The sequence below is a fragment of the Populus nigra genome, chromosome 1, assembly GCF_951802175.1.
Source record: "Populus nigra chromosome 1, ddPopNigr1.1, whole genome shotgun sequence".
Taxonomy (NCBI): domain Eukaryota; kingdom Viridiplantae; phylum Streptophyta; class Magnoliopsida; order Malpighiales; family Salicaceae; genus Populus; species Populus nigra.
Window position 1 is genome coordinate 22,196,165 of NC_084852.1, and position 144,179 is coordinate 22,340,343.

The window sequence follows — 144,179 nt, forward strand, 5'->3', positions numbered from 1 at the left end:
CTGCTTTGCAAAATTTGATTGTGTGAATAACCTTTGCAGGTGATCCCAAACCTCATTTACTGTCTTATACTTTGCCAACTATGTACCCATGAAATTCTCAACATAATTGTTAATCCAAGTAATAATATTAGCATTGTTTGCTTCCCATGCATCTATCAAAGCATAATCCCTCTTCTCAGTATTCTTAGGTATCACATAAGTTCCACTAAGATATCGTCACATCTTTTTACCTTTAAAAAAATTTCTCATCATATAACTTCAATACGAATAGTTTTTTCAATCCAATCTCACACTCACAGATTGAAGCGAGTCATCTCTTTCAATAGTCATAATCAACAATCAATAAGAACCAAAATGCAAAAGTAGCGAAAAACAAAATACAAAATTGCAGAAAGTAAACAAATATCGCAGAGATTAAATAAATATTTTCTCAAAGTTATACGATTACTTCAAAACAAAAAAATTACAGAAACAGAACACAAATACCAAGTAGCAGAAACTAAAGAGAAAACGAAATATTAGATTTGTAGAAACAGAATGAATATCACTCCAAGAAACAGAAGCAGAACGAATATCGCTTTGCCCTGAACCCTAGTGGGGGCGCGCTGCCCCCTGGAAACCCCTAGCCAACTCATTGCGAAGTTGGATCCGTGAAACCTGTGTTTGAGATGAAGTTTCATTCTATGAAATCATCTCTAATACTATGTCAAAGGAATCCAAATTAACGCAAAACGAATATGAACATAAAAAAGAAGGAGGCTAGGGTTTTTATTAATCAATATATTCTGAAGTGTTACTTTAACCTAAATATAAAGATATTTATATAGGCCAAATTGAAAATATTTTTCTACCTTTAATAAATAAAATAAGATAAATACATATATATTTCTTAATACTAATAAGTAATATTGTTGTTGTTGTTGTTGAGGTTGAAAATATTTTTTTTGGAACAAAAGTATTAGTGTGTTCATGGTTTGCTTCTAATAATACGGTCTGTCCTCGTGGAGATACTCTGGGATTTATTGTTGCTGTATTCATTACTTTATAGCTGACTCGATTGTTCTTGTATTGTCCATCCAATTCATATTCTGGGTCATTTAGAGCTACTGTATAATTTGGAAAACAGGTACAGTAGGCTGCTCCTGTTCCTGGGTTTCACTCATTGATTCCTAATAATGATCTAGCATCTCCATTGGAACATCCGGTCCTAGTCTAAATAGTGGTTTAATTCCTCTTTGTACGGCTCCCATGTGTAGAAATTTATGTTCATTTTGTATGTGTTTTTTAATGGCTTGTGCTGATAGCGCGCAACTGTATTGCTTCAAGAGATTGATTTAAAGCTATAGCTCTTTCAGTAGTTTTCACTGTGTAATCTGTAAATAATTCGATAAATTGTTCTTGTTTTTAACTTTAGGTGTTGACCACTTATGAACATCTTGTTCTATTTTTGTTATGCTTGGGTATTAATTAAATCGAGGTCTTCTAAATTATTATCGTTTATTATTGAATTACTAGAGAATTTTTCCAGCATTAGCAAAACAAGGTTTCGATTTAATTATTTCCTGCAAGAACTCTCGTATGAACCAACTTTGATGTTTGCCTACTCCTTCAAAATTGCATGGATTCTTAGTTGGGATTATTTCATTACACAACCTGGATCTCATTACCAATACCAACAATTATGCCAACGATTTTTAGCACGAAAAACTCAATTATTACCTCAGGCGGTTCAAGACTGGCTCTCCAGAAATCCTTAATTACACAGACCAGTCAATATTTTTACCTCAAGCGGTTCAAGACTGGCTCTCCAGAAATCCTTAATTATACAGACCAGTCAATATTTTTAGCACGAAAAACTCAATTATTATCTCAACTAGCGTCGTGCCCGTCACCATGAGAAATGGCCCAAGTTGTCATTATATTAGCTTTCTCTACGGGACCAGTCAATTCAGATTCTGAAGAATCTGCTAGTGCTCCATAAAATGAAGATGACTGTTGTGGAGGAGCAGGGTATTATTCTGTTTTGACAAAAGTTGTAAACCCCTTAATAAATTCTACAATGTTAGTAGGGAAAGTATTATATTAATTAGTAAAGTGAATATTTAAATTAAGAGGATGTTGATAGATTTTATAATTGGTACTTAAAAAAAATTACGGAGTTTTTTTTCTTCTTAAGTTTGATCTTGCTGAACTTAGAAAAAACTAAAAATTAATATTATTATCATTATCATTATCATAATAAATTATTATTTTTATTATTAATAGTATTATTAATAATGTTATAGTATTATTACTATAATTACTACTATCATCATCATCATCATCAATAACAACATCATTATTATTATTATTATTATTATTATTATTATTATTATTAATACTAATAATAGTACTGTTATCTTTCCTCCTCCCACTCCTCTCAACATCATCACCGTCACTATTATTATTATTAAAATAACAAAAATTATAAACTTGATTTGAAGAATAAAATTAAAAACTATAAAAACTTTAACACAAAAGAAAAAGGAAAAAAAGAAATGAAAAGAAGAAGGACCAAATTGAAATTATTATTATTCTCATTCAAAAAAATCATAAACATGATTTGAAAGAAAAAAAATTGAAAACCACATAAATTTTGACAAAAAAACCAAGAAATTTTTTTTAATAAAAGGACTGGATTGAAAAAATTATATATGAAAATTAGAATTGAAATATTATATTAAAAACAAACAAAATTTTAACCAAAAAATATGATGAAAATTAAAAATCAAAACTAAAAAAGTTGAATCGAAGAAACTAACAAAAACAAAGATATGAGTTCATTTTTTGAGGTAGAAGAGAGAAATGATTCAGCCACCTTTAAATAACATGTATCACTCATCAAAGAATAAAACATGATGAAGAAACGAAAGAGATGGCAATAGCATATTTTTCATTATTAGAAAGCATTACAAACGTCACTCAAAGCATGCAGTGCCTTCCAGGTGCTAGCAATTTTTTTATTTAAAAATTATTAATTAAATAATAAATTACATTATTATTCTCTACTAAATCAAAAATTACAAAAAAACCTAAAAAGATGCCAATAATAACTTAATTTCTTTTGATCATAAAGTCATATATGTAATATTGTTACTGTATATTAAAAAATAAAAAGACAAATTCACCCTTCCTTACCTTCTAGTAGTCTTTTGATTTATAAATATATTGAATAAAAAAACTATTCAAACATATCTATAACGAATAATGCATCTTTCTTTTTTTTTGGAAATGCCAATACGTCATTTCATTCTAATGAATAGTAAATTGTTTCTAGTGGCCAAGGGAAATCTCTTTTAGTTGTGGCAGGGTGTTAGATGTGTCATGTGTGATTGTTATAGTCGTGCCTGTGCTTGTGAAATTACTTTGATAATCTATGCATGTGGTTGCGGTTGCGAAAGTATATGATATTCTGTGATTTTAAAGTGCTTTTTCTATATTATATGAGAATCAAAAACTTTCGAATAACTTTCAAAACATCTTTTTATACCAAGTTTCTTCTTCCTGAAGAAAAAGACTAAATGCTGTTTTCCCTTGGGTTATGAAGAAAAGCCATAAAAGGTGGGGGGAATTATAATAAATCAAAAGCCATAAGATAAGAAGATCGTACTAATGTTTTAACACAGCTGCAAAATTCTACCAGATACCGGTGACTTGGTTCTCGTTTTCCATGTGTTCCTCTGGTCACTAATGTTCCAGTCTGAGCAATTTTATCTTCTAATCTTGGCTTAGATATATGGGAGAGATTGTGAGCAATCCTTGCTCAATATTAATCAGTGGTAGACTTTAGTTTAGAACTCTCGAATTGCATCAGGAGATCATCCTAATAATGTAAACAACAAAACAATAATCAAGAACTCTAGTACTTGATTACCCAACGGCGAGTGCTGATATACTATTTTGCTTAAAATACACTCAAGTAGTCACTATAGTACACAAACATACATTAATTTTAGCCACGAGAAATCTAATGCGGCATCACCTCAAATACATAAAACATAAGAGAAAAACCCATGGCAGCAACCGAAGCCGAATAGCCGGCGGCTGATCCCGTAGCCATTGCTGGCATGGGAGCCAAAACATCATCATAAGCAAGGACTGCGAGTTTTGAGCAAACCACTGCAACAAACACAAGAGAAGCAAGCAGAGATAACTTCATTGAGGCCATAACTTTTTAAACTTCCAGCTGTGCAATATACCACTAGAAATATATATGGAGTTGCCTGGTAGAGCAGTGTGAGTTATTAACAGAGCTTGTAATTAATAGGGAGACTTGTTTGCCGACCCCATTTCAGCTCCCAGTGCATGGATCGCACTTGTGTAACAAGATTAGTCCAGTGTGCAGCAGATTGTCATTCGTGTGGATAGTTGATGATGCCACGCTATGTTATGTAAACTCTTTTGTTTATGAAACGAGTGACAGATATTCCTTGTTTTCCGACAAGATGTCAGAGAGGCAAAAGCACAGCCTTCTGTAAGCGAGCCCTCGCCCGACCAGAGGCCCATCCTTGCACAACACGTGCATAAGAATATGCTACATGATATAAATATCACTGTCCACGTACAGCTCCTATCTTTCCAGCAAACGTATGTATATTAAGCAGGTATATATAATTAGAAAATTGATGCCATGTTCCTGTTATTGCCCCCTACATTTAACTCCATCTTGATCTCATTTCTAAGTACAATTTGAGATTTTGAAGGTATTATTTCTTCTTTCCCTGTAAAATTGCATCATAGAATTGAGAGTTAAGTAAAGGTTAAGAGTGCAAAAAACCTCTGGAATCCATATACATTAACGATACCTGGCTGAGTATCTAAAAATGGAGGGCATAGTAATTTGTTCCACACATGCCGACAATTCCAGAAATAGTAACACTTGTTCTTTAAAAAAAAAATAATTTGAATTGGCCCACTTCACTTGTCAAAACGCAGTGATTGTATACATGTAAGTATATTTAGTTTAGATTGATTGTTTGATATTGTGTTTGTAGTTATTTTTTAAAGTATTTTTTTATTTAGAAATATATTAAAATAATATTTTTATTTATTTTTTAAAATTTAATTTTGATATTATCATATTAAAATGATTTAAAATTACTAAAAAAAATTAATTTAAAATAAAAAAATTATTTTTTAAAAAAACACTCTTTAAAAAAAAAAACAAAGAGTATCTTAGTGATCAATCGAAGCAAATGAAAGCAATAGCCATTGGTCCACAGCCCACTCACCCAATACTCAAAATGGACATAAAAATAGAGAGAAATTCAGCAGAAAAATTTATGAACCAGCTTCACGTACTAATCCAAAATGATATACGCCACAAATTAATAATAAGCCTCCAACAAGAGGTTATTTATTGCCTTTATAACATATGATCAAATAAGAATCAAGCCAATCAGAAAGAGAATAGACCAACCCCAATTCTTTGCATGGAAAAAGGAATTCTAACTAAATAAATCAGCTAGAAGTACATCTTGGTACATTTTTTTTATTCTCCTCCATCTTGATCAAAATTAACTCCTTCCTTTCCCCCCCTCTCGATCTTCCTTTGTGGTTTGAGTGCTGAGCAGTTTATTGCAAGTACAATGCAACGAGTGAAGCAAGGGAGGCACCGACCAATGAACCAACTACTGGCAAGCTAACTGAGGCACCACTTGTTGGTGATGGGGCAGGAGCAGCAACCTCATCAGCCATGACTGCACTCACGGAGGCAGCAGCGAATAAGATAGCACAGGCAATCTTCTTCATTTCCATTTCTTTTTTCTTTAGGCAGTGAACGGCAAAATAAACTCGAATAAACGGCAAAAAAAACTTTGCCGAACCTGCCTTAATTTGGTATGGAGTTTGCAGCCTGAGAAATATTGATGGCATTGTGGAGGGTATATGTAGGGGTTTGGTTGAGCTGTTCTCGGAAGATAACATCTGTTTTTTAGCACTTATTTAGGTCAAACTTATAAATTAGAGGCTAATTTTTTGTTTCTTAGTGGCAAAGCTCATTGTTTTGAGCGAGTCTCGTGCTTTGTTGGTTAAGACAGGAGAGGACTTCTCTTTCCTTCCTTCTTTTTTTGAGAATCCAATTTTGTTTCGTTTACAACCAATAATGATATGGCCACGCGAAAACTTAGCATTTTTAATTAATGGAAAGCTTTTTCTTTTTTTTTTTCTTTTTATTGAGAGAGGTGCGATGAATTTTGAATTACACGGGAAGTTAATTACTAGTTAAATTCAATTTTTAAAGCATGACCAAGTTAATATGGGTTAATCGTCACAAAAAAAGAAGACGAATATCACAGCTTATTTTCAATGGCCAGCAACCCATTTTCGTCCCCAGTGCTCCTTAGTGGCCTTGAGCATCAAGGGAACAAACAGGAGTTAGCTACAATATTGTTGGATTTGATTCAGCTCTTGGCAATCCTCTTGGTGAATGCTGTGTCCCCCCATCTGGACTCTCTTTGACGTTAGGCAAGGTCGGTGCTCCATTCATCTCGGCGGTGCTCTTTGATTGACCTTTTCTTTTCGTCACAAAACGAGCCGAAGGTTCGAAAAATAGGGGAAAAAACATATAATACCGAAATCGGTATAATTTAATGATTACGATTTAGTGGGGTATTTTTTTATATTTTATTTAAATACTGTGAATTAACAAGCATCGAATCTAATCCAGATCCGATGAACAGCCCAGATTATTGGATCAATTCCGTTTTTTATTTTTTAATGAAGGATGAACAACAAGTCAAATTGCGCAAACTTAATTAATTTTTTAGAGTTAGGTTCCGGATTGTGAAATTCCCATAAATATATATGGATGGCAACATTCCAGGCCAGCTAGCTAGCTCGTTCAAAGAGAACCCCGCAACGCGAAGAAATAAGTAGAGAAATGCCCCTGGTCTCATGTTGAGACTAAAAAGGTTTTCTAGTATTATGATTTTAGATTTGAATTTTGTAGTTGTTAATATAATAATTTTTAAAAATTTATATAATTATTAATTTTAAAATTTATAAAATTAATCGAGATATTATATTAATAATAATAATAAAAAAAGAAATGCCCCGAACAGGTAAAATGAAAGAAAAAAATAGGTCAGAACAGTAATTGGCGAACATCTTAGCTTTCCAAATTCCAACCACCTGGCATTTGCTGGTAGAAGCAAAGAAACTCAGGAGGACACGGAGTTATCAAAATAAGATACATACTTGAATTCTTTGCTGGAGGCAATTACGAATTACATATACTATACGACAGAAACTCACATTAAGATAAGAGTTACTGTAGTATATGGCGGTAAAAACAATTATTATATATATAATAACGAATTTACATTTATAATGATTTTTGTCTTTTTATTATTATTATACGTTATACATTATAATTATAAATAAAAACTAAAAGGTAAAGAAACTCACACTAAGACAAGTATTACATTTTGTAATACCCTTTCACTATTAGTTCACTGCTAACTCGCATACATTTCATTATCCATTTATCCTAGTACTCATTGTAAAATTAGCAATTTTTGAAGTTTAAAAAGAAAAATCAATCTTGATCTAAAACTTTATTTTTTTAGTTCATGATTTGAGAGATAAGAGAGAAAGTTAATGGATTCCAGTAGTAAAGAGAAAAAATTAATGTTAATACTGATTCTAGCTACTAAAATAGTCTATTTTTATGTCAAATTATTTTATATGATGAGGGAAGTTTCTATTGAGAATTTTTTTTTAATTTCCGGTTGATTTTGGTTTTAGGGATTCTTGAGGCCATAATTTGGTTTAACAAGGTTTTTATGGTTTTTTTGAGTAAAAATTAAGTTAAAAATAAGTGTTTAGGTAAAAAAAATTACCCTTGATTTTTTGGCTACTATAGTGGCCGGAATTTGAGCAAAATCAGACACGTTACCTTACTCTATTTTTTAAAAAAATTGGGGTCATTTTCCCTGTCTACATGGAAAGAAAAGGCCCAAGCATGGGGCCCTTACTAAATGGGTCAAACATGCTAGCATGTAAACCCCGTGTTTTATTCCAAGTGTTTTTTATATGCTATATAGTCAATCAGTTGGTTACATGTGACACTGACTTTATTCATATAAATATATTTAATTTATTAATAAAGGCTTGTTTATTTTTAATATTCATCAAATATTTTATTAATAAATATAATATTTGATTAATGAATCTAGAGTAAAGATAAAGTTCTAGGGACAAAAATGTTTTGCAAAGAAAATTATAAAGTTGTTATAATTATAAGATTCTTATTGCATCAAAGAATTGTTTCTAAATGTTCCCGGTCAATATTCTATTAAGAGTGAATATTAATTAGAGTTGTTAAAACTGATACATGTTATGTTCTTTCCTTTATTAAAGGAAGTAGTTGTTCTTATAATTAAGCTGGGGTATGAGGAATAAATAGAACTAATATGTAAGTGCTTGTTGGATGACGTGTACACTAAACTGACATGCATTAGAATTTCATATAGAGAGATCACTTATGTTCATGGAAAAACTCACATGAATGTTGTGTGAATGATCTTTATATTTGAGATCACTAAGTTATCTTATATAGAGAGTATTATATTTTAATTTTGCTACACATCTTAATCAAGGGTAACAAATGGGTAAATATTAGGTATAACATGAACTATATAAAGATATTTAAGTAATTAAAAAAGTATTTATCACCCTAGGTGAATTGAAGAAAATATCCCACATGTTTTTAAATAGTATTAATTGTAAATCCTTGGGTAATGCGAAATGAGATTTGAAAAGAGTTTTAAATCTTATTCAATGAATCAATAAGTATGGTGTTTTAAACAAACATGATTTGATAGAGTAGACACACTCCATACTATAATATCTAAATCAGAACATTGTTGATGAATGAATAATAATTTTTCTGATAAATTAGTCACTGAAAGGTTAAGTCAAACCACTTGTGACTTTCTTAATATTTGAGGGATCATGATAGATTGCTAGACATTGTACTTGATTTTCAAATATAAATAAAATAATTGGTGAATTGATAATTAATTAATTTGTTTAATTTATTTAATCCTATTTCATTTAGAATTATAATTTATATTTGGGCTAACTTATTAGGGAACATAATGAGTCACATACATAAGAACCATTAGTTAGAAATTAAAATGAGATGATTAATCATGTGCGATTGATTGTAAATAAGTTTTAGAAATTGAGGACTAAAGCGTAATTTATATAAAGAATTACAATTTTAGACCTAGAAAAATCAAGTAGGGACTTTATTGAATAAATTTCTAAAATTAGCCTAAAATAATATATATGATATTATTTAAAGGGCAAATTGATACTTTGCAATTTATATAGTTTTTAGGTTTTCTTATATAGAAAGTTATGCCTCTGATTTTCTAAGGTGAGTAGAGTACAATACAAAAATACATAAAACACAAAAGAAAAGAGCTAGCACTGAAAGGTATAGAATTCTTCTCTCTTAAAAGGATTTAGGAGATTTCTCACTAATGGTTTGTATGGATTACTATTAGAGACTGGACATTTAGATGACTTGCATTTTGTGATAACTTAACCTTGAAACAATTATTCAAAGTCGGAAAAAATCTTATCGTGAGGTAATTTTTTTATAAACCCTAAATAATCCTAGATCTGTCCAACAGGATCCTTGAGACTCTTAAAAAATTTTAAATTTATAGTTTTCGCTATATGTATGTGTTTCGGAAACCTAATACCAATACTATACATGCTATTACATGAAAAGCATCAAACCCAAAACAAGCCACTCTTGAGATAAATAAATGAATTCCAAAGATCTTGGGCAGATTTAAAAAAGATTTTCTTGTACATTCATCACAAAATATTTCTAGATCCCAATACATCTAATGCCAGATAAAAATTATTTTCTTGTACATTCATCACAAAATATTTCTAGATTCCAATACTTCATCACAAAATATTTCTAGATCCCAATACGTCCAATGCCAGATAGTTGCCAGGAAACACAAGAAAAAAAAAACACAGTATGCGCCCCAGCCACACCTTCAATCAATTTCACGTGTGTTTATTTCTATTATCGTCTGATTAAATAAATTTTTTATTTTGATAAACAAAGTTATTAAACATAACTGAGATAAAAGTCTGTGTTGCAAGGTCATATATCTTTATCTATATATGTCTCTTGATTTTTCAATTTTTATTTTTATTTATCATTAATGATTATTTTTTTATTTATTAACACACATAGTTCTTGATTTATTTAATTACAAGCATACATCAGCTTTTTGATTGAACTTAGAATTTTTTATGTATAGAAACATGTCGGAAAAGCTGTATATATTATTTTTTTTATTGAAAAAAAATATCTGATCATCGGCGTAATGCGGGCCAGATGGCTAATATAACATATAAATTGTGTAGGTTTTTTTAGATTTATATAAATGAATATTTGAAGGAAATGATATTTGGCTCATTGCCTTGAGTATCATCAGGAAATTAGGAATACTTAGATTTTATCGTTCAATCAAGTATTAAATTGAAATTATATTAATTTCTTTGCCTTTTCAATTTTTTTTTTTTTTTACTCTCCCACTAGACAGATGGTCTATATTAAACCTAATATTCAGGAATTAAAAAAATAATAAAAACAAAAAACTTGAAATGTATTCAAAAAATAAAAAAAGACCTAAGACAATGAAAATGGTCTCCTATGCTAATATTAGTAAATGCCAATATAGCTTTATATTGATTTGTACTTTGTCCCAAAATTGTCGGTCGGTGTATTCTATTTAGAGTGAGAGGATGAATTCTTAAGAAAACACGTTTATTTTGGAGAGATTATATAAATTATCGAGTGCCAACAAGTGAAGCACGAGTGGTTTTGTTGCTCTTGTTGCCTTCTACGAAAAAGGAAAAAATCATTAAAGAGGGCCAAATTGACCAGGAAATTACTGTTAACCTATGGCAATTCGTTGCTGGCAACATTGAAGGGATAATTTGGAGAAAGATGAATGGAGCCATTCATTAATGTGTAAATCAAAATGTAACGATGAATATTTATTATATGATGTATATTTTTTTCAACTCAAATGACAATATGATTTAAGCAAATAACGTGCAGGTAATGTTTCGAATGCTGGACAAAGATGAAACATAATAATTTTTTTGTGAAGTTGTTTGATGTATCTTTGGACAATATCAAAATTAATTTTTGTCGTGTCCAAAGTTGTTATAATTGTGAAATTTTTGTCCAACAAAAAAGAGTAGGACAAGCTTATCAAATTCTTTACACTAGGGTTATCCTAAGTTGATTTGGGTCAACGTAAAGATAAAATTGATTATTAAAATAATTTTTAAAACCCAACTCGAAGGTTGATCTTAAGCAAAACTTAGGTCACGGGTCGAGTTGACCAATGACTTGGGTCAAATTAAGGATAAAAATGGCTATTATTATAGTTTTAAAACCTAACTTGAGAATTGACTTAGAGCTAAACTCAAGTCATGGGTCTGGTTGGCCATTGATTTAGGTCATCGTAAGGATATAAATGGTTATTATCATAATTTTAAATTCTAACTTGAGGGTTGACCCCGTGCAAGGCCCATGTCGTTGATTGGGTTGATCGTTGACTTGGGTCAATGTAAAGATAAAAATAATTATTATTATAATTTTAAAACCAGAATTGAGGGTTAACCTAAGAGAAAGCCCGAGTCATAAATCTAGTTGACCGTTGACTTAGGTTAATGTAAGTGATTATTATCATATTTTTAAAGTCCAACTTAGAGGTCGACCTGAAGCAATGCATGAGTTATGGGCTTGAAGGGTCATCCCGGGTTGACCCAAAGCAACGTATATATAAAAATTATTATCATTATAGTTTAAGAAACTGACATCGAGGGTCAACCCAAGGTAAGACCCAGGTCACGGGTCGAGGTGTTTTTTAAACTTAAAGTTTTTGTTGTTACCTATTTTTAGGTCTTCACACAAAAAAAATAAATGAAAAAAATACAAAAAAGTTATATATATATATATATATATATATATATATATATATATATATATATATATTCAGAAGAAAACCAAAAAATATAACAATGAGAAGAGGATGCTAGAGCGCCTAGAAAATAACTAAAAATTGGTTGAGAAGGTTTGAAAATACAAAGATTGAAATTTGACAGTATATTGTTGACTGATGATAGTCTCGTTGACAAAGAAAATTTAATTTGAGAAAGAAATGTCCAAAATCAGATGTTTATAGATTCAATTAAATTTTATTGAAGGTTTAATTAAATTTATAGAGAGTTTGATTGCAAGAAAAATTAATTTTTAAGTCAATTTGGGCTTTAATTGGATGAAATTAATGTTTAAGAGTCAAATTATAATTTTTAAGAGTTAATTTGGTCAAATTAGGGGTTTAATTGTATAAATATTAAAGTTTGATAGTCAATTAGGGACATAATTGAAGAAATCCAAAACTTAAGTTTGTTTGGGCAGGTTTTTTTTTCTGTTAGAATGTTGTCTGTTGGGATTTTAGTACTCATTCTATTGTGGCAAATATAGAGCATTTTATAACACACACCAATATATTTTGAATCGTAACATTAATTAAAATTTTATTAATTTAAAGGTTGCAGTTATGAAACATAATATTATTTAAATATTATGTTTTCAAAGCGCGACAAAATCAAATTATATTATTTCACCAAATATTTCATAAGCAATGTGATTCTACTATTTTAATTTTGTGTGTTAATTGTCCAGTTTATCTCGGGTTAGGAGAGTCAACCCGAGTTGGTCATAATTAAAAAAAAATAATCAAAACAATCTTATTTTAATCAAATAATTCAAAAAAATCAATGAATTTTTTACCAGTATTTTATCTCAGGCTGTTCGAGTTGCAAGTCGACCGAAGTTTTTGATTGAAACAGGTTGGATCAATTCTTTTTTTATTTTTTATTAAACTTAGATTGGTCTAGGCCTCATAAATGTCATGTCTTATCTAAAACCTACCGAACACAAAATAAAATAAATTATTTAGTTCAGTCTAATGCATACAAAACACTAAACAGTATAATTAATTGTTTAATCTAATTCAATCAATATTTTCCAGTACCCCAAACAACACCTCAAGGACTGATATTCTTTCATGTTTCCTATATATCATATTCATTTCACTGTTTTTTAAAAATAAATGAATAGCTAGGATTCTAGTGTGTGTGTGTGTGTATACATATGAGATAAATCACCACAATTAGATCATTTTATGTTAACACTAACCTTCGCAAACAGTTTGACTTTTGTGACGGAAAATCTTGAAAAAGGAAAGGGAGAAAAAAACAAATCCTACATAATATCTTTCAAAGCACCTCGTTGGAGAATCTTCAACCCTTTGAGTTTCATTGTCATCAGTAGCAAAGGATGTTCTCAGTTTTTTTCTTCACATTATCATATTAAAACTATTAAAAAAATATTAATTTAATATTCTTTTTCAAGTCAACAATATTTTTAAAAACATGTAAACACAGAAACAGGAATTATATCAGACATCCTTTCTATTTGGATAACCTTTGCATTTTTCCATAATTAGATATACTATGATAGCACCACTTGCATGACGTGATCAAAGTGTTTTATAGACGACACTCATAGATCTTAAATATCAATTTTAGAATTATCCAATAGGTGATTTAGTGGTAAAAACTTATAGTTAAAGAATTTGTTTTTTTATGGTCTTAAATTTAAGTTTTATGATTACTAATATGATAATCACTATAAGTTTACATAATCATTAATTTCAGAATTCAATTAAAATATGTGCAAACTGATCTGAACATACACATATGTATATTAATTTTAGCATTTATTTCCACGATCGGCTATCAACAATGTCATATTCTACGACAAAACTCTTTATGTCATAGAACCGTGAATAGACTTATATTTTGAATATTATTTTCATTGAGCACTAAAAGCTAACAAATAGGATTGAACTCCAAGTTCTGCATCTTGTGAACGAATATATGTGCAATAACATTATTATTTAAAAAGGAAAAGTTATTTGTGCATACATATTTTTTTAGTTTAAAAAGAAAAATGGGATATTTAGCTAGTTTAATTAAATGAAGATGGCATGTAATGCCATTTTGAATACAAAGAATCTCACTTTCTATTTAGTTGTTTTAAACATTTATACACAAAATACATTAATATTTATCAATGTTTTAATTTTATAGAACATATTGAGCAAACACTAACAATAATTATATCAAACAGACCCATGTTTAGTTTAAAAAGTATGTATCTCATAGGTTTTTTTAGATGATGCAAGTTCAAATCTTGGTGAGTGAGTTTTGTAGATATAAAACGGTGGAGGAATTATTACCTACTATACCGAGAAAACTTATGTAGATTCCTTGTTGATATAAATAATAATTTTTTTTTAATTTAATTTTTTTTATTTTTTGTAAATTTTATTTTTAGATTTATCTTAACGATCGACCGAGTTGCTTTTTAATCATCCAAATCAACTAAATCATATCAACACAACTTCCACTCGATTCAATTTCAAACCTGGACTAGATAATTAGTTGAGTTGAGATTTTTTTTTATTAATTTTTTTTCTCAATCTCATCTTTATATTTTTTTTTATCGATAAGGTTGATTGGGTTATACTGAAACAACTTCTATACAATTTAATTTTAAATTTGAGTTAGATAAAAATATGTATAAGAAAGATTTAATATTAATTCACCAAATCGAATTTAATAATATATTAAATAATATACTACAGACTGATTTTTTTTTTGTTATATTCATAAAAAAATAATTGAATCTTACCCGCATTATAAAAACGTTACTAATTCTAAGCTTAGACTTATATTTTATTCTATTTTCATTTTCCAAGTTGATGGGGGGGCCTCCTTGAATATGGTGACATCATTGTGAGAGTGAAAGATCGAGGCCGTCGGCAATGTAAACTGAAATTACAAGGAAAAAAAAAACGGAGAGTTCGGTCACGGGCGTTACTATCTCGTTCCTTCTTGCGGGCCACCTTTACTGTTTGATTTCAAAGGCTGCTTAGCGGAACCTTCTGCGATGCTTAAAAAAATCACGGGTAATAGATCTATTTACCTATTTAAACGCAATTAAAAAAAAAAGGTACAGATGAACATAATTATAGTGACCACGACAACACAAAAACCATAGTATAATAATATAATAAAATAAATGAAAGATGTATATTAAAACCTTAAAAGATAAAATATCATAAAGAATTATCCAAAAATCAATAGGAATTACACCTCCACCGATGTTATGACAAAAATTATCTCGTAGAGGCTGGGATGACAATTTGTCCAAGTTGATGGTATCTATGATTGTACTTGCTCAACTGTTTTGGAAGAAGGCCATTCAACACACGGAAGAGGAGGAGTCCAAAAGGCATGCGCGAGAAAAATCTCGGCCGAAGTTTAGTTTTGTGTTGCGTTCAACGACTTCTCTCTCGGGGCTTGCCTAAAACATGGTACGCTAGCCCTGCCTCCTTCAGTAAGATAGCTAACCATCCACCATTATAAATAGGTGCACCATTTCCTGTACATGAGCATTACCATCCACAACTTAATTCGTGCAAAAACAGAGGAAAAGAAATGGCTGCAAAATCTTGTCAGGAAGGGCATCCCACTGAGGCTTTTGGATGGGCAGCAAGAGACCAGTCCGGGGTCCTCTCTCCTTTCAAATTCTCTCGGAGGTTCCATCTCTTATCTCTGAACTGCTTTTTTGGGCTCTTTTTTTATCCCCACCGATTGATCACTCTATACCTATGAATATCTCCCGTTTTATGAATTGTATTAAGAAAGAATTTCTCTTGCAGGGCAACAGGAGAGAAGGACGTCGCATTCAAGGTGCTGTTCTGTGGAATATGTCACTCGGACCTTCATATGATCAAGAATGAGTGGGGTATCTCTTCCTACCCTGTTGTCCCCGGGTATGTACTCCGATATCATATAAATATATAACGACAAGTTTGAATTGAAGAGCGAAGATCAATTATGGTGATAAACACCCTGATGAGTGACGAATTAATTAAAAATTATTCGTTCACGTTTTGATACTGATAAACGATCAAAATATATGGCTGTATATACCTGAATCCTTGTATCATGGGAAATGATCTTATCACGAGTTTTTTTTTTCAGTGTAAAATTTATTTGATAAATGGACATTTAGGATAACATATTAAGTTCACCAAAAGTTAGTTTCCTAACATGGACATGCATTTGAAGTTTATGATGAGAAGATTGACAATGCAGGCATGAGATTGTGGGAGAAGTGACAGGGGTAGGCAGCAAGGTTGAAAAGTTCAAAGTTGGAGATAAAGTTGGGGTAGGGTACATGGTTGGATCATGCCAATCTTGCGATAGTTGTCATGACGATCTCGAAAATTACTGCCCAGAAACAATAGTCACCAGTGGTGGCAAGTACCATGATGGAGCCACCACATACGGAGGCTTCTCAGACATTATGGTCGCAGATGAGCACTATGTAATTCGAATTCCAGAGAATTTGCCTCTTGATGCCGGTGCTCCTCTCCTTTGTGCTGGGATTACAGTGTATAGCCCCTTGAAATATTATGGCCTTGACAAACCAGGTATGCATGTGGGTGTAGTCGGGCTTGGTGGGCTGGGTCATGTAGCTGTAAAGTTTGCAAAAGCTATGGGGATCAAGGTGACAGTGATCAGTACCTCTCCAAAAAAGAAGCAGGAGGCTCTTGAGCATCTTGGCGCTCATTCATTTTTGGTCAGTCGTGACCCCGATCAGATGCAGGTATACATGATGCAGAGCACAATCCTTGCATTATTAACTGATTAAAGAAACTCAATCTTCTTTCCTATATGCTTGTCTTCTAATCTTATTGCTGTTCGCTATTAGGCTGCAATGGGCACAATGGATGGTATAATTGACACGGTCTCGACGATGCACCCTCTCTTCCCTTTGATTGGTCTGTTGAAGACTCAGGGAAAGCTGGTTTTGGTTGGTGCGCCGGAGAAGCCACTTGAGCTACCAGTGTTTCCTCTTATCATTGGTACATACATATCTCAACCAATCTAAGTTAAGCCTCATTTAGCATGGTAGTAAAATAAACAATGCAACTTACTCTATTGTTATGGATAAACAGGAAGGAAGATAGTGGGTGGTAGTAGCATCGGAGGAATAAAGGAAACACAAGAGATGATTGATTTTGCAGCCAAGAACAACATAACAGCAGACGTTGAGGTGATTCCAATGGATTATGTGAACACTGCCTTGGAGCGGCTATCGAAATCAGATGTTAGGTACAGATTTGTGATTGACATTGGCAATACATTGAAGATTTGATGTTTATCTTCCATATACCTCAGTGGAGAAATGGCCTGTGTTTTGAGGATTCGTAGGTCCGAATCATTTTTCAGCTTTCAGCAATAAGTTTTTGTCTGGTAACTAAAACATATATCGGCTTGTAATGCTATGGTGGGCAAGGGAATTGGAAGGCCCAACCCTTGTGGTTCCTTTTCTTCCAAATCCATTACTTTGGATCTACAAATATTGCTCGCCTTATTTTTAATATACTAATTGTTATTTTTTATGTCACAATTCGCGTTGTTTTTTTTTTATTTGAATGAATGAAATAAATTATTTAATAATAATGAATAATTTTATGGTTTAAAGCAATTGTCAGATTCATATATTGCAATGTCATAAATATGATTGATTTCGCAATCCCTTTAATTTCTTATGTAGTCATTTTAATTATTGTTTTTAATATTTTCTTTTTTATAATATTATCCAAAATAATTCTAACATAATTACATAAAAAACCCTATAAATTCATTAAAAAAATATTTATTCGATGGCTAACTATACTTTAAATATCAGTAACCATCCAAAATTATTTATTCGATGGCTAAGTTGCAAATATAACTAAAATTCAAACACTTTTTAATTAGTCTAAAACAATATGAAGAAATTAAGGCATTCTTGGCTCCACTCTATATGAAGAAATCAGGGTTTTTTTTTTTTTTTTTTTAATGAAGTCTGATACTCGAGGGTAGTGGAAACTAAACTAGGATTCGAGTATCCAACTCACAATGGATTAAATTTGAAACCCTAACCATGTGATTAACACACACTAATTCTCATTGACTTAATTTCATAACATATATTGTAATTATCAATGATGAAATGCATATCATCCATGAAGGATGCTTTGTTTGATATTTGTATTGTTTAAGTGTTTTTAATCCATAATTCTATTACTAGTAATAGATTATATTTTTTAACCAATATTTTTATAATTTTAAATTTGATGTCGAAATTCATATTAGACACTTTTTTGTAAATTTTATTTTCGAAGTTTGTATATTGAAAAGAACCTATATATTAATTTCTATTTTAAACAAATAATTATACTTGAATGTCTTTTGTTAGGAATAAATCAATATTTGAATAAAATGAGTCGAGGAAACAATTTAATATTCATAATATTATTTTAAAAATTATTTAGCATTAAATCACTCGACATCTTGATCATCCTTGTTACACGATAATTGCAAATAAAAGCACGAATTCTTTATTCTTTATATTTTAATCAATCTCTACACATATTTTTATGTTCAATAATATATAAATCAATGTAGTGTAAGAGTTACACTACCGCAAAATAGCAATAGACCGACAAAATATTTCATAGGTGTTTAAAGCTTGATTTTGTCGGAAGTACAATTATTAATAGAATAATGGATGAAAAAATATCGTTAAAAAATATATTGTTTGTGAATTTTATTTCATCGGTTATTTTCTTAAGAATATAATTATCGATAGAATTATAGCGCCAAATAAAACAAAATATCAGTAATAATTCTGTCGGTAAACTCATTGATGATTATGGTATATTAAATACGGGACTAATTCGTTGGAGAATTATATTTATATGAATGTTACCTATGTCATAAACCGATGGTAAATCCATCGGTGATTATATACATATTACTGACATAATTAATCCGTTGAAGAATTACATTTATATGTGTGTTACCGACATAATAAACTGATGGTAATTTCGTTTGTATTATATGTAATTAACTTTTTAATAAATTAAAATAAACATTACAATTTAAAAAATAAAATAAAAAAGCAGATTTAAACAAAACTAAATTAAATTAAAAAATATTTGTATTATTAATTTAAAAAATATTATTAAATACAATTTATCTATATAGGTAATAAAAGCTGAAGAAAGAGATGGGGACAGATCTTCACCGGAATCAGGAGTGCGACGAGGTGGAGCATAAGTACTAGTAAGAGTTGCTAACAACTGCTCGATGACATTTAATTTATCCCTCAGTTTGACCATCTAAAAGAGAAGAAGATTCTCTATATCTTTTAGAACACTACATCCAGATAAAATATATTTTTAAGGCTAAAACATTGGATGTTTAGCCTTAACCTTAAGAAACATAAAATCTCTATAATTTGATAGAACATGTCATGCATAAATGAGATAAAGACCTCTCATGGAAACTATGAATTACATATTGCTCATAATTAATGAGTTTACCAATTACTTGAGAGAAATACATTATATTTATTTCAAGAAATGACTTGAGGCTATGAACTTCATATATTAACCAAATTTGAAACTTAGTTGATCCACCTAAAAGGATAAAAGTCAATGGATCTAAGTGAGTTTTTGAGAGAAAGACTAACATAAAAAGCAATGTATAAATTTATAATGCAAGCTTTAAGGAGCAGGAATATCTAATTTAGATGATATAATCAACAAATTTGATTTTATAAAAAATATGGATAAACCTTGTGTTTACAAAATGTTAGTGGGAGTAATGTTGTTTTTCTAATATTATATGTAGATGATATATTATTGTTAAGAAACGACATATCTTACTTTAATCAGTAAAGTTTTGGTTGTTCAAGAATTTCTCCATAAATTAATTGGGAGAAGCAACCTATGTATTGGATATAGAGATCTATACAGATAGATATAAAAGTTTGCTTCGATTGTCTTAATCCATGCATATAAACTAGATGTTAAAATAGCTTAGCATGGAAGAATCTAAGATCGGATTCCTATTTATTTTATATGGAACATCTCTCTCCAAATACATGTATTCTAAGACCTAAATTGAGAGAAATATAATGAAAATGGTATCATATACTTGACTATAGGATCCATCAATGAAGAAGATAAACTAAAAGTTCAAAATTATTTGAATTAAGATGTTTTAAATGAATTGGTTGGAAAAATAGTAAATACCAGTCAATATATATTTTACTTTAAATGGTAGTGCTATGAATTGGAAGAGTTCCAAACAAGAGAGCACAACTGATTCTACAACTGAATAAAGGTGCACCTCCATGTTTGATGAAATAAAGAGATTGTTTAAATCAAAAAGTTCATCAATGAACTAGATTGGTTCTTAGCAATGTTGATCCAATTGTCATGTATTGTGATAGCAATGGAGTCATTGCATAAGTAAGAAATTAATGTCTCATCAATGATCCAAACAAGTATTTAAACAATTCTATTTGATTTTATAAATCAATGAAATGAAAGATGTAGAGATATAGAAATTATTCACCAAAGATAATTTATAAGATCTTTTTACTAAGTTACTATCCATGCAGAAGTATTAATGCTATATGGAGCAATATGGTATTAAATACATGATTGATTGACTTTATTGCAAATGGAAGATTGTTAGTTTAATATGTCATGTAGCCAATCAGTTGGTTACACATGGCATTATTATATTCATGTAAATATATATTTATTATTAATAAAGGCTTAATTTATCTTTAATATTCATATAATATTATATTAATAAATCTAATATTTGATTAATGAAATAATTTATCTTTAATATTCATATAATATTATATTAATAAATCTAATATTTGATTAATGAATTTAGAGTAAAGATAAAATCCATGAGATAAAAATGCTTTAGAAAGGAAATTTTAAAATTGTTATAATTATGAGATTTCTATTGCATCAAAGTATTATTCCTAAAATGTTCATGGTCGATGCTTTTTTAAATATTGAACATTTATTAGAGTTGTAGATACTCATATGTATTGTGTTCTTTTCTTTATGAAATGAATCAACTGTTCTCATAAGTTGAGGTATAAGGGATACTTAAAACTAATATGAAGGTGTTTGTTATAAGACATGTATACCGGACTGGCCCGCATGAGAATTTCATATGAAGATATCATTTGTGTTCGTGGAAAGGCTCACATGACGGTTGTGCAAGTAATCCTTAGACTTGAGATCACTAAGTTATCTTATATAGATAGTGTTATGTTTCAACAATGTTACATATTATCTTAAGTCATACTTATTAAACATGATTTTGTTTGGTGAGCTAATTTCATAAACTTAACTTGAGTTGGGTTTTAGTTTGAATTGTTTTTAATATTTACTTGATTAAATCTGGATGATTTGATAGGATGATGATGACCTGATTAATTCAACCAAATCGGGTAAGGTAAAAATCAATAATATATATATATATATATATATATATATATATATATATATATATATGTGTGTGTGTGTGTGCGCGCGCGCGCGCGCGCGCGCTAATTGAAATTAATTTAATGACCTAATAACTCTAACTCTTTTTCATATCAAATCCCGACCAAATCTAACAAATTGCAAAGTAAGAAAAAGCCTCGTGATGAAATAAATAAGTGCATCACTCGTATTTCTACGTTACTATAAAGGAAACTATTTGCACAGTATGAAAATCAAATCACACTGCTTTTCTAAGTGAAAGGATGTCATGTAGACCTAATCATAGGCGGGTTATCCTTTTGGTTTGCTCAGGCATGACAAATAATGGGTGGGCTTAGGTATGAATATTTGGCTCATAGGCCCGGACCATTACAACCTTTAATCAAGCCTAGCGAATGAAATAATTAACATGATGCATCCCCTCTAGCCTTTGATTGGTCCATGAAAGAATCAGGGAAAATTGGTTTTAGTTGGTGCACTTGAGAAATCTACCAGTATTTCCTTTACTCATAGATACATACGTATATATGTATATCTCTTATGTATCGATGTATTTTTGATATGTAAGGGAGAGTAATAATATAATGTATATAGACTTGGCAGAATGTCAACCATAGATGGTATAGGTTTGGCTTACTTCTAGGTCCAATATCATTTGGTTCAATTCATTAAATCTAAGTACATATGGACCTAACAAGATGTCATACTTAATCTTCTTGAGCTCAGCTGTGTACTAAGTTTAAGTTCATATGAGGTTGACAAAATGTCAAACTCAACATCACTGGGCTTAGCAACGTGTTAAACCCAGGAAACATCTGGGTCTCGTATTAGGTTGAGCTATACATTAAGCTCAAATGCATGTGGGTTTGATGAAATGTCAGACCCAGAATCCTTGGATTCAGCTACGCACTGAATTCAAGTACATGTGGGTCTGACGAAGTGTTACACCCAACATCCTTAGATTCAGTTACGCCCTAAGCTCAAGTGCATGTGGGTCTAATAAAATATCAAACTCAACTACCTTAAGTTCAATTACGTGTAGAACCCAAGTGGATATGAGTCTGGTAAGGTACCAGACCTATCACCTTTGGGTCTGGAATCATTCCAAATTAAATACATATAGAACTAATAATTTTTTTAGACCCTAGATGGGCCATGAAGATTTGTTTGTTTATTTTTATATCTTTTAACATAAAGTGTTAAAAGTCAAGAATGATCATCTCCCTACATCCTCGGGTGCATTAAAATCTCCTAAAGGCCTACTATATTTTCATATACTAATATTGTGTAAGACATATATATCCTTCATTTATATCGTCTAAGAGATATTTATCCCTTGTCAATGTTGTTAAGAGGGGATGACGTTTCAATCCTTCTATTCAAGCAACATGACAAAGTTCATAGGCTATATATACCTTATGAACCACACAGGTAAATGGTTCATATTTTTCCTGTTCTCTAAAGTATTTATACTCTTTAGAGCATTTATCTTACATAACTAAAAACAAATATACTTGTTAAAATTTAAGGCTCTTTTTTTTTATTTTTTACAATCCTTTAATAAAAGTTATTGACTTTATCATTTGAGGGTTTTTAAATCCCATAAAAAAAATTATTTTACAAGTATTAGGTTTATCATCAATCATCAACTTTGTGAACTTTGAGGAAATGAATATTAAAGTGAACGTGTGAGTACTCTATCTAAATATTCAAAAAGACTTCAATCCTTCCTTACCATCTTGAGTTTTTGGACATCACCAATCTCAATACATGTATTCTAATTAAATTTACTGTGGCGTTCTTCTCACCTGCAATTTGGTAAAATACATAGCAACAACAGCTAACTGCAATGACTGCGATATTATGGCTTAACAGGAAGAAAACTAGTGGGTGGCAGTTGCATTGGACGAATGAAGGACACGAGATGACTGATTTTGCAGCTAAGAGCAGCATTTCAGCAGGTATTAATTAAGGTGATTTCGATGGATGGATTACTTCGTGAGCAGTAAGAGGGCATGCCTTAAGTTATATGCCTTAAGTTACTTCGTGAGCAGTAAGAGGGCATGCCTTAAGTTATATGCCTTAAGTTACTTCGTGAGCAGTAAGAGGGCATGCAGTAATATTGGCAACACGTTGAGATTTTGAATTCTGATTTGTGTATATTAATCACTGAAGGAATAAATGGCGTGTAATGTGAGGATCTTCACTTTTTGGTTACTCGCTTGCTCCACAAAGTGCCGATTGTTTTATGTACGTTAGTATTTATGAATCCATCAATGTTCTTCGTTTTGTAAGAGTTTTTAAGATTTTAAGCCAAACCTCGTACAAATTGCCATCATTTAAGGATAGTCTTAATGAGGTCGATCGATCTCCATTAAATTCCGAATGTATCTATGAGTTAGTTCTCAATCAAATTCTTTACTCGCTTTTAGTCAACAACACTAACCAAATCAGTCCAAAACGAATTAATTTGATTACATGTAATCTTTTCTATGTGGCATTCACGAAATAGAGGATGATTGGCAACAAGAATATTTTTTTATGGGAAAAACTAAGCTTCAAAAGAAAAAACTTGGAATATTCTTACACCAGTTGATAGTATTGGGCACTCTTTATTTCAGAAGTTAGAACGAAAATTTCTATTGTCAACTTGCAGGAAAAAAAGAAGGGCTTCAATGGCTGTCAACCGAGTAATACGTAGGGGACGAAGACTTCATGAATCAAGTTACGTTGGAAATTTGGATATTCTATTTTTTTTTAAAAAAAATCAAATTTATAAAACTATTTTAATCTAAAAATTTATTTCATTAAATATATAATTTATATTATTTTCTAATACTTTCTCTTGAGTAAAAAATTTTTAAATTTGAAACTTGTATTTATAAGCTCACATTATTTTATGATGAATGAAAATAATAAAATTCAAACTCATAATTATTTAATTTATAAAGCTATGATAATATATAAAAAATTATCTCAATTTAAAAACTTAAATTAAAATATGAAGTTTTAAAATATAAATTATATTATTTTTAAATACTTTGCAACTTAGAGTATGTTTATTTAAGAGATGGGATAAGTGACATACCTCTTGAAAAGTATGAAATTCATGCTTTCTATGATGTGTGTCACGTACCACACCTTACAGATAAATACATTTTAAATTATTTTTATAGTAGTTTAGTTAATGAAATTTACCATCTTTGAGGAAACAATATCCAAGATAAAAGCGAAAAGAAATATTACATTTCAGATCGGGATTATTTGTCCCCAATCATTCAATTTCAAACCCTATCTCAAGTTTAACAAGCTCAATCTTAGTAGTTCAGTAGTCTCTTTTGCAGTAACAATCCACAACCGAAAAGCAATTTCCTAAACCTTATGATCTAAAAATCACGTTGTCCTCCTCATTTGCCATTAGCTTAGCATCATCACATATAAAAACTAACGCAGAGAGAAGGGATGCATGCGTGGCCCATTTTGCCAAGTCAAAGCCCAGCAATCCAATCCCACACCGGCATTCCGTTTTAACTACGTTAAATGTTCCGTATGGGGACTGTCTTGGTGTTAGGTTAACGGTTTCGAAGACAGGGTAAGAAAATTTGGACAAGTGCCCGCTAAATCAAACTTTTCGAACCACCAGCCGTTTTCTTGCTGGACCCAAACTGGTTCCCGTTTTCTCTCCCTCAACGTGTCTCTCCAGCTGTCCACGTTCTCTATGGCCCCACACGTTTTCTTTCTGAAAACCCACACGTACCCTACTCTATAAAAACCCTCCTTGTCACTTCTCTTCTCATCACCATCGAGATCAACAATTGAGTACTCAAGATTTGGTATATACCCTCAGTACATTTCTTGAAAGATTTTATTTTTGTGTCTCGAGATCCAATTCCCTGCTCAATGGAATTTGCCACAATGAAGTTTCTCGCTGCTGTTCTTGTAATGGCGATGTTTGCTAGCGTTGATGTTTCTGCTCAGGATTTTGGAGAGATGGCACCAGCGCCAGCACCAGCATTTGGCGCGGGCGCTGCTTCTTATTCCTTTGGGACTTCCGGGGCTCTTATCTGCTCCTCTCTCTTCTTGTCCATGCTCGCTCTTTTGAGGCATTAGATTTTTGCGATCTGAGGGTTATTATATAAAGATTACTGCGATGGGGTTTATACATATACTCTTTTGAGAGTGATTTTTAGAGGGATTCAGGAGTTCTATTATTTATTGGTTTGTCTATACTGTTGAATAAAGGTTTATTTATTACATATGGGTTCTCTTGTAGACTGGTAGATTTATTTTTACTGAGATGAGGGATATGTAATACACTGATTTACAACTACTTATGTATTTGATTATTTATTCTATATTTTATATATAGATTATTTCATTTTAGCAACTTAAACGGGCTTTGCTTGCTTTTCTTCTTCTTCTTCTTCTTCTTCTTCTTCTTCTTTGCTATCATATGATAAGTTCTTTTTCGGGTGGATATACAATGGTCAATTGCAAAATAAAAGGTATGTAACTGTCAGATCACTGTTCACTCACTTGTTCATAGCGATATCCATGGACCATTGAGCTCTGATCCTGGTTAAGAGGATGAGAATTTTGAAAGAGACATTCGATGCTCAAAAGCTTGGCAATTTCTGCTTTGCATAGTAAAATAAATCGATTGAAGTGTATTGTTGGGAAAGAAAAAAGGTACCAATTCCTGAGCCCTCCCCTTCTGTTATGTAAAAGAACGATTAATCTACGAAAAAAACTATTGTAATCACAAATATCCATATTCTATAACAAACAGTTATTCGATGTCATAAGAAAAAAATAGAAATTCAACAAGTTTCCTGAGCCCTCCCCTGCTATTCTCTTCCCAGGGGATATGGGTGGCTGATATGCAAATATGCACTTAATCACTCAAAATTATCTTTAATTTTAGATCAAACTAAATGAGTTTTTAAATTTTTTAATTTAACTATCATAAACGTGCTGGTGGCTCCAGCCAAAACATACACCGTACAGAAACCATGAATAGCAAAGGTGAGCGAACTGCAGAGCAAAGGTCTCCAGGTCGTATGAATTTTGGATTTCTAAGCAAAGAGATGGGGTTGGTCTAAGGAAGAGGGTGGGTGCTGCTGCACATCATCATATCATACATTGGAAGTTTAAGACGTCATTGAAGCAGGAGGCGCATTCAGATGGTGCTTTATAAAAGTTAAAGCTATGTTGTGTTCACTGGCTGGATGCAGGAATGGTGCGCACTGATGGGAAACCTTTTTTTTTTTTTCCTTTGAAGACAGAGATTTACGGAGAGTGAGCAGAAAATTCAGAATTGTTTTTTGTCCATGGAGAAAAAGAGAGGATGTTTTAGAAACGTCTCATTTTTTTAATTTTCACGTAAATTATTTTTATAATTTACATTTTTTATTCAATAATTTATATGTTTAATAAAAGTTTTCATCCTTAACTATGTATTTTAGTTAAAAATTTTATTTGGTTCAAGATGTAATGTAATTTATAAAAATATAGAGATAAATTAAAATTTAGATCAAACTATATCTCCTAGTTAAAATCGACAGAAACATGAAAATCTAAATAAAATATTAAAAGATTTATATTTTTATCATATATAATAATCAAATAAAAAAAATTAAAGCTTAGAGACTCATTTTAGTTTTTTTTTTTTTAAAAAAAAAAAGAGTTGTATAATTTAACCTACAAATATGTTTGCATGGAACTTTGAAGAGAGAACATCCTATCATCAAATCTAAGTCATGGTTGTTCTCCTTCTCCTAATGGTGTAAAAACAAGAAGAAGAAAAATTGATATACTATAAATTATAGATATTAAACTGTTTTATTTTTTTTTTAATTGATATATCACTTTTGTTACTTTTAAATTAGACCATCTAACAAAGAACTTATGTAAGATTAACCTTATTCACTACAACATCTTCATTATTTTTTTTTATTATTAAGTATTCAGGTTAGTTTGTGTGTGTCTCGATTAATTATACGGGCCCTAAAGTTAACAATCATATAAATTTCCAGTAATCATCATATTAGCATCCACTAAAAACTTGTTACTTAATATTGAATGGTAACAAAGAATACGATAGTTTCTTTAGACATAATATTTTTTTGTTGTTGGATATATAATCAATCTGTTGTTACATCTATTTTATTTTTTTTGTTATAAATAAAAAGTTTATGTGAATTTTTGTACATATCAACTTGCACAAATCGAACAAAATTTTTATATTCCGAATAAAACTTGCAAAAGAAAACTTATTAGCATCGATTGAATTTTCAGAAAGGAAATTAAATTTGACATAAACTTGCAAATTCATCTCGGAAAACTTGTGGAGAGGAAATTGAATTTGACAACTAAAAGTCAGAATTATTTTTCTTTCTCTTAACCGATTAGCTGTCGATTTTCGTTTCATTTGGAGGAATTTTTCATTTTTTTTTAAATTTTGAATAATAAAACACATATATAAAGGGTGGGCACGAAAGACTTATTACAATTTACAAGTATTCACACCCCGGCAATTACAATTAGCGAGACATTTATCAAGCTATTATTGGAGAATTTGGTGGAAACAAATGGAAATAGACAAAAATATGAGTACTTTTCCCCGGTGTGTGCTACCCAGACTGAAATTTGTTTATTTAGACACTTTCTAGGTAAAAAAAAAAAACACACTTGTACCGAACTCCGTTCATCAAATGAAACTATTTGACACAAAAATTAATTATTTTGGTGACCTAAACTGGAACCAACAATATTTTTCTCTCTACCACTGGAATTTGACAACCTTTCTCTTTTTCTCTCTCTCTCTCCTCTCTCAAATCATGGACTAAAAAGTAATAAAAATGAACTTTTGTACCAAAATTAAATTGAAAAAATATTGAGGGACGGAATATGTATAATTTTTAAAATATGAGGACTATATTAATTTTTTTATATGAACTTTGAAATTGTCGTTGTGGTCCATGCCTTTCAATTTTGTCTTTATTCAAAAGATTTGATTCAATTGCCCTTGAATTTGGTCTAAAAATGATGCAATCAAACAAAAAAGAGGATGAAATTAAAAATGAAACAAAATTTTAAAATAAAATGTGAGAGGGTGAGTAGTGTTGTGTGCACATGAGAAAAAGCCACACCTTTTAGATTTTTACTTGTTATTTGACGAGCGGAGAACCGCAAGTCATATATTTTTTTTTCCAACAAAAAAACAAATTGTATACACATGTATTTTTAACGTGTTTTTGTAGTTAAAAATGCTCTAAGTGAAAATAAAAAAATTTATGCATACCTGTAGTCAAATAAATAGAGGACTATGTGTGTTAATAAATGAAAAAAAATCATGAACAATAATTAAAATAAAAACTGAAAAAATTGAGAGACAAGTGTAGATCTATGCATTTAATTTTGCAAAATGGAACATTTACCCGGTTGTATTTGCTAAATTTTTGTATTAAAATAATTTTTTTATTCAATTAAATGATAATAGAAATAGACAAGCACATTAAATTGATTGAATAAAATAAAAGGGAAAACAATTATGCAAGGCTATACATATTAGAAATATTATATAAAAATAAATATTTTTTATTTTAAAAAATAAAATTCATTTATATGAAAGATAAAAAAAAATATAGATGTGTCATAAAAATATCCTCAGAAATTAAATACATACAAAATAACTAAAAAATAATTATCATTTCAAAGAGTCTTTATAAACAAAATAAAAGTAATAACTTGAAGAAAAAAAAACATATAAAAACCATTAATTTAAAAAAAATAGAAAAAAATAATTTAGAAAAAAAAAGGAAAGTGCCATGTGCTACTAGGCCTACAAGCTAGGCCAGCCCACGTGGCCCATCTCGTTAGGGCTCGTGGGTTTGCGCCCTTATTTTCTTTATCTGAAGCGGATGACATGTCGTCTGCTTTAATTTCTTTTGAAAAAAATCAAGTGACATGTCGTTTAATTTTGCCTAAATTCTGACTACTACAATAGCTGGAAATTCAGGGCTGAAGGTTTTTTAATCCAAAAACCTATTTTTCAACCCATTGCTGACCAAAAACATCTAGAAAATATCTTAGAAACCATGATAAACCTATCCATGACTTCAAAAAAACATCCTGAAACCCGACATCAACCTGAAATAAAAACTCTTCTCGAACTCAAATCTATTTTTTTAGGCACTTTCAAGGTAAAAACAAAATCACCTAACATGAACCACCCCTCATCAAATTGAATCATTTGATACAAAGATTGACCGTTTTGGTGGCTGAAATTGGAGCCAATCAAATTTCTCTCTCTTTACCACTAGAATCTGGTGACGTCTCTATCTCTCTATTCTCTCTCAAACCATGGATTAAAAAGCAATAGAAATGAAATTTTTATACTAAAAATAATTTGAAAAATCTTGAGGCTTCGAATATATATAGTTTTTAAAGTATGAGGACTAAATTAAACTCTTTTTATGAACTTTGAAACTATCATTCATTTGTGGCGCCTTTTTAACTTTGATCCCCTGTCTTTCAATTTTATCCTTTGTCAACAAATTTGATTCAATAGCCCTTGGATTTGACCCAAAAGGATGCAATCGCATAAGAAAAGGTTTGAGGATCAAATTGAAAAGAAATTGAACAAGAAATCCACAGTAAAAGGGTTAGCAATGAATTTTGCACAAGCATTTTAGATTTTTAGTTATAATGAATATTCTTCTGTAGGGGGCACATGTGGTTGTTGAACCTTCCTTCCATGTGATCCTTTGTCAACAAATTTGATTCATTAGCCCTTGGATTTGACCCAAAAGGATACAATCGCATAAGAAAAAGTTTAAGGACCAAATTGAAAAGAAATTAAACAAGAAATCCATGGTAAAAGGGTTAGTAATGAATTTTGCACACGCGTTTTAGATTTTTAGTTATAATGAATATTCTTCTGTAGGTGCCGCATGTGGTTGTTGAACCTTCCTTCCATGTGATCCTTTGTCAACAAATTTGATTCAATAGCCCTTGGATTTGACCCAAAAGGATGCAATCGCTTGAACAAGAAATCCACTGTAAAAGGGTTAGCAATGAATTTTGCACACGCGTTTTAGATTTTTAGTTCTAATGAATATTCTTCTGTAGGTGGCACATGTGGTTGTTGAACCTTCCTTCCATGTGATCCTTTGTCAACAAATTTGATTCAATAGCCCTTGGAATTGACCCAAAAGGATGCAATCGCATAATAAAAAGTTTAAGGACCAAATTGAAAAGAAATTGAACAAGAAATCCATGATAAAAGGGTTAGCAATGAATTTTGCACACGCGTTTTAGATTTTTAGTTATAATGAATATTCTTCTGTAGGTGCCGCATGTGGTTGTTGAACCTTCTTTCCATGTGATCCTTTGTCAACAAATTTGATTCAATAGCCTTTGGATTTGACCTAAAAGGATGCAATCGCTTGAACAAGAAATCCACGGTAAAAGGGTTAGCAATGAATTTTGCACACGCGTTTTAGATTTTTAGTTCTAATGAATATTCTTCTATAGGTGGCACATGTGGTTGTTGAACCTTCCTTCCATGTGATCCTTTGTCAACAAATTTGATTCAATAGCCCTTGGATTTGACCCAAAAAAATGCAATCGCATAAGAAAAAGTTTGAGGATCAAATTGAAAAGAAATTAAACAAGAAATCCACAGTAAAAGGGTTAGCAATGAATTTTTCACACGCGTTTTAGATTTTTAGTTCTAATGAATATTCTTCTGTAGGTGGCGCATGTGGTTGTTGAACCTTCCTTCCATGTGTTTTCACGAATATAGCTGTAAAATTTGCTGAAGCAATCGGGATTTTATCGTTTTTAGACACAGCTCACCTAATTCGAAGGGTTCGAAATCGTGAAAAGTCAGAAATTGCACTGTCTAATGCGTTGTCGCAATCTGAACTAAGAATTATCTTGTAATTGGTGTTTGATTTTAATTTGATCATATCACATGTGACAGAAAATAGTTTTGGACGGAAACCAAAAAGGAAAGAGCACGCATTGTATTCAAAGACCCCTTTGAACTTTCACTACACGTTGAGGTCCTTAGTGTGGAAGCAGCTTAACAAACCCAGATCATGTGAATAGCTAGCAAAAAGTCGCCTTTACATGCTGGAATCAAAAGGTTCTCACCTGTGAACATGGCACAGCTGTTCCAGGTTTTGTTTTGGGGTCCCACAAGCCTCCACAAAACCTTTATAAATATCCCTCTACCCTAAGCCCTCTAAGAGCACACAAACAGCACTAATAAGCACACAAGCTCTATAATATACTCGAAAACACCAATCTCTTCTTTCGCCATATATTTTGCTTTCTGTCTTCATGGCTCAATTAGCGAGCACATTCAAGGCTATGGCCATCTTCTTTGTTGTGGCAATGTATTCTGCTACTGTTACTGCTCAAGATTTTGAGATCGCACCAGCACCTGCGCCAACAATGGACAAGGGAGCAGCCTGTTCTTTGGGGATGTCTGGGGCGGTGTTTTGCTCAACCCTGTTGTTGTCTCTGCTTGCTCTCTTGAAGCATTAAGTAACTTTAGTTTTGATGCTGTTCGCTTGACATTCTTTACGATAAATTGTTTGAGGGACTTGTGTATAATTATTTGGCCTTTTATTCTTGATTTCATTATTTGTAATGCATAAAGAGAAAGATGGTTTGATGATGTACATGATTTTATTCTATGTTGATAAATAGAGTAAATAAAATGTGGTTCATAATATATTATTTTTAGTGAATTACTTTATTTTTTGCCATTATTTTATTACGTTCATGTGTTCAGGTGCTTTTTTTCCCCAAATTTGTATTTGCTATACCTTTAACCGTCAGAATGATACTGTACATACATCATAATTCACATAAACTAGGAGATGGCACAAATCTTCGTGAACGCAGCCCTGAGAAGAACTCAATTTGCTCATCTCTTGAGTTGGAAGTAGTTTTAAGAAATCATGGACTGTTCCATATTTTTGCCTCTAGAGAAGATTCAGTTTTTGGCAATTGTCCGACCATTCGAAGAAATTCTAAATTATGACAAAAATTATTCGATAGGGAAAACATTAGTACTTGCGGTATTTGATGCTAGAAGCTGGAGTTCATTATTTTTTTTAGCATGTAATAGTAATTACAGACTTCATCTTACCAAACTATGGATCAAAGGTTGATTTTTATGAATTCACCGTCACCATTGAACACAATAAAAAAATTTATGGTATGCCTGCGCTTTGGGGATTTTACTGTCCATCATCGTTTAATTTTAGCAATTTTTTCTCATATATAGATATAAAGAATAAGAAGAAGGGAACAACATCCCTCTAAATGTTGGAACAAAAATAGAAGGAACGAAGGAAACACAAAACCATGGTTCACAACAAAAGCTATATGTCCTAACGGAACAGTCCAACCGCTTCAAACCTTGAGAAAAATGGAGAGGAATTTAGTGATGAAAATGGACTATCCCGAAGTGCAGTGGAAGCCTATTGACCCTTTCTTCCGAGGAAACAAGAGCATTTACTGGGGAAGTGGCTAGCTTGGCGAGACATATTGTCCTGTCTTGGATGGTAGTAGGAGATTTTAATGATATTTTATTGGTCTTGGAGAAGGTTGGGGGTAACAGTAGATATGAGGAGATGTATTAGATTTGGGAGATGGGTGCAAGATTGTAGATTGATAAATTTAGGGAGTTAATGGACATAAATTCACTTTGAGAGGAGCTGAAACACTGGGTTATAGCAGGGTTTATGAGAGGTTAGATAGAGGTTTTGGGAATCATCAATGGAGGATAAAATTTCAGGAAGCTAGAATCAGAGTATTACCTAGAGTTCGATCTGATCACCACCCTATTTTGGTGGAATTGTTAGACCAGAGTAACAGACAGCATAATGTCAGATTGTTTTGTTTTAAGGCAGCTTGGGTAAGTCATGAAAATTTTGCGGCTTTTATCAGGAGTAACTGGGAGTGTAGGAGGTATTTAACTGATAATTTGGATTCTCTGACTCTCCAATTGAAAGATTGGAACAGATTTGTTTTTGGCAATATTTTCCAACGGAAGCGGAGGGTACTGACTAGGCTTAATGGGATCCAGAATCTTTACCAAAGTCTAGGAATAGATTTTTGGGTAGATTGGAGAATAAGTTGTTAGCAGAGCACTATCAGATTACCAGGAAGGAGGAAATTCATTGGTTTCAGAAGTCGAGATGCAAATGGATTATTTATGGGGACAAAAATTCTTCCTACTTCCACACAAAGACAGTCATCAGAAGGCAGAGGAATAAGATCAGAATGCTGAAAAATGACAGTAATGTTTGGGTGGAGGATGAGGACTTTTTGAGGGATATGGCCAGGTTGTTTTATCAGAATTTGTTTAAAAGAGAGGATTCCCTGGTTTAGGGAGTTAAGCTTCATGACAGTTTTCCAGAGATCGATCAAGCTCACTTAAGTCAGTTAGCAGAGCCGGTATCTGATGAGGAGGTTAGGGCTGTAATCTTCGACATGAAGCCTTATACTACACCCGGGCCAAATGGTTTCCAGCCTTTTTTTACAAATCTTAGTGGACAATAGGAGGCCAGTCAGTGTGTGAGTTTATCAAAAACATTTTTCATGGGCAGTCTAAAGTGGCAGAGGTGAATCAAACTCATTTGATTCTTATTCCGAAAATGAATGCTCCAGAATATCTCTACTAGTTTAGACCAATTGGTATATGCATTGTTAGCTTCAAGATGGTGACTAAGATTATTGTGAAGAAACTCAAATTGATCTTGTCGAATCTGATTAGTAAGGCCTATAGTAGTTTTGTTCTAGGTAGGAATATTACAAAAAATATCATAGTGGCCTAAAAGGTAGTGCAATCTATGAGATAAATGCAAAGGAGAAAGAGAATTATAGCTATCAAGGTGGATATGGAAAAAGGCTTATGATAGATTATAGTGGGATTTCATTAGAGATACTCTTACTGAGGTAAGATTGCCAGTTGATATGATTAATTTGATTATGAAATGCATTTAATCTACAACTATTAATGTGATATGGAATGGTAAACCTACTGCGGCTTTTAATCCATCTCGAGGCATAAGACAGAGGGACCCATTATCCCCTTATATATTTGTTTTATGTCTTGAAAGATTGTCGCAACTTATCAACAAGGAGGTTGAGCAGGGAACTTGGTGACCTTTCAGAGTCAAAAGAAATGGTCCTTGTGCTTCTCATCTATGTTTTGCAGATGATATGCTTTTATTTGCTAAAGCCAGTACTGATCAAATGGATAGGATTTTAGGTTGTCTGGAATCCTTTTGTGAAGTTTCAGGTCAGAGAGCTAATATGGCTAAGACCAAAATCTTCTTTTCGAAGAATGTTTCCCATGCTTTAACCAATAACATTAGCAGAATCAGTGGTTTTAAGACTACGAAAGATTTGGGGAAGTATCTTGGTGTACCCCTGCTTCATTAAAGAGACACGAAGCAGACCTACAATTATATTATTGAAAACTTGCTAGGTGGAAATCAAATAACTTACCTCTTGTAGGGAAGATTACCTTATGTAAGGCAGTGCTCTCCAAAGTTCCTCTTTATCCTATGCAATCGGCATTGCTCCCAAAGAGCATTTGTTATGACATTGAGAGGTTGTGTAGGAGATTCATCTAAGGTCAAAAGGATAGGAGAGATAAGGTGCATTTGGTGAATTGGAAGACTATGTACCAGCCTAAGGAAGTAGAGGGGGTATGGGTTTAAGGAAATGGATAGCATAAATAGGGCTTTCATTATGAAAGTGGCCTGAGGAGTATTCTAGAATGGTGATAGTTTATGGGTGCGGGTCTTAAGGTCTAAGTATGTTAAAGAGCAAGAGTTCAATCCAGGTTTTCAAGATAAGAAAAAAGATTCAGCTTTGTGGAAGGGTATTTGTAAAGTGTGGCCTTATGTCACACAAGGTTTAAATTGGGCTTTGGGTTATGGAAGAAAGGTGCTGTTTTGGAGAGACTCCTGGTTGGAAGGGTATGGCCCCCTGAATCTGCACATTGTTCAAGATATTCCTGAGGATTTGTTGAATTGTTCGATAGCTGATATGGTGGATGATGGAGGCCAATGGATGTGGGAAACGTTTGCTAATTTACTTCCATTCCAGGTGGTTATGGTCTTGGTAGGTTACAATCCCTACATCATAAATGGGGGGAGATAAAGCTTACTGAAGGCATTCTGCAAGTGGCCAATTCTCAGTTAAATCGGCTTATCAGTCTAGGAAGAGAGTAGAGATTTTCAACAAGAATATGACCCTTTGTGGAACATCATCTGGGATTGAAAGGGATTAGAAAGAGTGAAAGTCTTCCTTTAGACAATCGCTCATGGTGCTATTATGAGAAATGAGGTTAGATGGAGAAGGAGAATTACAGCTAACCCTTTTTATAGTCATTGCTTGACAGATGTGGAAACAATCATCCATGCTCTTCGAGATTACCCAAGAGCACGTGGGGTTTGGGATAGAATTGTTAGGGTTGGAGAAAGGGAGGTTTCTACTCCCACAACTGGTAGACCTGGCTAGTAAACAATTTAAGAAGTAATCATATGAATTCTAGAAGGAAGGATTGGGCGATTGAATTCGGGGTTGCATTATAGCAGATATGGAAGGAGAGAAACCAATAAATTTTTGGTTCTGTTGCTAATTCTTCCCATAACACTATTCATGTAATCAGGAGGCTAGTTGATGATATCAAACAATACATGTTTGGTGAATCTGGAAACATAAATAATATCAAGCATGTGGATTTTATAGGGTGGAGATTAATGTGGATGGTTGCAGCAAGGGAACCCAAGAGTGGCTGGTGGTGCTGGTGGAGTCATAAGGGATGATATGGGAATGTGGATTGTTGGTTTTGCTATTAATATTGGGATTTATATGCCAGTATGTGCAGAACTATGAGCAGTTACCAATGGTTTGAAATTAGCTTGGTCCAAAGTATTCCAACAAATTATTTTGGAATTAGATTCTACCTTGCTTGTTGATTTAATCATTAAAGATAAGATTAACATTGACAAGAATTATAATTTAATCATGCAGGCTAGAGATTTATCATCAAAAGACTGGGAGGTGCAGGCGTTTCAGTAGCGGATTAGCTAGTCAATTATGATTTATACAGAAGTTTATTTGATAGATCATCTAGTCTTCTTAATGACCTTCCTGTAGGTCTTTATTATAGTTTGTATTATAACATAATTAAATCAACTTTGTCTCGCTTAATTTAATTGGGCTTTCAACCTAGAATTTAACCCAAAAAACAATATGAGCATTTACACCAAATAAACTACCAGACACAAGAAATCTGGCTTAAAACAGAAGAAAAAAAATCCGGCTCACATGGAAATCTAGCATCTAGAATTCTGTCATTACGAACTTGGACCTATTTTCACATTAGATTCCATACATAGATTAAGCAATTTGTGTGAAAAAATCGTTTCTGAAGCAAACATAACAAAGAGGACCTTGAATAAGAAAATAGCATATGAGATGTGGAGGTCGAGAACCAAACAAATGCCACCAACAATTTCAAGCTTTGTGATGGAAGCAGTAAAATAAATTCCACTTTGTAATCGTCATAAGATGTACATGGCTTAGGTACAAATGAATTACATTGTATCAAATCTCATGTATACCTCAAAGTTCAAAACTTTTATACAGAGGCAACACCAGTATGATGCACCACAACATCCTGACATTGTCCTCAAAACTTCAAATTATTACAAACCATTAGGGCGAAACCCTGTAGTTTTCGCCGTCCTTTCTGGTGTGAGGGAAGCAAACTATAATCGCAAACATCCATTATTCAAATCATTTTCCTTCACAAGTACATAATTTATCAATGCTGTTCAAAACCTTTCAATGCCTTGACATGTTCTTCGTTTTATTATTTCAAAATAACTTAAGATGCAGCTTATAATGACACAACGGCACATCTTTCAGCTTCCCACAAATTAGTCTCCTCCAGAATGCCATCCTACATTTGACACGAAATTTCATGAGGGTTTTCGGAAGCATAAAAACTCTTTAAGTTGAGAGAAAGTAGATACAGGAGGGATATCGCAATAAGGCCTAAATAATACCCACCCATAAATGTTTAGATTCAAGAGCGACTCAAAGCACCCACTTATTATTCAACCACAAGGAAAATCTAAGTAATTCTTTGAGAACTTTTAAGTTTATCTTAAGATGACAAATAATTTCCCTCCAAACTGAATTTTATGCACGCCACCTGCAACCCCAGAGGGTCATTTAAATCCCTAGAAAAGAACCTACCAGAACAGAACTCCAAAGGTGGGAGCAACTATTGAAAGTATAGAAGGAAACATCACAGGAATAATGAGACCCAAAATTTCCGTCATGTTCACATGTTGTTTAAATGATATTTCTGAAGAATGAACCCTTGAACAGAGTTGAAGTATTTCATGAAATCCCATCAGCTCAGGTTTCACAAGGAAAGAAATGATGATTGGTATAGCTGCTGATGGTTAGTAAACAAAATTATCACAATACAGATTATGTAGTTAGAGCCAGGAAGATTGGGAGAATTCCATGCATTTTCACTAGAAATTTGTATGTTAAAGTCAAACTTAAACTTAAAAAACACAGGAGAACATTTTTAAAAGCAAAACCTCAGAAAGTCCATTATACAGGATAAACTGATGGGTGTGGAATATAATACTCACAAGGCAATTTACCTCACAAACAACATGATTCGGCACTGGAGATTGAAGACCTTCCACAATAAAGTTGAGTGCATGTCTTGACATTGATAGATATCCTGCATATTTTGAGATGGTTAAAGGCACAACAGTTACTTTGACCATTAAGAGACAGATGTTGCACAAGCATGCATGTCTGTCCACATAACACTAGCATGTGCACATGACAGAATGCTCAGGCATGTACAGTTCAGAAATCAGGGATCTGAAAAACCAAATCACTGCTCACAACTTTAAACTTACCTTTAAAAGCATTCAAACACCACCAGCTCACCTTATTTGTAAGCTACCGAGGAAATCAGACAGCCTGAGTATAAAACAAATTATTAATGGAAGGGATCAAACACAACAGTAAAATAAATGAAAGACAAGAGTGTCATTAGCTACTTATGTGAAACATTAAGAGAGTAGGATCAAAGCGAACCAGATATTTTTAGCTATCACAGTCTGTCCATCATCAGCTCCAAGATGACGTAAAGCAACTTCCTCCAAGCGGCCATCTCGATATGCATGCTGCAAATTGAGAATAGCAATGATCGAGAACTTTATGAGACACTGAAGTTGTTAGCATAAAATGTGCAGAAAAGCAACACATGATTGAGAAGTTATCCATTCATGATACCATATCATATGTTGCTTCTTAGGGTCACATACTGAGCCATCATTAGTGGCCCATCAATGCAACAATACAATTTCATGTTCCTACCTTCCTTTCTTTCTTTCTTTCTTTTTTTTGTTTTTTTTGGCTCAAGGCTGTTCATTCAAATTCTATCAAATCCAAAGTAACGTTTTACCAGTAGTCCCACTTAATAAACCATCAAAGGTTTGCTACCTTCTACTCTGGGAAAACGTAAACAAGAATAGCTTGACTTCATCAATCAGAAATTGCTTTCTCGAGTATAACAGCTAGTCAGAGAAATTTTAAGAGCAACAGAATAACTTTCTGAAAACAGAATCATTATGAAATTAACAGCACAACAAAAGACTCTTTTTTCTTATTACTAAAATGCAACAAAAGCAAGTGCTTGAAATCTTGTCTATTTACAATAGCATTTCTTAGCTGGTTAACTTCCAAGCAAAACTGCCAAAAACATACCACAAAATAGAACCAAAACGAAAGCAGAAAAAACAACACTTCAATCAGGACAAATACATTTTTATAAATACAAAAGAAAAACAATTAAGAAATTGCGAGTTCCATCTTTCCCAATGTGATTGTAAAAAAGAGCTGCTAGAAAGCCAAAAAGACTAACCCAAAAGATAAAGCAGAAGAAATGTTTCCAGCATGCTAAATTGGTTTGAAATATACATATGTAAGCTCATGCTCAAAATAGATAATTGTCCTGATCACTGAAAAGAGTAGCCTGATCTAAGATCCAGCTACACTGCTAAAAAAACCATTTTCATCACTTGATCCTCAGCACAAAAGATTTGTGCATGGACAGGGCATCCATGGAGAGGGTCTGTGATATATTAATTCTCGTAGATACCAGGTGGAGGCCTATATGCAAAAGAAATGTAGTGAAGGAATGATTATCAGAAACATCATTAAAGGTGCATAAATGATGGGTAGAAGAACAACATGGAGGTTGTTGCAAAACATCAAGAACAGGGTGGTTGCATGTGCAATGGAAAGATGATGACAGAGATCAGAGGCAGATGAGATAATAGCAGGTAGTGGATACGTATCAAGATGGGTTGCTACTTCTGTTTGCTAAGTTGACAAGGCATCCTGTTGCAGTGGTGCTTCTATAAACAGCATTTCACTGCTTTTATGGATACCAAGTGAATTTCATTGTTCCTTGATTCGTAAACATTTTCAATTCAATTGGTCATTCTTGAATGAAGATTCACTTGGCATCAATTTTGTACTGTGCGCTCATGCTTTCTCAAGATTAGCCAGATTGTGCAGTGTTCCTTCATACCTTGTCAACTGTTTCTCCCATGATGTGCTAGCAACAACAAAAATTCCTATAAAACTATAAACACCTATATAACAGTACATGCTGCTAGTCACCAAAGATGACCAGCATATAGCAAAATGTTGCACATTGATTAAATACATACAGACAACACATAATGGATTCTGTAAATTCCAGCATAAGTCAATTGATTCAGATATTCACATGCACCACTAGAATAAGCATATTCGTTACTATGTCTCCTTCCTTTGTAGATTGCATGGACATAGACATAGACATAGACATAAAGTGAACATAACATGCACCGAAACACATAGACAATATTTGTTTATAGGACCATGCTATGCTGCAGTTCAGAATATATTTTTTTTAAGCATAAAGAAAAATGTACAAGAGTTACTAATGTATTTTATATTTGTAAGATTTTGTTTAACTAAAATTTTAATGTATCTAAAGTAAATTTTTTTTCAATTATTGAGCCGACAACATCTTCGATCAACTCGGGCTAACCAAAGCTATCCCCTAGAACCCATGACTTTAATCAAATAGAAATATGAACATGAAAATCATTAAAATAATTTTTTTGATTATGATTAAAAGGTTATTATTCAGATACAATTCATAGAATAAATTACTCCACTCAAATCTAATATAATTTGAAAATGCAGATATTTTGAATTCAGTTTCTAAATTCTAAACCAAATTTGAAATAATAACTCAAATATATTCTTAATGAATTTAAAAATTCAATATATTTATTTAATTATGATATTTTAAATACAATAATTTAGAAAAAAAAACCAAAAATTAAATTGAAAGAAAAACCAAATAGGCCAGGCCATGGGCACGAGCCTGGCTTGAATTAAAAAGCCTTGGCCGCGCACATGGGCTTTTTTTTAATTTTGGCCTTATGATCTCCCAACTCAAAACACCCTTAAAACAATTCAAAAACACAAAATCAAACCTTAAAAAAATCTCTCTCGAGTCGATCTACTTTTACAGACAACAAGAAGGCCTAAAACCACTACCATCAAACTCCTTTCGTCGAATGAAAACCGACAACTTTCTCTCTCCTCTCCATTTTCAGACTAGTTTCTCTCTACTCTCTCTAACCCATAGACTAAAAAGTAAACAAAATGAACTTGTATACCAAAATAAAAATTGTCACGAATTTGGAATTAGCCATATATTTTCTTCATGTTTCACATTTTAGTCTTTTATCTTTTAATTTGCTATTTTAAATTTTTAATCATAATTTCAAGCCTAATTTCATCTTCTTAGGCTGTAGAAGGGTATTGCTAGAGAAAAAAAAGTTTGAAACTAAAAAAAATAAAATAGAGGAGCTTCATTGTTCATATGCAGTGTAGCTAAATAAGAAAGGCGAAGTCTTTCAGATGTGTAAGATAATGGCAATAGTATATCATCTGAGTAATTGAATCCTTCCCTTCCTCCTAGAGCACCATATGCTCCTCTCCACTTGTGGCACTATTACTGCTACCAGCCAGTTTATTTGGTAAAGTCTTCACTTTCAGTCCAAAGGGCTGAAAGCTAATCATGCTCACTACAAGAGAAAAATGGGATCACAAGGGAGGGGAAGGACACCCCTTTATGCATGCAAAAGATATAGAAAAGAAAACTAGGGCTTGAAATCTAACTCTACTTTCTGTAAAAAGCCACTTCCACACTTTCCTAACCCCAGCAGGACTGTGTAAGGCTGCCAGAGGCACATATATAGCACCAAAAAATATGTGTGAGCACGTGTGAAAAGCAACATTTAAGACAAAAAAAAAAGGAGTCTTGAACATATCTGAGGTTACTGCCTAGCAGCACATGTTAGAAGCCAATAAGAGAAGTATTCACCAGCAGGGAAAAGGAGAAAAAATGGGGCAAACGCATCTACAGATGATAGATAGTTTTTGGTTGTCTAGCATTTAATGAGCAAAAGAAGAGTTGACAGAAGAAAAATGTCCACACTACAATGAGAATCTCAACATAACATTCCAATGAACAGACCAAGGGGGCACTTTACCTTGTAAAAACAGCTGGTTCCAAATGGGCAGTTCCCATTCCCAAAGTCGAAGTGTTTACAATCTATTGACCTATAAAACTCAAAGTAATTATATTATTATTCAACAAATTAAAAAAATCTCGAGTTTTTTTGGTTATCTACCTAGTTTTTAGTCACCAGTACAATTTATATACATGAAACTAATAGCCTACATCATTACAAAACAGCCAACCAATCTTCTCTGAGAATATGCAAGATGTTTCTGTTTTCCTTTTTTGCCATATCAAGAAAAATGACAGTTATGTCTTAAAACATTTCCAATATCAGAACATAAATTTCACAAATTCTTACAGAGTTATCCAAAAATATAACGATGATCCAGGAATTGGGTAGAAGGTAAAGAATCAGTATACTTATGACAAGAAAATCACCTGAGTTTTGCCTTGTAGGTATCAACAATTTCCTGTTTTTCCTCTTTAGAGGAATACCAAATAACGCTTGGAATGACAAAGTATGAAAGCTTGCGACATATTGGGCAAGCCCTCAATGAAGTATTGACATCCATTCCAGACGTTGGGGAACTACTACGCCAGTTCCTAATACATGATATGCAGAATGGATGATCGCATTCTGATAGCAGACCAAACTTTCGTTCAGCTGCCGTGGGCTTTGAAAGCACACGATCCAGGCATACACTGCATTCTATTTCTTGACTATATTTTAACAAATCAAGGTTCTTTTGCTTCTTCTCGCATGCTTTCAAATGTTCATCTCTTTCTTCAGGTCTGAAAGGGTGTAAGCAATGCTTTCCACAATAGGCACACAAGTCACCGTGAATATGGGGGCATTTATCTCCACGAGGACAACTACCAGCAGCAGCAAATGAACAGATAGATCGGTCAGCTGGTTTAACATTCCTAGGTTCTATAACCTCACCATCTTCTAAGAAGTCATGTTGTGCAGACTCCAAATTCCATTCTGGTGCAGTGGGAGCAATAAAGGGTCTACTTGAAAGCTCTGGAGGAACACCTGGTACTGTTGTCACCCCATTCGATACATTTCTTGCAGGAAGGGCCAGGGACACGGAATTTGAGCCCAGAGGTTGACGAGGAATTGTCAACGAAGATGATGCAGTAGATTCAGGCCTAGAAGGTTTAACATGTTCATATCGGCATCGACTACCATATGAACAGATACCTTTTTGATAAAAGGTGCAAATCTGCATTAGCAAACAATTAAATATCACAATCATTTCACTGCATATAAACAATCAAACACAGAAAAGACAAAAAATAAATAAAAAAATAAAACCATTGCTAAAGCATAGTATTTACATTATTTGGAGGATCTTTCCAATCATGTGAAAATTCACAATGCTCCCCTTTCAAGCATGCCCCATGAGCAAAAAACTTGCAAAGTACCCTGAAACAACAACAATAATAAAAAAAAAAACCCCACAAAATCATGATCAATAGAACTCATTCGTACCCCCAAAACCAAAACGAAAAAGAAAGAAACAAAAAGCAAAATCCAATGGACCTCCTTATTGCATCCTCTTATTATCATTCAACTAAATACGTGAGAATCAACCATATCAAAACAAAAGCTCAATCTTGATAAACAAAGTCTAGCACTTCCTAATCCATTAATTCCATAAATTTAACCACTAATATTTTAATCATTTCCCTACAATTCTATTAAAATAAACACGCCATCAACTAAAAGCTGAAAAGCATGCATTAACCACGAATTGATGATCACTAATCAAACAAACAAGAACAAGAACATGAGCAAAATCCAAGAAAAAATAACAAAGCAAAAAAAAAATTGAAAAGGTTAGAGAATTAATTACCTTTTAGACATGGAGAAGGATATTAATTTGAAAGAAAAGGAAAACGATTTTATTAAAAAAAAAAACAAAAGAAAAGGGAAAGGAAAGGATAACTGAAACCCTAGCCTGTCTGGTGCCTGTATTTGTTTAAATGGTTATTATTATTATATAATGATTAACAGTAGAAGCTGGAAAGAAAAGAAAAGGAGAACTAGAGGAGGAGATGAAACGGAAGCGAAATAGAAGGGTGTCGTCGATCATGTGAATTTGCAATTTTTACAAAAAAAAAAAGTCTCTCTCTCTCTTCTATTCTTCCAATTGGTGCGCTTTATCGCTTACTTGTTAGGGTTCATTTTGGCGGTTGTTGAAGAGGAAGGCCGGATTGTACAAAAACAAAAATTGGCTAGTTTTGAGGGGTCGTAGTGAGATTATTGAAAGTAAAGGGGTGTTTATATAATTTTATAGCTTATTTCAGGCAGTTATTTTTCATAATATTTTTTATATAAAAATATTTTAAAAAATATTTTTTATTTCAAAAAATTGTTTTTAATAAGATAAAAATTAATAAAATAATGATTTAACTGCCGCGCTAAACATGATTGTGAAGTTTGATGGTTTTTTTTGGCTATGAAGGTATCTAAGGTAAGATTAATTGCTTGCTCTTATCTTCAATGAAGGTATCTAAGGTAAGATTAATTGATGGTTTTACGCTATCATACGAGTAGTGTTGGAGTTAATAGCTTGATTGATGCTTAAGTAATGATGATTTTTTAAAGTATTTTTTATTTAAAAATATATTAGAATAATAATTTTTTATTTTTTAAAATTTATTTTTGATACCAACATGTTAAAATAATTTAAAAATATTAAAAAATTTAATTTGAAAAAATAAATAAATAAATATTTTTTAAAAAAATACTTTTAAAGGACCTAAGTCTTTTTTTCTAGGCAGGTAATTGACAATTGAAAATAGTAAATTATTTTGTTTGGTCCCCCTCTCCCCCGGCTCTTACCTTTAGTTTTGTGGCTTGGCGCATTGTCTTTTTCTTTTTCTTTTTCTTTTTCTTTTTCTCTTTTCGTGATCAGACAATGCTTTTATATTCAATTTCGAAAAAGAAAACTCGCCCGAATCAGGTTTTTTAAAGAGACTCCACTATATTCCTGGATGTAGCAAAATTGAATTTAAAAGAACAAAAGGCAATTGGATTGTTTCTTTTAATAAACTTAAGGAATCCTCTTGTCTGCGGGGATGTAGCTCAAATGGTAGAGCGCTCGCTTTGCATGCGAGAGGCACGGGGTTCGATCCCCCGCATCTCCACGTTTCTATTTTTATTTTTTTTTATCAATTTTAATTTTGCTACTTTTTAACAAATATCTTGAGGAGTTTTAATTCCGGTGTATACAGTCCACTGAACCGGAGAAGTAGATTTAACCAATACCAGCTTGAGAATATTCCAGCTGTGAAAATAAATTAAAAAAATAACTGTAAAGTATTTTTGAATCAGTTTTGCAAAACTGATTCTCAACAAAATTTGCGAAATTGAACAATGGCATTTCCTAAGCAGTACCATCCAAAAAATCTAAGCAAAACACGCGAGTGCAGAACATGACCTGGCAGGTGTTTATTGGTCCAACAACATCATTGGCAACCAATACTTTGCTCTGATGAACCTTCTCTCTCCTCGTTGCTTGAATGGATAAGAAAATGTTGAATAGAAGATAAAACACAAGAAAGCACCATCTCCACCATTAGCCGATCCCATGTCGACCATTCTATCTGCCCACATCTCCTCCTCCTCCCACCCAAAAGCCACCACAAACCCCATCATTCTCCAAAACCCACCTGCCCGTTTCCCCCACCGAACAAGCTCCACTTATCTATTAGTTTAATATATTTTATAATCAATTGTTTGGTTACCCGTGATATTATTATATTCATATAAATATATATTTATTATTAATAGAAACTTAATTTATTTTTAATATTTATATAATATTAGATTAATAAATTTAATATTTGATTTATGAATCTATAGTAAATAAAAATGTTTTGTAAAGAAGATTATAAAGTTATTGTAGTTATAGAATTTTTATTTCTTCAAAGTATTGTTTCTAAAATTTTCTAGACATTCATTAGTTCCGTAGAGACCGGTACATATTATATTCTTTTCTTTATGAAAGGAAATAATTGTTCTCATAAACTAAGATATAAGAGATACTTAAAACTAATATATAGATGTTTGTCATAAGACATATACACTGAATTGACCTGCATGAAAACTTCTTATAGAGAGATCACCTATACTATATCTATGGAAAGGCTCACGTGACGGTTATGTAAGTGATTCTTAGACTTGAGGTCACCAAGTTATTTTATATAGAGAATGTTATGATTTGATCATGTTACATGTTATCTTAGTCGAGGTAACGAAAGGGCAGACATTAAGTATAACATAAACTATATGAAGGTATTTGAGTGGTCAAGAGAAAATTCATCACCCCAGATGAATTAGAAAAAATATTTTATCCATTCTCAAATAATATTGATTGAAAATTCCTTAACCAAGGTAAAATAAAATTTGAAAAGGGTTTCAAATCTTATTCAAACAATCATTGACTATTATGTATAGAACAAACATGATTTAACATAACAGACATAATTCATGTTTTAATGTTAAATTAGAATATTATTGATGAAAGGATATTAATTATATTGAGAAACTAGTCACCGAAAAGTTAAGTTAAACCACTAATGTATTTACTAATATTTGGGGATTATGACATGTTACTAGATGATACACCTGATCTTCAAATATAAATTAATCAATTGTTGAATTGATAATAAATTAAATTATTTAATTATATTTAATTATAATTATAATTATAATTTATATTTGCGTCAACATATTAGGAACCTAATCATAAATTAAACTGGAATGATTTAATTAAGTATGACATGATTAAAATATATTTTAGAAATTAAGGATTAGAATATAACTAATATAGAGATTATATTTCTAGACCTAGAAAAATTAAGTAGGATCTTTATTGAGTTAATTTCTAAAATTGTTTTGAATAAATATATTAAATTATTCAGGGGGCAAATGATATTTTTGTAATTTATAAGATTTTTTAGATTTTCCTATAAATAATAAGTTAAGCCTCCTATTTTTAAGAGAAAGAGTGGTTATCTGTTAGACAGAAAAACTATAAAAACACCGGTGATTCGTGTGGATTACTGTTGGAGGCCAGATAATTGGACGACTTATGGTTTACGACAACTTAGCCTTTAAAGAATTATTTAAAACCAAAAAAGATTAGATTTCCAGGGTAATAAATCTCTAAATAACTCTAAATCTGTATAACAGAATTCTAGAAATTACCAAATAATTTTGTTTTATAATTTTCGTTGCATGCATGATATTCAGAACCCAACACTATCAACACTCCCATTGCAGCCACCACAATATTAACTGCCATTACCCCCAAGAGCGGAAGCAAGGGGGGCAAGCAGGGGCCAAGCCCCCCCTACAAGACATTTTTTTAATTACTGGGTATTATTGGGTAATTAAATGTGAGGAGATAATATATATTTTATTTTAAAGAGGTGAGCCTTAAATTAAGTGTGACTTTACTTTTGATTTCTTTTGAATTTACTCTTGACCTACGTGGAAAAGAAAAAAAATATAAAAGCATCACTTTGTGAAATAAAAAACAGAGCCACCAATTTACCCTAATATAAATCCTGCAGCCGATCAAAAACAGAAATAAAAACACAAATTATGAGCAAAATTTTTCTACAAAAAGATTAAAGCAGAGCCACCAATTAATTTATCTTTCATCAAACAAAACAAGGTAACTTAAATTTAAAATCTAATTTTGTTTTGTTTTGAGATGTTTGTTAATGATTTGATGATGTTTTTTTTTATATAATTCTATCATTTTTGCTCTTCTTTTTTTCTCAAATCTGCTATGTAAGATCCTACATCGGAAGCGAGCGTCCAGAGCCAAGGCCTTATAAGTGCATGCTCACCTTGACTAGTAAGACGCATTTTGGGGCCATACGTGGCTACCAAGAACAAACCCGTGAGGGGGACCTGGGTGGAAGCCTTGGATTTGGGTGGACTGGGAGGCCCAAAGCGGACAATATCTTGCTAGTGGGGTGGGGTATTACATGCTAGTTCTACCAATTGTTTTTTTGAATTATTGTTATAGTGATTTTTTTTCTAATTAATTAGATATATTTTATTGATTTGTTTTGATTATACTTGAATTTTTTATATATTTTTTGTTTTTAGCAGAGCCACCAAAATTATCAATTTTTTCTTACGATATATATTTTGGTTTTAGGTTGAACCATGAACAAAATAAGAAGAATTGATTATTATTTTTTGAAAAAAAAAGAAAAAATATTGATAACTCACAGCCTACTGAATAAGCTTTTTCAGTGATGAAGATTGTTAAAATAAGATTTCGCAATCGGATAGAGGATGATTTTCTTGCAAATTATTTGATTGTCTATATAGAAAAAGAAATTGCTGAAAGATTCACAATTTATATGATAATCGATGATTTCTATTTTATGAAAGAACGATGAGCACAATTAAAATAAATATGTAAAAATCATTCTTTATTATTTTTTGCTTTATTTCAAAGTTTATCAAATATAAATAATGCTTCGTTTTAGCTAGTGTTTCTTATATACTTTGTATGTTTATGTTTGATAAGTATAAAGACCAACAACATTAAAGTGATGGATACATTATGAAGATAAAATTAACTTCATTGTTTTGACTCAATTTGATATTGCTCCAAACATTTTACCTTATACAAAGGTCATTATATGTTTGTAGTAACTTATTTGAATAAAACTAAATTATACAAGTTTTGTTTTACAACTCATGTATAATAAATTAAAACAAATATTATATCTTGTTATACTAATTTTGGTCTCCTAACAAATAATTCTAGCTCCTCCCCTGATTACCCCTTCCCTAGCAGACCCTTCACAAACTTTTCACATCTACTACGGCACCGCATCCAGTGCTGCCAATTATGGCTGATATGATGGCAACTCCGACAAAAAAGCTTCTGCTGAGTATGTCTATGATGTCCCTGATGGGTGGAAAGAACGTTAGGTCTCCAAAGTTGAAAAGGGTGCCAACGGAATTGATAATATAGTTAGAATTGATAGTAAAGATCAAAGACACTCAAAACAAATAACAAGCTTTAGCTCGTATTAAACCAAGCCAATTAGGACCTCTAATACTAGACAACAATCATAAATGACTCATGATGATGCCTCAAGGTTTCTTGATCCCTTTTCCTTTCAGGTGTCGGTGATATAGTATGAAAGAGAAATAGAAAAAAAAAAAGTTATTGGAGGCATATCAGAGCTTTATTTTTTTTACATATCTAATAATACTATTAGAAAGATCTTAACAAAACAATTCTAATTATGCTTTGAAAAACCACCATACAAAGTCATAAATAACCCTAAATTAACTCTGAATAAAATCTCTAGCCAATTAGGACTTTGTTTGGTGATCTTTCAAGATGTGATTAAAATTGTTTCGTTAAGTTTTCTCTAATGGTGTTGGGTGTGTCAAAAACAGAGTTTAGTGTGTTTCTATTGACGCATTTTTTCTTTTTCTTTTCCCTCTCATTCTCTCCCTTGCCACATCAACTTATTTTTTTTCTTGGTTATTGAATCTTAAATCTTATCTCTTAATTGTTTGATTTTTATAAAATTTTGGGTTAATTTTTGTAAGTATTGAAAGAGACATGAATTTTGAATCAACCCTGTAACAACTCTCACTTATGTTATTTTCCCAAAATTTTTACCAAACTTTGCTAGAATAGTTACCCACTATGTGAAAGCTTAATTTTACATGTATCCAATAGTAAAATACTTTGAATTCCAGCTTAAAAGCAAAGCATTTTATCATCAAATAATATTCTGTCAATTATAATCATACCTAACAGCTTACAAGCAATTGCGGCTGCTGAACGCGTCAAAAAGCCAAAACAAATCAAATTGCTCTGTTTAGCCAGAAAAGAGAGATAGATATCATATGAAATATGATTTGCATTTGCATTTCCACTTCATCCAAAATGCTTAACATATGGGTACATAAAAACAAAGAAACATACACAACACAATTCTTGATATCCTTCAGGATTTGCAATTGTTACTTGTGCTTCTGGATTTTGCTTACAAACCAATTTGGGCTAATACAAAGTGAAGCCATCATCATATGAAACATGCCACCCTCGTCTACAAGGTGAGGCATTTTCATCATACTCAGCACAGCAACTCCATCTTTTCTTCCAATTGACACTTCCAGTATTTGGTCTATTATTCTTGTCATTCCATTTATACACTATCACTCCAGAGCGGTCGCTCCACTCTCCGTCAATCCCTTGGTGAGGAGGAGACAAAGAAAATAACCCCTTCTCCCCTGCACAAAACGTTGCAAGCATAAGACTCCCATATAAAAATGGAAGACAGGGAACTCCTTTAGCAAGTTGGCGAGGAGGAATATGCATAGTTGCATACCTGTGGTGTGGCCATGGAAAGAGCAGGCAATTGGGGAATTATCTTTGTCAAGATAAAGAGTGTGGCACCTCAAGCAACGCTTCTTGGTTTGGAGTTGAGTGATATGTGGTTTTGTTCCATCAATTTTTGAAGATGACCTGATTTTTAACACATTAGGTGGCGTGTGGTCAAGGGTTTGGGAGAGAGGGTATGTCATCGCCATCCTTGCAGATTCACCTGACAGAGAAAGAGGCCATTGATGGGCTGGTAAGACTTTATAGTAAAGCCGAATCATAGAAAACTGTCCAGTACAGTATATAATAGTGGCCCATGAATTTCGAACTGAAAGCATGGGCCTATAATCTATATCATCTTTTTGCTTCTTTTTTCCTTCCTCTTTGCTAGTGTTCATTGCAAGACGCGAACACTTTCCATTCAAGACTACTTTTCATATCGTTCTTGAACTCCAGCTGCACCATGGCTCAACGTGTCTACAGCTTCATTGTCATCTTTTTGACTTTCCCTGATTAGATCATAGAAAGGATGGTTTTTCCCTTCCATTTGTTAATTTATTTTATCATCAAGATATTGTTTCAAGTTTTTAAATAACAAAGTGTGGTATAATGATCATCTCTGTTTGAAGTGAAAATAAGAACTGATATAGGTCTCAACTGGGACTTCGTTTATTTCCCAACATTTCCAATATTTGGTTTTCCTATAGAACTTTCCTTTATTTTCCATTTCTTCTTTACTAAACAAAACATGAAGTCAGAATTAAACTATCAAAATGGTGTAAATTAAAGGCTTCAAGCCATAACCCCGCATGCATATAAAGGCTATGATCTTGATCAACTCATATATAGGAGGCTACCTGCTAGCTAGCTAGCTATCCTGAACCAGCTTCTGAGCTTAATCACCCTCCTTTTCAACTCTTAACTCAATCCAAATTATAGTCTGATCATTTACAAGAGAAGAGGCAGATAGAAATTAATCAAGGCGTTGTGCACAAAACCAAAATATACTCTTTAATTGAGGTTACCGGAAATTAATCAAATAGGACAATTGTCTTTGAAAAATGAATATTAAGTAACATCATAAGCGTATTAACAATTCCAAGTCCAAAACAAATATGAGCGTATCAAACCTTTTTTTTTTTTATGGAAACATGAATGATTTTGATCCAATCAATAAATTCACAGTAAATTTTATCAAAACATTCTACAAGCTTTGTTTCTTGTAAGAATAATTTACGTTAGACAACCGAGGACGGAACGTATCTAAAATTAACAAATATTTTAAAATGAATGGGGAAGTAATGTAGTTCTTATCACATGTTTTTTTATTTTTATTTTTTTAGTATTTTGCCTTTTATTTCTTTTTTTTCCTCTTTTTTTTTGTGTCTTTTCCCACTTTTTTTTTTTTGGGTTTGACATGTTTTTTTTTCAAGATTGTCTTCTTTTTATTCTTTTTTTGTTTTTATATATATATTTTTTTAAATTATCTTTATCGATTTTTTTTTAATATTGAACTGATTGAAAATTTAGTTATGTAGTTTAAAAAAAAAACATTATGGATTACTACAATGTTTTCCTATACGTTTTTTTTATGAATTTTTTTCTTTTTTTTTTCAAAATGATCTTTATCGATTTTATTTTTTTCATATTGCGTTGGTTGAGAATTTTGCTTCGTAGTTTTTTTCTTTAAAATACAGTAAATTGTTATAATATTTCCCCACATTATTTTTGTTTTGCTATAGTTTTTCTCACATGTTTTTTTTCCAAAATTATCTTTGTTGAATTTTTTTTTAATATTGAGCTGGTTGAGAATTTAGCTTTAACTTTCCCTACATGTTTTTTTTTCATTTTTTTTATTTTTTTTCAAAATTGTCTTCTTTTTTTTGTTTTTTTTTTTCAGAATTGTTTTTGTTGATTTTTTTTTTAATATGGAGTTGGTTGAGAATTTCACTTTGTAGTTTTTTTTCTTTAAAACACTATGAATTGCTACAGTTTTTCCCCACGTAGTTTTTTTTTTGTTTTTTATGATTTTTTTGTTTTTTTCTAGAATTTTCTGTCGATTTAATTTTTTTCATATTGAGCTAGAAGAAAATTTAGTTTTGTAGTTTTTTACTTTAAAACATTGTAGATTGCTACAGTGTTCCCCACGTGATTTTTTTTTGTTATGATTTTTTTTAAAATTGTCTTTATCAATTTTATTATTTTTAATATTGAGCTGATTAAAAATTACAATTGTAGATTTTCTCATAAAACACTATAGATTGCTACAGTGTTTCCCTGCATGATTTTTTTTCTTTTTTGTTTTTTTTTGTTATGATTTTTTCCAAGATTTTCTTTGTTCATTTTATTTTTTAAATATTAAACTGATTAAGAATTTAGCTTTATAATTTTTTTCTTAAAAATATTGTGGATTTTAACAATTTTTTTCCATATAATTTTTTTTATTGTTTCCACAAACCTCCGAGCTTGCAGCATTGTGCAGGCATAACATTTAGTTAGATCTAGGATTTGTTGTTTGTGTTTTTCTTTATCTTTATCACTTATTTTACTTGTTTTATTTAGTTTGTGAGCTATTACGCTAGTTAGATTTTATTAACCATATAACTTTAATAAGAATTTAGATCTATGAATAGTATAAACATTTTTAATTTATTTTCTAGAAAATTGATTATTCATAACTTTTTAATTCAAATTTATCTCTGCGTCGGGTATAATCTTTAAACTTGTCTTTTACTTTCTTTTTTCCCGCTATACACCAAATAATTTAATAGCTTAGTTATACAAACCACTATCATAAACGAGAAAAAGCATTTGACGGTGAGCCGATGACTAAAAGAATAGTCATCAATTACTTTTATTTTTAACCGTCGTACCGCGCTTTTTAAATTACTTTTTATTAATATAGATATTGAGATTCACTTATATTTATATAGATATCTCAACTAATTTTATAAATTTTAAAATTAGTAATTATATAAACTTTTAATAACCATCATATTAACAATTATATGATTTAAATTTAAAACTATATATAAAAAAAATTTAATCTCAAACCTTTATTAATATATAATTTATTAAAAGATTGTACCACTCCCTTTTTTATTAGCTATCAAGCTGGTTCAAAAATCTCAAGCCAGACATAATAATGAAAACTTTTACAAATCATTTAATTATAATATAGATAATTTGTTTTTAACGGAGAGATAAATTTAGATTCCATTTCTTATATAAAAAGTAATCTGAGCATAGCCCACCCGCAAAATGAAAAAATAAAAAATAAATATTTTATATTTGCACTGCCATATATACATGACCTATCAAATTAATTGAATATCGTTACACAATTACGATACATGATTTACTACCTCCCTGTTTTCAGATGCCATCTAGCGAATTTTTATTTTTATGCTGGTTAGCCAGTGTATAGTTAATTGACGAAGTTTCGTTAATTACTAGTTACATGTCCCGTGCGATGCCGCGGATTAATTATTTTTTGCATTTTAAAAATAGTTAAGATCTAAAAGTATTAGGTTTTTTTACAAAGTTATACCCAAGAGTTTCAGGTTTGGTTGCAACGCCTGATCCAAGAGTAATGTCTATAATATTAATAATAACATTAAACTTGGGTTAACCCTTAGCATAAAAGTGTTTTGATTGCAATACCAGACCCAATAACATTGGACATGGGTCTGGCTACAAGGTTGTGTCATAAAAGTGTAATAATTTAATAAATTAGTTAAAAAAAACTAACAGGAAGAAAAAAACTAATGAAAAAAAAGAAAAAAAATATGAATTAATTGGGTTAACCCTTCAAGCCAGGTTAACCCGTCATACTTTGAATTTGCATCGTGAAAGCTTTGATAGTTAAAAAAAAAAAACAAATTAATGGGTTAACCCAGAATTAACTGGGCTAACTCGTCAAACCAGGTTAACCTGTCAAACCCAAAATCCGTGTAATGAAAGTTTGATAACTAAATAGAAAAAAATTTAACATTAACAATTTAAATTAAACAAAAAAAATTAATTAAAAAAAAGCATCAGCCTTTTCACAGTGGACTGCACTATGCAGTTCACAGTCAAAGGCATAAAAAAAAACTAAAGGTATCAGTCGAGAACTACTTAGAAAAAAATTTAACATTAATAAACTAAATTAATTAAATAAAATTAATTAAAAAGAAAAAATAAAAGAAAAAAAACTAAATAGAAAGAAATTTAACATTAACAAACTAAACTAAACGAAACGAAAAAAATAATTAAAAAGAAAAAAAAAAGCAAAAAATAAAATAAAATTCATGTTAACTCGTCAAACCAAGTTAACCCGTTAAACTCGGGATCTGTGTCATGAATGTCTGGTAACTAAATAAAAAAAAGTGAATATTAACAAACTAAACTAAACAAAAAAAATTAATTAAAAAGAAAAAAAATCCGGGTTAACTCGTCAAACCATGTTAATTTGTTAAACCCAGTATTTGTGTCATGAAACTCGAGATATGTGTCATGAAAGTCTAATAACTAAATAGAAAGAAATTTAACATTAACAAACTAAACTAAACGAAAAAAAATTAATTAAAAAAAAAAAGAAAAAAGCAAAAAAAATCCCAAAAAACATAAAAAAACAGTTAAAAAAACTTAGATAACCTTAATAAAAAAAATGCCTAAGGAAGGGGTCAGTGTTTTACTGTGGACTGCACAGTGCAGTCAACAGTAAAACATTGACTCCTTTTAGTTATAGTTTAATTTGCAAGATAAATTTTAAAAAAATTGATATGGTGTTGAAATATACAAGAAAAACACATGTTGACTTACGGTCATCAATATTATCAACCTAATCAGCATAAGAAGGATGAGGTACGAGTAATATGCAAACTATAAGAAAATATATCTTTTAAATAACACAGAATATGTTTAATGACAACCCAATATGTATCAGTAAAAACATGCATAAACCGACATATCTTATTTATAATTTCTAGTCTTGTAAAATTAAGATATTGAAAAATACCAGTAATTTGATAAAATAATGTAGGATCAAAAAAAATATAATCAAACAACATATCTATTTTGAAGGTAGAAGCAGAATTATCAACTGATTTGCAAGAAAACATACCTTGTAACAACCCTAAATATAATCATAAATTATTTTATATATATATATATATAATCAAAATTTCAGCAGAGTTTCGTTTGTATTTTTTTATACCAAGTTATTGACTCAATATTTCTCAACTTATAAACATCAATTACAATAATCGTCCCATCATCTAGACCTTTAAAACTCAACCATAATATCAAATTATCATTTCCATATTCTATAGAATAATTATTTAAAGCTAATTAATTCATGGCATGCATCAAATTCTTTCAAATGTAATTATGTTAAAAATATGTATACAACCAACTATAATTCAACTTAATAAAAACATCTTAAATTACATTTTACATAAGTAATTAGGTTAAATATTAAAATTCTTAAATACAAGAGTGTATTAAAACAAAATATTGGTTTTTCCAATAACATCAATTACTTAACAAAATTATTTATCCATGCATCTACTTTCCAGTTCGACAGTGTGATATACCTAAAGATATAATCATATTAAGCATGGTTAAAATTAAACATTACGATAAAAATAATTAAGGACTAAATATTCATGTGCATTAATGTAATTCCAGTATCATTAAATGAAATATCTTATCTTTAGTAATTCAATGATTTCATCAATTCTTAATACGATTTCTGAATAGAAATAAATTTATGAAAATATCAAGAGTGTTTCTAACAAACCTACATATTTAACTTCAATCTAAATCAATTAAATTCTATAATTATCCATTATACCAAGTATTTATCTCATTAATCAGGTAGTTAATTCTCTTAACTTGCCCATACATTAGGACATTATTTTCCTTAACCAGGAAATCATCTTCATGCACTCATTTATCAGGGCATTATTTTTATTTACCACGAAATAATTTTTTCAACTCGCTCATTCAACATGATATTATTTTTATTTACTAGGAAATAATCTTTTGAACTCATCCATTCAACAAGGCATTATTTCCATTTACCAGGAAATAATCTTTTGAACTCGCCCATTCAATAAGGCATTAAACTACCTCTTTATTTCATCACTTCATGCTAAAATTACTATCTAAGAAAATTCCTTCTACAATAATTTGAAATAAGTTATTAAGTTACTTCAAAGTGTTGAACACCAACTTGGTGTCTGTGCGCGCGAAGAGGTCCATTAAATTCCAGTAGATCAGGTAGTTCAAGCATTATCAAGAATTTCTGAACAACCAATTGAACCAAATACTTCCAAGAAGATGATGGTACAACATTGAGAAAATCTACTAGAATGAAGAGATAAGCAATTCTTAGTTATTATGTTGTGTATCTGTAAAAATCTGAATATAACATTGGAGTAAAAATATTCCTAAATCATCTTCACATGCTATAAGTTGCATAGAATCATAATTTTGGTACAATACCATAAAGAATGAAGAAAGAGATGAACTTTATGAAAAGTAATAGAGTTTGGGATGTTGTTGAGTTGCCAAATAATGCAAGAGCTATTGGATATAAATAGATCTTTAAGACAAAGATAGATTCATTGGACAACATTAAAAGACTTGGTATGACTCGTTGCTAAGGGATTCACTTAAAATAAAAAAATCGATTACACAAACACTTTTTTCCTTATATCTAATAAAGATTCTCAGCATATTATTTTGATATTAGTAGCATATTTTGACTTGAAAATGCAACAAATAAATATGAAAATTGCATTTCTTAATGGAGATATAAATGAGGATATTTACATGAAACAACTTGAATGATTCTCCTCTAGTGATGGTGAGCATTTGGTTTGCAAGCTTAAGAAATTCATATATGGTTTAAAACAAGAATCTCAATAATGGTACTTTAAATTCCATGATGTACTTTCTTCATTTGGGTTATAAAAAACATCATGGATCAATGTATATACCAAAAAGTCAATAGGAGTAAAATTTGTTTTCTTTTTTTATATGTGAATTATATTCTACTTACAACCAATGATAAAGGTTTGTTGTATGAGGTGAAACAAGTTCTCTCTAAAAATTTTAACATGAAAGATATGGATAAGACATCTTATATCATTGGTATTAAGATATATGAAGATAGTTTTAAAAGCGTTTTAGATCTGTCTCAAAAAGCCTATATCAATAAAGTTTTAGTGAGATTTCAAATGAAAAGTATAGCTTTAATTGTAAAGGGTCATACATTCAATTTGAACCAATGCTTGAAAAATGGTATTGAAAGGGAAAGAATGAACATTCCATATACTTCTATTGTAGAAAGCCTGATGCATGCTCGAATCTGTACAAGACCTAACATTACATTTGTTGTGGGAATGTTAGGATAATATTAGAGTAATCCAAATATTCATCTATACATAAACATGCAATATTTAGTCCCTTAAAGGTACTTATTTACTTTTTTTACAGCTCTCTAGTAGTTCTTGTTGATTCACACAAGTCAACATCAAGATATATTTTTATGATGGCCAGTGAAGTTATATCTTGGAAAACTGCCAAACAAACTTTAATTGTTACTTCCATTATAAAAGTTGTGTTTGTTTTCTATTGTAAGGCTACTGCACATTGTGTATTGTTAAAGAGTTTTATATTTAATATTAGAATCATGAATTCTATTTCCATGCCATTAAAAATATATTACGATAATTCAACTACTATTTTTATGGCTAAGACTAACAAAAGTGGTAATAGAAGTAAACATATTAACATCAAGTATTTAGCCATAAGAGAACATGTCAAGGAAAACAAAGTAAACATATTAACAAAATTGATGATCGCAAATCCTTTGACTTAGGGCATGCCAAGTGAAAATAGAACATGGTCCTATTATGTGATTTTAGTTGTATAAACTATATTATTTTTAAAGAAGTTCTATTTATTGTGATGTTTTCTTATATTTATATGCACCTTAGTTTATTTGAGAAAATTTATTTGTATAGAACCAATAATAAACATAGGGCTTATTTGTTCACTGAGGTTGGTACATATAAAATAACACTTGAAAAATTATATGCATTGTAATACATAGAATGCAATACTTGTTATTAAAGGACTTCTCGTTATGATTCATGCATTTGTTTTCAAAGAAATCTAAGGAATGGGGTTAAGTTAAGACAATGGGTTAAATTTATGGACCAAGTGGGGGAATGTTAAATTTATGTTTTACTAATCCCTATTAATATGAGATTCGATTTTTCCATGAATTTTAATTTGATCAAATAAATTAACTCACATATTGATATTTTTAAAATTAATAGTATCACAGTTATATTAATAAGAGTTTAATGAGATTCTTGTTATATAAATAAATGCTTTTGATTTCAACGCTTATACATTAAGATATAGATTTTTACCTACATAAATATAGAATTAAATTTGAGGATATTAGATCTTAAAAGTACTAAAACCTTAAAAACAAACAATCCGTAAATATTTTTCATCAATAGCATATCTAAATGAAATTGTTTATATAAACATGTGTAGATTTATTAAATCTAACAATTTCGTGCAAAATAAAAGGATTTGGGGATAAATCCTGCACATACATACCTAAGATGAAAGAGATAAGAAAATGGAAGAACATTAGACCTTCCAACTGATCGTCTTTTCATTTGTAGAAAGGGAAAAAAAAATCTTGCACCATGTTCAATGAAAATTACATAATGCATGCTTGCTCCCGACACAAAATTTGCATTTACTAATATAGCAACATGCACTTATTATAAAGACTTGGCAGCACTTCCAATGGATTAAAAGAAAAGGAAGAAGAATCACAATAATCTTTTCGAAGTCCACTGCTAATTAACCAACTGCAGTTCATAATTAACAAGGCTTGACTTGCAAGCCCTTATCAGAACTTTGCTCTTAACTCCATTTGAGAAAAGAAGAATAATAATAAGACTTCACTTGTTTAGTTCTTCCTTGTAAGTGGGTGGATTTACACAACTTGGTCTAACATAGTCATGAACCTTCCTTGTAAGTGGGTGGATTTAGTTCTTCCTTCATAATTGACATTATGCCTAGAAATACACTGGCGAGAAAAATCGGGGAACTAAACAAATTAATGCACCCATGAGAAATTAATGGAAGCTAACAAGAATATGTCCATATGAAGGTGGTAAAATTCACCGAAAACCCTATTGATGATCACATACAGGAGTCACCATCATGTTCAGTACTTTCAGATGCCAGTTCATCCTCTTCTTCAAAGAAATCAATGCCAACATGGCCATGGCCAAAGGCCTTAATGTGGTCTTTTAGAGACCTCTTGTGCTTGAAATCAGACCCACAAATGCAATACCATATTTTCCCACAGTTCTTTTCATGTGTTCTCCAATCTCCTTTCACAGCAAATGGCTTACCACATTTTCTACACATAAAGGGTTTGATCCCATGCTTTCTCTTGTAATGTGTTTGGAGAGTTCTAAAATCTTTGAGCGGTCTTGCTCTCGGATGATCAATGTTGTGCTTGCAACCTGGTGCACAACAATAACATGGAAGTCTTAGCATCGCTGTTGGCTGGGTTCCTCTTAAAGAGTCAGGTCCTTTTCTGTACTGAGATCCATGTCCCCACATATGCATCTGCAATATTAACCAAAACCCAGTGAGATAGCTTAGATATAAATAGATACCGAAAGAACAAAGCATCAATGTATTCAAGGAACTATTAGGGGTGATTGCTAGCTATTCTAATGAAAGATTTTTTTTTTAATAGTTATTTTATTTGAAAATATATTAAAATAATATTTTTTTATATTAATGCATTAAAACATGATAAATACTATAAAAAAAAATAATTTAATACGTTTTTATAAAAACAGAAGAAGCTGTGTAAAACACCTAAAAAAAAGCAGCACCTAGAAATCTTTGCAAATGGTTACATAAGGAATTATAACTTTCCTTTCCCCAGATGGAAACTATATGCATCCATTTAATTGTGCAAGGCCTACTTTAATTTAAGAGAAGTGAATGTGCATGTGAGCTTCTAGGTAAAGGGGGACATGACTAAAAACTTGACATTTGATCCATGTGAGAGGACTACTGGGTCATGAGTTATATATACAATATAAGAAACTCGGCAAAATTGATTACAAGAAAACGAAATCAAGGTTGGGAGATGATTTTAGCAGCCTCCTTACTATCAAGGGAATTGGTAAATATTCTGTTAACCTTGAAAGACTGTGCATGCCAGGCTTTATTCTTGATTTAGGGTTGAAGAAATACTATTATTAGTTATACAGACATTATATTTAGTATTTTTGTTAACCATTAATATGTGCCTTTAGAGGGACACAGTACTGATCAGGTTTTTAGTAAAAAAAAAAGGGATCCAGGGTGAATTTTCACAGGCATGAAAAGGATCGGAGCACTCTGAATTTCACTGTTCAGCTAGCCTTATCTGTTGATTCTCAGAACTCTGAAGCGCTCTATTTATTTGCAGTTTTTCTTTAACCCACCTCAGCAACTGACCTTAGCATGATCTTCAGAGTAAAAAAAGTACAAGGACGTCTCATGAAAGGTCAAATCACGCAAAAAATCTCAGTTGGAACTTGAAAAAAAAAAGACAATCAATAATTATCACTGCAGATCTCAAGATATATATACATGTATAGTGTATGCAAAATTTAAATCAAACATAAAATTAAAGACAGAGACCTTCTGCAGTCTAGGCTAGCACTGTACTACTCGTACAAGTTAACTAATAATAGCAAATTATTAAAAATAAAGTACCTAGATCCAGCAGAAATGGAGCAAGAAAAAAGGAAAAGAGAGACAGGAAGAGCTTAAGGAGACGTCTTTCAAGAAAGCGGGGCAAACCTGCAAGTTGTTGTATCTGTTAAAGGTCTTGGAGCAAAGAGGACATGAAAATTGACTTGGACCAATAAGAATCTGGGAAGGTGTAGGAATCCAATACTGACCCTTGTTTAGTTTCTCCAAAGGGTACCCTGAAACTGCACTCATCTCTCCCTTATCTGGTGCATTTGGAGATGGGAAAACCCTAAGTGCCCTCTCCAGATCAGAACTAGGGTTAGGGAGGCCTATATGCAGAGCTACAGTCACAGGCTCAACATTACCATCTGCAGTACTAAAAAAGAGGCTATCATCATCTTTTTTCATGTACTTGTCCTCTTCCATGGAACTACATGAGGAATCACGATGCTCTTCTTGTTGTCTTGCGGGACTTAAGTATTCTATCAGGGGAAGGGCTTCTTTTGGAGGAGGCGCTGAGGGAGGAATTGAAGATTTGTTGTCGAGCGAGTAGTTGTTTGAGAAAGCATGAAGGCTAGAAGGATTCGAGTAAGAAGTGAAAGCAGTAGTGTAGTGAGGATTAAGAAGCACGAAGTTGAAAGATCCAGTACTGAAGAGATTAGAGCAAGGGTCTGCCATGGTGAAAGAAGCAAGAGAAAGAATAGTGTGATTTGGCACTTTGGCTAGCAGAGGGACTGTAGTAGTATATATAGCACAGAGAGTAAATTGGGGCTTGGGTAACTTTGAACATGGAGAGCATACAAGGCAACAGTGAAAAGAAAGGGTGTAGAAAGTCAAGAAATTACCCTCCGCGTTAACTCAAGAAATTAACTTATGGACATGAAATGATAACGAAGAGGAAAGGAAAAGCCAAAGACAAAAGTCAGGGATTAGGCTTGCAGCAGGTTGTCTCCCAAGAGAGGATTGCACCACACATCCTCAGAGAAAGAGAGAGGGATCGAACATTCTGTTTTTATTGTTATTATTTTTATCAGTTTTCAATATTATCTTGCCTGAAACAACTAGTAATTCCTTCGGCATTTGCTTTGATGGGTGTGTTTTGTGTTCTTTAAACCTCCGAGCTTGCCAATATTTTCATGGGAAGAAAGCACCTCAACTCCAAAATTTCTTCAATTCCTGATACCGGTGGTGTTACCCATAAATTAAATTAGTGCTCGATATTGTTAATGACTATAATTAAATGAATGAATCTCTAGAATTTTATTTTTCTTTTTTTAAAAATAAAATATCATCTCAAAATTGTGGATTGAAATACCCCTTTTAATTACCAGCGGCATTCTTTACGGCTTCGGCTCGGCCAACGAACTCCTTAAAAATCAGTGCTGGGTTTTAAATTTTGATGGGTTATGATTATTTATGTGAACTAATTTACTTTGATTTTGAGAGATTGGTCTGATAATTTTAAATGTTTTGTTTTGTTTCTTGATTTTCTAGGTTTAATTAAAAACAATATCTAAATTTAATGAAATTGATGTAAAAAATTAATATGGTCTTAAATTAAATCATCTAGAAATAACTTAATCTCATTAGATACATAAACTAACTCAAAAACACTTTCATCTAGATTTTTTTTAAAAAAAAAAAGCTCTATATTAATTTAGGAAATATTTGTTTTTCTGAAATCGTGAATTTTTTAATTTTTTTCAAATTAATTTTTTTATATTTTTTAAATTATATATTTTGATATACTAATATTAAATTTTTATATATTTTCAAATAAAAAATACTTTAAAATAAAACTACACGGCGCATTAATATATTTTAATGTGAAATCAACCAGTTTTTTTCTGGTTACATGCATGGTATGAGGCTTGGTGCGTATATAAGTGAATAAGGTGACACGTGTTGACAAATCAAAGACACCATGCATGCTAACATGTGAAGTCACATCATTATAGTATAGCTTGCAACGATAATGACAAGGAAGACAAAATGAACTGACCTCTTCTACAATGCTAAAGGATAAGACATGTATTTCTTCCGGAATTTAGGCTGCCTGGTTAATCAAGTAATTAATTAAAAGGATGTTTTGTAGCGTAATAACAATTATTTTTTAAAATATTTTTTATTTTAAAATATATTAAAATAATATTTTTTTAAAAAAATATTTTTAACATTAACATATCAAAATATCTAAAAACATTAAAAATATATTAATTTAAAATAAAAATATTTACTTTTTTCAAAAATATTTTCAAATCATAATATAATGTCATTTTTAATTCTTCATTCTTCTTTCTTGAGGTCAATTTTCCACCCAACACTCTGTGTTTGAAACCAGAGGGAGAAACATATATCAGTTAAATTCAATAATTAACAAATATTATAACATGTTTGGTTAATTTCAAGAGGCTGGATAAAATATTAATTTCAATAACAGAATAATGCATTTTGAGATTTCTTTTAATTATAAACCTATACTTTTTCTATCATGTCATGTTGAATTTTATGTTTCAAACTCTTATTTTTAATGATAAAATTAATATATTATCAAATTAGTTTATTTGTTAGTCTATACCAAGTTTTTTTCAAAGAGCCTTAAAAATATATTCTTATATTGATTTGATTTGATTTGATATATTTTAAAAAAATTAATAAATTTTATTTGAATGTCGAGCTTGAAATTTAAATTTCAAGAATTTTTAGAGACCATGTAGAAATATGAAAGATATTATTTTTAAAATGTTTTTTACTTAGAAATATATTAAAATTTTAAAATTTATTTTTGACATCTAAACATCAAAACAATTAAAAAATACTAAAAAAATAATTTTTTAAAAAAATAATTTTAATAAAAAACGGTTTACACCGTACCCCAAAGAGGATCTAATGATGGTTTGGAAAATACATTTTCCATTGTGTTTGTGTGTGTTTTAAAAGTATGTTTATTTTAAAATCATCAAATTGATTTTATTTTTAATATTTTTTAATAATTTTAATACGTTAAAATATCAAAAATTAAAAAAAATATTTTAATATATTTTTAAATTAAAATAATATTTTTTAAAAATCACCGCACGGCGCACACCGCGACAACTAAAAACACACACTTATTAATTATCAAACTAACTTCTCGAGGGTAAGACGAGTAAATAAGAAAAAGACCCTGTGAATCCATTACTCCAGAGTATCCATGGAACTTTCCACGATTAAAAAGAGTGTTACACGTGGAATACACATTAGACGGGGGGGGGGGAGTGTTGATCAAATTAGAAAAACTTCTAACGTTATAAATGTTTTTTTTTTTTTTTTGTGCGTGTCGGCATTAACACCATCTCGACGCGTGGAACACAAACTTTGGCATGAAAATGAAATGCAAGTGCAAGATGGAGGCTAGAAAGAAATTTGGCAGTCAGCCAGCAATGATAGTGGTAGAAAAGGCTATCTATACGTAGGTGCTCAATTCTTGTAAATATAAAAATAATCACTCTGCGGAAAAACTAGTCTGAATATTTACGTTAATAAAAAAAAAAAACCACTCTCAAGAGGCACAGAACATGTATGAGCATCTTCGAGAAAAAAAGTTTACAAGTTTCTAGCTCATGGTAGCAACTAGGTCCTTCCGAAGCAAGGAGACAGGCCCTTTCTAATGATGGGGCAGAAGAAATTGGTAGAGAGTTAAGGAGGAGGATAGAGTTATTTATGTCTGCTTTAACACGAGCTGCTGCAACTCACCAGGAAAAAAATTGCAGGTTGAGATAAGTGTATATTTACCGATTTTAGTTCATCGCCAGCTACTAGTGAGGCTTCGATTTTTCGCTGATATGCCTGCCCAACAGATTCAGCTTGGAATTTAATACTCTATACCAATCCTCTCCCCTTACTTGGATTGGAACATAAAACCAGCAGTCACATGAAAAACTTAAGATTTTCAGACAAATATTTTTTTTTTTCCTGTTCTCCTCACGATCAAGTAGAGTATCAATGTCTCCCTCTAAGTTTTTATACCGAATCTCTTATTCAAAAATCTCTTTTATCAAGTCTGTACAAGAACTGGGACGTGATTGATTTATGCAATCTATGTGTATATTTACGTCTCGAATGATTGGTTAGGTGGTAATGGGAGAATTCATTTAAGCAATCTATGGTTAGGTTTGAGATTCAATTATCATCCTTGGCTTTTTCGAAGATGTGGCATATCCACATACAATCAAATTCATTTACAAAAATATTTGAATTCCAACTGATCTGGTAAGGTATAGTTAGGTCTTTCGAAATGAATGTGAAGACATAATATTGCTTAGTACTCGTGCTTATAGTCAATATATATATTGTTATTTATACACTTATTTTTATATCAAAGAAATTTTGAGTGTAGATTATTTACAATACTCCTTGCTCATCAACTCCCAGGAGATTTAGAGTTTAGATCAACAATTTATTGCACGTATCATCTCGGAATGGTAACAAAAACTTACTTAAGATCAGAAATTCATACCAATTTCACCGCCAGATGGTCTATACAATTAAAAAAACAAAAGAGACTTCCAAAGGGAACCGTGATTTAGAATTCCTCAAACCATAATAACTATACTTGGTCTTGAACGAAGACTTTTTGGGAGCTATGTTGACCATTATATATATATATATATATATATATATATATATATATATATATATATATATATATATATATATAAGCGCATCTCATCCCAACTTAAGCTGATAAAAAGTACATGCCTCCTAGTCAGAATATTCAAGGATTGTGAAAAGAACAAATCGAACTTCCCAAATCATTCGTGTTCTCGATACATGAAAAGTTAGGTGCGCAAGGATTAATTTGCTGAATATGTATATCTCTACTTCCACGATTTCATTTGTGAATGTCTAAGGCATGCATCTGGTGAATAAATCAGAAGGAGGGGAGGATGGGGGCGTTGTTTGTTGAGGTGGAGCTAGCTGACTAGCTCTATAACTCACGAGGAAAACAAAATAATTTCAACTTCATATTTTTCCTACTCCAGAGATATATAGTATTGGTTAAACATTTTGAACTTCTGAAAAATCTGTCCAATTCAATAGGGTACTTGAGTTCCTTAAGGAACGACAATCATGTTTTCCAAGGCTAGCTTTAATTTAAGAGGGGTTGTTCTACTCATTTTGGTAGAGCCCCTCTCTAATTCTTTGTTCTAATTAAGTTGTCTCGAAGTCTTTGATTTGACCAGAGTCCATGATCTTATAAGTTTTTTGTTTCCAAGATGGCACGAGTGAGTGTCAACGGGAAGTGGGAATGGCCTTTTGAGTCCCCATGTCCAAGATTGTTTTGAAAATACCAAACAACTGCCTGCGAGATTGGAAATCCAATAAAGTCCATACCAAATCACAAATATTTTTTGTTCACATTTTGCCTGTGGTCTACAGCCAAAAGATCAAGGAGATTTGCTAACAAAATTAAGAAATTTTGTCTTTGCTGCTTTATATGGTTATGTCTTAGCTGGGCACAAAATGGTCTCTCTCCCATCGATCAAGAAACAATGAATTGTAGTTTCAACTATTAATAAAGCTAATTTATTTTACCAAAATATTAATTATTCCTAAAATCAAGAAACAATCTCATTCATTAAAAAAGTTTAGCTGGTAGAACTAGTGAGTCTCACGAATTCAATAAGCAGTGATCACGAAAGAAATTGTATCTCTCTAGAAATAACTATTAACGGTTACTTCAGGTAATATTTTAAATGATTTTATGCGGAAACCGAGTTTGATAAATCAACTGTCAAGTTAGAAATCTTAAACAGTGATCAAAGGTTTAAATCCTGTCACGCAGGCTATGAGTTCCCTCATGAAGAACAGGCCATAAGATGTGCTATTGAATGACGACAACACTTGTGAGGGTGACAGCTGACGAGGACCTACATGGGATGTTTACAAAAGAAGGGCGGGGGGAGGGATACTCCGACGCCATGATTGGAACTCACTGTTGCTACATCATCGTCTCTGACAATTTTCTCTCTTTGCTCCTTCGCCTAATAGACGAAAGGGATGGGTTATTATCTGTCATGCCTGGGTTTCACCAGTGAGGTAGTAGAATCGAAACCCTTTTGGGGAAAACAACAGGAGGAGCTGAACAATTAATATTGAGTAGATAAGATCGTAGGAACTGCTACTGGTTTATAAACATTTACAAGTAATATTCTAGGAAGGCTTTAATTTCAGAAGTTTGTCAAGTTGCTTGTCACATTAATTTTAACTGGCTTTCTCTTGTCATTTACTCCCTCTTTCAAAATTAAACCTTGTAGGACCTAACACTTTCATTGCAGTCTCAGACTGCTGCCTTTCTTTCTTTTTCTTTTTTGTTTTTTGTCTACAAGAACCGATCAATTGTCCTCTAACTGGTCGAAGCAGGCCCCTGGTTCGAAGTTTGCCATCATAAATAACCCAGAAACTCAGTTTGGGCCCTACAATTGTTGTCTCCTGCCATATCAACCTATCAATTGCATAAGGCATTCTTTGAAAAGTCAAGGCAGGCAAGTTTTGCTCATAAATTACTTCTCAATATTAATTATGTGTTCTAAAATATATATTTTTTGTTAATATATTAAAATATTTTTTTATTTATATTTTATATTAGTACATCAAAATCATTAAAAACACTTGAAAAATATTAATTGAATGTTTTTTAAAGTATAATCACAAACAAACATTAAGAACTAAGAGCATACATTGATAATTGAAATAAAAGCCAATAAATGACAAGATTATCAAAGGCCACCAAAGCAATTAACTATAGCACGCAAATGAATCGAAACCTGCAAATCAAAACAAGACACTGGCACGATAGGTGCAGGCCTGCAGCCCTGTTTCGAGGTTCATGTTGATTAATTGCGTATAGGAAGGATGCAAGAGTACCCTACATCATCATTAGTCAAATATCAGTTAATGGCTATAACAACCTCAACAAAAATTATATAAATATTAGCAATATATGTAATAGTAATTTATCTCCCCGAATTAAATCATATAAATATTATTTTATATATCATATAGCCAATTAATTGATTATACATAGGATCAATTTTGTTCATATAAATATATTTAATTTTAATAAAAACTTATTTATCTTTAATATTCATTAAATATTTGATTAACGAGTCTAGAGTAAAAATAAAGTCATTAGAAAAAAATATTTTACAAAGAAAATTATAAAGTTGTTATAGATATGGGATTTCTATTTTATCAAATTATTGTTCATAAATGTTCGTGGTCAATACTCTATTAAGACTATATATTAATTAGAGTTGTTGAAACTAATACATATTATTATTATTTTTAATGAAAGAAAGCAATTGTTCTCATAAGTCGAAATATGAGGGACACCTAGAACTTATATGTAGGTGTTCGTCATATGACATATACACTGAACTGACCTGCATGAGAATTTCATATGTAAAGATCACATGTGTCTATAGAAAGACTCATATGAATGTTGTGCAAATGATCCTTAAATTTAAGATCACCAAGCTATCTTATATAGAAAATATTATGTTTTGATCCTGGTACACGTTGTTTTAATCAAGGTTTACAAACATGTAAAATTGTAAATATTAGGTATAACATGAACTATATGAAGGTATTTAAATAATCAAGAGAGGATTCATCATCCTAAGTGAATTAGAAAAAATATTTCATATGTTCTCAAATAGTATTAATTGTAAATCCTTATGCAAGTGGAATAAGATTTCAAAAAAGTTTTAAATCTTATTCAGATAATCAATGACTATAGTGTATCATCCCAGGTAAATTATAAAAACTATTTCATATATTCTCAAATAGTATTGATTGTAAATTCTTGTGCATGTGGAATAAGATTTGAAAAGATTTTTAAATATTATTCAAATAATTAATGACTATGGTGTTGAGAACAAACATAATTTGACAGTAATAATTACACATGTAAGTGAAGAGATAATAATTACATTGATAAATTTAAATCAAAACATCGTTAGTGAAGAGATAATAATTACACTAATAAATTGGTTACTAAAAGGTTAAATCAAACCACTTATGATTTTTCTAATATTTAGAGTATCATGACAAGTTACTAGACATTGTATTTGATCTTGAAATATAAACCAATCAATTGTTGAATTGACAATAAATTAATTTATTTAATCCTATTTTATTTAGGATTGTGATTTATATTTAGATCAACTTATTAGGAAACCTAATGAATCACACACATAAGAACCATTGGTCAAAAATTAAAATGGAATGATTAATCATGCATGACTTGATTGTAAATAAGTTTCAGAAATTGAGGACTAGATTGTAATTTATATAGGGAATTATAATTCTAGATCTAGAAAAATCAAGTAAAGACTTAATTAAATAAATTTCTAAAATTATTCTGAAATAATATATGTAATATTATTCAGTGGCAAATCAATACTTTGTCATTTATTAAGTTTTCAGGTTTTCCTAAAAAAAAATGTCCTACCTTTTATTTTTTATATAGTAAATAGTACAGAAACTATAAGTTATAGAATACGTGAAAAACATTATATACAAAAAAAAAAAAAAACTAGCACTCAAAGGTATTGCAATCAATCCCTTACCCCTAAAATGATTTAAGAGATTTCTCATTAGTAGTTCGTGTGGATTACCTGAAAACTTGGATATGGTTTACAACAACTCAGCCTGAAAGCAATTACTCAAAGTCGGAAAGAATATCTGGTCTCCAGAGTATGTTCGTATAACAACTCTAATAAAAAAAAAATTGTTAAAATTTAATATGGTTTATATGTTTTGGATCGTTTTGATGTACTGAAGTCAAAAATAATTTTTAAAAAATAAAAAAAACTATTTGCATGTATTTTAGCACGAAAAATTATATAAAAAGCAACCACTACCATACTGCCAAACATATGTTAAGTGTGTTTAACAGAATCTTGAAACTCTTAAAACAAATTTTAAATTTATTTTCTGTGCTATTAACATTTATGTCGAGAAACCGAATAATAAATACCTCACTTTAGCAATTCCATGTGTAGCAAAGTATTATGTAATAAAACAGAAGTTGTTTCAAGTCTCATCAATAGTACAGTAGTCCATCTGCCTAGATTTCCAGTCTACTTCTCCAACAAAATGAGCTACATGGGGAGCATACCAGCATCGTGCATTCAATGGCAGCAGCACCGCAAATCTCCAGAAGAAATTATTTTGTGAACAGTGTGGAAAATGATTGCTGTCCCCATTGAAGCAGATGGCTACTGTTCTGAAGGGTTAGCGGAAGGATGGTGTGGCAGAAAATGGGCCTCTCAATGAGCTCTCCAGTATTGCTAAGTTGAAAAGGACAGCTTCCATGACCTAATTCGATTACTGGAATTTCAAAATGGCTGTAATATACCTGTATATCCCTACATACTGATGGATGGACAGAGACAGTTTCCATCACCATATATAACCTTAGGCTAAAAAATAACTAAAACCCTAAAAAGAACTACAGAACGACAAATATATTAATGTAACGAGGTAGAACCTCCAAGAAGGGGATGTAGCTCAAATGGTAGAGCGCTCGCTTTGCATGCGAGAGGCACGGGGTTCGATCCCCCGCATCTCCACATGGGTTTTTCTTCTTTATTTATTAACCATTTTTTCAAAGCCCAGTCACATACATAGAAAGGCCACTCCATAAATAAAGCCCAAATTTGAGCCCATTCTTTCTACTGATAAGTTATCCCAAAAAAAAAAAAGACAAATTGTTTTCTGTTGATTAAGAAATGGAGCTTAATTTTGCAGTCCTGCATTTTTATTCATAAATATCCTGTTTATTTTTGTGTTTTAAAAATAATTTTAAAAATTTTTAAAATTTTTTTTATTTTTTTTTTACTTTAAATTAATATTTTTTGGTATTTTTATATTATTTTAATGTGTTGATGTTAAAAATAATTTTTAAAAAATAAAAAAATATTATTTTAATATATTTCTGAATAAAAAAACACTTTAAAAAACAAAAAAGAAAAAAAAATTCCACTAAAAAACAAACAACTAGGATTATAGCTATTCTTATGAAAAATAGAAAAAAATAATTTATAATAACATCTTAATTTTTTGTATTTAATGCTATTCAAATTATAAATTATCAAAGTTATTTTTGCGAACTAAAAAAAAATCTTGTCTAAGGTTTATGATAAGAAAATAAATTTACGATATTTATCACATATGAAGGATAAATATGATAATATAAAAGAAAATATTTTTAATGTTTTATGTTCACAAAAAGTGATTGTGTAAGATAGAAAAGTATTGTGTTATTTCTTAGAACTTTTGTGCGTTTAGAAAATGGGAAGAAATTTATATATGAAAATTGTGAAAACCTTAAAAAATATATTTTTTTAAATTTCAATATAATTTCTAAAAACCTTAAATAAAGAAATATTGAAAAAAATGAATATTATTTTATTTTTAAACGGCTCGTAGTCTATTGGATTAACTCATTGGCCCGTGCTCTGTCACATATCACAGTAAAAAAAATAAGTGACAGGAAAAGAGTTTAAGTATTGATAATGTGTCTTCTAAAGAGGAAAAATAGATTATAACCATAAATTCAACAATATTTTTATTTAATATTGAGATGAAAACGTACTAGATCCATTTGGATTAACTTGGGCTGACCTGCGAAACTCGCAGGAATAATCTTGAAAAAAAAACTATATGAACTCGAGTCAATAAAAAAAATTCATGATGCAATCCATGCATACTACGAAATTCAATAAGTTTTTTTATCTCGTAGATTATCGCTATTTAATTATATGACAATAAAGCACATAATAATTTCTTTGTATGAAACATTAAAAAAAAAACATGATAGGTTTGTTGGATGAAAATAATTAAAGTACATCATTGATAATAAATAATAAAATCGTGTTTTTTTTTTTAAATTGAGGGACAAAACATGTATTAAAGAAAACAAAAAAGAGAAAGTAATTGTTTGAATGTCACTAATTAACTTTTTAAATCTAAGGCTCGGTTATTGAATTCGATCGGGTTAAATGAATATTTTTTTAGAATAAAATATAAAATGAAAAAAATATTTTAAAAAGAAAAGAAGAAGCAAAATGGAGCCTAAACACATGGGCCTGGTGACCTATCATGCTTAAACCTTAAAAAAACTACCTAGACATATGGGGCTTATAACCTAGACCTGGCCCAAATTCATATTTAAAAAAAAAACAAAATAAAGGGGGTGTCCTGTTTTTGTTTGGAGAAATAAGAAGACAACGTGTTATTTATTTTCTACAGAATTTAGGGACCAAAGGCCGGTGAAAATAGGGGTTTAGGTTTTTCAATTAAAAACAAAACTTATTTGACCTAAAACATTCTAAAATCCTAAATAAATTTATCAATTACCTTAAAAAAAAGCCCAAAAAAATCTCAAATCCAAAATCAACCCAAACCTGAAAATCTTCACGTGGTTAGATTTGTCTCGTCATGCAATTTGAATGTAAAAAAAACACATGAGGAAAACTCTCCTCTTTAAATGAGATCTATTGACACCAATATCAATTATTTTGATGGTTAGAATAGTCATCAACGATGATTTTTTTCTCGACGCGAGAATCCAGCGAGCCCTTCTCTCCTCTTAGAAAAAAAAATTGAAAAATAAAAGAAATAAAGTTTTATATTAAAATTAAATTCCTCACAACTAAAGGGACTAGTGATCTATTAACTAAAAAATATGAGGGATTAAAATAATTTTTTTAAATAAAATTCAAAATTATTACTTATTTTACCCATTATTTTAACTTTGAATCCAGCCCTCTCTTTCAAAAAAAAAAAAAAGCAATTATGCAAAACAAAAAAAGAGTTTAAAAACTAATTTAATGAATTATATATATAAAAATACTTGTTTCATTCCACGTTAATTTGTAAAGGAGCGCATACATAAAAGGCTCCAATGATTTCGCCTCGCCAATTAGTGTTTTTGTTAATATAAAAACAATCCAATTACACTTGAAAAAAAACGAGGTGACGAGGAACAAATGTTTCTTTTTAATTAAGTTGCATCCTAGATTTACGTTTTTTTTAAGTAAAAAGAAGCCGCAGATAAGCCTCGGCGCCATGCTCTCCCTTTTGTTGAGTCGGGGCCCAGACATCAAATTCGAGCAATTTCCAACCATTGGCTGGAAAACGGGAAGAAATGCAAGCAAAAGCAGCACCCATAGCATTGGAATTATCCTCTTTAGCTTTCAAAATCACTCCTTACTGAATCATCTCAGAGGGTATAACTCTTCTACTTTAAATTCACTCCTTAAAAATTATTAATTCAAGTTTTATATATATAAATTTATATAATTATTAACTTTAGAACCCATAAAAATAATTAAAATCCATATAACCTATCTGAATATCCACATTAATTTTTTAAAAAAAATCATCCCTTTTTTTTTATTATTATTATCAGTCTACCGAAAGCAACTATTTCCCTCCAAGAGCTTGAGAAAACGAAGATTTGAAAAGGTTGCAGCCCAAATTGATATTTTCCACCTTTAGCTTTAATTTCTGTTCTTTCTATTTCTTTATGTTACTATCAAGATTGTTTTTTCCGTCCCTTCCCGTGTTTATCATTTTCAGAATTTCTTACTGTAGAGCATGCATTTTCTTTGAAGAAGAAATCATGGTGAAAAATGGTTCCTTGCCATAATAATATTTTTTTAAAATTACTAAACCCACACTATTTCTCTTTGTTTGTATTTTTCTTTTTTTTATTCGTGATGATTTTTGTCAAAATAAAAGAAAGAGAGAGGGGAAGATGCAAAGATGATCAGTTTACTAGCCCAGCAGCTCATGTATTTACCGTTAATCACAAGGCTATTCTTGGATGATTTTCATTTCTGAGTATGTTTTCTTGTTTGAGTTATGGAATTCTCTAAGATGAGTAATTGAATTTTAATTGGCTTGTCTGTGTTGTATTGTGTAATATGTAATTTAAAATGGGCATTTCTTGGACTTTCTAAAAAAAGTAGGCAAATTCAATTTCATATAAAAAAGATAACAAAAAATATTATGTTAAATATAAACAATTGATTGTTGTTAAACTGACATTGATACCCATGTCACTACAAGATTTCAAAGTTTTACCGACGGATAGATTCCATCGATATGAGATTCAGAGTTCGTCGATAATTTTTTTATCGATTAAATCGTCGACGAAAAACATTCGCCGGCTTACTTTTTGTCAGTAATATCGGATTTCGTCACTAAGTTTGTCGGTAAAAAAAAGATTACAAATGATTTTACAGACGGAAATTGTGTGCCAAAAAAAAATTCTCGCTTGAAATATATCGACGGATTTATTCCGTCGGTGATAGTGGCATATCCAGTAAATATTTTTCAGCTTCCGATTAAATGCCGACGGACAGTATCCCTCTGTAAATTTGTTGGTGAATGTGGCATTTCCATCACTCTGTGAAATGCCGACGGATACATTCCATCTGTAAATTCGTCGGAAATGGTGGCATTTCCTGCTCTCTGTCAAATGCCGATTGAAATATTTCATCTGTAAATCTCTTGGTGAGTATTTTTAAATTTGTTTTTTTAAAAAAAATTATTTAGAATAAATAATATAAAATTATATAAATTAATAGTAAAAAAACAATTATGCAAATAAAATTTTACTAAACATCAAAAACAAAGAAATAAAGTTAAATAATATTATTTACAAATTGAATGTGTTTTAAAAAAATTAAATTAGCACAATGGTGGAGCTGGAGCTGGAGGAGGAGGAGGCTGGTTGTTATAAGGCTAAAAGGGGGGCACATGTATCACCAGGAGGAGGCTGGTTGTTATAAGGCTAAAAGGGAGGCACACATGTATCACCACTCTGTCCATTTATGTTTATGACCATTAGGCGGAGTTGTTCATAATTCGCCGAGAGTTGTTCGTATTTCTTGGTGAGATTAGTTGTGTGTTGTTTTAAGGCCATGATATCCTCAGATTAGGTGCTCGATACTGATTTAGAGTTCCCAACGGTTGAGACATTACGAGCCACTCGCAAGTTCTCGGTTGTGCCCGTAGTGTTGGAGAGCCCGTACACCTGATTTTTATCGGGTCCACCGAACGATCCTACTCCATCCACAAATCTGGATCGAAATCCGGATGGGTCAAAGGATCGTCCCCATATCTCTCCCTCAACCGGCTATTATAGGTCTCCTGAAAATGAAAAAAGAAATCATCGTATTCAATTTAATAAAAATAATAACTTACGAAATAAAATGGTTGAACAAACATACCACAAAGTGTTGAACGCGGTTTTCAACGAACGATTGCGCCCCCTTTTGGCGGTCTTGACTCCGCACGTGCGTCTCAACAAACAACTCCATTAGACAGTGTAGATATTGGTAGATAGATTTGTTATGTTGACATATTTTGAGATTTCAATTATTAGAATGTTGTATTATTTAAGTATTTTATATTCCTTTTGCATGTATATATATTTATTTATTTGCTTTCCTGAGGCTACTTGTGATTATAAAATGTGAGAATTTATTGTATTTAATTATTGTAGTTATTTGCAAGTATTTTTAAGGAAGACAAACGTTTAGATATAGTTCGTTAAATAAGGAAAACTCTGCCAATATTTTGTTTAAATTATAAAATTTTCTACTCTCTAAAATCACTAACTAAATTAAATGTAAGATTAATAAACTAAATAATAAATCTCATAAAAATTATTTTTTGTTAGATTTAGATGTGGAGGGATTTTGTTGTTGGATTTTCATGGAATGGCTGAGATGATTTCTGGAATTTAATTAATATCGTGATTCAAACAACGATGTTTAGTTAATGTTTTGGTTCTGAAATGCGATATAATTTAATTGTCATGGTTCAGAAACGCAATATAAATTATAAATCGTATTTTGAATCATGACATTAATTAAATATTGCGGTTTTAAACCGTGACATTTAAAATTATGATATTTCAACAAGAAAAAATTTGCCCATTCTTTTTTACTTTTTATGCTTATTGTCCAATATGCCTAAAATTGATGAGGTAACAAATCACAACCTACCTGCCCACTTTCTCACATGGTAATTGATAAGCAAAACAAAGCAATGCATATAAACAAAGATAACAATTTAATCTGAATATGATGGATGCTGATTCGGTCTGACCTGAATATAGAAAAAAATTTTAGATTCAATGGATAATGAGTAGGGTATGAATATAGTCAAGCTTGACCCAAAACCTGCTCGAGCCCAATCCAAAATATTTATTTATATTAAATAAATATATTTATAGAATATTTAGATTTTTTTAATTCAATATAATATATACATATCTTAATATTGACATAAAATATAAGTATAGATGAATAATATTTATCATTTAATAAATATATACATGCTTCAAATATATATATATATATATATATATATAATATTAACTATTTTATTTTTTTATTGAGGAATAAATAATAATAAATATTTATTGGATACTATAATTTACTGAATAATTTTAAATTTTAAAATTTTTTTAATTAATAAATAATAACTAGGGTATGAATATTAAGAAATTGTATAGCCGCTGTCATGTAGTTCCATTTTAAATACGCGACGGCTTCGTTCATTTCGAAGTCACTCCTCCTCCACAAATCTCTCTCTCTTGCTTTTGTATTTTCTTTCAACGCTCAGCGAAAGTCGGAGAGAGCCCTAAATATCTCTCTCTAGCTTCGTCCTCCAATCACAGCCACCAATCAGGTTAAACACAGAGAAACATTCGGTTCTCTTCTCTTCAAATCTACTCTCATTTGCTATCATTTCTATTTGTTCTCTTAGATTTGTTGATTTCTCCAAAGCTAAAATCGAACGATCTCTCTTGTCAGTTCTAATCAGATCCTGTTTCTACAATCTGTTTGATTAGATCTGTTCATCTACTGCTTGTTCTCGTAAATCTGATGTGCCGCTTCTGCATTAGTTTTAGGCATATATATTGATTCTTGAACTGTCGTCGTTGTTTTATTTATTAGATCTGATTGTATTTGTTCGAATTGTGGTGGATCTGTTTGATTCTTTTTTTCTTGCTTTGTTCTCTTCCAAATTTTGCAATATGAAAAATTAATTTCAGATCTGTTAGAATGTTACATGTTTGAGTTTGTCATGATAATATTGGAATTTATTGCGAAAGCAATTCACTCCTTTCTTTCACTCTCTTAATTTTCTATCTGCATCTGTTATTTTTTGGATGTTTTAACAAAAAATGTAATTCAACTAATTTATTTTGATAGTTTCATGGAATGTCTCACATCACGTGCTTATCTAATTTCAGTGTTTTACACTTTTAGATGAATTGAATTGAGCTGTTCATTGAATTGATGTTGTATTTATTGGCTAGCCTCAATAATTTGTCTCTTAGCCTCTTCTTTTTTGCTTTTGGTTATTTATGTTTTTGTGCTTATTTGCTTGCTATAAATGCGAGTTTGGCTTCATAGTTTTGATTAGTAATTTTCTGTTGAGAACTTGGGCTCTTTGGATTCATGTCGCCCCAGTATTCTTGGAAGAACCCAAAACTTATTTGTTTCACTTTGTATGATGCTATACGGTAGTTATTATATCCCCGTCAATGTTCCTTGTTCTGCTTATACAGATGGTGCATTGTCTGAATTTAGTGTTTTTAGCCTCTTGCCAATTTTACCTTTACGTGTATCATTACGTGTCAATTTGCATAGGCCTAGGCATTTTTTTTTATTGCCTTTAAAGTAAGCAGTTTTTAACAGCTTGTACTTGCATCTTTGCAGGGAAAGGCAAAATGGCCGATCAGATTCAACACCCTTCTGTTATGAAGAAAGTAGCTGGCCAGTTCCTTCTTTCCAGCGTTTCCCAAGATTTTGGTTGTGATGGGGCTTTCCAGAGGCCAGCTCTATACCAAAGGCGTGCTTATGGAAACTACTCGAACCCTGCTTTCCAGTACCCCATGGGACGGACATGCGCAGCTGCCACCGATTTATCTATTGTTCCATCAACTGCTTCTTCTGTTCTTGTTCAAGCCCCCGCAGAAAAAGGTTTAGCCAGCTTTGCTATTGATTTCCTTATGGGGGGAGTATCTGCTGCTGTATCCAAAACTGCTGCTGCTCCTATCGAGCGTGTTAAGCTTTTGATTCAAAACCAGGATGAGATGATTAAATCTGGCAGGCTCTCTGAACCCTACAAGGGCATTGGTGATTGTTTTAAGCGAACAATTCAGGATGAAGGGTTTGGATCCTTGTGGAGAGGAAACACTGCCAATGTGATCCGTTATTTCCCCACTCAGGTATGCTAGCATCTTCAAGTTGTTATCTTTTCTATTTAGATAACCTTTTTTTTATAATGAATTCTATGCTCATTGCTATTGTGAATCTGTCAGGCCTTGAACTTTGCATTCAAGGATTACTTCAAGAGGCTCTTCAACTTTAAGAAAGATAAAGATGGCTACTGGAAGTGGTTTGCTGGAAACTTGGCCTCAGGAGGTGCAGCTGGTGCTTCTTCCCTTCTCTTTGTCTATTCATTGGATTATGCGCGAACCCGTTTGGCCAATGACGCCAAGGCTGCAAAGAAGGGAGGAGGGAGGCAATTCAATGGGCTCATTGATGTCTATAGGAAAACAATGGCTTCTGATGGTCTTGCCGGGCTTTACCGTGGATTTAACATTTCCTGTGTTGGGATCATTGTCTATCGTGGTCTCTACTTTGGAATGTACGACTCCTTGAAGCCAGTGCTTCTTACTGGTAGCATGCAGGTTAGTGGAAACAATTGTATTCATCTGTCTAATTATTGTGGTTGCAAGATTGTGTTGGCCACTAAAGTAGGTTTACATTTTAGCTGCTGAAGGGGGTGTTTGGGAGTGTTGGTACGGTTTTTTTTTTTTGCTCGAAAATGCATCAAAATAATGTTTTTTTATTTTTTAAAATTTATTTTTAACTGCATCATATCAAAACTATATAAAAACACAAAAGGTATTTTAAAGCAAAAAAAATAATAATCAAATTTTCATAGAAGCAGGTTAAACCCGCAGCCCTAAACTGTCACGGAATTGAATCACTTATTGGGACAGGAATGGTGTTTTTTTTGCTTAGTAAATGCATTTAGCTCTGCTGTAAATGTATTTGGCTTTTTTGTTCCCTCGTCACTATAAAATCTTTGACTAGTACCACCGTACTAAATCTTGTGCTCTTAATTTCAGTGCTTGAAGCCCAAGATTTTTTTAATTATCTACTGGAATTAATTGTGTCTGCAAGATGGTTGCTTTATCTTTAATTAATTTTGAAATCAGATCACTGATTTAACTCTTTGTTCAAACTGCCAAAAAGCTTTCTGTTGAATAAATTAGTGTTTTTGGGTTTTTAACACTTAGTTTTCTGTTCTGATTTTTACAGGATAGTTTCTTTGCTAGCTTTGCCCTTGGTTGGCTCATTACCAATGGTGCTGGCCTCGCTTCCTACCCCATTGACACTGTTCGTAGAAGAATGATGATGACATCTGGTGAAGCTGTCAAGTACAAGAGCTCACTTGATGCCTTCTCTCAGATTTTGAAGAATGAAGGTGCCAAGTCTCTCTTCAAGGGTGCTGGAGCAAACATCCTCCGTGCTGTTGCTGGTGCTGGTGTCCTTGCTGGTTACGACAAGTTGCAGCTGATTGTATTCGGCAAGAAGTATGGATCTGGTGGTGCTTAAACAAAAGCTGAATCTTCAGTCACATTTTTTCTTTGAGGTTAGATGGTGATGAAAATCTTGACTTGTGAGAACTTAGTCCGGCGAATTTTGCTTCAAATAATTCAGTTTTAGGGGAAGCCGCTCCCTGAACCAAAATTTACATTTTGGATGGAATTTTTTTTATTTCAGAAGAAACCTTGTGATGGTTGTGGCCGAGGCCACAGCTGCTTCTTGGAATTTTAGTTATATAATTTGAGGAATGCATTTTACAGGTTACGTGATAAATTTAATTTTTTATATTTTGCTGCGTGGTGCTGTAACCTGTTTATGTTTTTGCTGTGCAATAATGTTTTCTCTGGCAATCTTGTTTGGTATTGTGGCTGTGGGTATTTTTTAAATAGTTTTTTGTGTTGAAATGCATGTTAATGATTTTTTATTTTTTAAAAATTATTTTTAACATGAGCACATCAAAAACGATTTAAAAAAAAAGAAATTAAATTTTGATAAAACGCAGTTAAAAAGAAACGGTTTCTAAAACATGTTAAATCGCATTGAATCCCCTTTTTCCTGTGTTTGGTCGGTGTCGTATGATGTGGAAGAAGGCGACGATTGAATTATTAAAGAAAAAGGGGGCGGTTCAGGAATGTCACCGACGAACATCTTGTTGAATTTCAAGTCTCCCCAGTCCCAAGCTTTTGTGAAGTTGTTCTGTTTAAATCAAGCCTTGTTTTGATCTTGATCAGGGCTTCTTCCAGGGATGATCCTGTCCATCTTTAGGATTGAATAGAGTAAGGTCTGGGCTGCCCTTTATTGTTCTATTACGTGGTAGTTTTTTTTTTAAAAAAATATATATATTAAAATAATTTTTAAAAAATATATATATCAAAATGATATAAAAATTAAAAAAAATTAATTTAAAGAAAAATAAAAAAAATTAATTTTTTTAAAAAATACTTTTGTAATACAAAAATAAATGATCTTTTAATTTTCTCACCATTTCTGATAATTCAAATATCTTTAGTTCCTGTAATTTTCAAAAGCCTCAGTTTAGTCTTTGGTCCTTGCAATTTTATAAAAATAAAGAAGGGAAGGAAGGTCATTGATGATAGCAAAAGTGGAGAGATGGGTGACCATGGAGAGAGAAAGAGGGGAGAAATGAGAAGAAATGGGCTATGAGCATAGTTATTAAATCTGATCCGGGAGTTGATCTAGTCAAGGAGCTGGATCTCGGGTTTTATGGATCAACTCGGATTAACCAGGAAAAATTAAAATTTTTTTTTTAATATTTCATATGAAAAAATTCATGTAAATATAGGTTATACATATTGTAAACAATGAAGTTTAAAAGAATATTTTAAAAAGGTTTTTATCCCATATTAAAAAGATATTATGTTAAGCTTTTAAGTTAAAGTATTTAAATCAAAAAAGTTTTTTTATCCCACATCGAAAAAACATAACTTCTTTCATGGAAACATAAAATATATATATGAAAGAGCTTCAAATCCCACATTGAGAAGATACTATGTTATCTTTTTAAGTTGAAGTATTTAAACCAAAAGGTTTTTTTATCCCACATTGAAAAAACATGATTTTTTTCTTGGAAACATAGAATATATATAGTTATATACTAATGAGTTTCAAATTCCATATTTAAAAAAAAAAACCGAGTCATGGGTGGACCCGCCGGGTTGCCTGGGTTTTAACCGGGCTGTTGCCCCAGCTGGTCTTTTAGTAAACCCAGACCAGTCCTGCTACCGGGTCGACCTGCCGGGCCGGGCCGGGTTTAATAACACTTGCTATGAGTATTGATTTCGAATAAAATCACAAATATCATTTACAGACTCCAATGTCACAAATAACAATGGTAAAATAAGAGTTGCCATTGGTATTTGCTACTTGGGTATCACAAATAATAATTGCGACATGTGAAATCGTATTATATCTTAAAATATTTTATTCACTATGTCACTTTATTATTTTTTTAACTATGCTAAAAACCAAAAAATACTCCAAGAAGTGTTCCTGTGGTTTTTTTTACAGCAAAAAGCTATTCTATTATTTATTTAGGTAAAACAAAGAACAAAGGATATAGCTAAAACATATAGTAACTTCATGAATTGTTGTCAATAATAGGTGTGATGTGTCCTCGGCAAATTATCTTTATTATATTTCAATTTATTTATTTTTATTTCTAATAAAGATAAAAATCATGAATCATCCCAAGTGATTATTTACATAAAAGTACTGATAAATAATAGATTTGTGGTTGTTAAAGAAGGGTACAACAGTACCTTCAAAATGATGGCATTATTTAGAACCATCATATATAATATTCCGTACACCAAACTGAATGAGATATATTCTATGATCAACCTTTCTTATTTTTTTTACCAGCTTTTAGTTTCAAATTAAATAAACTCAGTCCCACTCTCTCTATCCGCAAGACACGTGTATAACTGGTGCAAGAAAGAGTACCGATTCCTTGCTTGCAACCTAGGCTTCTTAGGTTCCATGTCCTCATGACATTAATTTAATATTTTTTTAAATAAATATATTTTTTAAAAGTATCCCAGCACAGTTAAAAATGGAATACCAAACCAGCGATTAATCGGATAACTTTTTTTATTAATCTGTTTTATCCGAGCAAAGTTTTTTATTAAACAGTTAAAAACTTCAATTTGCAGAGGAGACAGGTTATATGCCAAAACAATTGATACATGGGATCTTGCAGATACAAGTTTGATTTTTAACTGAAAAGATTTTTTTTTATTATTATTATTCATGTGGGTATCCAGGATAATTTATGTATATCTTGACTAATCCCCACGAGTCCTGAAGTTAATAACCAGGTAAATCTCCAATGATCATTAAAATTAATAACCATACGACTCGAATCTGAGATTACATGAACATGAGATCATGAAAAATCCTTAAAAAATAAAAAATCATCATTAGTTAACAAATAGTTTATGAAAACATAGTACAACTAACGATGTAAGATAAATTGCAAGGAAGATTGAACATAACTATTAACAATTTAAATTCAAATCACCGCAATGCAATTTTATCAAATTCTCAAACCCAAAATGACTTTTTTTTTTAAAAGGTTTTATCTTCTTCAAAATAATATCAAGTTCTCAAACTCAAAATCACTGCAGAATTGTTTATAAGATTTTTTTTTAATGAATACATGATGCTTGTCTATTTCTGTTTGATTTTGCAGGGGATTCCATAGAATAATATCAAAATTCATACCCCAAATCAACCCCTACTAACCTGCCAAGTATCCTCAAAACAATAACGAAACCTCATGTCATACCTTCAAAGTCCCACCATTTGTTGCAACTTTCAAGTTCGCCTTATCAGAGGTTTTTCTGTAGTGTAATTTCTGGAGCTCTACAATCCAGCGAGAGTGCAGAAATAGAGTTTCTGGAGAAGGAGAAAGGTGAAACTAGGAATAGAGCTAGATAATTTAGGAATCAACAATGGTATTTATACCTCTTATAAACTTGTAAACTTGAGTGCAAAATCATGATTTTGCATGATTTCAATCAAATTTACTAATTTTTCATGAACTAAGTTTAATTTTACTGATTTTTAAGTTTTTAATCTGATTTTTCATGTTAAATATATATTAACTCATTAAAATCATATAATTTTATAAGTTGACAACAATATAAAAAGGTATTACCCCTTTGTTTATTACTTATTTATGCTAATTACTTAATGGTTAATCATCCTTGAATATTTTTGTCAGTTTAGTACTTAAAGAATGATGTTTTCAAGGGTGAGAAGAAGCCAACTTCTATCGTTTGGGTATGACCAGCGTTAAAAAAACCTTATCATGCTGGTGTTTGTTTTTAATTTTAGGGTAAAAAGTAATTTTTTATTTTAAAAGTGTATTATTGAAAAGTAAATTATTTTTTTAATATTTATCAATGTTATAAAAAATAAATTAAAAAATATTTTCTAGTGTTTAACTATAACATGAAAAATAAACTAAAAAATAACTTATTAATATTTTTTTAAAAATTTATTAAAAGAACATAGATGAAATCTAACATGTGAGAAAGTTGAAAAGGGATGAAATATAGAAAAAAAATTAATTTAATAAATTATTTCAAATAATATAAATAACAATCAAAAGAATGAGAATTAAATCTAATAGATAAAAAAGTTGAAAGTGGATAAAATTTTAAAGAAAAACAATAATTTCATAAATTATTTTAAATGAAATAAATAGTAATAAAAAAATAAGATCCAAATATTATAAATAAAAAATTTCAATTAAAAAAAATAACAATCAAAATAATAAAAATCAAAATTGATATAAAAATAAAATTATATCAAATTTTAAGAAATAAAATTGAAAATAAATAAATAAAAAAAATTAAAACAAAATATATAATAATAAAAATATCGAGAACTAAATTTGATATAATTAATAAATAACATAATTTTGTAAAATTTATAATTTCTACCAAGTGTATTATGTTTAAAATAAAAAGGAAACTCATTCCTCATAATCAAATTAATTTTTTTAATTAAAAAGTGTTTTTTTAATCAATGTATTTTGAATAATGAATAAACATGAAAAAATTTAGAAAAATAGTTATTAAAAGACCGCTTTCCATGAAATAGTAGAAGAGGTGTTATTAATTGTGGTGCTGTTTCTATTGTTCATACGGGTACCAGAACTCTCTTTTAGAATTTGGATTTTTACGTGAACAAATTGTAGGGATCATTGCACAGCTTTTACGGCGAAGATTGTGCAGACGGACGGCACTCTGATTAATGCGATGCGGCTGCTCAGACATCTCACCAGCTCCGCAACCGCCTTTAATTACTTCTCTCTCTGTGTTCACAGCCAATTTTACGACTATCCTCCATCCTGAAGTTTTCACTTCTTAGTTTTTTTCTATATTGACAAGAAAGAAGAAGAAGAAGAAACTATGCTCGGATAAAAACACGAGGCTAACTTTGCAATATAATTTACGATCGTGGGATATTTGAAATTGCGCACAAATCATATGCATATCCACATAAAAATTGTACAATCAGGTTCAACATGATCTTGCTCGAAATTAACTAGATTATGCAAAAAAACTCGGGAGTTTATAAATTTTTGGTTAATAATCCCCCCGTCTTGGAATAGCTTTGAGTTGGTAGGAAAAGCGAGTTAAATGCAAGAAAGTAACGTGTCTGTCTGTACGCTGCAATAAAAAACTCATGCATAAAAATTAAAAAGCGCCACTGAGCAGGTGGGAGGAGGGAGAGAGAGGGAGGGAGAGAGAGAGAGAGAGAGAGAGAGAGAGTTGTGCTGTGTGAAAAAAACTGATATATCTATCATCTATTGTCCATTCCCTCTGCTTTCACTCTACACTCCCTCCCTCCCTCCCTCCCTCTCACACACACACGCACACACACACGCACGCACTTCACATACCACATACCAACACACGGAAAGAGATTAAGAAGAAGAGGGCCTCTTCTTGCTTCCCATTCTCTCCTTTTCTTCTCAGGTGTCTTCCCCCTCTCTCTCTCTCTCAAATTTTCTTTCTTTCTTTCTTTTTTTTAAAAAAACTCTTTTTGTTTTTTTTTTATATATAAATTTATCTCTTAACGTTAATCGAGAAACTGCTTTGAATTTTGATCAATGTGATTACCCATTTTCCTTTTTCATTGCCTTCTCTCTCTGACTTCCCTGCTTTTCTTTATTTTAACTCCGTTTTCTCTGTTAATTAACATTATAGATATCTTTGCAGAGTTTCTAGCTGAAATGCCGAGCCTTTTTGCTAAATGAGTTGTAGTATCATTAAAAAGTGTTGCAGAATATCTGTATTCTCTGTTTGGTTTCTGAGAAAACCAAGGTAAAGGATTTCCTTTTCGTTTTCTCTATTTTTATTTTGTTTGAATTTTGTGTTTCATTTCTGCTGCTTTTGAGGTTTGAGAGTGTAAGAAAAGAGATAGAAGTTATGGGGTTCTAGGTTCTGCACAGCTAGGTTCTTTCAACATTTGCTTTTCAAATTTAGTTTGCAAAGTGAGAATTTTTCTCTTGTTTTCTGCTCCCCCCCCCCCCCCCCCCCAAATGCATTTTCCTGATTTTTTTCTTCTAGTTTTGACTGCCGTTTCAATCTTTGTGAGTTTGACCGTTTTTACATCCTAAATTTGACAATTTAATTGATTATTTATTGGCTGACATTTTATAATTCAGTTTTTTTTCTCTGAAATTAAACTATGAATTCTTACTGTTGTTTTCCAGGATTATGGAATTTTGCCAGAGCTGATGGATCTTGATGCTACTTAAAGTTGTGTTCTTTCACCTTTTACTATACAGGCAACAAAAGGTTCCTTACCATGCCCCTCTTTATGATTGATGGGTTTTATGGCAATAGTTTTCTGATGGGAATTTGATGTTGTTAATTCCTGTCGACTTTGCAGCTTTATGATTTGTTAGAATTGGAGCTAATTTAGTGGTGACAAAATGAATGGGAATAGACAAATGGAAGTGCATTATATGAACACCGACTTTCCTTACACTACCACTGAAAGCTTTATGGATTTCTTTGAAGGACTAACTCATGCTCCAGTAAATTATGCTCACAATGGACCAATGCATGATCAGGTACTTGGTAATTTTTATTCAGTTTTTGTGTTTGAAAAGAAAAGAAAACCTATGAGATAAGTTTTCTAAAATAACTTGTCAGGTTCTTCGTGCTTCAGGCACTGTTTTAAATGAAAAGAGATGTAGGTTGTTTTGTTGATGTATTCATCCTTGTCCAACATCATAATGTAAGGTTCACACTTTAATAATAGTAATGTAAGGTGCACACTGTAATGAGGTGGACTGCCCTTGAAGTAATTGTGAAGCTCAAAATGCTCTATTTTTGTATTTGGGTTTCATTACTGTACATTTTGTGCTTATTGCTATGGCTCTATTTCTATCCTTTATTATCCCTGCAGTCTGCACTATTGATGAATGAAAATATTCATGATTCCATTACACGCTTAGGTACTCTGTTGAATGTTCTTAGCTAGCATTTTCGGTTTTTTTCTCCTGTTATTTGGTTATGAAATGGTAGCTGCAACTTCTCTTATAATTCATTTTCCCTTTCTAATGTTGTTTATTCAGGACAATGCATATTGGTCAATGAATATGAATGCATACAAATTTGGATTTTCTGGTCTGGGGAGTACTTCTTACTATAGTCCATATGAGGCAAATGATAATTTACCAAGAATGGATGTGAGCAGGATGGCTTGGGAATACCCTTCAGTAGTGAGTGCTGAAGAGCCCACAACCACAGACACACTGTTTGAAGGAGATGCGAACATGGGAGTGCATGCCATACCTGAAGAAAGTTAGAAGTTTGCTCCATTTTTGTATTTCCTGTTAATTGATACATGATGTACAATAGATGGCTTGTCTTTTTTGTCGATCAAGGATCTTCCAATTTACTAGTTATTGGCTAGTTCGAGTTAGAAAGCATCTTTTTTTAGCGACGTGGTAGATGTACAGTAATGCATTTTAGGTTTCATAACTAAAAGGGATCCACAATGTTTGTCTCTTGCCAGTTGATGTTTGCGTGGAGCTGTTTTCTTGTGTTCAGTTTTTGTGAACATCTTTCTGATCTTTTGAATGTTGTGCTGCTTCTGCAGGCATTTCAAATCAGGTAAGCACCAATAGTCCACAGGTATGAAGTTCTCTTTCTGATGTAGTCTTACGCATTTGCATAAATTTCTTACTGTTAGTTTATGTTTATGACATGTTATGCTCCAGTTCCTGGCATCATCTTCAACTTGCTCATTACTTAAAAGTGTCCTGGGCTTACAAGGAAAGAAGTTCATCTTAATCTTCATTTATTGATTTATTATCTAGTCAAAGTGCTATACTAAGGTCATCATAGGACAACTTGATAAAGCAAATGAATCTGTATTATGATCCCTTTTGGTCGATTTTTTAAATGAGATGATTGTCTTTCTACAGAATATCTTACAAACTTCAAATATCTATTGATTTGTTATTTTCAGCATCAGATTGCTCACTACAGTGCCAGTGTTAATGTACAAAACTAATTAAGCCTTCAGGTTTTTCCTTGAATTTTTGCAGGCTCTTTGGCAAGATGATATTGATCCAGATACCATGACATATGAGGTATGGTTTATGTAAATTGTCCTGTTAGATTCCTTGCAATAAATTGCGTTTATGTATTATACAAACCTTGGGCAAGCATTTACAAATATCAGTATATATTTACCCTTTTCTTTTGCTCTGAATCGGATACATACATTAATAAGGATATAATATTTTCTTTCTTCACAACCATCCCAGTTAATTGCTCTTTTCTGTTTAAAGAAATAGAATATTGAATGCCATTATTTAAAGGCATAGACTCGGTGTTTCTTCAAAGTTGCACAATACTTGCATATTAAATTAGGGTGAGCAAAAAAATGCAAAGGGTTTTATTAGAGAGTTTTGATTCACTTCAAAACTGGATGGTGTTGTACATGTTATGCACATCTCCTAGTGTTAGTGTCCTCTTATATCGAATGCTCTCAGGATATTGTTGTTATTAGCTTAAAGTTTAGATGAAGATTTTATAGTGGCTATGTTTTCTGTGCCTCAGGAATTGGTCGACCTAGGTGAGACTGTTGGAACCCAAAGTAAAGGTCTATCTCCTGAACTTATCAGCTTGCTTCCAACCTCAAAATGCAAGTTTGGAAGCTTCTTCTCAAGAAAAAGATCTGGGGAAAGGTAATGTTTTGCATAACTGAACTGTCCATTAAATTTTTTGATAATATAAAAGGCATTAGAGGCAACTTAAAACTCACACAGCAAGTAATAATAAAATTATTAGACTCTTATCAAGGTAGCTAACTGGTGCAAAACTCGTTGCTTTCTGGTCTTTAACCCTTCAGTTAATCTCTTTTAAGCTGTTCACCATTTTCTTATTTTACTATTGTTGCGAGACAGATGTGTAATTTGCCAGATGAAATATAAAAGAGGGGATAAGCAAATAAAACTGTTGTGCAAACATGCTTACCATTCTGAATGTATTACCAAATGGCTTGGCATCAGTAAGGTCAGTCCATGTCGCTTCAAAGCAAAAGTTTCCTGAACCTTGCAAATTCAGCTTTTCATATCTTGTCTCGTACTGTTCTTGATGTGTTTTGTCAGGTATGTCCTGTTTGCAACGATGAGGTATTTGGAGAGGAATCAGGGAATTAACAGATCTAGAGAAAAAGAAAATCACTGCTCTATCGTCTCCTTTTCTTTTATTTTCTTTCTATTTTTTATGGGTGGTTTGTTTCTTTTTCTTTTTGTACACGTAGGATTAGTCAAGTAACAAGGCAATTCCCTCATTCTCCACAGAAGTTTTGTTTACTAAAGAAACCGTATCATCTGAGCTTCTATAGCAAGATAACTTGAGTTTTAAGCCTCGTGTTGCTGAAGTTTGAATCTGTGTATCTGTGAGCTTTGCTCCTTTGTCTGTGTTTATGTTTGTCCTCATGCCCCACAGTTTTAATCATCACCCAGTAATCCTTTGGGATAGTGTCAGGAATCTGATGAACAGTTCTTCTTAGTGGTTGCCATAGCTTTTATTTTTTAAAAGATTATTTTTTATATTTGCGTGTTAAAAAAAATATTTTATTTTTATTTTTTTTATAAACATTTTTAAAATACAAAAATATTTTTGAAGCCTCCAAAACAGTATCAATCTTTGAAATGCATCCCACTAGCCCTTGTCCTCTTTATTAAGCTGTAAAATTTTACAAGAAGCGGAATATGCGATCGAGTTTTGTTATGGAAAATAACAAGGATGGATTTAGGTGCTCTGATACATTTGCGTTGTAGCTGTCTGTTGCATGCAAGTTTGCCATGCCACCTGCACTACTAGTTGATTAATGCGCTCTCGCCATATATATAAAACCAAAATATAAATATTATGAATTACAATAATGAGAAAAGAAAAAAAAAGTGATATTACCTCTTTGCTTTTAAATAGAAAAAAAAAAACCTTAGAGGGTGGGGGTGCTTTGAATTTTTTCACTAGTTTATTAGTCATTAAAATTCAAAGGTGTTTAGGTTTTTATTTTTATTTTTTTTAATAATGTACAATTAAAGCATGTTTTTGGCTTTAGAAAAGACAAAATAAGGTTTTTATTTGGAGATATTTTTGTACTTTGACACCAGTTTTTGGGTAATTACCAAGGTCATGAGAGTATTTTGATATTTTCATGTTGACTTTTTTATTTTTAATCAAAAAAGTTGTTGGTGCGTGTTGAGCACGTGTCAATGAGTGAGTGACGTCTGTGTTATTAAGGCAACGCGTGTAAAACCACTTGGTGGCTAAACTTGACCTTTCATTGTTTCTTTGGATGCGCCATTAAGTTCTTTTTCACATGGTGTGACGCGAAACGACGTGGTGGTCGGATTGTTACCAATGATCTTTTTTTTCTCTTTTTTTCTCTCTTCTGCCAGGTAAAATGCATGGTTTTTTTTTTTTTCAATTTCAATTCTCATTCTTTTAGTTTCTTATTTTGTTCTTATTCCTTTTATAGAAGTTTTGGTTTTTTTTTTTATTTCAATTTAGTCATTCAATTACAATTTCTTATATGTTTTGTTTTTCATTTTGGTATTCATTCTTTTGATTGTTAATTTTTTTCCTTGAACTTTTTATTAAAGTTTTTTTTTACTTTCAATTTCATACTTCAATCAAAGTTTTTATTGTTTTTATTTTTTTCAATTTGACTCTTATTTTTTTTTTTGTTAAAGCTATTTTTCAATTTGATTTAACCCTCCAATTGCATATATACTAATAATAAAATTAACCATGCTTAAATTAAAACAAGAAGATGTTTACTTGTTGAAGCAATTTAAAGTAATGAATCTTTTGTTGTTATCAAGGATAATCTTTTATCCTTAAAACTTTATTACTCTTTACTTATACAACTAGGATGTTTATAATATATCTTTTAAGATTCCAACATCATCACCTTGGTTTAGAAACATTTTTAAGTAAGATATTTGAATAAAAAATTATGTAATTTAAATATCTTTTAACAAGATAAACTTATACTTTAGATATAGAAGGAAAATCAAAGCATATAAAGGAGAAGAAAAAAAAATGAGGCGAGGAAGAGTATGTAAAATCTCAAAACTTTAAGTTAGAATCTCTTCTTTTACCCCCTCTTTTTTATAGTGAATTTTAGAAATTAAGAGTATGGAGAATTAATAATGATTAATTCCTACCAATATCAACCTTTAATTAACCACCATAAATCAAGAATTAAATCTAGAAAACCAAGGGTTCTTTAAGTAAAAAAAACATGGATTCTTTAAGACTAATTTCTCATTCATCCATAATTTGTTTAATTAAAAAAAATCCAACAATCTCTCACATGAATGGAAATTGTCTCACAAGTTTGAAAACGACTTACAAATTTGTTGAGAGATGCTAATTTGGTAAATTACTAAATCAAGATAGGTAGCTTTTGATTTTGAACCTTTTTTAGTGAAATACTATCGGATTTACTCGGCTAAATAATGAATGTGGTTTCTTAAACTATTCAACCTTTTATATAAATTAAGACAATAATACTTATATAGTTCTTTACCTAGAGATTTTTGTTGTGTTCATTTTGGCCTTGAATAACTTTTGGATTCATGATTATTTTATAGAATTCAACCTTTATCGAGAAATTCTCAAACAAACGACCATATTTCTCACTCGTATTGGTGATATTTCATTAAGAGTATTATGTTATAATTCATTTGGTGAATCAAGATATGAAAATCATTAAGATCTCAACTCACCTTTTATCATGTTCCAACTAGCACTCATTTCATCATAGGAATAAAAAAGAAATAATAATTTTCTAGTGCTATTGAAAGTCTTATATGACTTAGTTTTTCATTTGAACCTAATTCATGGAATCTCCAATCAACTAGGTATGGTTACTATCATTACATTTTTTTTCATATTTTAAAGACTTTAAACCCATTCCATTCTATGGATTATGCACAAGTTCTCTAGACAAACCTTTGGTAAACAGATTTGTGATATTTCTCATAGGCTTTACATAGTCAATGGAAATAATTCAATTCGAGAGCACGTGTTTAACAGTATTATGTCTACAATGTATATGTCTAGACTTCTCATTATACATACTACTTTGTGTCATTCTAATTGCTAACTAACTATCACAATGGACACAAATAGTTGGCACTGGTTTTATCCAACATGGAATGTCCTCAAAGAAATTTTGAATCCATTTGGCTTTATCTCTAGCTTTATCAAAAGTAATAAACTCTGATTCCATCATGGACCTAGCGATACACGTTTATTTAGAATGTTTCCATGACACATCTATTCCACCTCATATGAAGACATGTCCATTTGTAGATTTTGAGTCTTTAGTATCGGATATCAATTTAGCATCACTATACCTTTCTATTACTGTTGAGTAACTAATATAGTGTAGCTCATAGTTCAAGGTGCATCTCAAATACTTGAGTACCCTTTTTATTATCTTTTAATGATTCGTACTTGATTTACTTATAAATCTACTCAGTTTAGTAATTGAGTAAGCAATATTAGACCTTGTGCAGTTTATAACATATATTATGCTACCAATTATTCAAGAATATTCCAATTAGTTTATTTCCTTACCTTTATTTTTGGACATATATACACTTGTATTAATTTCTGTTTTGACAATAATATTGTTATCTTTAGAAAATTTCTTGAGAATTTTCTACATATAATAAGATTGGAACAATATCAATCCATTAGATCTCTTAGAAATTTTTATTCCTATATAACATCTGCAACACTTATGTCTTTCATGTCAAACTTGTTCACTAACATTTTCATAATAAACTTGATCATGTGATCATTGTTATCTAAAATTAGCATATTGTCCGTATAGAGACATGCAATAACATAACATTTACTTTGTTTTTTTTATATAAATATATTTATCAACTTCATTAATGTTGAATTCATTTGACAACATCATATTGTCAAATTTTCCATGCCATTGTTTAGGTGCTTGTTTCAAATCATATAATGATTTGACAAGTTTACATACTTTATTTTCTTTTCCATTAATAACAAACCCCTCGGGTGTTTCATGTAAACCTTCTTTTCAAGATCACTATTTAAAAAAGTTGTTTTTACATTTATTTGATGTAGTTCAAACTTATTAATAGCTACAATGATTATTAATGTTCATACAGAAGTTTTCTTAACATGAGTGAACATGTGTCAAAATAATCAACACCTTCTTGCTGTTTAAAATCTTTAAAAAACAAGTCTAGCTTTATATCTAATAATAGTGTCATCAACTTTCATCTTTCATTTAAAGATCCATTTATGACTTAATGGTTTACTTGTAGGAGGAAGATTTATTAGTTCCCATGTATGATCATTCATAATGAATTAAATTTCACTATTGATTGTCTCCTTTCAATAGAAAGCTTCCGGACATAACTTTGCCTCATAGTAGGTTCAAGGTTCATTTTCTAACAAATATGTTAAAAAACTAGAACCAAATATTTTGGTTGTTTTTGCCTTTTTACTCTTTATAAGCTCAATTTCATCATATTCTTAATATGATGATTACTTAAGTTAGCCTTAACCGTTCTCTTAAGTGAATAATTTTCTCATGTTTTCTTTCATTGAAACATATCTTCAAAGAATATAGTATTCATTGATTCTATAATAGTATTAGGATGAATATACTCAATACTTAACTTGTGTACATGAAATCGATATACACTACTATTGTATGTTTATCCGATAAAGATACAATTCATAGTCTTAGGTCCTATCTTGATCTTTTTAGGATTAGATATTGCTACCTTTGCAAGACACCCATACATTTTGAGGTATTTACAGAAAAGTCTTCTACCTTTTCACAATTCATATGATATCTTTTCTAACTTTTTATGGGGTACTTTGTTAAATATATAATTGACAACTAGAATTGCCTCCCCCTACAAGTTCTAAGGTGTTCCTAAATTTATCAGCATGATATTCATCATTTCTTTTAATGTTTGGACTTTCTATAATGTCATTTTGTTGTGGTGAATAAGGAGCAATAGTTTGATGGATAATACTATTTTAAGAGTATAATTCATTAAACAGTGTATCGTATTCGCCATCTCAATCACTTTTTTTTATCTTTATCTTCTTGTTAAGTTGATTTTTAACCTCTTTCTTGTAAAGTTTAAGCATTTCAAGAGTTTCATCTTTTATCCTGAGCAAATTGGTATAACAATACCTTGTGCAATCATCTATAAAATAATACAATACTTTTTTTCATCTCTAGTTTGCACAAACCTTAAATCATCAATATCTGAGTGGATTAAGTTTAGAGGTTCACTATTCTTTTAAATATTTGAAAAACAGGTTTTGTGAATTTTGATTCTACATAAATTTCACACTTATGTTTTTTCTAAAAAATTATACTTGGTAATAATTCATGGTTTATTAACCTTTGTATAAAACTATAATTCACATGACCTAACTTGTTATGCCATACATCACAACACTCAAGCAAATAAAAAGAAAATAAGTTCTTATTTTTGTTCTTATCATTGGTTACAATGGTTATTATATTCATTTTAAAGAGGTCATTTATAAAAATAATACAATACTTTTTTTCATCTCTAGTTTCCACAAACTTTAAATCACCAACTATTTGAGTGGATTAAGTCTAGAGGTTCACTACTTTTTTAACTATTTGAAAAAAAGTTTTGTGAATTTTGATTTTACATAAATTTTACACTATGTTTTTTTTTCTAAAAAATTATACGTGGTAATAATTCATGGTTTATTAACCTTTATATAGAATTATAATTCACACGACCTAACCTATAATGCCATACATCACAAGACTTAAACAAATAAGAAGAAAAGACATTCTTATTTTTATTATCATCATTGGTTACAATGGTTATTATCATTTATAAAAATAATATAATACCTTTTTCCACATCTAACTTGCACAAACTTTAAATCACCAATCCCTGAGTGGAATAAGTTTAGAGATTCACTATTTCTTTTAACTATTTGGAAAAAAAAAGATGTGAATTTTGATTCTACATAAATTTCATACTTATATTTTTTTCTCAAGAATTATACTTAATGATTTATTAATATTTGTATAGAATTATAATTTACATGACCTAACATGTTATGTCATACATCACAAAACTAGAGCAAACAAGAAAAAAAAAAGACATTCTTATTTTTGTTCTCATCATTGGTTACAATAGTTATATTATTCATTTTAAAGAGATCATTATATAGATAAATCTTTTCTACAAACATACCACTCTTAGAGAGTATAAATTTATCACTCTAAAAAACCATCTTAAAACTATTTTTTCTCAACAATAAATCAAACATTTAGTTCTTTCTAATAATAGTAACATGCAATACATTGTTTAAGGTGAAAAGCTTTCTGGATGTCATCTTTAGTGCGACCTTTCCACCACCCAATATCTCAGAGGTTGATGAGTTTCTCATGTATAATTTTTCTTCATCCATGTTTTTTAAATGAAAAACATCTTTTTCTCAATGCATACATGTCTTGTAGCACCAATGTTAATTCACCATGGCTCAAAATTATTGATAAGGTTGACTTACAAAACAACATAAGACAAACTCATTTATGAAACTTCATTGGTGAGGTGATCAACCTTATTGATATTGTATTATCCAATGTGTTTTTTTTAGGGTTTCCTTATTTACCTTTATTTTTGCAATCTTTAGTTAGATGCCTAGTTTTATTATAGATAAAAACAATTGTCATTTAACTTCTTAACAACTTTTTTACCTTCAAAACAAGCTTTTTTTTATTATTATTTTTATTATGGGACCTTATCACTTGTTCCTCAACATTTACTTTTGAGACACCAGAAGAGTTGATTCTCCTTTCGGATAACTTATTAACCTCAACCTCAAAATAAGATCTTCAATTCTTATGTGTTTGCATTTATGCTTAAGATAGATTTTGAAGTCTTTTCAAGATAATGATATTTTTTTCAATGATTGAAACCACTTAAAAGGACTCCTTTAGAGACATACCATAAGAATGTATATCATGCAAAATGAGTTAAAACTCTTGAACTTGGTTTATTACAGTTCTTGAATCAACCATCTTGAAATCTAAAAATTTATCGACTTCAAATTTCTTCATACTATCTTCAGCTTTGAATTTTTTTTATCTAAAGCTTTTCATAATGTCTTTTCACTCTTAATTAAACTATACACATCATATAATGTATTGTCCAACCTATTCAAGATGTAGTTTTTGCTCATAAAATCAGTATGATTCCATGCATTCACAACCATCACAATAGTAGGATCAAATTCATTTTCTAATGATTCTGGCACCTCTTAAAGTTCAACTTACTGAACTTTTTAGATTTCTTACCATGTACCACAGAAGGTGATGGTAAAATCCTCATTGTCGAAGTAGTATTTGTCGAAGCAACATTAATTGACACAACCAAATCTTGAGTATAAGACATGATATAATCTATAAAAAAAATAGTAGCCAATAATATCTATAAATAAATACTTTAGCTCCATAATAAGCAAGTAATAAAACAAAAACTTATAAAAGAGAAACTTTAAAAATAAAAATATTTAAATTATGTAAGATAAAATTCATAATCATTCTTTTTTATTGGGTTACTATGTTAAACTCTATTTTGTTCACTTAGATTTATTCAATTATTATTATTTCAATTACGACTGTACTGTATACAAAAATAATATCGTGTCAATAATATTTTTACTAAAAAGTTCTTGGAAAAGATTACATAGGTTACAAATGGTCCCGCATAAAATCTAATCTTTTTAGATAGAACTTTCTAGACTATATATGTTCACCGCACTAATTTTTGTATATGTGAACAAAACCAACCAGATAACTTTAATGTCAATCATATGAAGTATAAGTAAGACAACATAAATTATCATAAACAAGTCAATGATTCACTTATTGGAAAGATATAAATCAATAAGATTTATGATATGCATCAAACCATACAAATAACATGAAAAATAATTTTAGAAGATAAACTTTAACTTTTAAAAAATAATATATAGCAACCTTATAAAATCAAACAAAAAGAAAAAAAAAATCATAACACATCAAAGGTTATAGATTAAAGCATTTTTAAAAATTTATTTACTTCGGAATATAACAATTTTAAAAGAAGTTAAATAGTAATTTAAATTTTAAAGATACTAAAAACCTCTTTCAAAATTAATTTATGTTATTAATTTCATTATTTTTTTCACAATATAAACTAAATAAAGCCTTAAAATTGTAAACCAAAGGTTGTGTGTGTGTGTGTGTGTGTGTGTGTGTGTGTGTGTGTGTGTGTGTGTGTTAGACTAATGAGTAATGATGTTTAGTTTATCATAACAAGGCATGTTAAACATAAAAAAAGTTTTCAAGGAAAATCTAGAGTTCATACAAGTTTAAATCTATAAGTACGCAAAAGAATAACTAATGACAAACATGCTTTCAACACAATAATAATAATAGAATACTAGCATGCATACCAAGCATATATTCAAATTTACAATGATGTAAAAACAAACAAATCTAGCATGCATAATAATAATAAAATTAACTATGCTTAAATTAAAACAAGAAGGGTACTTACTTGTTAAAGTATTTTATAATAATGAATCTTTTGTTGTTGTCAATAATAAATTATTTGTCCTTGAAGATTTGTTGCTTCTCACTTGTGCAACTAGGATATTTGGAATATGTCTCCTACAATTCCAATATCACCACTTCACCACCTTGGTTTAGATGTACTTCTAAACAAGGTCTTTGAATAAAAAATTATGTAACTCAAATATCTCTTAACAAGATGAACCCAGGCTCTAGATTTGAAAGAAAAATCAAAGTATAGAAAGGAGAAGAAAAACTAAAAATTATATGAGGAATAGTCTGTAAATTTTAAAAAATTCAAGCAAGAAACTCTTAATTCACCCCTTTTTTATATTAAGTTTTGGAAGCTAAAAGGTTGAAGAATTAATAAAGATTATTTCCCACCATTATCAATATTTAATTAGCCACCATAAATCAATAATTAAATCTAAAAAAAAACAAGGGTTCTTTGAGTAGGAAAACCAAAGGTTTTTTTTTAATTAATTTCTCTTTCATCCATAATTTTTTTAATTAAAACAATTTTTTAACATCAATTTTATTGATTTTGCCACATATTATATTTTATATATATAAAAAACCATCTTTATATCCATCAATTATAAATGACATTTAAAATATTTTGTTAAGTTTATATAGGCTCGTCAAGCACTTTCATTTGAAACATCAAAACAAGCCTTGATCCATCATAAAAGAAAATTTTAATGGCAAATCAATAACAAAATAAAAATTAAAGAGTTAAAATATTCTTTATTTTAAACATTTGGTTATCATGTTCTTAGAGTAAAAAAAAAAATATCTAGACGTTGCTAATGTTTTTTTTAGTAGAAAAAAATTTAAACAATATGAGAATTGATCCGATGTGACTCGGTTGCCTTAGTGAATTCAAAAATAACTCGGATGACCTGTAAAAACATAGTTTGACTTAAAATAAATATTTAAGATAATATCTTTTTAATAAACATTGAGATGACAACATATTGGATTGATGCAGGGCAACCCATGTCAACGTGTCAATCCACATACCATGTCATGAGATCATGACAACCCCATAAAAAACAAATCAAAATAAATCATGAAACACAATTTTGAATAAACTCAATGTTAAAGGATGAAATTGAGAAAAATAAAATAAAAAAAGAACGAAAAAAAAATCCTAAGTCAACTCTGGTTAACCTGTTAAACTTGCGACCCGGGTCATCAAATCAGGATAACCCAATAAGAAATTAAATTGAAACAAATTATGAAGCACAATTCTCAATCAATCTAATGTTGAAAGATGAAATTGAAAAAAAATCAATTAAAGAAAGAACACAAATAACAACTCGAGTCAACTAGGGTTAACCCACCAAACATGTGACCCGAGTCATGAGATGATGATAACCTTATAGAAAGCAAATTGAAACAAAAGCATGAAGCCTATCCTAATTAACTTAATGGTAAAAGATGATATTGAAAAAAAAAGTCAACTAGAAAAAAAAACTCTAGTTAACCGAGTTAATTGGTCAAACTCATTAACCGAGTCATGGGTATGGAATAACCTTATAAGATGTAAATTGAAAAACAAATATGAAGTTCAATCCTTAATAAATATAATGTTGAAAGATGTAATTGAAATTGAAATTGAAAAAATAGATTAGAAAGAAAAAAAACACTATTCTAGCTAAATAGTATTATGTGAGGAGAGGTATAGTAAAACCTCCTTCCCATTTAGTTTTTTGTTAATATTTAAACATGTACTAACAAATCATGAGATAAAGATAACCTAATAGAAAACAAACCAAAAAAAATCACGAGATTTAATTCTTAATTAACTCAATGTTGAGGGATGAAATTGAAAAAAAAAGTTAATTATAAAAAGAAAAAAACTCGAGTCAACCGGCTTAATATTTCATATTCGTTGTTCGAGTCATGAGTATGAAATAACCGCATAAAAAATAAATTATAAAATTTAATTTCTAATAAATATAATATTGAATTAAAAAAAAGAGTGATTAATAATGTTACGCCAGTAAGGAGTAAAACCCCATCCCCATTGTAACAAGTACGTGGATGAAGGAGTGATATGTTTTAGGCAAAATTGATAAAACCAAAACATTTGGGACTTAAATGATAATAGGATAATGTAGTAAGGGGCTAAAATTGAGGTTCCCCATAGTAACTATCGCCAAATCACAACGCTAGTTTTAGTTGTGGGTCCCACAAATCAAACGGTTCCCTGCCATTACTCGCATGACTATTATTTAGAGTAGACTTTATTTATTTATTACTATAAATCCTTCAACGGTCACCAACAAAGACAAACACTAGCTCCACCACCTTTCGACCTCAGTCTCTGCATTAACGGTCACATTTCTTACACCATCTCTTACACCCGTCACGGTTTTTTTAGTTCTTTATCTCTCTCTCTAGGACCCTTCCTCTCCTCAGCTGTAATAATTTTGCTCCCTTTCTGGGTCTCACTCTGTTTTTTTCCTTCTCTGCAATGGAACCTGAAAAAATAGATTGGAAGAGAATAGACTCTGTCTTTGTAGAAGATAGATTGTATGAGAACGTAAATGCACCCAAATGGTTTGATTTCTTTGCTCCTGAAGATTCCATAGATGATGAAGCCTGGTTTTGCAGACCTGGTATGCACTCCTGCAAATACCTGACAAGTTTTTTTTCCCCATGTTTTTTTTAGTCTCTCATGTTTTACTGTCTCCCTGTTGCAGATTGTAACCACCCAAAGACAGCTGAGGATTTCTTTAAAACCACACCAACTTCTAAGGTTTTTCCCCCCCTAATTTCAAAGTCTCCAACCTTTTTTTTCTTCATTTACCTAAGTTTGTACTAGATAAATAGCAACCAATTTAGCTCATCTATGATTGAGGTTAAATCTTGCATTTCTTTATTTAATCTGAAAAAATATAAATTATGAGTCTCAAATCTTCTTTCCTCGTCCCTTGCTTTTCTCAGTTACCAAAAAGTTCAATTAATTGAAAGTTACCTGACTCTTTTTTTTGTTGAATTGTTCTGGTTCAGTTTTCAAGCTCAGGTGATAAAGCTAGAAGTAGAACCCCTCTCAGCGAGAAGAATCAAAGGTACTCACAAAGCAAACCCGCGTTAAGTTTTAAATTTTCTATCATTTTAAGTTTTTCCTTATTTAACAAGAAAGAGTTCAAGATCCAAGCAACTGTCTTAAAGTTCTCTTCTTTTTTTCTCTGGGTTTAGAGATGCAAAATCGAAGAGAAGGGGGCAAAGTCAGTCTTCATTTACATCATACAATTACAAAGCTAAATTCAATCAGGATAGCGAAAATCGGAATCCAAATTTACCAACACCAACAAATCACCATAAGTCTACGAAAGAAATGATCAAATCAAGCAGCTGTGAGAATAATAAACCTATGGATGATGTACCACAAGCCAGGGAGGCACCAAGGCTAAAAAGCACGTTATCGGCAAGGAATTTGTTTGCCGGGAAAGATAAATTAGGTCATATTACTGAGTTTTGCAGTGAATTGAAGAAGATGGCGACAAGAGCGTGGGAAAAAGAGAGTTTGAATGAGAGGGAGAGTCAAGTGGGGGAGAAGAAAGATGGGGTGTTCGGGAGTGAGGGTTCTAGAGAGGTTTTAAGAGAGTTGAATGTGAAGGTGAAAGAGAGCAAACCACTGCTTGAAAAGGATGGAGAGAAATCCGGAGGAAATGAGAATGGAAGTGTCAAAGAGAAGCAATGGAAGAAGAAGTAAGTTTTTTCTCTCTATGCCAGTCCTTTTCAATTTGTACATAAGCAGTTAGCTTGAATTGTGTAGAGGAGGATCATACTTTTGAAATTTCAAGGATTATGGTTCTTGTTTTTTAAATATTTGGGGTAGATTTGAATTGATTAAGGTTTACCCATATAATTTTGTGTCATTGCAACAAATTAAAGTGGGTTTTCTCAGATTAAAGGGAGTAGTGGCCAAAAGAACTTGTGCAAAGTTTATTTATTATGGCTGTTGACTTGTGGATTCTTCCCAGAGCTTAAAGATTTCCATCGAACATAAACAGATGGCTTAAAGCCTGGCTTAAACTCTTTTGTCCTAAAACTAACAAATACTTGAATATTATTCAAGAGTGTATATATGTTCAGCACAGGCGATTTAAGAATGAACTTGTAAAGATTTGTGACTGACATTCGAATATTCTATGAAGATATTTCAAGGTGCTAAACTTTAGTTATTGAATTGCGCAGAAGAGATGATGATGCAGAAAACATACCGGTCCCTTTGAATTTGGCAAATGTGAAGAACAAAGGAGAGGAGCGGTTGTTGCAAATTAGGACCAATCCGCCTTCACCTCAATGCTTTTCTGCCAATCGTGCACCCGCCAAAACTACTACCCCTTCAAAGGCTTCCAGGTCCAGGCTTACGGTATGCGATGCAACTGTTTCCATACTTAATATTGAACTTTTTGTTGTAGGGGTTTAAGGGAAGTTAATAATGAGATTGACAAACATGGAAAACGAAAGAGTTTAACTGCAGGTTTGAGCATTGAATCAGATATATTGCTTGTTTCTTCTTACTAGTCTCCTTTTTTGCATCAAGAAAAATGAGAGGAATGTCAAGGACAAAAATTAGGCTAGAATTTGTCTAACAACTACTGAACTGACAGGCATTAATAAATGTAATGAATATGCAAATTGAATGCTTCCCCTTGTCACTTCCATTGGGGATTCGTTCACTGCATGCAATAGATCACTAAATTTCAAACAAACACGTTGATTACGCCATTTAATACGATCGATGGATGTATGCACCCCTATGGAACAATAATTAAAATATGTTAGGTCTCTAGTACTGATTCTCAGTTAATTTGAACGTATCATCATTCCCTTAAGGAACTCTTCGCTTAGGCCAGACTAAAACCTCTGTTGTATTCTTCCACACTATCCTTTATTCTCAGTAAACGACATTGAGATTCAAGCACGTTTGGTCCTACCTTCATCATAGTCCTAAATTCTGTGTATAATCTAGTGCTCAACTCCTAACTGCACTTTTTTGTTAATTTGATTCACTAGTTGTCTCACTAGTGTATTATGATTTTCTGGTTAGAAAAGAAGGAACAGTGCACTTTCTAATTTGCATTGTAGCTAAGACGTGTAACTAGCTAAGTCTATGTAGTTGTTTCTAAGAATGTTTGCTTGAGCACTCATGTGATGATGGTGAACTGCGCAGGTAAGGGGAATGCTTGAAGAATTGAAGGATAAGGAGATCACAGAGGAGGAAACTGAGGGCAAAGGCACAAGTTTTTTTGCTGCCGATGGAAGAGAATCAAGAGTTTTGGATGTTTTCTGGTTCCTAAAGCCCTGCACGCACTCCAGCTGAAAGGTGGAAGCCCGCTCCCTCTCCGGCGAATCCAAAATTCATTGTTTTAAAGATTTTTTTTCTTTTAGCCCAGCTGAAACTCGTCATTACACCTTGTTTTTCTGTAATCCATACATCAACACCTCACGTTCACGTTCTTTAATTCTTGTTCCTTGGTTGATCTGATTCATTCGATGTCAATAAGAGAAAACTGTAAGAAGCGAATTCAAACTCATTATAGCAAATAAAATTTGTATTTTTGAACTCCAAAGACATACGAGTGATGCAAAACGCACTATTGGTTCGTGTTATTTGGGGTTGTTGCTCTCCATGGCTATGCTTACCAAGATGACTTATTTTGGCATTTCATTATCCATCCATCCAGAAAGAAGGGTATAAACACCAAGCAGCAGATTGACGCGTTTTTGTTTTTCACATACGAAGACAGAACTTCACAAATGTTACACGGCTGAACAATAATTCAATAATCAGTCCCACGAGTCTGTCTTTCAAACTAGCATGAGAACACAAATGATGAAACAACGACACATAAAAGCACCATTCCTTGTTGGTGGTTGGTTAAGCTTGAGCACCGGATTTGCTGAAAACTTTACATTTTGGAAAGGATGGACACTGATGGGTTTTTTTTTTTATCTTCGGAGGCAGCATTCATAGGACATACTGTTTCTTATATCGTCATCAATTACAGAGTGTCTATTGCAAAGAATCAGCTGGGAGTCCTTTGTGTCATCTCAAATCATGCCTAACCACCTCTCCTGTGAAAATCTGTCGGTGCTAAGGTCTTTCTGTATGTGTTCTTACTACACAGTTAGCAATACTGGCTAAACGCCAAACCTTGCCATCCGATTTTAGACATACCGATGTACATGTTGCTGTGTTTTTTGTCCTCACAAAAAAGAAACCCACGGACATCAATGGCGTTATCTCTTTGTTTTTCGTCTTCGCTTCTGTTTTGGATGGATTACAAATATAACTTACATGCTAACCAGTAACCACTCCCATATTCATTTGATATTTGGTTCTTCGTCTCCCAAAACATTACTGTGTTCTATCTTTATCCCAATTCCCAGTTTCGATGATTTTATAATGGGAAAGAAGATGTCTCCCTTTTTATCCCCTCCTTCGGGAATTAATGTGCTTGCAGATGACTTTCTTTTTCTTCTTCTTTTTAGCAAGAGTCAGATGAAAAGTTTTGAAAAATTAACAAAGATTGCCCTAGAAAACAAACCCAAAATCCCGAATTCTGCTTCATGATGACTGATAACAAAAGGCAAACCCCATCTCCAAAACCTTAATCTTCACATGGACAAGGAACCCAAGAAGAGAGAAAACCATCCTTTATTTACTCTTAATTTATATAGCATCCTTATAACAACCCTCAAGCTTTTCTCTATGATTCGTAATCCCGCACAAAATCATAAACACATCCAGCAAAATTAAAATTAAAGTAACAGCAACTTATTGCAATCTACATCAGTTCTAACACCGTAAAAATAAAGCAGGTAAGAAGAAGAAGAAGAATGTACATGAACATCCTCTTCTACCCTAACCTGAAATTACAAAGCAAGATATCCAAGAACCTAGACCACGCGTGCCTTGCACGAGGATAGAGTCTCGTGGTATAAACTCTTGACTCCCTTAACAGTCCTTCCATGGTTTCCACAAAGAGATTCAAGCTCCTCATAGGTGGAATGTACAAAGTCAAAGGCACCGCAGAGAAAGCCACCGTAAAGAAAAGCTGCAGCATCTTAAAGCCAAAGCCACCAAAAAAGTTACTTTTTTAAAAAAAACAAACTATACACGGCTCTCGGTTATTGATACAAATATTTGGAGTTCCAAAGACAAGAGGGAGAGAGGTTTGAGCTCTTTGGATTTCTTGGTAGATCTTGTGCAAGTTTTGAGGGTGAAAGGATTTTGAGATTTTGGAGGGTTTGTAGATTTGGAGAACTCTTTATTGCAGGAGAGTCAAGGAAAGAGAGAGATCGGACAGAAGGGAAGTTCTGGAAATCTAAAGAAGTTAAAAGATTGAAATGTTCTTGCCGCTACAAGATCACGACAAAATAAACGAGAAACGTGAGGAAAAAAATAGAAGAGTACGAATACAAGTGCAGGACTAGTAGTTGGTTGGGTGTGGAGGGCTGACTTTTAATTATCTTTTTGACTTTTCTTTTTTTGGTTTTTATCATAATTCATCAAGTTTTTCCTGGCTATGACTTGTGAACGGTGGATTGTTTATAGATTTATTTTTGTCTGGTAGTAGTAGCACTCATGAAATTTCGGGTTTAATCCAAATTTGCTGATGATGATTTTTTTTTTAATTTACATGGTTATCCGAGTTAATTTGTATGTATTTTAATTAATTTTATAAATTTTAAAATTAATAATCATATAAATTTTTAATAATCTTAAAGCTTATGAGATTCAAACTAGTAATTTCTAATGAGTAAATTTATAGTCTGATTAATTAAGAAATGATGATGATTAATTATGCTCGTGTCATAAATGAGTCACAACAATAATATGATATGATTAATTGATAATTGATTAAAAAAATGTTTTTTAAATTATTTTATATGTTAAAAAATATAAAATTAAATTTTATATTAAAAAAAATTAAAAATTAGATGTCTGCCAAAAAAACCATTCCTCTAAAGGACTGAAAGAGCATTTCCATCAACCATTCTATACTGCTTGAGGAGTGGCAGTATGAACTTATGGAGTGGCGGCATCATTCCCCCCTTCCAGCGTCCATTTCTAAATTCAGTTTGACCGGTGGATTGGTAGGTAGGAAGGAGAGCAGCCTTGTTTGTTGTACACGTAGTTCAGTATCCACGGGTAGCCCGTGCTCTACCGCATATCGGACCAAATTATTTTTAAATATAAAATAAAATAAAATTGTTAAGAGCATATAGAATTTCTTAACAATATTACTTAACCTAGCCAAGCAGGTACTTAGCTATTCGTTTAACTTAATTTTTAATTCAATTATATAGTAGCCAACCCGATTTAAATTAGTTAATTTAATGAGTTTAAATATAATTTTAATAACTGATAAAAATATAATTTAATTTAAAAAAATTTAATATAACAATTTAAAAATGAATATTAAAACAATTGAAGATTGGATCGACTCAGGTCCTTCCATGCACCGAGATCATGAATTCTAATTGGTTTAATAATTTTTTTTAATAAATTTTTTTATTATTTAATTATATGATAAAAATAGATGCTCACAAAATTAAACACCAACATGAAAATATATATTTATTTGAGATTAATAACCCTATAGAAAGCAAATAAAAATAAATAATGCAATCTATTTCTCAATCAATTCAATATTAAATGATAAAATAAAAAAATGACAAAAAAAACATATTTAGTTGGTGGATAAACTCGTTAAACATATGATAGGGCAACTTAGACTAGCACGCGCGAACCTATGAATCGAGTTATGAACTCCACTGGGATTATAATTTGTTTGTTATAAACTATTTTTTACTTAATTATATGATAATAAAAATAGAAGATTGCAAAATTAAACATCAACCTAATACTGAAATGTTTTTTTGAGACCGCAATAACCTTTTAAAAAGAGAAACAAAACTAATTATGAAACTAAATTCTAAATTAACTTAATATCTACTGATGAAATCGAAAAAAATAATTAAAAAAAAAGAAAAAATTCAAACTCATTAGACCCGCGAACCAAATCAACCAACCAAACCTGTGAACAAGTCCATGAACTTTATAAAGTTTAATAACATGATTTTCTTTGAAATTATTTTTTAACTATATAAGAAAAAAATAGATGGTATAAAAAGTCAAGTTTAATTTAAAAAAAAAACAAAGACACCCCTGGTAAACAAAAAGATTACTCCAAAGGAGAGACTGGTGGCTTAAATAGCGCTGCGTGAAGTTTATTCCTTATAATTTACCAGTTCATTCTTTCTACCAGTCAGGCTACAGTATCTTTCTTTTTTTTACTCATACATTGTTAATTTTTGTTTTGTCGTTTGAGAATACAGTTGTGGTTGTTTTTAAAAGTATTCAGAAATATATAAAAATAATATTTTTTTTATTTTTTAAAAATTATTTTTGATACCAACATATTAAAATGATCTAAAAATATAAAAAATATATAAATTTGAAGCAAAGAAAAAAATACAAAAATTTTAATTTTTTAAAAAATATTTTTAAAACATAAAAATAAATTATATATAAAATCATAGCTATTCAAAATAAATACCACCTACGGAAAAAAAAATGAGGTCTAAAAAATTTTCTAGATGACTTGTAGAAAAGTAACCAAATATATAAATAAATAAATAAAATGGCAACATTGGTAGCTTCCCACATGATAGGTGGTAGACGGCGCACCGGAATTGTGTGACCTGAAAGGGGCATACGATGCTTCCATGTAAGCCACATAGAGCGTCTTCTTCCCGGAAGACCGGCACTTCACCAGAATTCTACACCATGTAATGTGTGAAGAATTCGTCCACATGATTTCTTTGTAGGCTCGATCATTTGTTCTCCTCTAAACCTAACTTTACCTCGTGCTGCCTTCTCTTTGATCACAAATTGCTTTGCTCTTAAAAAAAAACCGGTTTTTATTTGTTTTAATAGAATTTATTTAATATTATCATAATTGTTTTTTAAAAGATATTGAAATGATTTTCTTTAAAAATTTATTTTTAAACTCAACATATTAAAATAATATAAATACATAAAAAAATAAAAAAAATTTAAATTTTTTTAAAAACACTTTTAAAATATAAATATAAACAAGCTTACAATTAAAATTAAAATTAATACTTCAGGAAACCAATCAGATTCTCAAGGTTGGTTTCTTGAAATTAGTGTTTCAGAAACCGATTTTCAAGATTATATTAATGAAATGTTTGTCTAGTAATTAAGGTATTATTATATTCTTATAAGAATAAAAATACAAGTTAAATTTTTAAGAAATAAATTTATTGAAGAAGACAATCACGAATCTTGTACAAAATTAGCCTTATTTTTTAAAATGGTACGAGAATATTTAGATAATAAAAAAAATTCTCAAGATTGTAAGATTGATCTCTGTCCAGATCCGTTAACTTAAAACGTTAAACTTGAACTAAGATGATTTGTAAGGCACATGTCTCTATAACTGACGATTGAATGAAGAGTACTTGACAGACATATAACAAGTAAACATCAGCCCATATTAATGAATTTCATTACATGGTAATAAGAAAATGAACATAATCTCTTTTTTTTAAAAAAAAAAAGAAGAAGAAAAGGATTATTTATGAAAAGGTAACATCAACGGGATATATATATTATTTTGACTTTTGACAAAACTATTATTTAAAAAATAAATTATTTTGACTCTTCATATGACTATCTTTTTTGAACTGCAAAATTACAATAAAAACTAAAAAAAATAGTTTTTTTTTTCTATTCCATTGGAGATGGATGCCCTTATAAAAAATCTAATTTCTCACACAAAGTAAAAAAGGAAGGGGAAAGAGGGATGGGCACTTGGATTAGTTTTTTTTTTTAAGACATTAAATAAACTGATAATTCATATTAGACGATGAATGTTGCATTTGGAAAAGCTAATGAAAATTTGGAGAGATTTAAAAACCACCTTGAAGAATCTCGATACCCGTTTCTTACATAAAAAAAATACCAGGGTTTGATATATTTTCTTATATAAAAAAATCAAAATGTAAATATAAAAACATATGTAAATATCTAGTTAAATAAATTGATAAATATCTATGTAAATAAATAAAAAAATCATTAACAATAATAAAAAAATTAGAAATATTAAGAGATGAACGTAGATCAAGATATTCAATCTCATAAAATGAGATATTTACCTGATCGAGTTTACTTGACTTATTTATTTATATTAATAAAAAATAATAGAAATAAAAATACAAATTAAATTAATTGAATAAATCCACATCCTAAAAACAATTATGCAAGGCCGAACATATAAGAAATATTATTTAAAAATAAATGTTTTTATTTTGAAAAATAAAATTCATTTGTATAAAACAATATATATATATATATATGAATTAGAATAATATCTTCAAAAATCAAACATAAATAAAAAAATTCTTTTAAAAAAATTTTGTCCAAAAAAAGTATGCAAAACATGTGATCCAGTTCATGAGATTGAGATAGACCTATAGAAAAAAATCAAACTAATCATAAAATCAATATCTAAAAAGAAACTAATGCAGAACAATAAGATTGTAAAAGAAAATGAGCAAAAAAAATCAAATGACATTAGTTTTTCAAACTTGTGACTTGAGTCAATAAATCTAAAGTGCTACAAATAGAAAAAAAATGCAAAATTGAATCTCCAACAAATCAAATATCAAAAGATGAAACTAGAAAAAAAAATCAAATGACATTAGTTTTTCAAACTTGTGACTTGAGTCAATAAATCTAAAGTGCTACAAATAGAAAAAAAAATGCAAAATTGAATCTCCAACAAATCAAATATCAAAAGATGAAACTAGGAAAAAAAATCAATTACACAAAATGATCTAAGAAAAAATTTTAAATAAAAGAATGAGGGTGAAAATAATAATAATAATAATAATAATTAGAGGGCAACCAAAAATTTTCAATTGAAGGGTAAAATTGAATTGAAAAACAGCTTTAAGAAAAGAAAAGAAAAATCAAAAGAACAAGGGTCAGGTTGAAAAAAATTAAACAACATAAACTTTGATTGAATGATAAAATTGAAATCCAATAAAACTTTAACAAAAGGGACAAGGAAATAAGTTAAAAATTAAAATAATATGGACCAAAATGAAAAAACAAATATGAGAAACTGTAATTGAATGACTAATTGGAAAACAAATAAAAATTTTATAAAAATAATAATAATGAAATAAGAAATAAAAAAAATAAGGACTGAAATTGAAAAAGAAAAAACAAAAAGGATAATTGTACCCTTTACTTAACAATAGAGAAGGGGGGACGATCACCTGCGACAATACGACCACCAAACATCGTCACGTGCCACACCATAAGAAAGAGGACACGGTGGCGCTTCCAAAGCATTGTGGACTATCATGTTTGGGCATTAGGTGACTTCACACGTACTGCCCAAATGGCGTAGACACCACCCACTCGTTGGTGTGTAATGAGCACGCGCTAAAAACTTTCTTGAATAAAAAATTAAAGTAAACGTGAAAATAACCCCTATGACCCTGGTAATTACAAAGTACTAATGTTAAAGTACAAAAATACCCCTTGAATTTTGTTTAAAAGCCTATGAAAAGTCGAAAAAACCCTTGGTCAACAACTTTAAATTTTGTCAACCTTAAGGGTGAAAGCATATTTTTATTGTACAAAAAAATTAAAAAAGACTAAAATATCTCTAATAATCTTTTAATGACCAGTGAACTGGTGGAAAGACCAAAACACTCCATCCACATGTTTTTTTTTTCCATTCAATAATAAGAAGATAATTTCACTATAGTAATCCACAATAAATTATGTATTATGCTATAGTGAAACAATCACGCCCTGTATATTTTTGGTAAATGTGTTTTAAAGTTGTATATTGGTGGCTATTAGGTTACAAAGCCTAAACTTTGAGTATGTTGGGGTGAGACTAATTATAAGATTATATGGATTTAAAATAATTGCAATTTTCAAAATTGTTAAATACAACTAAAAAAGATTGGATGTAATAAACCAAATAAGATAAATTATTGGATTTCATTGCAAGAGATATATTGGCCCTCATTTGGGAGTGCAACCCAAACGAGGCTTTACTAAAATACAATGTTTTTGTTTAAAATTAATTTCTTATGTTTTCAGATCATTTTGATGTGTTGATATAAAAAATATTATTTTAATATATTTATGAGCAAAAAATATTTTAAAAAATAACCACAACCATATTCCCAAACACCCCTAAAAAGAAAAATGAGAATGGTTTTCAATGATATATATATTATAGATTCAACTAAAAGAGTTTGAGTTAGTTTAACTATTCATATAAAATAATGAATCATGTTTATATATATATATATATTAAAATTTTATATCAACCTCATGGTAGTTGAATTGGTTAATGTGTGACGCTGCTTAGAAGAGGTCACGTGCCATTTATATTTTTTGCTCTTTTTTTTATCTTTTGATTTTATCATTTAATATAAGAGTTTTATTTAATTTTATTTTTTAATATTAGGTTGGTGGTAAATCGATTTTCGTGTTTTTTTTAATCATAGAATAAGATAAAAAAATTCAATTCGACCTAGTGGAGTCTATAATTCGGGGTGTAGGTTTGGTTGGTTGACTAGAGTTAACCTAACTTTTTTTTTTCTTTTATATTTTTTTTTGGACTTGCTCAACTGATAAGGTCATGTTAGGATAACTCCCACGTCATTTAAATTAAAATTTGGTCTAAACAAAAAGTAAAGATCAAGAGTTTTTAAGTTTAATTATTACATCGAATTTAATGATACTATAAAAAAGCATTTCTATTATTTAGATAATTTTGTTTTGATGTTTTAAGAAGTTTTGGTCAAACTTACTGTGATGGTGTGGACAACAAAACTAATCTTATATATAACATGTGGCATATTTAAATATGCAAGATCTAATGAAATATTATATAGAAGGTAGTTATAACATAATATGATGTGTTCAATTAGATGAGGGAGGTGATGATGTGGATGACATTGATACTGACATGAAGGATTTGGATGTTAATGATGTTGATATAGAGATTCCTTACAAGAAGTTACAATTTGTTTATTTCTCTTGTCAAACTAGCATATAACACAAAAAAAATATATTGAAAAAATAACATATTTTAATAAACAGTCGCTAATAAAATTAGAAATGTCTTAAACAGCTGCTATTGTTATTAGCATCTGTATTAAACAATCACTAATAACAATAACGGATATTAATTACTTTTCTGTTGAATAATTATCAACTTCACTCATTGTTGCCTAAAATTAAAATTGGGAAAATCAAACCTGAGAAAAAAATAGAAAAGAAGGAAAATTTAGTAGAAAAAAGAAAGGAAAAAATTTCCAACTTTCAAAACATATAGAAGAAAACAAAAGGGAAATTGAAAAACATAATTTACAAGGGAAAAAGGCAATATAATCTAGCAACTTTAATTTTGAAAAAAAAAAATTCATCACCATACAATGGCTTCACAATTATAGCCTTATCTCACTTAACCTTTTTAATACAACAAAGGCCCTGTTATCTTCAACATTTTTTTTTTTGTATAAAAGCCCACAAGACAAAGTCCTTTAACAACAGAAAAAGAGGGTGATGCTCTCAGGCTCTTAGAGAGAAGAAGATGGTGCTAGAAGAAGAATCTTTACATAAAACAGAAGCAGTTTCTTTGACACCCTAAATCATGCAAAATTTTCTCTAGTTTATATCTTCATTATGTCCATTAAAAGTTAATTTGGTGGTTGAAGTTTATTAAATGGTTAATTTGCAAGGCACGACCTTTCATTAGTTTACAAGTTTACGCATGAGATTTTATACTTTTGTGCTAAAATGTGGACAAATATATCTTATAATAGAGTAAAATATTTTTTTATATAGATATAAACACGATTTAAAATTACAATTCTCTTCAAATTATGCTATTATTTCTAAAAAAATTTAAATTATATCTTTTTTTAAAACTTTGTTGTAACAATTGCATTTTGTTTTTTTAAAAATCAAACTTACAAGTGAAGATGATCGAAGTACTAGTGGGTACCAAATTATTGATGAAGATAGTACTATGACATTGACGAGGAAACAAAAAAGGATGTGGGATATGATAGTGCATTAGAAATTGAAGAAGTTGCATTGATAAAATCATCAATATGATTGATCCGTTCATCCAAATACGTTAACTTGAAATGCTAAATTTGAATTAAAGTGACTTATAGAACAATAGGACATGTGCTTCTGATTTATTGCATGCAGACACTCTTTAGTCAGTTTGTAGTTATTTCCTCAAAATTAATCAATGAAATACATATGCTTGTTTTATAAATCACTTTAATTAAAATTTAATGTTTCAAGTTAACAAATTTGGACGGAGGGATTAATTTTATCTCCGAACCAAAATCTTAAAGATCCAATTATGTTTATTAGAATTATTGGTTTTCATTTGCCAAAAATGCAATCCCTCAAAATAAAAGTGTCATTTAACCATTTTTTTTTTTAAACATATTCTAAATAATTTGATTGAACAAGAGTAGCCAAATACAGCTGCAATTCTTAACAATCTCACAACAAGAATGACTAAAGTTGTAACTCAAAACTATGCCCAGACCCTAGCAGTAATCTACGATATTGTTATAATACAAATTGGTATTAAACTTAGAAACTATTTGGGAACGCGGTGCAAACCGTGTTCCAAAAAAATTCAATTTTTTTTTGCTAAAATTTAATATGGTTTGTACGTTTTGGATCGTTTTGATGTGCTGTTGTCAAAAATAATTTTTTAAAAATAAAAAAACATCATTAGCATGCATTTCGGCACGAAAAGTTATTTGAAAAGCAACCGCTACCATACTGCCAAACACATTCTTAATGGTAATTATGCTTTATAGTCCCAAATTATAGAGATGTATATATCAAGAAAATACAAGTTGGGATACATAAATGGTGACCTTCCACAATCATAATCGAATGATCCGAACTTCAGAAGATGGAGAATAGAAAACTCTATTGTGAAGGGATGGATAATTAACTCAGTGGATCCTTATAGGAAACTTTATTCGATTCACAACTACCAAACAAGTATGAGATTTAATAGCTACAACTTATTTTGATGGATCCTAAACATCTCATGTGTATGATTTGAAGAGACAAGTAACATGGATGAAACAATCAGGATAATCCATATAATCATACTATAATTATCTCCATATACCAAATCCTATGAAATGTGTTGGTGACATACAAAAGTATAATGCTCTCATTCAAGAGGATCAAGTTTATATTTTTTTGGATGGACTAGATGATAGGCTCGACAAGATAAGGAGTGATGTATTTCAATTGAACCTGTTTCCAACATTTGAACAAGTTTATACCTATGTTCAAAGAGAAGACATCAAACATACGATTATACTTACAAATAGTAAATCCTACTATTGTATCTATGGTTTCTAGAGGAGGAAAAGCTAGTTCACAACGACAACAAGCACTCCATATGGCCAAACCTGGGACGTTTTCATTATGAGGATGTAACATGTATAATCTAATAAAAACTAAAGGACAAGTGGAGAGTGGAGGCAACAATTATTATCATTATGGAAATATAAAGCATACATAAGACGTCTGCTTTAAATTGCATGATTATCCAAAATGGTGGACTGAGTTAAAGGTATGAAAGCAATGAACAACTGTTGGTGGCACGAGACAAGCAGTATTGGAAAACACAAGGCCCTAACTGTTATTAACTCCATTTGTAAAATCAAAAGATGAAGCCATAATTCATTTTAAAGATTAAGGTAATAGTTGTTATTATACTAGTAGTGCATTACTTGCTTCTAAATAATCTAATAATGACTAGATAATGGACTAATGCAATATATCACATGACTTTCTGTCTATGAGACTTTGTCGATACTATAGAACCAAGATGGACCGGTATAACCAATACCAATAGGGTTATATATCCTATTACAGGGGTTGGAATAATGCATATGTCACCCTCTATATCATTGACCAATACTTTATTAGTGCCTTCTTTTTAAAATAAGTTGTTGTCAGTGGATCAAGTTACTAAAAAACTAAATTGTGTAGCACTAATATATCCAAAATTTTGTCTTTTTCAGGATATTCTCACGAAGAAGATCATTAAGTATGGTACTAAAAGAGAGGGGCTATACTACATGGAAGACTTCAGTCCATGTAGAGTCAACATATAAGTCGTTCAATAATTGTAAAAGAAAAATATATTTGGCTATGACATTATTGACTGGGACATCTATTATTTAGCTACATGAAGCATTTGTTTCATAAATTATCTTTGAATTTGAATTATTCAAACTTTAAATGTTAAACTTGCATTTTAGCCAAGAGTCATCGTGTATTTTTTCCAATCAGTTTTATAAAAAGTGATATCCCTTTTACCTTGATTCATTTTAATATTTAAGGACCATCTCCTATTAAAACTGTCTCTGGTAGACATTAGTTTATAACCTTTTATGGATGATTATACTAGGATAATATGACTATATTTGTTGAAATGCAAAGACAAAGTATTTGATGTGTTTCGTGCATTCCATGTTATGATTTATAATCAATTTTTAGCAAAAAACAGATTCTTTGATCCAAATAAAAATACTGACATATTATTAAAATTGCACGTGTATTGTTATTTGGATCATAAGTATTGGTAGACATTAGGATGATAGTGTTGCTACTGTCGTCAATTTATTAAATCACAAGCCTTCTAAAGTTTTGAGATTCAAGACTCTACTATATGCTTTATCATAAAATGTTACTTTATCGTCCATACTTCTTATTCCACCATGTGTGTTTGGTTGTGTTGTATTTGTTCATCTACATAAACGAACAAAACTTAAACTATGTGTTGTTCGTTATGTGTTTTTAGGGTATGATACAAATAAGAAGGGATTTTGTTACTATAATCCTCTTCAAAAATGGCTCTACATTATAATGGATGTCACTTTTTTAGGGTCATAAAGTTTTTACTCTTGAAAAATATCAAATTATCCTTTTTTAAAGGGAGACATGAGATGAAGAGCAGAAGTGGTGGAACACAATATATCATACTCAAGATGTTCAAAATTTAATATAACTAGAGACAACATATGGTGCTTAAAACGTTCAAAATGTAATATAAACAGAGATAACATCTGGTGCTCAAGACATGACAAAAACAAAGATAACCCAAAACATTAGAAGAAATTTTGTTGTAATAAAAACACCAGTAGCTCCAAATATGGCAAAAATAACTTCAAATGTGGTTGCTGGGAATGGTGCAAAAGGCCCAACAAATGATGCCATTAAAATATCACTAGCAATAGCTCCAAATATAACATTTAAAGGCGTTGCAAAGGGTGTTAATCTGAATAAATCTATTGTAGCAACAAGGCTAGATGTCAATAAGACAATAACCGAGAAAGATAAAAAAAATGCACATCACACATATAGTAAAACCCCTCTTCCTAAAGTACTCGACAATGAAAATCCTCTTCATAAGGATATTATTGAGGGAATTTTTTCTATACCATCTTCCAATAATATTTTGGATATTTCTACTAGCTATCACTTACATTTTAGGCACAATAGGGGCAAACCCTTAACCTGTTACTCGCCAGATGATGAGGGGAAAAGTTCAAAGTACAAATTTTCTAATTATATATCCATGCAAAGACTACCCATGCCTCTGAAAGCCTTTGCACACAAGTTTTCCTTTTGTCAGATTCTTTATGGGATTCATAAAGCCTTGGTAGATCTCAAATGGTCCCAAGCAATCCAGGAAGAAATGGTAGCCCTGGAAAATAATAGAACAAGGGACATTGTCACACTACCACAAGGAAAGAAAATTATCGGGTGTAAATGGGTGTTCTACATTAAACATAAAACAGACGGATCTATTGAGCGATATGAGACGAGATTGGTTGCAAAGGGTTACACATATACATACAGAATAGACTATCAGAAAACCTTCTCTCCAGTGGCGAAGCTAAACACAATCAGAGTTTTGTTATCCTTAGTTGCAAATTTAGATTGACAATTACACCAATTTGATGTAAAGAATGCTTTCCTTTATGGAGATCTTGAGGAGAAGGTGTATATGGATATTCCATCTGGATATGTTTCACCCACTCTTAGAACTGTATGTAAATTACAATGAGTTTTATATGGATTAAAACAGTCACTACATATATGGTTTGGTCGTTTTAGCATGGCTATGAGTAAATATGGTTTTCAACAAAACAATTTGGATTATACCCTTTTCTTGAAAAGACACAAAGGAAAGGTAACTATTTTAATAATTTATGTAAATGATATGATCATTACAAGAGATAATAAAAAAGAAATTAGTAGGTTGCAAAAGTAGTTAGCTACTGAATTTGAAATGAAAAACTTAGGTGGACTTAAGTACTTCTTAGGGATCAAAATGGCCATGTAATATCTCACATTGGCAAATGAGGACTTGAGGGAGGGCCATATATGAGCATGCTCACCTTGACTCGTAAGACATGTTTTGGGGCCATGCGTCATTGCTAAGAACAAATCCGTGAGGCCCGTGGGCCAAAGTGGATAATATCTTGCTAGTGAGGTGGGTGTTATATTAGTATCAGAGCCCGACTCACTGGTTGTTCGGTGGTGCCGACGGGGTCATCAGGCTCTTTAAAGGGGTGGATTGTAATATTCTATATCGGCGGGTGAGGACTTGGAGGAGGGCCTTATATAAGCATGCTCATCTTGACTAGTAAGACGTGTTTTGGGGTCATGCGTGGCAAGAACAAATCCATGAGGCCTGTGGGCCAAAATGGACAATACTTTGCGAGTGGGGTGTGGTGTTACAAGCTAGATCAAAACGAGGCATCTTTATTTCCAAAAGAAAGTATGTACTAGACCTTCTGATTGAAGTGAGAATGCTTAACTGCAAGCCGATAGACATTTCAATAATTTAGAACCAGAAACTTGAAGTGTATCCTGATCAGGAATAAACATATAAAGAGAGATATCAATGATTAGTGGGTTAGCCTAGCCAATCAATTCATGCATTGTCCTAGTAAAGACCATATGAATCTAGTTGTTTGAATTATTCCATATCTAAAATCCACTTTAGGGAGAGAACTTATGTTCTCCAATAATAGCCACTTAGATATTGAAGGTTACATAGATGCTGACTAGGTAGGGAACTTGTCTAATAAAAAATTCACATCTGGTTACTTCATTTTTATTAGTGGCAACTTAGTTACACGAAGGAGTAAAAAACAGAAAGTAGTAGCATTGTTAAGTGCTGAAACCGAGTTTAGAGGAATGACTAAAGGTTTCTGTGAACTTTTCTAGCTTAGAAGACTACTCTAAGAAATTGGTTTCACTCACAACTCAAAAATGAATTTGACTATGATAATAAAGCTGCAATTAAACTATCTTAAATCTAATTCAATATGATTGAACAAAACATATTAAGATAGATTGACATTTCATTAAACAAAATCTTGAAGAAAAAGTGTTTCACCTTTTTTCTTTTAGATTAAAAGATCAACTTGCTGATATGCTCACAAAGACTATCTCTAACAAAAGCTTTCATGGTTCAATTGACAAGTTGGGTATCAAAGACATCTCTGCACCAACTTAAAGGGGAGTGTTCCGTGAGCTGTAAAATCAAAATATTAGAAATTAATTTCTTTATCTCATGATTTTATACATCTTGATAATTATAGGATTAGATTCATTTTCTTATCATAGTTATCTTAACACGAGTTACTTATTTATATAAAACACTGTAACATAAAAAAAAAAAAAAGAATCACATTCCATAGAAGATTTTTTCTGATGTATTGATATAATTTTTTTAAAAAAATAATAAAAAATATTATTTAAAAATATTTTTGAATAACAAAAAAAAATAAAATTTTAAATAACTTATTGTAGCCTTAGAGTTCGTTACTTCTTGTTTTCTAGTTCGATTTTCTTTTAACTAGAAACCCAAATCCATATTAGTGGATAATGGCCCAAACTGAACGTAGACTTTTAGCCCATAACAAGAAATAAGAAGAAAGGAGGAGCCGAGGGAACAAAGTCTTGACGACACCCTAGAACTGAACTGAACAGAACAGAGCAGAACAGAAGTACGAGTCCAAATCGTCGACTACTGAAAATTAGCAGGACAGGAGTTTCGAAATACTGTGGAGCCGCAGTCGAAGCAGTGGTTTCGGAAAGCTGTAATGGAGGCAGCACCATTTACTTCTCCTCCTACTTCTTCCTTCAAAACTCCATCCATCTCCTCCTCTTCTTCTCTTATATCTCTTTCAAAAAATTTCTCGAGAAACCACCTTCCTTCGAAGTTCAAGTCACCTAGAAATCTCTCAGTTCGTGCATCCAATGATGATTCAGGTCCCCTTTTTCTTCATCTATCTCCTTAAACATATACACAACATCATCTTTTACTAAAACTTCTTTTTTTTTTCTTTCCTTTTCTTTCTTTTAATGGATTTTGCAGTAGTGACTCTACTTGATTATGGTGCTGGAAATGTCCGTAGTGTCCGAAACGCCATTCGTCATCTCGGTTTCCAAATCAAAGATGTGCTATTTTTTATTTATTTTTTTAATTCATCTTTTTTGAGTAAATGTAAGTAATGCAATAATAATTTATGATTTTATTTTGGAAAAATGAAATAAAATCAAACAGGTGCAAACTCCGAAAGACATTCTAAATGCAAGGCGTCTTATATTTCCTGGTGTTGGGGCTTTTGCACCTGCTATGGATGTCCTTAACAACACTGGGTTTGTCTTTCTGTCTGTCTTTTCTCTTTTCCAATTGTTGCTGTTTGTGCTAATATTTAACAATCCATTTCTTTTTTGTATTAACATTTGCAGGATGGGCGAAGCACTCTGTACCTATATTCAGAATGATCGCCCTTTTTTAGGCATCTGTCTTGGGCTTCAGCTACTTTTCGAGTCCAGCGAGGAGAATGGTCCAGGTCAGTCTCGTATTTTTTTCTGCTAAATTGGAAGCTTTGACATTGTTCTTTCTCTATTTTTTTTTTCCTTTTCCTTATAGAGTATTTGAATATCTGCATTTGTCTCAGTGGGTGGTCTTGGTCTGATTCCTGGCGTGGTGGGGCGGTTTGACTCCTCAAATGGTTTCAGAGTACCTCATATTGGCTGGAATGCTTTGCAAATCACTAAAGACTCTGAAATTTTGGATGACATTGGAAACCGCCATGTGTATTTTGTTCACTCTTACCGTGCCATGCCAGTGCGTCTTTCTTTTTCTCGTCTCATCGTATCAGTTATCTTGTTGCATAATTCTGCTATGCGTATATTTGGTTTATGAGCATTCCTTTGCAGTCAAATGAAAATAAAGAGTGGATTTCCTCTACCTGCAATTATGGTGATGAATTTATAGCTTCTGTTAGAAAGGGAAAAGTGCATGCTGTTCAATTCCATCCAGAGAAGAGTGGAGGCAAGCTGTTCATAACCTCTACTTTTCTTTTTCTTCAACATATGGATTGTTAACATGATTAAATTTCAGCTCCACTTTGTAAACAATCTTGAGGCATTTTGTTGCCCCTCTTCGTTCAAGAAGGGGGTTGTTTTTTTCCTTCAAGACTTTACCATTGGATTTGGATACTTTCTGCCCTAATGATCTTGAATCTCTTGTATATACAGTGAAGAATGTATGAAAAGTATATATAGAATCATTTTCTTGTTTTCTGCTTGAGATTAGGTGGTTAATTCTCTCTGATATGCTGTACAGTAACTAATTTTGCATATGAATGTTAATAAGACTGTCTATTTAACATTGATTGATATGATCTAAAATGAATTTCACAGATGTTGGTCTTTCAGTATTGAGGCGCTTTTTGCTTCCAAAGTCATCTCTGACAGAGGTAGACTCTGTACTCTGAAATTGATGCAACTTCAATGTCTCTTGACTTCTTTATTGAAACATCTAATGAAATGAAACTTTATTTGAAGACAGAAGCGTACTGAAAGGAAAGCATCAAAACTTGCAAAGAGGGTAATATTTCCCGAACTTAAGTTTTATCTAAGTTGTTTTGAATTTTCCTTGTCCCTGCTACAAATCTTGTTTTGTGACTACACTGAGTCTGAATGGCTCTCATGGTTTTTCATCCTTTGAATTTGGCATCTGTTTGGATTTGAGTTTTTTTAACACAGAGATTTAAGAACTGCTGTATGTTGAGGCGATTTCTGCGAGATAACACAATTTTTTATTGCCATTTAAAGGGATTATAAATACTTTTTCTCAGCTGATAATCAGTGGGACTGTAGTTTCCTCTCTCTCTCTCTCGCTCTCCCCTTTTTAATTTCAGTTTTCTTTTCTTTTAGGAAGGATATCCATTTTGTTTGTTCTCCTAGTTCTTTCAGATAAATAAAAATTCTATTGAAGATATACATGAGGCATGATTACATGGAGGAGAACAAGGCATCCTCTAGAAGTATGAGTACATATGCAGAATATCAAAATAAAAGGGCCTTCCTGTTGCTTTGTGTGTCAAATAAAGAAAGTCCTAGAAAGGTTCCTGAGGAATTTCACCATAAGGAAGCAAAATGACAATTCTATACCACAGCAAATGCACACATGAATGCACTCGAACTAATCATTTTTATCCAAGTATGTGTATGTGTGTTCTTCATAAGGTCCTATGCTCAGTGATATTGCTTCTCTTTAGGTAATTGCTTGTCTTGATGTGAGGACAAATGACGAAGGAGATCTTGTTGTAACCAAAGGAGACCAGTACGATGTAAGAGAACATGCAGAAAAGAATGAGGTATGGCGAAGAATACCACTTGCAATGTGTGGGATTGGCATGTGACTAGAGACCACTGCATGTTGAAAGTGCTAGTAGAAAAAAATAGTGCCAGAACTTTGTGAAACCTTGAAATGGGCCAAAGATATACACATTTTAAGCAAACATACATCTTGCATTTTTCAATTACCTTGTTAAATGCTTTAGCTGTTTTGTCTGTTTCTTTCTTGGACATGCTTCTGAAGTTCATTTCTTAAGGTTGGAATCCTTTATCTTTGATGGATTATTGTTTTCAATTGACAATGAATGCTGGAATTGTGGAATCGAATTACTCATTGTGATTTCAGTTAAATTTTAAGGTGAATGTTCTTGTGTTGTGCTGATGGATTAATGCCTTCACCTGAAAAAAAGAAGCTTTTGATTCTATTTAGCCAAGAAAAAGGGAAAGAAGTTGATGATTCTAAGTGAATGCACTTATTTGGTCTCAATCTTTTCCTGAATTGTAACCATCGGTGAAAATATGTATTTGCATCTCATTAATGGTATTATTGATGAGAGTTTTTTAGGTTAGAAACCTTGGCAAGCCAGTGGAACTTGCTGGAAAGTATTACAAAGACGGTGCTGATGAGGTATGCTTTCTTTACCTGATTTAATTTGATCCATATACTGCCAAGGAGCGGTAATAATGTGCTTAACATGCTATTGTTGAATTTCAGGTTAGTTTTTTGAATATCACTGGCTTCCGCGACTTTCCCTTGGGTGATTTGCCAATGTTGCAGGTTGGTTTTGTAGCTATTTAATTACATGCTAAAAATAAGAAAATTGTTGGTAACTTGTAGACAGAAGTATCATTTATCCATAATTTTAATTGTTTTGCCATGCTCTTGAAGGTTTTGAGATGCGCTTCAGAAAATGTTTTTGTACCGTTGACAGTTGGAGGTGGAATTAGAGATTTTACTGATTCCAATGACAGGTATGATTTCAGTGTTATGTGGCAGATCAATCTTACAGCCCAACATTTTTCCAACTTGTATGCATACAATCTTTCCCATAATTTCCCCAATATATAGTTTCCTTGTCGTCTTCACGTGTCATTAATGATTAGTTAGGTGCGTAGGCATATTATCATTAAGTCATTCTCCGTTCAGGTATTATTCTAGCTTGGAAGTTGCATCCGAATATTTCAGGTCTGGGGCTGATAAGATATCTATTGGAAGTGATGCAGTCCATGCTGCAGAAGAATATTTAAAAACTAAGGTATGCAATTGCTGTAGAATCACTAAACAAGAACAGAGATCAACATAACTAATTCTCTTAGGAAAACTCAATTTATTTGATCAATAGTTTTAACAACTGAATGTCTAGGTAGGTGCATATTTATAGCACCAAACCAAATAAAATAAGGAAAGGTAAAATGTAATGATAATGGGAAATTTTAAAAAATTGATTAGAAAAACCTAACAAATAAGAAATAAACTAGATTGTTATTTGAAGTACTAGATAATAAGTACTAATGCCCCTAAATAACACTAATATCTAGAATAATCATACAACACTAAAGTGCCTAAATAATCAAATATCAATTCCCATTTTGTCTTTCTTCATTCCCCATCATCAGCACTTCCCAGTATTTGATTTACTTATAAGTTCTGTTTGGTTCACATCCTTGTGTATTTCCTCCTAATTGCCCTTGGACTCCACTTGTAGGTAAAGACTGGGAAGAGCAGCATAGAACAGATATCAAGAGTCTATGGAAATCAGGTAAATTCCTGTGTAGTTTGAAATATTTGAACCACCATACTCTTGGAAAGAGGAGTTGCCTTTGTAACATATAAATGCTCTTAATGGGTGTCTAGAGTAGCAGAGGATAAAAGGATGCAGATATTCACATGTTTGATTTAGATGAATCTTGTCAAATGATTATGATTGACTAACTGTGAATTGTATCATTTTACTAACTGAAATTCAGTTTCCAGTTTGGTTCCTTACATGTATTCATGAACAAAATATAGTTCACTGGGTTTGGATGGCTTCTCCTCGGCAAATCTTGCTCTTCTAGCATATAATGATTTTATGTTGGTTGGATCCCTCTTCCATTTTTGTGATCAATTCTTTCTTTCCTCCTTTAATTTCTGTACAACTGCAACCGGGAGATGGAAATATAAGATTTTCTGGCACCTGTCAAGGTACAAAGACATGATAGTGTTAGCTAATCTGATTAGGTTTTCACACCATTTCAATTTTATCACATCGGTAGAAGAACAGATATGGTAATTGTAAAAGTTTGTGTTTGCAAAGTTGGCTTATATGTTATTGCCAAGTGTGCTTATAGAATGTTATCAGTATTGCTGGAAAACATAGATCAAGTTGTCTTTCTAGTGACATGACAGGAGATAATACTTGATTGCAGGCAGTTGTTGTAAGTATTGACCCTCGTAGAGTGTACCTCAATGATCCTAGTGATGTGGAGTTCAAGTCAATTAGGTTGACTAACCCAGGTAAGAAGAATTTGTTTCTGCTAGCTCCTTTTACTTCCTTGAAATCTGCTATTGAATACATATTTACTGGTTGTTCATGGTATTCTTTAAATCCATAAGATCCAAAAAGCCCTTGCGATTGGTTCAAGTGCTAAAATGGTGGAATGAGGGTGTGGTAGATCCTATATAATAAGAAATTTTCCAAGTAAAGATAATAGTGATGTTAATAATAACAAGATCCCGAGTCTCACTAGATATCTAATGGATCGTCTTTCATTTAAGTTTAACTGTTATTCATCATTTACCTTTTTTGTTTCCAAGATTTTAAACTTGCTTTTAACTCTTACCATCTAGTTTCCTTCTTATGCTGCCAAATGAATTTCTCGACAAGCATAATGTGTGCATACATGCATAAGAGAGTTATGCGCTTAGATTCGTTCTCTGTAATCAGATTGTATGTCGAATGGTTATTAGGTTTTCACAATTGTGTCAGGTCCAAATGGAGAAGAATATGCCTGGTATCAATGCACGGTAAGCTTTATTTCTTAATGCAATTAAAACTGAATCTTAATTCTGGAACGTTGGTATTTTTTAATTACACCGTGTTTGACTTGATTTCTAGCCATCATTCTGGCAAAATGATTGAGATTTTAAAAGCTCTAGCATGCACGTGTCTGTCATGCTAGCTTGCCATTTACATATTTGTTTGGGTGAATACATGTATGTAAAACCGAGGTAAAATTTCTGCTTCTATTGCAAGATAGTAGGGTTCCTACACCAGGAAGGACAAAGTGGGTCATAGAAGAATGTTAATTTTCTCTCTCAACTGACATGCCCTTTAATTTCCAGATGCTACTCTTGTCATTGTCAGTCTACACTTAGTTCATTCATATGCTCAAATAACTTCACTACCTTTAGAAGACTATAAATTAAATATGTTCCTGAATCGTCAAATTTTAGTCAGCCAAACAGAATTTTGACATAACCACCACGACCTTGACTTCAGTGCTGATGGTGGGTTGCATGTGGTAATTTTAATTTGACATGCTACAAATTCCCCGCACAGGCCAAAATTAACTGATCATTTCTTTCACTTCTTTTCTTTCCCATCTGTTAAGGTTAATGGTGGGCGAGAAGGTCGACCAATTGGAGCTTATGAACTTGCAAAAGCAGTTGAAGAGCTGGGGGCTGGAGAAATATTACTGAATTGCATTGACTGTGATGGTGAGGACTCTTACTTCTCAGGGAAAGGCCTGTATCAACTAGATTTTCTGCAATAAAAAAATGGAATAATCTTGGAGAAAGAGTACTGCCCTGAAGCTTCTTTAAAGAGGCTAGGATGATTCTTCTCTTACTATTTCTTCAGAAAATGTGCATAACTGATTTTTTTTTTTTTTTTGTCTTCCTGAAAGTGATGGCATTAGTTTGTGGTTGTCAATGATATGAAGACTGTTTCAATACTATTTTAATGGGTTCTAGAGGCTTTATTGTTCTCTTCAGTGCATGTGCATTCATATATTCTGTTTGGTGTTCTACTGAATCGATATTCTGTTTCTTTCAATTCTCAAAATTACTTGTGTTGCCTTTCAGGTCAAGGGAAAGGGTTTGATATAGATCTAATAAAGATGATCTCTGATGCTGTGAGCATCCCTGTGATTGCAAGCAGTGGTGCAGGTGCTGTTGAACACTTCTCAGATGTGTTCTCAAAGACAAATGCTTCTGCTGCCCTCGCTGCTGGCATTTTCCATAGGAAAGAGGTATAGCTAGCAATCGTTTGATAGCTTTTTTTAGTATCCAAATCCAAAAAAAGATGTTTTTCATCATCAATCGAGTTTTTTCTTCTGTTTAATTGATGAAAAAAAGCCCTTTATATATATATATATATATATATATATTACTGAATGCATTCCCTTGTTTTTTTTTTTTTTAATGTCATGAGATGGCATTTGATGAACCATTAGAGATTGGAGTTCTATATTGTGAAACCTACAGCATGAAAATCTCAAGTTGCCGCCTCCCACAACAATAAGAGCTTTGGGAACATACTGCTCTATCTTGTTATCTTCTTTATTGGTTTTATCGCATTGCGAAATCTCAGACTTTCTGGCTTGCAGGTGCCCATTCGGTCTGTAAAGGAGCACTTGTTGAAGGAAGGCATAGAGGTCAGGATCTAATTCCATTCTGTGTCCTACGCACCGATACAGGCAGCGTTTGCGGCGAATCTCTGCTTCCCCCCCACCCCCCTCCTTTTGTTTGTAGCAAGAAACTGTGTAAAACTTGGCAGGCATTATCAGCAAAATTTAACGAGTCTTGTGCGTATAATCTGCAATCTTGGAAATTTCATAGAGACAGAACATTAAATATTAAAATTGCTACTGGTAATTTGCTTTGCTTGTGACACGCGGTGGATCATCGCTTTCTGAATAAAAAGTTGGCATGAAATTTCAGGTCAGCGTCTAGCAACAATGTGAAGCCATATGGGTTTTTATCTCCGATAAATAAAACGATGTTATTGGACTTTCAATGCCATGGTTCTGAAGAAGCAACGATGTGTTGATTTCCTATATCATAAATCCGGAAACTCCAGTCCCCAAGATCCGCTGTGATGATTTGTAAAGAAATCCTTTATCCTTTATTCTCAGTGAACATAGTCGGATCATGCAAGCTCGATCTTGAGCAGATTTGAGTCAGCTCAAAAAATCATGATATGTTTTATATGATTTAATATAATCGACGTGTAGCATATAAAAAAAGTAATGTTATTAATATAAAAAATAAGTGATGTAATATAACGAAATGATCCATTACATTCCTTGTAATGGAGGCTTTGATAAATCTCATTTGTAATTATAAGTTTTAAAAATTTATTTTAATCCCTATGTTTTATTTTGTTTGTTTATAATTTATATTACATGTCTTCTCAGATAAAAACATTTAATGAATAATTTCACTTTATAAATTTGCAATTATATCGTGTTTAATTTTATTAATTTAATTATAAAAAACAATAGTTGTAAGATTTGAACTATTGATATTTAATTATTAAAATTTTGTTATTATGTTAAAGAAATAAAAAATTAAAAGTTTAAATTATTAAATAAATCTCAATTAATATTTTTATATTAATCTTTGACTCTTTCATTCATATGTATGTTGTTTTCACTATTCACTCCGCCTTACAATAACACTAGCTAAGAGTTGCAATACATAAATATTACCTTTAACTTTAAATTGTTATTAGTTATGTAACTAAGATTTAATTTCTTAATACATTATACTAAATTGCTTGAGAGAAATAATTCCTTTTAATTAATTAAATAATTTTTTTTGATTCACGTGAGGTGTCCAAATCAGCTTATATATATCTCGACTAATCCCTACGGATCTTAAAATTAACAACTAAATCAGTATTTGATAATCGTAAATATTTATTATTATTATTATTATTATTATTTTTGATTTACGTGGGGTGTCCGGGTCAGCTTGCGCGCACCACGACTATTCCCCACGGCCCGCTGGACATCCTGCAAGCCCAGGAGTAGGTAAGACACCGCGGGGGTGACAGGCTTTCACATAGAGGGTTGAACCCGGAACGGGGACGGAACAAGTCACACGATTGACCACAACAACTAGACCCTCAAGTGCAAATATTTATTTTTTAATAATACAAAGTATTGGTCTAATCATGAATTGGACATTGATGGAAGCATTCGCGAGCCGAAAAGAGGAGTGGGGACCGTTAGAGCATAGAAAGAAAACGAAGAAATAATGATTGGCACCTGGTTTTTATTCGATCATGACCTCAAATACAGAGGTGCTCATGTACAAGGACCCTGCATCATTTAAAAATATTAAAATTCTTATAATTATGTGTTTGGTATTTTAAATATTTTTTATAGTTCCGTTTTAAAAAATAAATTTTAAAAAATATTTTTAATTGCCATTTTAAAACAATAATTTTTTTTAAATAAATTATTTTAACATATACAAAATTAAAATTAGAAACACTATCTAATACAAAAAAAGTATAAGCTAGCTTATTAGTGCATGATGTGATAGCTATAGTCCTGTTAAAATTATTGCAATGCAACCATCTAGGTGGTGGTTTAGTGATAATAGTTTGAAATCAAGAGATTTACTCCCTCTATGGTCTCAGGTTCGAGTCCTGTGGTTACGCATATGATAGCCATTGGAGGCTTACATGGTCGTTAACTTCAGGGCCCGTGAGATTAGTCGAGATGCTCGCAAGCTGACCCGAACATTCATGTTTAACTAAAAAAAAAATCATTGCAATGCACGCAGCAACCGTGGAGGTGCAAAAAAACAATTACAAATAACTTTTGATAAATAAAATTAATGTTATTTGATAATCAAATAGAAAGTGCTTTTGAATACACAATCCAGAAGATAGCAACATACTATAATAATTTTTTTTTTATAATACATGGATTGCAATATTTGTTTACCATTGTTTATATTTTTTCACCATAGCATAGCATTGAGAAAAAATAACTTTCGTTCATCACATTTGTAATATTTTGAAAGAACAAGAAAGATTTGATAGGAAAGGACAACAATACTCTTGAAGGAGTAGATATTAGATATAAATAAATGAGAGATACTTTGATAATTGCATAAAAATAATAGATATAAATAGGATGACAAAAAAAAGAGAAAAGAAATAAGAAATTAGAAGAGAGGAAACCAAAAGAGAGAAAGAGAGAAAGGAGAAGAAGAGAAGAGAGGGAAATAAAGAAAAGAGAAGAAAGTTAAAGAAAACAAGTTCTTAAGGTAATATTTATACTTTGATATGTATACTTATTGTTATTAATTATGATTTTGAATTTGTTAAGATTTAGAGTTTTGAAGTTTATATTTTTTAGTTTAATTAATGGGTTAATTGAAATGTTAAGGGTTAATTGTTATAGGTTTTTGAGGTTTTAGTTAAAGTTTGGAGATCTATTATTTTTAGAGAGACTGGTGGATTGAGATTCTGAAATCTCAATCAACCAGTTGGCCTGACTGATTTTGGTCGACTTGTATGTCAGTTTCGATCAACCGGTTATCTTGATGATTTTGGTTGAAAGGTTGGTAAATTCCAGTCGACTGGTTGACCTTGTAGTGAAGGATGAACAATTCTTTTAGGTTCGATAAGTTTGGGATATGTTTGGGAACGATTGGGTGGATCTGTTTCACTTTTATAATTATGTTTTGTTCTATAATCTTAGAGTTTTATTCTCTTATGTTATTGACTTTGAGTCGTTTTGACCATGTCTTCTTTTATATTCAGATACTCCTGATATTCCACAGGTTAAGCGTTAATAGGATTCCTTTGATATTTGCTTCTGTTTTTTTGCTATTTCTGAGTAAGGTGAGTGAATAATATTTTTTATGCAAAAGAAATAATATAAATATTTGAATTATTAATATGAAATCAATCATGCTTCTTAGTAATATATATTACTTATTATCTCTTGTTTATAATAAAACATGGTCATTTATTGAGATTGATTTATTGATATAAGATATTATGTGTATCTAAATTGATACCTCAACATTTGATTGATTGTATGAGTTGAGCCTTTAAAAAATCATTCAGTTTGTTTGATTATAACTTTATGGTATGCCAGTCATAATACTCACACTAACATGATAATGTTAATCTTTATGTACATTGTAGTTCTGAACCTTAATTGGTTAGGGGGGTTACCAATTTGTGTTGACTGATCATTTCACAGCGTGAAACATAATGCTCACTACATTTTGATTTTTCTAACAAGCCTTACTTCATGCTATTTCTTGTGAAATTCTCCTATAAAAATATAAAGCCAAATTTGTATATACTTCTCATTACCGTATTACATCATAGGTGTATATTGAATGCTATTTACCTACTAAATTGTTGAGTTTACTCTTTTATTATTTATTATTTTCAGGTTTATAACCTTGTTAACGAGTCACTTTTGAGAAATTCTATTATAATCCAATCTTTTAAGAATTGAGCTACAATATTCTAGACTCTTTCTTCCACAACATGTGTAAATTAAGCAACAGTACATAACATAAATAACTAACATTTAAACGTTGCGTTGGAACTTAAATGGTACACTGGGTTTTGTTAAGCCATATTAAACCATCTTCGATTCAAGGCGTACCAGTCAAAATGGATTTCCCTCCTGTTAGTTTCAATTCACAACATTTTTCCCTCCTTCATTTTCGGCCTTGTCTTCAAGGATGAATTATGGAAACCTGAGATTGAAGTCCTCGGCAAACTCCTAAACGGCATTAGCAGGAGATTAATTCTTCCAATGGATGATGATTTGAGTTGCAGCTTGATTTCCACTCTTTATCATTCTACATTCCATAATTGCTTGAGGTTGCAGAGGAGTCTCTTTGAAGAAGCAGGGAAGTAATGAGGCAGCCATTCTATTGCCAAGACGTTTCTTTAATTGAGATACATAGAACACCGGGTGGATGGCAGCCGAAGAAGGAAGATCAATTCTATATGCCAATGTTCCAATTTTCTCCAAATTAAACCAGGTATGGCTTGTAATATTTTGAAGCTAATTTCTGAGAGGCTCAGTGTGCTATAGTAGTCTAACGATAGGGTTGTAACTTGAGATAAACATAATCTCCCAATTAAAAGTTATTTCACTTTTTTATCTTATTATCCATATGTACCATTCTCTTTTGTGTATGCTGTAGATTAGCTCTGAATGTCTTGAACATCTCTTCTCTTATGATCAAATAAGAATCTATTACTTCTATCATAAAATCTTTAGGAAAATAGGCTATGTGAATTATTGGGGTTAGATTATACAATATCTCATCGGGGTAGCCTTGTTGGCAATGTGGAAGTTGGTGTTATACCACCACTTAGCCAAGGGTAGTCATTTGACCTATTGTGCAGGAGTTTTTCTAGCAATGCAACATAAATGATTTTTAAGGTATTTGTTTAGAGTCACAATGTTGCTTAAAAAACAGATCTAAGCTAAGAAAAATAAATGTAATTTTGTTTGATTTTGTGTTTTTGGGCTTGATAGATTGGTTTGCGGATGTTCCTAGAGTGTTAGCGAGGTGTTTTTGGGTTAAAATGACTTGAAAATTATTTTTTTTGGACAGAAAAGGCACTAACTTGATTTTTTAGCCGTCATAGTGGTGGTTGAAATTTGAGCTTGTAGACGACATGTCGTCTGCATATCTTTTTTCAAAATAAATAAAAGGATGACCCCTTTAAAATTTTAAAAAAGTAAAATAGAAACAAACTGAGGCAAGTGCAGGACTATATATAGCCCAACATGCCTGAACTTTTATTTTGGCCCTCTTTTTTTTTTTTTTTATAAAATATATATGTTTCGTATAAATTTAAGATAAAAAATTAATTTTACCCGAATCACAGGTCTGACAAGTTAAGCCACAATAACAAAGTTATTATTTTTTTTTTATCGATATCTTTTTCTTATTTGTTTTTGTAAGATAATTTTTAAATTTATGTTTCAATTCATACCGATCATATGTGATTTTTTTTTATTTCCTTATTTACTCTTTTTGAATAGAGATTTTTTAAAATTATTTTGTGTGTATTTAATTTTTGAAGAGATTTTTCAGATTCATCTATATTTTTTTTAATCTTTTGTATAGATGAATTTACTTTTTAAAATAAAATTATTTTTTCTAGATAATATTTCTGATATGTACAACCTTGTATAATTCTTTTTTATTTTATTTTATTCAATTAGTTTAATATGTGTGTCTATTTCTATTATAATTTGATTAAATAAAAAAATATTTGAATAAAAAATTAGCAAACATAACAGGGTAAATATCCCATCGTATGAGATTAAATATCATCTACACCTATTTCTTGATTTTTCTAGTTTTATTTTTTTTATTATCATTGATGACTTATTTATTTATATATCAACACACATAGTTTACAATTTATTTGATTCTATATATGTGTAAATTTTTTAATTTACATTTATAATTTTTTTAATTACAACCAAAAAAATTTGTATATACAATTTTTTTAAGGAAAAAAATATTTGACCCGAGGCAGGTCTTATAACTAGTGCTTGTAGCGGATTTCTTAGCTATTGTATTTTAAACTGATAGGAATTATTCTTGCATCTCACTGCATTATCATCTTCTAAAATGTTTTTTATTGCCTTTTCACCAATTGTTGTGGCAAAGAATGGGATATTAAATCACTTGGAAAGCATTGTAGATAAATACAAGCAGCTAACAATGTCAGACAAGGGAATAACAAAAGTTATTGTCACAACTGTCGTTGTAAGTTTGACTGTTCAGTGGTTAAATATTTTTATTAGAAGTGAAAATAAATGATCATTAATATAGAATTTGCATGGTTAGTCTATGCACTTGACCTGTCTGTATGTTTTTTTTTTTATTTGCTCTCCCCTTTGGGGTATAAGAAATGATACTTTCTGACAGTCTTTTGTTATAGATTTTGCGGATTCCCTTCCTTTCTGATAGTCTATGCACCTAATCTTTATTGTTCTTTTTTATATTATTTTGGGTCACTCTCTCTTGTCTCTTTTTAGTAGAGCTTTTGCTCATTGAACAATATGAAAGCTGTTAACCTACAAATGTAATGCAGTCCATAAAGAGAAGTTTGATATGGTGCCTATTCAAACAGGTCATATTCTCAGCCCCCCTCACGTGAGTTGGTGGCTAGCTAGTTATTGGGATTTTCTTGAAATGCAGCATGGAGGTCAGTTAGTATGCTTTATGTTCTGCTTAATGGTCTTTTAATTTAGTATCTTTTTTGGTAAAAGTAGTGTGAGTTTGTTTCCCAATTTAGAAGTACACTAGACTGGGAATTAAACTGGGTTACGAGGTGATTGTATTTTGAAAGAAGTAAGAAGAACTGATACTCAAGTCATTAACTTGACTATATTTAATGCAACCAGTTAATTTAATAATCTGATTTAAATCGAAGAAAACAACAAAAAGTAAAATGTAAAAAAAAACCTGTCAATAATAAATAAAAAAAATGAGCCATCGATACCATACCTGTAAGGAGAAGAAAGAAAAGATTGTTAAAAACCCGCCGCCACTCGACTGTGGACATCATCCACAACCAAAAGAGCTTGTTAAGTTGGTTTAAACTCAACTACAAAATGATGCAAGACGACATTGAAAGAAGTTGCATACTTCACTAGAGCAATGCCCTGTAAAAGTAAATTGAACAAAACACAATGAAGTGAGTATCCGTTTATATTCAATCAATCAATTCTATTTAATTATAGAAAAAAATATTTTGAGAAAATATATCTAAAAAGGAACAAAACATAAAAAGATCCCAGACAATAAAAAAAAAAGGATGTAAAAAGCATATAAAAAACAATGAGCTTAATCTTTAATAAAATAAAAATCAAAGGATAAAATCTAAAAAACATTAGCTTAAAAGAACGATAAAAAAAAAATCAACTCTTAGCGAACATCCTTAAGCTGGGTTAATTTTCCTAATTGGAATCTATGAAATTCCAAAATGGGGTTAACCAAGTAGCTTAAATCCAAATCAACTCAATATTAAAAGATGAAATTGAGTGTAAAAAAAAAATCAAACTAAAAAAATTTAGCAAAGGAAAAAAAAACAATAGAAAGAATATGGATAAAATTTGATAGGAAAAAAAAATGATCGAGGGTGTAATTGCCAAAAACATTGCACTATAAAAATTATTTCATATGACATAAATAACAATTAAAAGAATAGGGACTAAATAAGACAAATTTTAAAAAATCAAATGAGGTTGAAATTGATTTTTTTTTTAAATTTTTATAAGTTATTTCAAATAAAAGAAATATTAACCAAAAAATCAAGAACTAAATAAAAAACGAAGAGAAGTAAAAATAATAATCAAATGAGGATGAAATTGAAGCAAATTTTGATTTTAATAAGTTATTTGAAATAAAACAAATATCAACCAAAAGATCAAGGACAAAATAAAAAACAAAGAGAAGCCAAGGGGGTGATTTGAAAAATTACAGGGCAAGGCGCAAGAATCGAGGGGGAGAGAGGAAAAAAAGTAATGTTTATCAAAGTCAAACCGGAATTCTATTTTCTATACGTGCAATCTCAACATGGAAGAGAGACCAAGACAAATCTAAAGATGCTTCAGAATGATATTTTTAGTTGCTGGAATCAACCGCATGCGCCGTTCAAAGACAACATCGTAAAAAAAATAGTAAGGCAAGGGAATAATGAGATTATTAAAGTGAAAGCTCAATTAAATTGTGTAAAATACGAGTAGAGTGACATTAAATCAAATGTAAGCATGTAAAGGAGTGTATGGGGATATTTTTTCTTTGTTATTAACCTTTATTACATGTATTCACAATGTCATAAAAAAGTGTGGCAAAATTGAAGACGAAGGATCTTGTAGAAAAATAAGATAAGTTGGAGGTAATAATGAAGGCTTTGATGAGAAAGTTGGATAAATTAAGTGCTGAGATGATTAGTAAACATGGTGTTCCTAGTCATAAGGGAAAATAGGTTAAAAAGAAAGAAATAATGTTTAGCAGAAGCATAAGATAAAGATTAAGTGTTTTAGGTGTCAAAGATTTGGGTATTATGCATCAAAATGTCCAAGTAAAAGGATTATGATTTTGAGAGATAATGGAGAAATAGAGTCAGATAGTGATGAATCTGAATGTGAAGACATGCCAACACTTGAAGATGTTAGTGATATTGAATATGTTATTAATTGTGAATCCTTAGTTATAAGAAGATCTTTGCATGTTCAAGTTAGTGAAAAAGTTGTAGAGCAACAAATGGATAATATCTTTCATACTAGATGCCACATAAAAAATAAAGTATATAATATAATTATTGATAATGATAGTTGTACTAATTGTTAGCAAAACTTTGATTAGAAAGTTGATCTTGATTACTACTAAGCATGCTACATTGTATAAGCTTTAATGGTTAAATGAATGTAGAGAAGTTAGGGTGACTAAATAAGTTTTAATCTCGTTCTCAGTAGGGAAATATAAAGATGAAGTTTTGTGTGATGTTATTTCTATATATGCTGCACACCTATTGTTAGGGAGACTTTGGCAATTTTATAGGAAAATTAAGCATAATGGTTTTAAAAATTCCTATACACTAAAAAAGATGGAAAACATACATGTTTGCACCATTGTCACATAGACAAGTGTATGAAGATAAGTTGGAGTTGAAGAAAGCAGAAGAAATCGAACATGCCTTGTTACAACATAATGGTGAGGATGTGAGGTTGAGTGAAAATAAAATGAGTTATGAGTGTAAAACACCAAAGGATAAAGTTTCAGCCATTAAAGACAAATTTAAAAGCTTTAACTAAAATAAAAAAAGAAAGGCCGAGTGTGGAGAGAAGAAAAAAAAGTGAGAAAAGAAAAGTGTCAAGGAGAAGTGCATGGGGAAACACCTTAATTTTTATGCAAAAAAGTGATCTTACACATGTTTATTTTTCTGATATGCCTATAATTTTACTCTTGCATAAGAAGACATACTTTAACACTAACAAACTTGATTTATGTGTTTCTACTAGTTGTATTTATTTGTTATAGGAATTTAAAGACGTATTTCCTGATGAAATTCCAAGTGGATTGCTATCTATAAGAGGAATAGAACATCATATTGACCTAATACCAGGTTTGGCTATTCCTAATAGACTAGCCTATAGAAGTAATCACGAGGAAACAAATGAGTTTCAAATGCAAATGGGAGAGTTAATATTGAAGGGGTACATTTGAGAGAGCATGAGTTCACGTGTTGTTTCTGTACTTTTAGTACCTAAGAAAGATGATACTTGGAGAATATGTGTTGATTGTAGAGCAATCAATAACATAACAGTAAAGTATAGATATCCTATATTAGATGACATGCTTGATGAATTGCATGAGTTTTGTGTTTTTTTTTTTCCAAAATTAATCTTACGACTTGTTATCATCATTTTAGAATAAAAAAAGATGAATGAAAAACTACTTTTAAAACTAAATATATTTTGTATGAGTAGTTAGTTATGCCTTTTGGACTTACTAATACACTTAATACTTTCATAAGATTGATGAATCATATATTATATGTGTTTTTTTGATAGGTTTATAGTTGTTTATTTTATTTTGATAATATATTAATTTACAGTAAAAGTTTGATGAGCATATATATATATATATATATGTATATATATATATATAAGATAGGTACCTAATGTGTTTATAAAAGAAAGTTTGTAGGCTATTCTAAAGAAGTGTGACTTTTTCATGGAAATGGTTTTTTTTTATATACTATTAGTGCAAAAGATATTACGATGGATTAGACTAAGGTGTTAAGGCTATAAAAAAGTGGTCTACACCTAAAACGATTAGTGAGGTAAGAAGTTTTCATGAATTAACTAGTTTCTATAAAAAATTTGTGAAAGATTTTAGTACATTAATTATTCTATTAACTGAAATTATAAAGAAGATAGTAAATTTCAAATGAGAAACTAAACAAGAAAAAAGATTTTAATTTGTTAAAAAAATGCTTATTTCGACCTTATTATTTGCTTTGCCTAACTTTACAAAAACTTTTGAGATTGAATGTGATATTTTAGATATAGGTATTGAAGTTGTTTTATTGTAGGATAAAATGCTCATAGCCTATTTTAGTGAAAAGATTAATGGTGTAACTTTAAACTACCCAACAAATGATAAAGATTTATATACATTAGTGAGGAATCTAGAGACTTGGCAACATTACTTTTGGCCTAAGAAGTTTATGATTCATACTGATCACCAATATTTGAGACACTTGAAAAGTCAAGGTAAGTTGAATTGTAGGTATGTCAAGTGAGTGAAATTTATTGAGACATTCTTATATGCTATCAAATACAAGCAAGGTAAAGAAAATATAGTTACATATGCATTATCGTAAATGTATGTTTTTCTTAATACTTTAAACACTAGACTTTTACAATATGATTATGTGAAAGAATTATATTTTGATGATACTGATTTCAATGAGATTTAATTTTAATGTGAACTAGCAGAAACTAATGGATTTTTTTGGCATGATGTATTTTTATTTAAAGATAAAAGATTATGTGTGTCTAATTATTCAATGTACAAATTGCTTGTAAGAGAAACTTATGATGACAAATTAATATGACATTTTAGGATTATTAAGACTTTAGAAGTTTTACATAAATATTTTTATCGATTTAACATGAAAAGAGATATGCAAAGAATTTATGATAAGTGCATAACATGTAAACAAGCTAAATCTAAAGTGATGCCTCATGAGTTATATACTTCTTTCCTTGTTCTTAAAGAACCTTGAGTTGATATTTTCATAGATTTTATTTTAAGTATACATAGATCAAGGAAAGGAAAAGACTCCATATTTGTTATTGTAGATAGAATTTCTAAGATGATACATTTCATATCTTTCCATAAAACTAATGATACAATGAATATAATGAATCTATTCTTTAGAAAGGTAGTTCAGTTACATGGTATTCCAAGAAGTATTGTGTTTGATCGAGATGTCAAGTTTTTGAATTACTTTTAAAAGAGTTTGTAGGATAAGTTAGAAACTAAAATTTTATTTTCTACTACTTGTTTTCCATAAAAAATGGTCAAACTGAAGTAGTAAACATGACTTTAACTCAATTATTAAGAGCTATTATATATAAAAAAAACTAGAAAGATTATTTGTCATTTATTAAATTTACAAATAATTATAATATGCATTCTACTACTGATTATTCACCATTTGAGGTTGTTTATGGTTTAATCCTTTAACACTATTATATTTGATTTTTTTTACCTATTGATGAAATAGTTAGTCTTGATGGTAATAAAAAAACACAGGTGATAAAGGACGTAATTTACATGCAAAGATACGATAATAAATAGAGAAAAAAAAAAGCAATATGCATTCAAGGCTAATAGAGGACACAAATTAGTTAGGTTTGAATTGGAAGATTAGATTTGGATGCATGCGAGGAAGGAAAGATTTTTTAAATAAAGAGGGTTAATGACAATGCCTACAAAGTGGATTTATTAGGTGAGTATAATGTTAGTGCTACATTCAATATTTCTGATATCTATTTATTTGATGTAGGTAATGATTTTAGGATGAATCCTTTCGAGGAGAGAGGTAATGATACAATCCAAGCAACACCAAGAGATCTATTAGAGATACTAGGTCAAGATTTAAAACTAAAATGTTCAAAGAAGCTTTAAATGGAATTCATCAAGATATATGCGCTAAGGTGGACTTCAAGAAAAGTAATAAAGTACAAGTCTTGATTAATTTAATTCATGTTTAAGATGGGTTTATAGGTAGGTATTCAGATATTACAAAAAGATTCAAATAAAAAGATTCAAATATACTAATCTTGACCTTTCATTATTGTTTTGGCCATAGCTAGAGCTATAGAAGAAATTGTAATGCGATTCTAGTTTTATTAGAAAGTAGACATCTATAACTTTACTTTGCCTAGAGAACCTTGGGTTGATATTTTTATAGATTTTATTTTAGGTTTACCTAGGTCAAGAAAATGAAAAGAGTCCATATTTGTTGTTGTAGATAGATTTTCTAAGATTATACATTTCGTAGCTTTCCAATGATATGTAACTCGGCTTTTTAATTCATTAAAATGAGAGATGACCATGCATTTGAAGTCGCGCTTCGATTCTGCCAACAAATTACAAAAATAATTTTAGTTTTATTTAAATTAGTTAAGCTATTGCTATATTTATCTTTTAGTTATTATTAGGTCTTTTAGAGATATTATGATCTTTATTTAAATCTAAGTTCACTGGATTATTATTGTTATTTATTAGGTTTATCCATATTCATTAGGAGTATCCTATATATTAAACTTAGAATTCTTTTTAATAAAAATACTCTTTTGTAGAGTTTTTTTTAAGAAAAAAAAGACTATTTTTAAATAAAAAAATCAGCATTCTTGCTATCTTTTATGTGGTTGAATGTTTTTCATACTAAGTTCTTGATTGACTTACAAACTTTTTGAGGGTTTAATTAACTTTGTTGTGATTTTGTACTATTTGTTTTTGCATCTCTTTATAGGTATAAGGTGATAGTAATTATTGGACATAGCTTTGATTTTTCAAAGTAGATTTTTGTTGAGTCAAATTACAAACTATTCAAATATAATTTTAATGTTTTTTTGGAAGGTGTTCGCATTGAATAATGTATTAAAAAGTAATATAAAATAATTTTTTAATTAAAGAGTTATGTAAAAAGTAGTATAGAAACATTTATTAACTTTCACCTAACAATTTTAATTTTTAAATTAAAAAGGTTTTTTGACATCACCAGTTCAATCCGAGCGGATCTCTAGTTAGTTACTGCAACAATGGGATGGAAAGTCATCTACGAATGTTTGGTCCGAATATATTGTTTGAATGAGAAGTGATGGAGACCCATAGAAATGATAACTGGTCATGAAGATCGATCGAGTAATTAAGCTCATGTATGTGATGTGTGACTTGTTTTACAATGGAAGCAAATCCTTTTCTCTTCTGGATCTGAACATGAAAACATCATAATAAATCAACTCTTGTCTTAGCCTTAGATCTTAGATGTAGAACCAAATTAAGGGAAAAGAAGGGCTGGTGGACTATATATAGCTCAATTATTTACAAAAGCTGACAAATACAATTGAGCCGATCACTTCTCGTGGGAGCCATTATTGAAATTAAACTCTCAATATCCATTTTTTTATTCTCCGTTTTGGCATTGATCCCATAAAAAGGAAGGACACTTACAATGTCGCAGACCTTTTGGCTGCCAATGCTTCTCCTTTTAAAGTGATGAATACATTGGACGATATATATAATCAAGCAAAATACTTTATTTGTCTTCACTTCTGTTCCATGGTTCTCGTGAGTTCTTTCTTGCTTTTTTAGTCATCATCGAAATATTTGCTCATGGCCCCCTATATTTGAAGGCATACAGATAGGTATGTACATTAATTTCTGGCTACGTACGTGGTCTTTCTTGTCTTCCTAACAAAGTCGAGCATGTTGCTTAGGACAGCCTCATAAGAATTAGATAGATTTTCTTTTTCGTTTTCTTTTTCTGGTCTGGACAGCTGTTTTCAGGGAGAAGAGAATGCTTTGGAACCATCAGAGTTTTGCAGTACTTGATTTTTCCCTGAAAATTTGTTGCAGTCATTGTCAACCCAGAGGATCAAACATTGAACAACTCCATAAACTTTTGTTTCACAAGAATTGAACAAGAATATATATACAGCTCTCATCTAATTCTTATATGGATTGGATAATGACAAATCTGAAATTGCTGATACTATATATATTGTCTGTTCCGTAGAGCAATTCGTGGCATGTAGGGAAGATGGGGTTAGGTAAAGAAAGGGAATCGACATAAGATAGACTCTTCCAGCACATAAGAAAATGAAAGCTATGGGGTATCCTTTAAGCTCGAGATGCCTAAAATGTTCAAATTCTTATTTTCAGGTCTAAATGTTGTTGGCACTCCCAAGCTTGGTGATCACTGATGTAGAACTACTGTCAAGATCATTTAATTCTGCTTCAAAGTGAGAATATATTGGTTTAGATCATTCCTGAACTCAATAAATAGCTAATTGTCTTTCTTATTTATTTTGCAAAAAGTAACAAACAAGACACATTTATCAGGGCTCTTGGAATTGCTTATTATAATTATAGAGGCTGCAATTTGTTGTTCGTAAATTAAGTCTATACATGATAAATTTAAAACATCAAGAATAAATTCTAATTACTCATGAGGATGTGGGAGGAGATCATTAGGCTTGAAAAACTTCTGCAGAAAATTCTTTGAATTGATGAATATATATAAATTTTTATTTTTAACTGTTCATGTGTAACCTTGCCACACAAGCAAGTTCCTAATTGGAAATGAAAAGAAACCTCAACTTTATCCGAGAACACAGTCATGCCAATCCAAACTGATGTTACCATTATCTACTTAGCTTAATTATTAATCTCTTCCTTCATCTTGTTTATCCTTCAGGGCCTCAAGTAATTAAACTTAACATGAAATAGACATATTTTTGTACGTACCTATAATACTTAGAATGGACGAATGGCACCAATATTCTTGTGCTTCCTAAAATGATTCAGATCCTAGCACTTTTGATGGGTATATGTTCTAATTAATTTCTTTCTCCTGGATAATCACTCTCATTTTGAGATAGCAAAACTAATGAAGTACTAAAATTCATGATGTTTAGTAATAAGACTGATGTGTTAGATAATCGATTAATATTTTAGTTCAAGTAATATGATTCATTCTCTCTAGCCATGGTTTCTAGTGGCTTGATATAGAAAGCCTAGGTGGATGGTAAGTGGTGGTTCCTAGTAAGTCAAGGTAACTGATAGCTGATACTTACAAATTATAAGATCCCATTTGATTGATGTGGGGAATTTCAAATACTTAAGTCAGTAACTTTATAGAGAAAAAAATATGCAATGATATTTTAAAAAGATAAACTTTAAAAATATATATGCTAAAAGTGCTAAGAATAAAAAGATTGTGAACCTTGAGTTTGAATGATTCATGGCGTATTATTTATAGCCTATGAGTCTTCTTTTTTTTGGAGAGGAGATGCTAAAGTGTAATCTCATCCTTATAATATTTTGAATTGTAATCTATTCAAAATAATTAATATTGAATTAATATAAAATATTAAAGGACCTGCGTGGGGTCCTAGAAAAATTCCCAAAGGAGTGTTAGGCTTGAGCTCAACTCATTAAAGGTGAAAAATAAATCCAAGCCCGTTGCCTAAACTTAAGCATGTTGGGCTTGAGCATTGTATCCCAAGATCATGTGGGTGTTGGGTTGCGCACCCAACATCAGCTTAGAAGCACGCCCATGCACCTTGGGAATAGTTGGGCTCAGGCGTGGTAGTCCGAGTCTATAAAGATTTTTTGGGCATTTTGGGGGATTTTTTATGCCTCTTGAAGGAGTTTCTTGGGCCTATTAAATTTTGGTTTATTAGTAACCCCTTAATTTTTTGTGATATTGATACGCGAAGACTTGTAATTGTTTTTTGTAATACGAGTTTTATTAAGTTTTCTTCGTATGAGAAGAAAGGTGAAAACCCGAGTAATATACTGGAGAGCTTGTGTAGGGGCATGTATGATGGTTTAAAAAATAATTTCTAAGAATATAGAGGAGAACCATAGAGGAACCCATATTTAGAAAATTTCTAAATGGATGAGGGGAACCCATAAAGGGTGAGCCTATATATAGAAAATTTTTTAAGAGTCTAAAGGAAACTCGTGAAAGATGGAGCCCATACTTAAAAAGTTTATAAATAGATAGGAGGATGAACCCATGTTGACACCTATACTTAGAAAAATTTCTAAGTGGCTAGGGAGGCAGACCTATGTCAACGCCTCTACTTAGAAAAAAAGTTCTAAAGGATGGATGGAACAGATCCATGTTAATGTTTATACTTAGAAAGATTTCTAAGGTGTGGAGGGGATGAACCTATAAAGAGTGGTGTTATTATACTAGGGATACCAAGTTCATCCCTTAGAGAGTTGTCGTATTGGAGTGTGAGAGGTATGTGACCTCTCTAGAATGACATGAAATGTGAAAGCCTTCCACTAAAGAGTTATCAATGGAGTGTGAGAGGTATGTTACATCTATATAATGGTATGGAGCATGAGAGCCCTCAATTAGACAAAGATCTCACCAAAGAGTTGGAGGTCTATAGCCTCCCTAATGATGGCATGAGGGCTCGAGAGCCTCATACAAGAGAGTATGTCATGTTACTTCCCTGGAATTGTCATAGAGGTGTGGAAGCCCTCCCATTAGAAAGTGGTTGTTTTCTAAGAATAGGTCGATTATGGCCTTCATGATGTTGTAATGGGGCGTGAGAACCCCGTACTAGAAAGAGGTTGTACCTAAGAATGAGAGATCTAGGATCATCCCTCAAGATAATATAAAGCTTGGAAGCCTTTCTAGAGAGTCATGCTAGTCCGAGACTGTATTGGAGAGGTGGGAGATCCAAGATCAATCCCTGACAAGTTGGTGAGAGGCGCTTTGACATCGCTTATAAAATATGCTAGTCTAAGACTGCACTGAAAAATAAGGGATCTAAGATCAACCCTTGATAAATTGGTGAAAGACCCTCTTACACATCATCTGAAGAATATGTCAGTCCGAGATTACACTAAGAGATTCGAGATCAACCCCTGGTTAATTAGTGAGAGTCTCTTACGCATCACCTAAAAAACGATGCTATTATAATATGGAGACCTCATACCCATCCTTTGAAGATTGTGGAGCTATTGCCCTAGAAAGACCATGTCAATCCATTTCAAAAAGAATGTTGCTATTGCACTAGAGAGACTAAGTCAATCTTTTCTATAGAAAGTCTCTAAAAACCCCCGTTAGAGATCTGTAGATAGTATATGTATGTTAGAGATATATTATTTTTATTTAAAAAATAAACTTATATTTTTATTAAGGATTATATATCTTGAGTTGATCTGAATGATAAGTATAAAGAAAGTTCTTAGAAGGAACTTGTCTTGGAGGTGGCGCCAATGTGTTTGCTTTGACTACCTTGATAACTTTGAAAGAGTGATCCTATTTTGATTTGAGTTATAAATCCTTAGGATACACAAAATTCCTATTGGTTATGCCTTCATGATTTTTCCTTGATCTTTCTTTTCAACTAGGAGAATGATTTTGCTTGGAAGGTTCTTTATGTTAGCTATCATTGTAAAAATAAAAAGGCCTATGTTGTAGCAAACTAGCCTCTTCCATCCATATATGATTTTCCATGACTTGCTTCACTTTGAGAAAACTTTTGTTTGGTAAGGCATAACATTTTCTCTAGAAGGCATAGTCCCTTACTCCTCTTATCAAGACCTCTAAGGCTACTAACTCAAGCAATTCTTTCATCTTGAGCATCTCTTCATTAAACCTCTTTAAATATACCTGTGTAGACTTGCCCTCTTGTTGCGTAACACTAAATAGATTCATGGAGCTTTTCTTAACAAGTATG

At 31.2% G+C, this 144,179-nt stretch overlaps 10 protein-coding genes and 2 non-coding genes across 16 annotated transcripts; 7 read left to right on the plus strand and 5 right to left on the minus strand.

The window, feature by feature from the left end:
- Positions 1 to 5,366: 5,366 nt before the first annotated feature.
- On the minus strand, positions 5,367 to 6,118 carry LOC133690765 (arabinogalactan protein 23-like). The gene has a single exon (XM_062111032.1). The coding sequence runs from the start codon at positions 5,962 to 5,964 to the stop codon at positions 5,614 to 5,616; it is 351 nt and encodes a 116-aa protein (XP_061967016.1). The 5' UTR covers positions 5,965 to 6,118; the 3' UTR covers positions 5,367 to 5,613.
- A 9,273-nt stretch (positions 6,119 to 15,391) lies between these two features.
- LOC133701482 (probable mannitol dehydrogenase) lies at positions 15,392 to 17,647 on the plus strand. The gene is made up of 5 exons (XM_062125415.1): positions 15,392 to 15,764; positions 15,888 to 16,001; positions 16,327 to 16,840; positions 16,946 to 17,099; positions 17,193 to 17,647. Exons 1-5 carry the CDS (start codon positions 15,664 to 15,666, stop codon positions 17,390 to 17,392), a joined length of 1,083 nt encoding a protein of 360 aa, XP_061981399.1. The 5' UTR covers positions 15,392 to 15,663; the 3' UTR covers positions 17,393 to 17,647.
- Positions 17,648 to 37,151: 19,504 nt separating this feature from the next.
- On the minus strand, positions 37,152 to 44,494 carry LOC133670043 (putative RING-type E3 ubiquitin transferase C3H69). 2 transcript variants are annotated; one of them, XM_062090450.1, is made up of 8 exons: positions 44,121 to 44,494; positions 43,603 to 43,690; positions 42,700 to 43,487; positions 42,290 to 42,359; positions 38,763 to 38,851; positions 38,582 to 38,645; positions 38,315 to 38,397; positions 37,152 to 37,593 (listed from the first exon to the last, which is right to left on the minus strand). In XM_062090450.1, exons 1-6 carry the CDS (start codon positions 44,129 to 44,131, stop codon positions 38,609 to 38,611), a joined length of 1,083 nt encoding a protein of 360 aa, XP_061946434.1. In that variant the 5' UTR covers positions 44,132 to 44,494; the 3' UTR covers positions 37,152 to 37,593; positions 38,315 to 38,397; positions 38,582 to 38,608. The 2 variants fall into 2 exon arrangements, with proteins under 2 accessions (XP_061946434.1, XP_061946443.1); XM_062090459.1 differs by having other exon boundaries at positions 38,303 to 38,397.
- Positions 44,495 to 45,344: 850 nt separating this feature from the next.
- TRNAA-UGC (transfer RNA alanine (anticodon UGC)) lies at positions 45,345 to 45,417 on the plus strand. Its single transcript has one exon. It is a non-coding gene; the product is annotated as a tRNA-Ala (tRNA).
- Positions 45,418 to 50,169: 4,752 nt separating this feature from the next.
- Positions 50,170 to 50,907, minus strand: LOC133702798 (uncharacterized). The gene is made up of 2 exons (XM_062127115.1): positions 50,659 to 50,907; positions 50,170 to 50,560 (listed from the first exon to the last, which is right to left on the minus strand). Exons 1-2 carry the CDS (start codon positions 50,858 to 50,860, stop codon positions 50,331 to 50,333), a joined length of 432 nt encoding a protein of 143 aa, XP_061983099.1. The 5' UTR covers positions 50,861 to 50,907; the 3' UTR covers positions 50,170 to 50,330.
- An 8,946-nt stretch (positions 50,908 to 59,853) lies between these two features.
- Positions 59,854 to 62,117, minus strand: LOC133693000 (zinc finger protein WIP2-like). Its single transcript, XM_062114190.1, has 2 exons — positions 61,548 to 62,117; positions 59,854 to 60,311 (listed from the first exon to the last, which is right to left on the minus strand). Exons 1-2 carry the CDS (start codon positions 62,115 to 62,117, stop codon positions 59,877 to 59,879), a joined length of 1,005 nt encoding a protein of 334 aa, XP_061970174.1. The 3' UTR covers positions 59,854 to 59,876.
- An 8,869-nt stretch (positions 62,118 to 70,986) lies between these two features.
- TRNAA-UGC (transfer RNA alanine (anticodon UGC)) lies at positions 70,987 to 71,059 on the plus strand. The gene has a single exon. It is a non-coding gene; the product is annotated as a tRNA-Ala (tRNA).
- Positions 71,060 to 77,038: 5,979 nt separating this feature from the next.
- On the plus strand, positions 77,039 to 80,410 carry LOC133703946 (ADP,ATP carrier protein 1, mitochondrial). 2 transcript variants are annotated; one of them, XM_062128697.1, is made up of 4 exons: positions 77,039 to 77,198; positions 78,236 to 78,747; positions 78,841 to 79,212; positions 79,850 to 80,410. In XM_062128697.1, the coding sequence occupies exons 2-4, from the start codon at positions 78,247 to 78,249 to the stop codon at positions 80,144 to 80,146; spliced, it is 1,170 nt and encodes a 389-aa protein (XP_061984681.1). In that variant the 5' UTR covers positions 77,039 to 77,198; positions 78,236 to 78,246; the 3' UTR covers positions 80,147 to 80,410. The 2 variants fall into 2 exon arrangements, with proteins under 2 accessions (XP_061984681.1, XP_061984688.1); XM_062128704.1 differs by having other exon boundaries at positions 77,055 to 77,220.
- A 4,993-nt stretch (positions 80,411 to 85,403) lies between these two features.
- LOC133702510 (E3 ubiquitin-protein ligase BIG BROTHER-like) lies at positions 85,404 to 89,562 on the plus strand. 3 transcript variants are annotated; one of them, XM_062126808.1, is made up of 10 exons: positions 85,404 to 85,647; positions 85,891 to 85,995; positions 86,388 to 86,472; positions 86,567 to 86,750; positions 87,258 to 87,486; positions 87,785 to 87,819; positions 88,236 to 88,280; positions 88,753 to 88,880; positions 89,100 to 89,208; positions 89,304 to 89,562. In XM_062126808.1, the coding sequence occupies exons 4-10, from the start codon at positions 86,610 to 86,612 to the stop codon at positions 89,352 to 89,354; spliced, it is 738 nt and encodes a 245-aa protein (XP_061982792.1). In that variant the 5' UTR covers positions 85,404 to 85,647; positions 85,891 to 85,995; positions 86,388 to 86,472; positions 86,567 to 86,609; the 3' UTR covers positions 89,355 to 89,562. The 3 variants fall into 3 exon arrangements, with proteins under 3 accessions (XP_061982792.1, XP_061982805.1, XP_061982797.1); XM_062126821.1 differs by having other exon boundaries at positions 87,785 to 87,798; XM_062126813.1 differs by lacking the exon at positions 85,891 to 85,995.
- Positions 89,563 to 100,128: 10,566 nt separating this feature from the next.
- Positions 100,129 to 103,428, plus strand: LOC133690651 (uncharacterized). Its single transcript, XM_062110899.1, has 6 exons — positions 100,129 to 100,461; positions 100,546 to 100,601; positions 100,856 to 100,914; positions 101,045 to 101,557; positions 102,047 to 102,224; positions 103,029 to 103,428. The coding sequence occupies exons 1-6, from the start codon at positions 100,317 to 100,319 to the stop codon at positions 103,176 to 103,178; spliced, it is 1,101 nt and encodes a 366-aa protein (XP_061966883.1). The 5' UTR covers positions 100,129 to 100,316; the 3' UTR covers positions 103,179 to 103,428.
- A 1,071-nt stretch (positions 103,429 to 104,499) lies between these two features.
- On the minus strand, positions 104,500 to 105,302 carry LOC133690661 (uncharacterized). Its single transcript, XM_062110910.1, has one exon. It carries the CDS (start codon positions 104,923 to 104,925, stop codon positions 104,719 to 104,721), a length of 207 nt encoding a protein of 68 aa, XP_061966894.1. The 5' UTR covers positions 104,926 to 105,302; the 3' UTR covers positions 104,500 to 104,718.
- Positions 105,303 to 118,950: 13,648 nt separating this feature from the next.
- LOC133698878 (imidazole glycerol phosphate synthase hisHF, chloroplastic-like) lies at positions 118,951 to 126,589 on the plus strand. The gene is made up of 19 exons (XM_062122017.1): positions 118,951 to 119,279; positions 119,386 to 119,468; positions 119,575 to 119,669; positions 119,763 to 119,866; positions 119,975 to 120,144; positions 120,237 to 120,351; positions 120,723 to 120,778; positions 120,871 to 120,909; positions 121,583 to 121,681; positions 122,227 to 122,289; positions 122,377 to 122,439; positions 122,551 to 122,633; positions 122,809 to 122,917; positions 123,368 to 123,421; positions 124,071 to 124,158; positions 124,631 to 124,668; positions 125,256 to 125,361; positions 125,728 to 125,894; positions 126,252 to 126,589. Exons 1-19 carry the CDS (start codon positions 119,111 to 119,113, stop codon positions 126,309 to 126,311), a joined length of 1,761 nt encoding a protein of 586 aa, XP_061978001.1. The 5' UTR covers positions 118,951 to 119,110; the 3' UTR covers positions 126,312 to 126,589.
- Positions 126,590 to 144,179: the final 17,590 nt, after the last annotated feature.

Bases quoted from the DNA above. Each gene is read 5' to 3' on its own strand.
- LOC133690765 (XM_062111032.1), bottom strand. From the start codon at position 5,964: ATGTTATCTTCCGAGAACAGCTCAACCAAACCCCTACATATACCCTCC.
- LOC133701482 (XM_062125415.1), top strand. From the start codon at position 15,664: ATGGCTGCAAAATCTTGTCAGGAAGGGCATCCCACTGAGGCTTTTGGA. The intron at 16,002-16,326 runs GTATGTACTCCG...TTGACAATGCAG, and splicing joins TCCTACCCTGTTGTCCCCGG to GCATGAGATTGTGGGAGAAG. The intron at 17,100-17,192 runs GTACATACATAT...ATGGATAAACAG, and splicing joins AGTGTTTCCTCTTATCATTG to GAAGGAAGATAGTGGGTGGT.
- LOC133670043 (XM_062090450.1), bottom strand. The intron at 42,360-42,699 runs GTGATTTTCTTG...TGAGTTTTATAG, and splicing joins ACCTACAAGGCAAAACTCAG to GTCAATAGATTGTAAACACT. The intron at 38,646-38,762 runs GTTCGCTTTGAT...TTTTATACTCAG, and splicing joins GTGATAGCTAAAAATATCTG to GCTGTCTGATTTCCTCGGTA.
- LOC133702798 (XM_062127115.1), bottom strand. From the start codon at position 50,860: ATGGCGATGACATACCCTCTCTCCCAAACCCTTGACCACACGCCACCT. The intron at 50,561-50,658 runs GTATGCAACTAT...CGTTTTGTGCAG, and splicing joins TTTCCATGGCCACACCACAG to GGGAGAAGGGGTTATTTTCT.
- LOC133693000 (XM_062114190.1), bottom strand. From the start codon at position 62,117: ATGGCAGACCCTTGCTCTAATCTCTTCAGTACTGGATCTTTCAACTTC. The intron at 60,312-61,547 runs GTTTGCCCCGCT...TTAATATTGCAG, and splicing joins ACAGATACAACAACTTGCAG to ATGCATATGTGGGGACATGG.
- LOC133703946 (XM_062128697.1), top strand. From the start codon at position 78,247: ATGGCCGATCAGATTCAACACCCTTCTGTTATGAAGAAAGTAGCTGGC. The intron at 78,748-78,840 runs GTATGCTAGCAT...TGAATCTGTCAG, and splicing joins TCCGTTATTTCCCCACTCAG to GCCTTGAACTTTGCATTCAA. The intron at 79,213-79,849 runs GTTAGTGGAAAC...TGATTTTTACAG, and splicing joins TTCTTACTGGTAGCATGCAG to GATAGTTTCTTTGCTAGCTT.
- LOC133702510 (XM_062126808.1), top strand. From the start codon at position 86,610: ATGAATGGGAATAGACAAATGGAAGTGCATTATATGAACACCGACTTT. The intron at 87,487-87,784 runs GTTAGAAGTTTG...CTGCTTCTGCAG, and splicing joins GCATGCCATACCTGAAGAAA to GCATTTCAAATCAGGTAAGC. The intron at 89,209-89,303 runs GTCAGTCCATGT...GTGTTTTGTCAG, and splicing joins AATGGCTTGGCATCAGTAAG to GTATGTCCTGTTTGCAACGA.
- LOC133690651 (XM_062110899.1), top strand. From the start codon at position 100,317: ATGGAACCTGAAAAAATAGATTGGAAGAGAATAGACTCTGTCTTTGTA. The intron at 100,462-100,545 runs GTATGCACTCCT...TCCCTGTTGCAG, and splicing joins AGCCTGGTTTTGCAGACCTG to ATTGTAACCACCCAAAGACA. The intron at 100,915-101,044 runs GTACTCACAAAG...CTCTGGGTTTAG, and splicing joins CTCAGCGAGAAGAATCAAAG to AGATGCAAAATCGAAGAGAA.
- LOC133690661 (XM_062110910.1), bottom strand. From the start codon at position 104,925: ATGCTGCAGCTTTTCTTTACGGTGGCTTTCTCTGCGGTGCCTTTGACT.
- LOC133698878 (XM_062122017.1), top strand. From the start codon at position 119,111: ATGGAGGCAGCACCATTTACTTCTCCTCCTACTTCTTCCTTCAAAACT. The intron at 119,670-119,762 runs GTTTGTCTTTCT...TAACATTTGCAG, and splicing joins GATGTCCTTAACAACACTGG to GATGGGCGAAGCACTCTGTA. The intron at 119,867-119,974 runs GTCAGTCTCGTA...CATTTGTCTCAG, and splicing joins CAGCGAGGAGAATGGTCCAG to TGGGTGGTCTTGGTCTGATT.